The sequence below is a fragment of the Zootoca vivipara genome, chromosome 7 (genome assembly GCF_965207765.1).
Source record: "Zootoca vivipara chromosome 7, rZooViv2.hap1.1, whole genome shotgun sequence".
Taxonomy (NCBI): domain Eukaryota; kingdom Metazoa; phylum Chordata; class Lepidosauria; order Squamata; family Lacertidae; genus Zootoca; species Zootoca vivipara.
The window spans coordinates 48713370-48845351 of NC_142590.1; the positions used below are offsets into that span (position 1 = coordinate 48713370).

Genomic DNA, 131982 nt, shown 5'->3' on the forward strand with positions numbered 1-131982 from the left:
AGCACCAATGCCTGAACAGCGTCCTGCCAAATCGCAAGCCCGTCCATTTAAAGGGCAATGCAGCTGTGAAACGCCAGAGAAGACGGCGAAGAGGAGAGGAAAACCCTAACTGGGAAATACAATTAAAACAACAACACCCTACACTTTTTGGGGGGCGTTTGCCCAGAAGACAGATGGGAGCGCCCTGAAGCCCTATGAAGGGATGACTTCCCCCGATGTCTCAAAAGAGCCACTCCAAACCTGCCCTTCGACCGGGGCCTAGAAATAAAACGCGGCTCCTGAAAGAGGCAGCGTGAAAGAGGTTCAAGGAAGAAACGTGAGGATGGGGAGACACGTGTCGGGGTCGCAAAGGCCCCCTTAGGCTGACTGCTGGGGCGTCGCTCTTTCTCTTCTTCCTCTTTCCTAACGACACCCCTACACCTTATCTGACACCCCCCTACACCCCCCCACCGCCCCACGTACATCTCCGCCAGGCCCCGTCGGCGGCCACCAGCGCGTCCACCAGCTCCGGGTCCTTGAAGCGCTTCCGCTGCGTTTCCCGCACAAGCTCGGGGTCGCCGCCTTTGTCGGCGCGGAAGAGGTCCAGGTCGAGCACCATGGCGCCGGAGGGCAGCGACTCTAAGCCGAAAGGCGAGGGAGCGGCGCCGGCTCAGGACAGAGGAGGAAGACGCTCGGCAGCCAGCAAGCCCGTCAGGCGGAAAGCGACAGGAGAGCCCGGCGAGGCCACGCGTGCGCACTGCGAACGCGGAGGGGCGTGGGAATGGCGCTGCGCGTGCGCAGAACATTCCGACGTAAAGGAGGAGCCTCGCGCAGGGCGGGCGTTGGGTGCTTAGAGCAGTTTTGGGAGGGCACGCGCTGAGCGTGGCGCTTGCTCAGGCGGGCTGCGGGTGCTCTGCAAAGCGGAGCTGGGATGGTCCGGCCAGGCTTCCGTGCTGAGTGAGGGCTCGTCAGGGTTACAAAGCAAGACTAGCGCGCATAGCTGCCAAGTTTTCCCTTTTCTCGCGAGGAAGCCTATTCAGCATAAGGGAAAATCCCTTAAAAAAAGGGATAACTTGGCAGCTATGGACTAGCGTACAGCGCAGAAGAGAAAGAGAGAAAAGGAGAGCTCTAGGGTGGGCAGCAATTGCTAACGCTGAAGATAAGAGCCCAGTGAGGACTTGGCTGGTTTGAGCACTGTGAGTCAGCGAGCGGGGCCTTCCTTACAAGTAAGCATTCCTTACATGTATGAATACTCTTATATAAAAAACCTTCTGCATATAGAACACTTGCAAGTTAGGGACACTTCCATTATTCAGTTGTAGTGGAGCAAGAGACAAGTTTTACCCATTGTCTGGGGATAGGCAATTTGTAGTAAGATCACAAATTTTATGACCTTTTTGTTTTTTTTAATACCTAAAATTATTTGCTTATTAGGGGCTGCCCCATGTTTTATTCAAAAAAATTGCTTTACACAGGTAACTACCATAGTTATAAAAATTTTCGAAAGTAGGGGGCCCATAACTTGGCTTTTGAAAAATAAGGAGTCATCAGTACGTAATTCGCTTCAATTGGGAACCACTGGTTTAGACCACAGCACCACCCATGTATTTACCCTATTGGTAAATACAGCTGTTACAAAGACAGTCTCCAACACACAAGGGAAAACTACCCTTCCTTTGAGGTTTTTAAGGAGATGTTGGGTGGCCATTTGTCGGGTATGATCCTGCATTGGAGGGGATTCGAGTAGATAACCCTTAGGATCCCTTCCAACTCTACAATTCTATGAAATAAAGAACAATAATCTGATCCTATGCTTTCCAGCACATAGCTGGCCTAGATGGACAACAGTTGTTTTAATAATACTTGCACTCCCTGTTTCAGGGACAGCATTACTAGGTTTACTGCAATCTCATGGAGCTCAATGATCCTACCCTTCCTTCCAAAAGGGCCCAAAGTCATCAGGTTGTTACCTCCCCGTTTAGGACATGTCTCAAGATGCTACAATTGATGCCTTGCAGCTGTTTTGAATGTGTACAACTTGCAGCTTTGGTTGTTGCTAAAGCAAGAAGTGCTACATGTATTTAATTTTTTTTTAAGGTAAAATGGTAGCATGCATGCACAACACCCACAATCACAACAGCATTGAAAAAGCAGACTTTTATGAAGCCTAATGGTTCTACAAGCCACAGGCAAACATTAATTTAAAAAAGCAGTTCTAGCATTTAAGCTAAATGCTCTTGGTCCTTTTTTTTATCTCGAGGACCTGACTGTTTTATTGGATAAGAATGTGCACAATAAAACAATTCTCTTCCATATCTAAAACCATTAGCTATTGCATGGTCTTGTTCCACTTGTATAAATAGAAGACCTACCTTTAAAGCTATTTCCAAGTATGATGTTGAGTATAGCATACATAATAAACCAAACCAGTGGGTTACTGGTAAATGTTAGTTGCCATATTTATACACCACCAGCAGAAGGGATGTAGCTCAGTAGTGGAACATATGTTTAGCATGTAAAGGGGAAGAGATATCAATCCTTGGTATCTTCAATAGGGCTGCAGAAGACTTCCTTTGGGTAGTGGTTGAGCTCACTGCCAATCCATGTAGACAGTACTGAACTCAGTTGAACATTGGCCAGACTGGGTACAACACAGCTTCCCATGTTTCTAATAAAACCAAGTTGTAGGTTCAGAGTGGGTTTCAATGAGAAGAGGCCTGAGGTTGCTTTTGTGTGTTCTGCCAGAGTGCCTATTACTATGACCAAATTCATAATAGTATAAAAGGAGAAGATTTCAAGACCCTTCAGCTTTAAGGTGCATACTAATAGACAGCACACTGGTAAAAGGAATGGTTAAGCAAATTCATGCCCCATGCTTTTTTGTGTTTGTTTGTTTCACTTAAATGTTTCTTATTCTGTGAGACCAACAGAACTAACAATACAGAGAAAGGAGGCATTTAAGGACTGGCAGTATAGATGCATCTTTTGGTGGGACCATAACACAGTGGCAGAGCATGTGGTTTATAAAAATAGTGTCCCAGCTTCAAACCATAGTATTTTCCGTTAAACACAATCTCACATAGATGGGCCAGGGAAAAAAGAAGATTCCACAACATGCTGCCAGTTAGCACAGCCATAGATACACAGTAGTCGACCCATTGAAATAAATAGCGGACTCATTAAAATTGAGCTAGATGGTTAATTCATCTTGATGTAAAGCAGACCCTATTTAATTTTTATGCTGTTTAATTGTTATAAATGATGCAATAGTGAGAGTTCTGCACCTCTACTTCATCTCCCTTATATCACTCCAAGCAAGAGAGAGATCAGACGAGTTCAGAAGTGTTAATGTTTTTAAACCCAAAAAATGTACATGCAATTCTTGCCTCTAGAAACTATTAAATTCTATTAAAATGATATATAAAAGGAACCCAGCCCATTTTGCATACAGAGCAAGTTAACCTGCAGTTTATCGTCACAAAGCTGAAAAAACACAGTTATATAAATATAATCCAATCAATTCTGTAACATACAGAGTTGCAAAAAATCATTGTCATCCATGTAAGAAAGGTATCATTGTAGTCCCTGAATAGCACTTATAACCTAGTCCACACACACAATAAAAGTCCTTGAAGATTGCTGCTAGGAGAACAACATATCTGGTATGTCAGTCATATCTTACAGATATTGGTTTAATCCATAAACAGTTTCAAGCATGTACAAAATATAGCTAAGACAAAAAGCCAGAATAATAAATCACAACTTCATACAAAAACAGAAGCAGTGATTTTATGAAGTCGTCAAAAGTACCCTTCTGATTTCACTTGATGCTCTGAATTAAATTTAAGAGCAAGTCCAGATAATTAGAGAAGGGACACTGCTGTAAACTCATATAAATGGCACAGGTCAGAAAGTCTGGACACTTCCTATCCTCATTAATAAGTATAGGAGTTAAACAAATAAAAACAAGCATTACTCTTGGATTAGCTCCCTTTGGGGAGCAACTAATACAATCTGGGGTGAGAACGGCACTGAATCTTTATAGGGTGTTGATGCGAAAACTCCACATCCTCGCTGCACCTGCCGCTTCCTGCTCAACCATGAATTCATTCAAAAGTTGGGGTACAGAATACCCACTGCCTGACCATAAGATTCTCTTCTCCACTCCCTGTTGCATCAGCCCCAGTGGTATGAAGTGGTTGAATGTGTTTTACTAGGTGATGTTGCAGGACAGAACCAAGGAAAAGTTGCAAATGTGTTATTCTGGATGTCCAGCTGCCCTCCATAGCTAATAGCCATGGTGTCTATGTCCCACCTCCACTGTCAGATGCTGCGTGTTGCTGGGAAACAACTGTTGTTACTGTGCTTAGGCCCTGCTTGCAGGCTTCCTGGAAGCTTATAGTTTGGCCATGATGAGAACATGAAGCTGGAAGAGATGGGTCTTTGGCTTAACCCAGCAGGGCTGCTCTTATGTTTGCATGCTCAACCAAGTGGATTGTTGCCTTTACCACTCTGACAAAACATCTAATTTTCCAAACCAAAGATTTTGTGGGTTTTTTGCACAACTTACATTTTAAATAAAATGTTTCCTGATCTTTAAGGTCTACTTTGCACCCTTATCTAGATTGTGGCTGGTGCAGATGCCCCCCTCTCCCCCCTCCCCCAAGTTACACTATTGAACAAATGACAGACATACAAACATTAAGCCTATGTGTTATGAAAGCCACAGAACCATCCCAAAGGATTTGTTGCTGCTTTTGTTTCTTCTCTTCAGCATAAACAGCAGAGGGTGAGAATAAGCTTTTTCAGCTTGATGTGAGATGCTTAGGTAAGCTGACCTCTGCAATAGACTCTTGACTTGATTCACACATCTCTTTATGGTATTCTTTCTGCCTAGTGCTAGTTCTGTTTGCATATGACCTTACTTTGGAAACAGCCCTGAGTTTCTCTTTCTTCCTAATTGTGATGAGCAATGGGGAAGCTATCCATCAACACCTTCTTCACCACTGGCAATTTATCAACAGCTTATTACGCTAGGTCCTCTCCCCTATCCTGGGTCTTGAAAACAGGGTGCCACTTTCCACAGTACAGTAGTAGTTTAACTTTTCCTGGCTGTCCCTGAATATATATTTATTGTGTAAAACGATGGAACCAGAGCCCAGAGATTTTCAGGTGTGTTAATATATTTAAAAGAGCCAGTTTCTCTTTCGTGTCCCTTGAGGTCAGTTTTCTCATCCTCTGATGAGCATCTCAGGCTTCCTTAGGCCATAACTTTGGATTACTTTCCAAGTAAAATAAATCTATTCTCCTTCTAATTGAAAACAGTGGCATTTAGCAGTGGCAGTGGCATTTAGGAAAAGCTAGCTGCTGGATTGGTTTCATAGTTGCAGGATTCACTGGTGAAGAAAGAAATCTACTCCTCTTCCAAGGAATAGCCTGAAATCTGACCGTAGAAAAGCTACATTGACATATATCAAAGTTTATGGTACGGTGACATTTCACTGTTGATGTAAGCAGCATTATGCTAAGGGGGAAAACATCCACAAGCCTCCGTAGGGTAACTCGCCAAGTAAAATGCATCCCATCCACCATATAGAGCAGCTCCTCAATTACTCCCTTGTTAAAGGTAAAGGGACCTCTGACAGTTAAGTCCAGTCGCGAACGACTCTGGGGTGTGGTGCTCATCTCGCTTTACAGGCCGAGGGAGCCGGCGTTTGTCCGCAGACAGTTTTTTCCGGGTCATGTGGCCAGCATTAACTACGCCGCTTCTGCCGCAACAGAACACCGACACCAGAGCAGCGCACGGAAACACCGTTTACCCTCCCGCCGGAGCGGTACCTATTAATCTACTTGCACTTTTTGGCATGCTTTCGAAAACAGGGACACTGGCAGGTCATAATACATTGCTATATTCAGCTTTATGTATCCCAAGTTGTACAGGCCTGCTAAGCTGAATAAATAATAACGTAATTATAATAATAATACATCCTACTGGTTAATTGGTGTGCTTTCCATTTAGCTCATTTTTTTCACAGGGCAGCAAAGTGTCATTGACAGTTGCATCCTTGAAGCAACTCCTGCCCCCTCCCTTATCCTGCTGATTTCCCCTTCTCAGTTTCTTTCAAACCACTGCATAGCAGCAATAATTGGGACTTTTGTCTTGAAGTCTGTTAACCTGCGGGTTATTTTTCAGCCTTAGTATGCTTTGATGCAGAGGTACCCACAGCACTATTTGGGGTTCAAGACTGAGATAAATTATGCCCTGAAGTTGCAGGAGGGGGAATTCGCCGATGACCAACAAAGGGTGGCATTCATTGATCACTTAGAGGGTTCTGCCCGGGACTGGGTCCAACCGCTAATTGCGGCTCAAAATGATGCGCTGAAAAGCCTCCAAAAATTTAATGAGGCGATGGATGTAATGTTCACTAGTGAAGCGCAAGCGGACCTGACCAAGGAGATGCTGCTTACTCTGAAGCAAGGCTCTATGTCAGTGCGCAGTTGCTGCTCAAAATTTGCCATGTTGGTCCACAAGCTGGGATGGGACCTGACCTCAGAGCCGGTACAAACCATGTTTTACATGGGGCCTCACCCCGAAGTGAAGGATGAGCTCTCCAAGGGACCCCATCCTAAGGATATGGATGCCTTGAGTAAAGCAGCGCTCTCGGTGGGAGTCAGGCAGGAAGCGTGCTGGAAGGAGAAGCTGGGGGAAGGCGGTGCGTCCTTTTTTCCTACGCTTCCCAGAGAAACCGGCAACAGAGCTCCTGCACCACTTCCCAGAGAAACCGGCATCAGAGCCCCTGCACCACTCTGACCAACAAGTGGAGGAGGGACGGCTCAGGGAGACGCACTGCCCCAGCCAGCCAGGGGAAGAAGGGGCACCGCTCCTTCCGGCGCCCAAATTGAGGCGTGCGCCCAAACGCAGGGCGAAGGGGTGGCGTTTCAGGGTGTCCAAGTTATTATGCTGGCCCCGAAACCAACGGAACCATTGCCAGGTTCTGAGAGTGACTAGGAGGTCATGTTTTCTGCTATCTCTGCACTGTAAATAGTATGCACAATAAAAGCTTTAAAGACAACGGACTGGAGCGTCTTTACTCGGGAGTAGCCACAACAACTCCCTGACAGAAGTGCTTATACTTTATATTTTAACCTGCCAAAAGAAACAGAGATGAAATCAGTCAACATTGGCTTGGCAGTTGTCAGTAATGCTGACTGAATTCAGGAGCAGCCATTTGTAATGTATTCAGTGGCTGTGTTTGGATATAACACTGGATATAAAAAACAAAACCTAATTATTTCTTCACTGTTTGCCAAATAAGAAATTTGCATGCCTAGGCCTTCACAAAATTACATGAGGAAGAATTGTAAAAAAAACAACAACAGAGGGCTGTCCAGGGGTAGGAAGGGATATTTCTGGATAAAGATCAGGCTAGGAAATTGCATAAAATGATAAACATGTTACCTATTTCCCCAGTGAAAGTTGAGGAGCTGGATTTGCTTTAAGCTGAATTCTGTAATTCATGGTCGAGAGCTTTTTTTCTAAAAGCTTTTCCACTCATCCTTGGGCCTGACAGGGAAATGGTTGACTGTTAATCTCCGGCCTCTATTTGCCATGGCATACTTGATAATCACAGCCACTGATCTAACACCTGTAATTCACATAACTTGAAAAGAAGCAAGTATTAATTCTTCTGGTGCTCATGCAGGATAATTGTGCTGGAAGTTCTGCCTGATTCTTGATACTGTGTAAAGTATTATACTTTTGTTCCTCCAAAGGAAAGTGTTCCAATGGGACACGGACAATAGCAGGCATCCCCAAACTGCGGCCCTCCAGATGTTTTGGCCTACAACTCTCATGATCCCTAGCTAATAGGACCAGTGGTCAGGGAAGATGGGAATTGTGGTCCAAAACTTCTGGAGGGCCGAAGTTTGGGGATGCCTGGCCAAAAGGGAGACATTTTCCTGGATGGTAATTCTGAAGTCACATAAAAAATAACACCCGCTGCCCCAATATCCTAGGATCAGAGTTTTCAAGTATTGGAGAAAGTCAGCACAGGGATAAATGATTCCCTTATTGTTTTAAAACTAAAGGTCTACAAACAAGATGCAAGACTGTACAGCATTTCTCCATAAGTCATCGCTATACAAACAGATGAGGAAAATCCAGCTGCTCTATCTAGGCCATAATCCTTTCCATGTTTAAATCATACCCTTTCTAAATGATTGAAGTATACTCTTTCCAGACTGGACCACATGCAGATTCTGCTATGATGGAATTTAGGGAGCCTTTAATGGAATTGTCACTTGCAAAGTCATTGCAGACTGCTCTGGCATAAGAAACAGTCATCCTGTAAAAGTGAGACTGGAGTGCAGAACTTTGCAATTTGAGCCCAATACACTGCATCTCTTCTGAAAGGTTCTTAATGAGGCAGGCAAGCCTCACTACTGTTTGACAAAATATCGTTGCTGCTTTAGCACACTGAGAAAGTATAAGTCAAGTTGGTGTTAAAATGAAATGAACATTTACAGAGCAGCTGCGCATATATACTTCCCCCAGGTAAGGATTGGAGACTTAGGAGCCTGCCTCAATGGTCTGAATTAATTAATGGCAATGATATCTTGGGCTGTTTTACACATTTCTGGTGTTAGGGGAGAGAGGAAAGACAGTTATTGTCACCAGCATAGAACAACTTTTGTTAAAGAGGTAAAACCCAAAAGCAGTACAGAAGAGTGGGTAGGCGCAGGAAACATACAAATATATATCTACATATAATTTTAAAAGCACAGTTGTATTTGGCATGGTTTTGTTTCGGGAGGGAATGTTAAAATTTTCGGTTTTAAAAAAGTACAGTAAGAAGCTGAAGTTAAAAGTGTATCCAATAAGGCCACATGGCAAGTTCATCAAAGTGCAGGGATTAACCAAGGAGAACTCCCAAAGCATCCTGCAGGTGGGAGGTGGGCAATCCATTCCTAAAGATCCATGTCAGTGGTGCCAGAGGAGGTCTTCAGTGGGACCGAGTCAAAGCCATCAGATGTTCTCTAAAGACAACATAAAAGGAAGTGTGAGTGGGACTATATAAAATGTCATTTGCATCTCTCAGAGCTCCCACCTTTTGTCTGAAGTAAGCCAGATTATGTCATATCCCAGTATTTAGTAACACAGAAGGAACAGAGAGTGCAATCCTGCACCCTATGCTCATGAAAGGGCAGTAGGGTGCAAGGGCAGCTCCCGCAAAACTCTTATGATAACCCTTCCTCCCCTACCAGCTGCCTCCATGCATGGTCTTCTGACCCTGTCAGGATGGCTATTGTAGGGAAACACAGCGCTACATAAGTGCTATATGGAACCACAATTTTAATTCTACTTCCAGCTGACTGCAAAAAGCAACGTCTCTGCAGTGCTTAAGGACCTTAGCATAGAAGCAACCTGTGCTGGATAGCAGTGCATTCAGAAGAGACAGTTGGTGGGGAGGTGAGGGTTGTCACTGAGCCTTGTGGGAGCCACTCAGCAGCCAGCACCCAGAGAGGACTGAATTCGGAAGGATCAGCAGAGCCTGTGGATAGGGTGCTGGACATGGTTCAAACCCCACTTCTGCAATAACCTCACCAGCAGCTTTGTGCAAAACAATTATTTCAGCCTCCATCTGCAAAATGGGGATAACAGTGATTGCAGCAGTTGCATCATGCTGGTTGTGAGGATAAGGAACTATTACGTTGCAACTAGAAATATATGCTAACAGCTGAATATTCATAACCTCTTGATTAAAGATCCTAATTCAAGCAAAGCAAGCCTGTACACATGATAATTCGCCAACATTTTAACAGAATGTATTTACTGTGGTGGGGGGAATAACTTTTGGGTCACAAGCAGAAAGGCCCAGTTTGCTTGTAATTTGCAGGGGAGTGGAGAAAACCCACCCACACTCTGTGCACAGTGTTCAGTTCATAATTTATTCCAGACATGGCATTTGAACCCCATAGGCCGAGATTTCCATGGCTCTGTCTTGGTTCTCCCCAGCTCCATCAAGTCAGAGCAGCCCTGGTTCTGGCTCTCAAAAGATGAAACTGAGCAAAAGGCAGACAGATATGTGACACAGAGCCAGTCATACATGATTCTGGACAGCACAATGAGCAGCAGCTACTTGTTCCAGAGACAAACCAGGGCTCAAGGACCTTTCTGGGTAAGTTTATGATCCTACACTTGCATGCTGAATTAACACCCATTGGTGTGTCTCCAGCATACATTGGGCCTCCTTGCCTTCCTCCTCCAAAATAAAGGTTGTGGCACCATCCCCCTTTGGGAAAGGAGAGGCTGCAGCTGTAGAAAGCTGGCAGCGTGGCTTGGATTTCCCAAGAATACCATACCACGCTGGGTCCCAGTCAGATGTCACTAGGCCATATTGTCATCCCATCCAATGCCATTTGGTTGCTATACACCCTCAGTCAGCTGGCTTGTTTTTAGACACAGGGGACACAAGACAATACCATCTATATTTGGTCTCTATCTACCTGGAAGACTCCTCCTCTTAGCTTATTGAGAACAGACCTACACACAGACTCCTGCCATGCCTGACTGTACCTAAGAGAAGCCTACAGGAAAACAAATAGCCACATTAGGGGGGGCAGGGATAAAATGAAAAATAAAAGCAGTGCACCATTAACTAGAACATCAGTTAGTAGAATAGGAAACACAGCAGCACATGAATATAGACTCTGAGGCTGGAGAAAGCTCACAGATCTAGGATGAGGATGTTACTGTAGTAATGACTTTTGATTGGTCCCTGGCCTGTAGCATCCTGGAAGGGTTAGCTGTGTTTAATGTATTTGATTGGAGAGAAAGTGTCCTTTTCCTTTTGCTACTCATCTCTGCCAATATTTTAACAGGATAGAGGAGGAGAATGAAGCTTTAATCACACTTCTCCCTCCCCCTCCAACCCCCCCCCCCTACTACAACCTGGGTCTTGCACAGTCAGCAGCCCATGCTAGAGATCATTAGTTCAAAAAATCAAAGGATAGTGACTACTAGAGAAAGGCACACCCCCACACACACACCTCAGGGATACTATACATATTAAGTGAATTGGGAAGCTGTCTATTCAGATGTGGCCTCACAAGTTCAACATGACATGTTAGACATCTGTCAGGTTAGATAAACATTGGAGCCAAGCCCAAGGCCTCTGTTGCTTCATTCTGGCGCATTACACATGCAGGCTGGGTCTCACAAAGCACCTTACCTTTGTGGTGAAAGCCCTTATTTTGCCAAAGAGAGAATTCTTGCTTGTGAATATCAGGTCATCCTCTGCATCTTCCCCCTCCATAATGGCACAACTGTCAGCAGCTGGCAGCTCACTGTCCTTGGCACTGGAATTCATCACCAGCTTGGAATATTTATACTCCAACCTTCAAAGATATAAGACAGACATAGAGAAAGCCAGATGGATGAGGGATGAATAGAGTTTGGGTCCCAAAAATGGGACTTGCCGGGGGGGGGATCACTTTAAAATCTGGAGATGCTAAGCCCTGCTTCAGGCCACATGAAAGCTGACTGTTACAGGTAGAAAAAGAAATGTTTTGGTACACCCAAACAAGCACATGCAATCATACACATTCACAATCTAAAGGATTTATTTGCTTAATTATGCATGCACTGCAAAGGTGGGATATTTTCCCTCTTGGAGAAAATTCAAAAGGAGCTTGAATTTCAGTTTCTCCAAAGAGGAAACAATTCTGCCTCCCTTCTTCTCAGAATATTCAGCTGCTGATCTTTGCCAGCAAACATTTCAGAGTCCCATCTGCTGCTTGGAAGTGGAGACCTCTGCTGATAAGTAAGCTGTGAAGGTCTCCATTTCAAGTGGTGGTGGAATTAGTGTCCTCTCTGCCAGCAGATACTTTCGCATGTAAGCAACCAAAGGGGACACTTACCATAGCATGAATCCACTGGCAGCAGTTACATTCAAGCAACAGTAGACCTGATTCCCAGTAGCTGTTGAGAAACTGGTGGGTAAGAAACACTCTTCATTGAAGAGGTTTCATCACAACTACAGCTGGAATTGGATCACTGCTCAGCAAACCCCACTCAATATTTGCTGGTAATGCCACCAGCTTTTTCTAGTGCATATGCTGGGAAACTAATTCACAGGATCCATCGGCAAGTTTTGTAGCAATATGGTCAAGGGGTGACTCATAAAGGGTTGTGGCTTGTGAAAAGTCATAGGCACTCCTGGCCAGTCAGCAACCCTGTAACTACACAATGCTGACCTAATGCCCTGTGTCTCATATTGCCCACCAGTAAAGAATGGGGGGGTCCTTCCCCTATATATCACGGCCTGTATGAAGCAGTCTCATTTCACAAGTTGCACCCTTTTCACAAGGTGCTACTGAACAGGGCTATGGATGCACTGTTTATGAGTGTGTTAAAGTTGCATGCACTTAACACTTCTGGAAAATAAAAAACTGGTTTGTTTTTGGTGGGGCTTTCTTGCATTTTAGGCATGGAAGGATAGGCAGGGTTAAGAATGGGGTGATAAGAAGGGAAACTGGGGAAGGCGAGAATGCCACCACTGACATGTAACAATGTATAAAAGATAGACATATTATTGAAGAGCTTGTTATCTTTGAACACAGGCTCACACCTATTTGCTTCTGCTGTGCTGTTCAAGGTTGCCATCTGAAAAAGGTCTTGGGCAGCTATGAAGAAAGAAGCAAGCAAGCAAGCATAATGGGCAGCAACAGAAGTAGCTACTCACTTCTGGTTTTTCTTCCAGAAGTAGCAAGTCATTGCAGTCAGCAGGATAGCAGCACAAGTCCCCGCCGAGATGCCCACTTTGAGCCAGAAGTCCATGGCTTTGCAAATGCTGACTTTTTGATCTGGGAGCAAAATGCCCCCCGAACACAGCTTGGGCTCCCTCCATACATACGTGGTTCTCTGTGGAAGGAAAAGCAGGCATGGCCTTCTTTTAATCACATGCAGTCGCAGGTCATGCTGCATTTTTGTACTCTTTTTGATGTCGATGGTCTTACTGTACATTTCTGTTTTACCCTGTAGCACTTAGGAGAGATTTTACGCTAAGCTATTTAGAAATGGTTTTCAGGGAAATAAACTGAAACCAATATAGAAATGTAGTGTTGACGCCACCTTACAGATTTGAAGCAACAATAATAGTTGTACCACCACCACTTTAGAGGGACCTTGAAGGAACATACCGGTAATCCTCTTATCAAAAATAAATCGGTACATCATTGCTGAACCTGCTGCTGAAGCAGCGGTTTATTGTTGTGAAATCAGTGGAACTGACTTCAGGTAAGCATGTTTAAGATCAGACAGTATGGCTTTGTGACAACTCGGGGGGGGGGGATTGTGTATTTCAATTTGGTGTCTCTGCCTGTCCTAACGGGCATGTTCACTAAATGATCATTGGGCTGCCGTAGCTGTCGATGACTTGTTTTAATGTTCATATAATAGTCACAAAAATGGGCAGCTCTCAGGCCCTGAAGATAAGAACTCAAAAGAAGCCATTCTGAGTTCCTACCTGAATCCCTCCAACACAGGCGCTGATGATAGCATGGTAGTCATCTGCAGAACAGAGGGGGCAGGCTTCAACCGTCTCCCACAAGAAATGGAAAGTGCATCCGTCACAGGTTCCTTCAGGGCACTTGCTGTTTGAAAAATTATAAAGATGCCATCTGAGCCTAAGCAGTGGCTCACCTCATGACATAGCTGTTGTGGGTGTCAGACATGACCCTGTCCCAGAACTGCCACAAAAGAGTCTGTCACCAGTGACTCCAGGGAACCAAAGCCATGCCTCATGTACGTAGCGCATGAACTCTGCTGCATGGAACACTTGTTCTTGCTGTAAATGCTATTTCTTTCATAGATGCCAATAGGTCTTAGGCATTTCCTGCATCTGAGTTACACAGACCCCTTGGTCTGATGTTCATGAAAGAATTTAAACCCTGGAAGGTTATGATTAAAGAGGTACCTCTGGGTTGGTATGTGAAGGAACGGATATGGCAAAGCTTATGCCGATAGGTTAGGTCTGTAAATGTAAATGAGACCAAACTGGGTTCTAGAAGAGTGTCACAGTGCTAAACGACATATAAAGTTGGTGGCGTATGAATGCAACTTGGCCTCTTTACACTTTTTGCCAAAAAAATAGCTACATCTCCCAAACCAGACTGGGACCATAGTGCAGCACAATAAGATAGTTTTAGTATTCCTCCCCGTACCATTTTCCGAATGAAAATAACTCCACAGCAGGAAAATCATATGCACATTTCTATGATTTTCCCTGCCTCAGCAACAGCAGCCTTTGGGGAAATGCCATTGGGAGTGCCATTGGGGAAATAGTGCAGAGTGGAAAGGGTCAATGTTAACACAACTTCATCTTGTGCTATAGCCTGACCCAGGCGGGAGCTGTTATAGCTACTATTTGGAGGGGTGGGGAGAAAGCTTTAAGCAATGGAGATGCTTTTGTGCATCTTTTAGTTTTGCCTTTAGAAGGGTTGTGAACACAGGAAGCTACCTAGTGCAATGTCTGACCTCCAGCCGCTCAGTATTGTTTATGTTGTCTGGAAGAGGCTCTCCAGGATTTCAGACGGGACATTCTCAGCCCTATCAGGAGATGCCAGGGACTGAACTAGAGACCTTTGGCATGCAAAGCAGATGCTCTTCCACTGAGCTACAGTCTTTGCTAAATCATTATTCCTCAGTTCTCATTTAAAAAAGCAACTATTAAAATGCATAAACAAACAAGTGGCACCTCAAAAAAAATTGGGAAAAGATGAGCAGCCAGCTTGAAACATAGGAGTCGACAAAACTGAAATATAAATTACAACTAGAATTGGAAGCAAGTACACCCAGTACGGAAGTAAGTGCTGTTCTCAGTGTGACTATTTTTACAGCATTGAGAGCATTTATATATACAGTATATATTTTCTCCACCAATTTCCAGTTTTTGCCCCACTGCAGAGTTTGGAGCAGAATGTAGTTTTAGCAGGACGCACCTGCTATTGAGACTGACTAACCTTTGAACTTACCTCGGCACAGAGAGCACTCCAGAATGGGGTTTTAGAGGATCACATCTCACTCTAATGGCAGTAGCTCTCCCAGCACTACAAGTCTGAGTCACATCACTGGATCTGCAACATATATGCATGTTATGAAATCCCTGATAAAGCTGAAGGCCCTGTCATTTACGAGGCTTCAAAGTACTAGCATTTCTCACTAATACAGTTGCCACTCGGGGGCAACACAATGCTGTATCTCCCTTCTTTCTAGCATGTTTTCATACTTTTAAAAAGTGGGAAACGCTTAAGGCACGTGTACTGGATCATTTTTCTTTTTCATACAAAGGACTGCTGCACAGCAGTACAAATGGCAGCAAAAAAGGAAATCTGGCCCAAGGAAGAGGAAAAGGGAGGACAAATCACAAGGATAAATTTTCCCAGGGTGTGGGAATACTAAAGGTTTATTGCAAATTTCATTCAAATTAAGCATAGGAATGCATTGAAAAGTAGCATCCAAAAAATGATCCAACTTCCTTCTCACACATTCAAGTCCCACCTGCCAGAGGCTAGAGATGAGCTGAGAAGAAGGCGGGGAGAAAGGATGCCAAACGGGTTCTGCAGAATCAAAGCCACTCCTGCTGGTAACAGCAGTAATACTGTGGCTGGTTCACGTGCAAATAATCAGGACAAGGGCAATGCAATAAATGAAAAACCAGTCATAAAGCCAGTTTGAAAAATCCTGGATCAAAACAGCGGTAGTAGTGGAATGACTATAGGCCGGCGAATGAACTGTGTAGCTCATGAGCAAGCAAGAAGCAGCGGTCCCCGAAACCTTCCAGAGAATGATTTGACACAAGAGCACTCTCTCCTCCTGTGGTTTCTAGAAACTGGTATTCAGAAGTATTGTGGAGGCAGAGCATAGCCATCACAACTAGTAGCCATTGATAGCTTTATCCCTTCATGAATTTTTTCAATCCTCTTTGGAAGGTTCCAGGATGCCAAAGCCCCCAAATTCCCCGTGATGCTGAAATACTAAACATGTTCCAAGACACATTAATAACCTAGAGTTTTCCACAGAAGAAAACTGCTAAAACTGCCTTCACCTATGTTTGGCAGTCTTGTAGCTTACCTGTAAAAAAATATTATATCCGGTAAGCCCACATTCTCTGCAGGGAAATAGTCGGGAAAAGAAGTGATGTTGTCCAGAGTGGTCTCCCTTGTTACTCCTATAAGTTAGAAGGAAACCAGTAAGAAGGACACTGCACTGAGAAGACAGTGGCCGCTCCCAGGAACACCCCTCTCCCAATACTGACTGCGCTAAAGAGCTTCACAGAGGAGAATCCCATTTCAATTCTCTCTTCACTGCTTCCAGAAAATAGGCTTGTCTTGTTCATTGCTTTCCTCACAAATGCTGATCAGGGTAGTAGAAACAAGTGAGGCCTTTTGTACTTTTGGTTAGGCTCTGTTAGTGTGTAAGAGTGACCCAAGTTCAGCTATTGGATTGCCAGGTCTTGAAAAAAATAAAAATAAAATGACAATATATAAAATAAAACTAAATTGCCAATTCCTGAAAATAAAATACACTTTCTTTTATGGGCCTGGAGGTGGTGCCAGTGATTTGAGGTAGAATGGAACCCAGTGCAAAAATAAAATAAAATATGTATTTCTCTAGCTATACACTTTAAAAAAAACAGCAAAAATTGGGAATGACTTTGCCTCCTTTGCTTTCCTGGGACCTGGACAGAAAGCAAAAAACACAGCTGAGGAGTGGGGAACTAAAGTTTAGTGGTACTGAATAGTGTAGGGTTTTCATCAAAGTTGCCTATGTTTTAGATGAAGGAGCACACTGAACTCACTACTTTTCCATTCAGTTGTTTGACAGTGGAATAGACTCCCTCGGGACATGATGGACTCTCCTTCATTGGAGGTTTTTAAACAGATGTTGGATAGCCATCAGTCAGGGATTCCTTAGCTGTAATTCCTACTTTGCAGGGAGTTGAGCTAGACAACTCTTTGGGTACCTTCCAGCTCTATGATTCTATGATTTATCTAGAAGGCATAATCAGGGGTGTTCCTGTCACCTGAATCAGCGCATGCAACTCTCCCAAAAGCCTCTATCAAACAGCAACCAGAGTCCTCTGTTCAAAGCACAGACTTATGCTCCCTGTAAGTCTCACCTACAAAGCGGTCTGCCAGGCTCACGGGTTGTGAAGACACCACTGATTTGTAAGCCATGACATCAGAGGGGACAATGATGGACTGGCACACATAGGAGGAAGTTGATTTGGAGAACTCTGTCTCTTTGCCCAGGATGTGCATCTCTGTGACATTATCCGTGCAGGTTGCCATCTTCCTTCCCTTCAGAGATTTGCGGGGGGGGGGGGGGGTAGAGAGAGAGAGAGAGTTGGCTGGATCCTTGTCTTTATAAAACCTGAAGTTCTTTTTAAAAGATCCGGAGTAGACCTTGGAGGAGGCCACCGGCCTACAATTTGCGAAAAAGGTGAAATACCTAGGGGTGAATCTAACTGCGAAAAATTTGGATTTATACAAAAATAATTATGTGAAAGTTTGGAATGAGATTAAGAGGGAGGTCGAAAGATGGTCGGATTTAAAATTGTCCTTGTCAGGAAGAATATCAGTTGTGAAAATGAATGTATTGCCAAGAATGCTGTTTTTGTTTCAAACGTTGCCAATTATAGATAAGGTGGATTGTTTTAAAGAGTGGCAGAAGGCGTTATCTAAGTTTATATGGCAAGGGAAAAAACCGAGAATCAAATATAAATTGTTAACAGACAGTAAAGAGAGAGGAGGTTTTTCTCTGCCAGATCTTGGGATTTATTATGAAGCTGCCGCTTTTTGTTGGTTGAAAGATTGGTGTTTACTAGAGAATACAGATGTTTTAGATTTGGAAGGATTTAATAATGCTTATGGATGGCATGCATATCTATGGTATGACAAGGTCAAGAATCATAAAAGTTTTAAAAATCATGTAATTAGAAAATCATTGTTGAAGGTGTGGATTAAATATAAAGATTTATTAGAGAGGAGAACACCCCTGTGGATTTCACCACTGGAAGCTAAGGCTCATAAAAAATTGACTACGGAGGCCAGGTGGCCCAAATATAGAGATATCTTGGTGGAGGAAGGAGGCCAGTTAAAGTTAAAAACGTATGAACAGTTAAGAAGTAAGGTAGATGACTGGCTCCAATACCACCAGATAAATGAAATGTACAAGCTAGATAAGAAAAATGGTTTTTCACAGGAAAAATCCAAGCTGGAAACAGAACTGCTAGATCCAAAGACAAAGAATCTTTCCAGAATGTACAATCTGCTACTGCAGTGGCATACGAAAGATGAACAAACAAAAAAGGTAATGATAGATTGGGCAAAAGATGTGGGACATAACATTATGATGGAGGATTGGGAAAGGTTATGGAAAAAGAATATGAAATTTACGGCATGCACGGTTTTGAGAGAAAATATGATGAAAATGATGTATAGATGGTATTTGACCCCAGCAAAACTTGCAAAGATGTACCATAACCAGGATAATAAATGTTGGAAATGTAAGGAGGCAATAGGAACGTTTTATCATATGTGGTGGACGTGCCCATTAGTAAAGGACTTCTGGGAAAAGATTTATAATGAATTGAAAAGAGTCTTTAAGACTACGTTTATTAAGAAACCAGAGTCCTTTCTTCTGGGCATAATGGGAAGAGAATTACCTAACAAAGATTGGAATTTGTTTTTGTATGCCACGACTGCGGCAAGAGTGTTACTAGCAAAGTACTGGAAGACATCTGAGTTACCTACAGTGGAGGAATGGCAGATGAAAATGTTGGACTATATGGAACTTGCTGACCTGACCGGGAAACTACGCGACCGGGGAGACGAGAAGCTGCAAGAAGACTGGAAGAAATTTAGAATATACGTTAAGAAGTATTGTAACTTAGACATTTGAAGGGGATTTTAAGCAATTATATAGGTTGCAGATTATGAAACAGGAGATTTGGGGGGGGGGAAATGAAACCTGTAAAGTGGAGCTGATATTGGAACCGTTAAAAAGGGGGCTCGAGGGGGTCCAATAAGGAATTAAGAAATTTAAAATTAGGAAATTTTATTGTTATTATTGTTCTTTTTCTCATCTGTGTATGTATATCTTTTTTATGTTCTTATTTTATGTTATATTTTGGATGTGGACATACGGACTCGGAAGTAAGATAGTCATGATTGTCTTTATTCGTTGTTTTGTAATTTGAAAAATCTAATAAAAAATATTAAAAAAAAAAAAAGATCCGGAGTAAGAGGACTCAGATGAACCCACCCTAAGCAATGAAAGCACGGGGAGGGTTGCAAAGCCTAGCACCAGTGCCTCTGACCACTGCATTTTCCATTACCCACGCATGTTGGAAGGGCGTCTATTTGTGTATCAGTGTATATGCGTAGAGCTCCCACATATAACGGGAGTGGGGAGTCTGGGACGAACGGACCCTGCTTTGCATGGAGAAGCTCTATGTACACACAGAGAGCCTTTTCCAAAGAGTTCTGTATGCATAGGTAGGGGGTGTGGTCACCAGGTGCCATTGGCGGTGAGGATAAATCAATGATGCTGTGACACACACAGAGAGACACACACACTTTCAATGCACAGGGATCTATTAATACCCATCCTTTCACAGGAGAGAAGGGCAGTTGCATCACGATAATAAAATGCTTCCCTTAAGTTACAGATAAGGGACCTTCAAGAATTTGAGCTGATTTGTTGCGGTGGCTCAGCTAGAGTAGCCAGAAGGATGGGATTCTGCTAAGGAAACGTTCTGCGGCTGCGGGGTGAGCATGGGTGCCTAGAAACTCTCCACACCATAAGGGTGATTGCAGGCACTCAACATGTAACTCTCACATGTTGGGGCCCTGCATAGAGGATGGGCTTCTCAGAAGCCTCGCCACGTACTTACATGATTCCCACAGAGGCTGATGTTGAAGTGGTGAAAATACTTTAGCCCTTTGGTGGTAAAACTGGGCCCCACCAAAAAGGATGTGCTATTAGACAGTGCTGAGAAGTCATACTCCAGAGTCCTGCCGTCCGCGATGACTGAGAGGTGACAGTCACTGTAACAAAGAGAATGGATCTGGGGAGCAGAACATTTTTTTACAGTCAATTTATTTCCTCATAGAGGAGCTCAGAAATTGTCAACGTCTCCAGCGGCATGTAAAACCCAAGTTTACTCTGACAGGAAGGGGCCCAAATGTGGCTGATTATTCTCAAGCCGTCCAGGTTTATAGTGCTCCAGAATCCCATAAGCTTCTGTTCACAGGAATCTCACTTGCCAATTTCCACCAGGGAACCATGTGGATAATTACACAAAACAGAGTATGTGGAGATGAACTGCTTAGCTGTTTTGTGCCATTTCCATTTTGGCAGGAAATAATTTAATATTTCTGAGGAAAGACAAGCTTGGGGTTTTTTTAAAAAGCAAAACTCTGGGATGATTTGGTAAGGGAAGAATCCCTTTCAGTCTACAGGTTCCATGTTTTCAATAAGAAAAAAGCAAAAGTTTGTTAAGACAAAGTTTTCAGTTATATTTCTTCTTCTTCTTTTTTAAGGATCTGGCCTCATGCATACCATGTGAGGGGACAGTCTTTGATGACGGGGTGGGATCTTGCCTGCCACTTCAAGTGGAACCCTCTCCGGCCAATAGATCTGCTGCAATTTCTCGTGCATGCAGATTTTGTCTGTAATTTTGGATGGGGCGGTGTACTAATAAATACTAATACTAACACTAACACTTATATTAATGGTAATATATTGATACTGCCCTACTGCTGCTTTTAATGGATAGCCCTCTGCCAACTAAATTTATAAACTTAATGGGGCACTTTTATTTAGATCATTGCAAATTGGCCAGAAACGATGGGCAGAAAGGAGGACAATATTACCGGGTTGTTTTTTGTGCCGGGGCCACAAGGGATGCAGGCCTGGCTGCCGTAGGGCTGGTGAGCTTTCAGGTACGTGTTTGCTGCACACGGATAGCAGCCCCCAGAGCTTCTGTCAATGTAGTGGCCGTGTGGGCAGGAAGTACAGGACGAGCCCGAGGATTCCAGAGCGCACACCCGGCAGTATGACGCTACGCCTTCAATGACGTTGGTCACATTGATAGAGTACAGCTTGGCAACATCGTTGGTGTATTTTCTTCCCTAGAACAAAACACAGAAAGTGCTCAGAGGGTCTTGGAGAGGTAGAAGTGTTTGATAAAGGGAAGGTGGGATGCTGAGGATGAGGATGGTGTGCCTATTCCTTGCTGGGACATCTTTGATTAGCAAGACAGTGGAGTAGCTCTGATTCCTGGCAAGGAACTCCCCATAAAAAGGATAACTGAGGAGCTGGCTGTGAACAGAAGGTTCCCCAGGAAGTGATAGTCCCTACCGGCTCATGATATGCTGTTCTTTGGAAGGCCCACGTGAAGCTCATGGTGGCGTTCTTTTCAATGATGTAGGTGTAGGATTGCTTTCCCTTCGAGCCAATCCAGGTTTCCACAGGGGTGTTGGTTCTGGAATTGACACCCTACCAGAGATAAAGCAGGGGCCTAGTGAGTAAAGAGCAAGCAACACTTTCTACCTAAATAATTCTTTATTACAGATACAGTTATTTCCGTAACTTGAGTATAAGCAGGGGAATCATGCCAGGCAGATTGTGAGAGCCTTGGAATAGCCAACTGAAAAGGAGCAGAGGTGGAGCATTAGTGGGAAGGAAGCAGTTAAGAGGAAAGACGACACTGAAGTTGGGGAAGAGAGGCTACAGTGACTAGGAGAGATTTTCATTCACGCCCATTGTAGCCCAAGAGAAGCTGATGTGGGCTGCAGGTCAGAAAGCACAGGAAATTCAGAGCATCATTTGCAAAACCCAATAATACTCATTTATTTTAACATTTTCACAAGTCTTTTTCATTTTGCACTATGTACGATGAGTGACCTTGCTACCTGTCCAAAGTGTACAGTATCTCTGAACAAAATGTTTTTACACTGTTTTTATTAATAATATTAACGTTATCAACAATGCTGGTTTTTAACATACCAACAGGTGGTATACCTATATTTATTTTTCTCGCCGCCATGGTGGCATTTTGACACAGAGTCCTCACAGAGCTGTAACTACAGGATGCAGGTGGGCTATTGTTCCTTTGAAAATATCCCCATAGAAACATATATATTTTGGGTGAAAGTTTCCAGAATTGGGAAACAGCCAAGAGATTTGCCTCTTTTTCTAAAGGCATCAACTACAGAGGAAGAAGGGGCATGCGTCTTCCACATCCTGTTATACCTTGGGAACACAAAACCCCAAGGCAAACCAAGCAAGAGAAAGCTTATTCACTTTGGAGAGGGAAGAAGCTGGATCAACTTACCACCATGAAATAAAGCTCACAACTCATACTGCAGATCGTTTCAAAGACGAATGTGATTCTTGCAATCTCTTTACTTTCGGAGTCCTCCATCACCGATTGTGGGGAACTGCAAGAGAGCAAGCAAAATTCAGGGGGCATCTATTTGCTCAAGGTCTTGGTGAAAACAGAGCAAGGACAGGAGATGGGAGCAGGAATGTCTGGGGACAGACCACCTCAATTAGCAAGGCTTACTTCAGCAAGCCATGAATCTGAATGTTTCCCTCAGCATGCTCTTGTTTGGAACACACCTGAAGAATCTGAGGGTGGCTGGTCCAATAAAACAGCATTCCAGTCACACGCATACATTTGCCAGGACATGGCAAAAAGCAGGCAGCTGCTGAGAGCTGCTGAAAAGCCAACTCATTCCCTCATTCATTCATTCTTTCTGTTATTGTTCACCAATGAGCATGATGAGTTAAGGATTGTGGAAGAAGTAATGCAAGCAGCACACTCTCAAAGGGGAGAAGGTCCCACTGCTTGGACTCAGTGTTGTTATGCATTTTGGATGCATAGGCTTGCCATCGCCAGCTCAGCCACACACTCACCTGAACCCAGGAATCACCAGTGTCAGTATCATGAAGTCATTGTCAGAGGCTCCTGCTGCTGTGTAGATGTAGTCGCCAGCTACTTCCCACCCTGAAACAACAGACAGAACACCATCTCCATTCAGTGAAAGGGCATTACTTCAGTTGGATATCATTAAATACACAGCTCTATTAACGCTTACATACTTCTCAGAGACATGGGAAGTCCAATTGCCTGAGGCCAGAACTAGACAATTTAGCATGACGGCCGCTGAAAGCAGGCAGCCCCGTGTCACCCCTCTCTTTGATCTGGCAACATCTGACACTACAAGTGGAATGAGCAAGCATCACAGCGCTGTGAACTTCCCCACTGCTTGCAGGGGCAAGAGACCTCACAACATGACAGTGCCCAGCCATGCAAGAACTGCCCCAACGCCTCGGGGTTAATATGTGCCCATGAAGATACCTGCCATTCCCTTATATTCAAAACTGGTTCCACTGAGGACCGTCGTCTCCATGTTTGCTGGCAGCGTGTTCCACCATTTGTATTCAAAGCCTAGAGCTGGTTCAGTCCCAACGGTGCAGTTGATGCAACCTGAGAACAGAAGGAAGCAACTTTACAATGCTGAAGCTCGGGAGGAGGAATGAACTCCCATGTGGAAGGCTGTCACTAGGTGGCTGGTGGGCGCTAGCAGCCCTTTCTGAAACAAAGAATGAGAACAACCTATATAGAGGCAGGCTTGGCAGCAACATACTTCAGAGGTGTGTTCATGCGCATGCCTACTGAACATATACTGCACACTTTTTTAAGGTGGAAAAATCCGCTTGGCTAAGCTTCCCCACTTGATACCAAAGTGGCAAAATGGCCTGGTGAGGTCTAGCCACTATTTTGCGACATCTTGAAATATGCTAGAAAAAAGTGTTTTCCAGCACTTGCACTGCTACCACAAGATAATATTACCTTGCAGGCCTTTACCTGGAGTGTCATTGCATATTGATTCTTCCACTTGAAAAAGTGGTTGGGTAAGCAAACCCTAAGAATAGGCTGGTGGCCGCCTCTGCAAATTACCAATGAATTTCCTGATAGAAGGAGAGTGCCATATCATGCATTTTTGTTGTTGCTGTTTTTAATCAAGTAAGTGACAAAGAGGAGCCAACTGTGTAAGGACAAAGCAGCCAGTTCCATGGTGCTGTATGTATCCCACCCCTCACAACTCTGTTGCCATTAGAAATAATGTGGAATCATGAGCAGTAACAAAGAATAGGAAAATGAAGCGCTCACGTTATGCCACCTTTTTATGCGTAATTAACATCAGCTCCAAATCAATAACTTCAGATTCTCTGCATGCATCCCCACTGACACTGCACAGGTCCCTAATCATTGAAACATTTTAAAGAAAGTAATTCACGTGACAATTTTGCCAGCCAAGAAGGAAAGAACAGAACAGCATTACCAGACCCATTTGAATATGATCCGTATGGGCAGGGCTCACAGGAACTGGTGTTTGTCTTGAAAAAACCAGGATTGCAAGGTGGGCATGTCGTTTTAATGCCAGAAGCAGGCAGTTCTACAGAACCGGGGAGATCCTCACTGCAGATCTTTGGTTCGGCCCACTTATACATTAACTGAGTCTGTTAATATAAGAAAGAGATAAGAGCAAACATTTCTACACTTCAATCCGCAAAAAGCTGTGCAATGCCTAGATATCTCTTTACATAAACAACAATTACACAGGCTCTCTGCCCATGTGCAAAAAGCATTATGAAGATATTCCAGGAAGGAAGCCCCGAGATATTAGCTCCTCTTCCTCTCACCCTCCCGATGTTCTCCTGAGTTCCCTCCCCAAGTTCAGTAATATACTGTCAGTATGGAATGGTCCACATGGGGGTGCTCTTTGCACACAGCAGTGATAAGAAGAGCCTTGCTCGAATTGACCCAACTACCCCAACATTCTGCTTTCACAGTGACCAGCTGCCAGTGCTGGAGTGATACATTTTGCCCCAGAGGGCAGGAGACCCCAAAGTCTGTCACTGCAAGGAATCCTGCACAGGCTTTCTTCTCTGAGGCAGGACACAAGGGGAGAAAGTGTTTCTCCCCTTTGTGCCCCATTTAGGCTTCCTTCTCTTGGTGGTGGCAGCATGATGATGGGAAGACCAAGTTTCTCCCCTTCGTCCCCACACACCACCACCAAGAGAAGGAAGCCTGCAGGTTCCTGCCACATCCCACTGTAGCCACTTCCCTCTTCCCGAGGTAGACAAGGAAGTGAGGCCTTTCCAGGGCCACACACCTCTTCTAATAAGGAGAACCCAGCAGCAGTGGGTTCTGCTTATTAAAAGAGGTGGGTAGGCTTCGCCAGCCATGCCATCTTCAGGGCCTGACACCTTTATATTCCTGCATGCTCAGTGACTCCTTATGTCCCTGCTTATTAAAGCATGCACAATGCTTTGCAGTACGGTCTTTTCCATTAAAGGTAAGCTCTATAGCCATGTGCGTCAAAAAACTAAACAAGAAATTTTCAAAATTTAAACGCCACCATCACAAACAAGGAAATCCAGAAGGTGAATTACCTCTCCATTGGTATCACAGGCTGTATGAGTATAAAAATAATCCTTATCTGTGCAAGCTGGGCGTGGCTTGCATGATGCTGAACCTGGTTCTTTATTGAAAAGAGGAAACAATGGTTAAAACCACGTGAGCATGAAAGAATCAATCTAGCAACATCTCAGCAGGAACTTGAGAAGGGTGCCATGCCCATCTCACACACATGCCCATATTTTATCTCTGCGTAGCAGGTAATAATCACGGCTACCATAAATCTATTCAGTGTATTTAACTGGAGCAATGAGAAGGGCAGTGTGTGCATGTGTGCAGATGTACAGGTCGTTTCAGGCTTCAGTTCCAACATTTGTTCTCCTAGAAATTGTTAGAAGCCATTTGCCTCATATTTGCTTAAGACAACTGAATCTGATGGGAACAAAGAACAAGTTTTTGTATCATGTTAAAGGAGCAGGCAGTTCCCAGCTCTTTTAGGGTAAGAAAAAGTGGCAGCAACTGATGAGAAAATTGCAGGGATTTTGCCGTGAAGATGGAGCATTTTGTCATTAAGTTGAATACTCTCTTCCCCATGTAGGAAAGGCGAAACCCAAGGTCCATTATTTCCCCCTTTAGTTTCCAGCAGCCTAGTAAAATGCTTCAAGCATAAGGTTTTGAAGCTGATCAAGTCAAAGTCTTCCTGCACGACAGCAAACAATCAAAATGCTGCAGTCTGATGTGCCAACTGCTGCCACTTATAGGGGAACAGACAACACTGATACTGCACTCGCCAGATATGATGCAAGCCTGAGATCGTTAAGTCGGTAGAACATGAGACTCTTAATCTCAAGAGGCATGGGTTCAAGCCCCAGGCTGGGCAAAATATTGCTGCATTGCAGGGGGTTGGACTAAATAACCCTTGTGGTCCCTTCCAACTCTACAATTCTGTGATTCCAAGCAACCACAAAGAGGAATGAAACTGCTATAAGCCTGTAATTTGAGAGTAACTTTCCAAGTCTTTCTGCAAGGCAGAGTTCCATAGAACTGAGCAAATTATGCTCAAAGCATGAAGGCACTAACAAAATATACCCCTCATTATGCAGAGAGCAATACATGAGAACGATGCCCCAAATCTAGCTGTGTAAAATTCCTCTAAAAACACAGAACTATGGATCAAAAATCTGCTTGAGACTTAGACCTACTTTCCATGGAGATGGTAAAAATGTGCCTCCAAACCTTCGTTTGGAGAATTCCCTGGAAAAAGCTCAAGATTTCCCCAGTAATTTTCCAAATCTAATATGGATCCAGCCTGGGCTAATTTCTCCACCATTGCTAGTAATCTTGCTTGCCAATTCCCCCCCCCCCCAAAAAAAAACTTTCTGAAACTTATCAAATGGCCAGGGAAGAAGGAAAATGGCACCCAAGTGGGCTTGTAAAAGCTGGGGGGGGTCCCCCTATGCTTCCAACTTGCAATAATAAATGCTTCTAAGCATGCCAACACCCTCCAGTGATTCCCAGTGATGAAGGGAATTCAAATAACTGCACTTTTAAATGCCTCGCTATCAATAAGGCAGGAGGAAGTCAAAACAATACTTATTGGTGCTTATGTTAATGGAAACAGCTTAGAAATAGCTTTTGGCAAGGATAGCTAATGGGCTGTCTCCCAGGAGCTCCCATCATCTTTGACCCACTGTCTATGCTGGTTTGGGCTGATTGAGGCTCATCTGGATGGGCACTACACTGGCTACCCCAGGCTTTTGGTTTCATCTTCACTTAACTGTTTTCCCTCCTCTCCCCCTCAATTTCACATGCTTGTGAATGTTACTGGGAGAAAGAAAATGGTGTGTGTGTGTGTGTGTGTGTGTGATCAGAGGGTTGATGCCAATCATTACAAGCAAAAGCAAAAGCAGTACCCAACACTGCAGACTTATCAAAAGCAGGGGAAAGAACATGGCTACATTATTACATTTTTGAAGAGGAGAAAGGAGAGCAATTGGGTTTTCTTCGTTAGAGCAGGTGCAATGGGTTCTAAGCTGGCAGGAAGGTTTAGGTAGCATATTCAACTGAACTTGGAAGCTGGGCAAACATCTGGGGATATGGGATACTTTTGCTTAGTAAAGCTATGGGAATAGACCATAGCTCAGTGGTACTGCCCTTCCTTGGCTATAGAAGGTCCCAAGTTCAATCCCCAGCATCCCCAAGTAGGGCTGGGAGAGACTCCTGCCTGAAACCCTGGAGAGCCACTGCCAGTCAGTGTAGACAATACTGAGCAAGATGGACTCCATATCAAGGCAGCTTCCTATACTCCAAAGTCATAAATCAGCCTCCTTCATAGGTTTTCTGATAATTAGCTAAGGTGCTTACCTGAGTACATTGCTGGCTCGCACTGGTGGCAGGAAGTAGCTCCTTTGCTGGAGTAGGAGTTTGTTGGGCATGGCTGGCAGAAGGAAGAACCTAATTTGGCTGTGTAGGTGCCTGCCTTGCAGGGAAAGCATTCAGAAGTGAAGGCTACTCCTAGGGAACAGGGGGGGGGGAGGAAAGGGGTGAGGTTGGATAGCAGTGCAAGAGAGGGGAAAAAACCTTTTAGCCGCTGCTGGGCAGAACGACAGCTTGCATAGTGGCATCAGACCCGAGACGTGCACCAACCAAACACAAACCTGTAATCTCAATGTTCCTCACCAACACAGGCTTGGGAGTTTTGGACCACACAGAGAAGGCTGTCGTTCTCCAAAACAGAACATTGTTGCCCTGACTCAGCTCCACCTGCAAATGTTCAAAGCACAGACAGTTCAAGTCCCAGCTGATACTGAAAGGCTGTACTGTTTGGGACTTCAGTACTGGGTCCCAGAAGCACACACAGGTCTCCTTCTCCAAGCCATAGGCACAGTTAAGGAGCTCTGTGCACTTACAGTGTGTGTCTCCCACCCTTTCTCTGTGGTTCTCATCCATCGTGACTCCTCTACAGTTGGCTGGCACTGGTCATTCTGAATCTGCAACAAATGAGAACCTGGGATGAGGGTGCATGGGGTAAATAAGTTGATTTGTAGTAGTAGTAGTCAGCTCAAGATATCACAGTAAAATTAAAATTTTTGCTGCTGGAGGGCAAAACTCTTTTGTAGGACCAAGTTCTAATGCTGGAGTGTAGAGAGAATGTATGCTTAGCTTTAAAGGCTGGAAAGATAGGCTGCTGTAGGTTTCTCTGGGCTCCTACAAAGTACAAGGTAGAGAAAGTGCCCTAACTAATCCTCCAGCAGCGAACCTAGAGCACATTGTTCAGAGATTTTTAAGAAGTTGAATGGTTTTGTGTCCATTTTGGCACTCGAGGCAACCATTCCTGTATCTAACCACTTTCTTAAAGCAATGTAGAGGAAGAGCCACTTCCATGAAAGAAATTGTGATAAAATGCACCTCAATACACTTCAGAGTTGTTAAGTTATCTGAAGTGCACTTTAAAGAACACAGCGGTATATGTTAATGGCCCTGGAGATGGTATAAATGTTGGAAAAGTCTTCTTGGCTACTGTATTGTAGTGAATAGGGAGGAGAGGAGATGCCAAAGTAATAATGCTGTTGTTGTAAATGAGCATCATTATCTTTGAAGTGCAAAAGAAGGGAAACCACTGTATCTTGAAAGGACTGCAAAAATAACTGCTGCCAAAATTCATTTGTCGCCGGATGAAGTCCAAGAAGGAACAGTTCAATGGGAGGCTAAATGAATTGCCAGCAACACAAAAATGAACCCCCTCCCGTTTTCTGGTTTAAATACCAGGAATCCTTGTCCTTGACTGCAACAAGATGCAACATCCATTTTTCAGATAGGCCCAGAAAGTGAAAACTAGTGCAGAGGTGGTCGTATAGGTAAAGACAGTGCCCAGAAGAAATCCTCCCTCACTTTGCATGCAATATTAGCAAGGTGGATTGAGTTATAGGAAACATACAAAGAACTCAAAGACGATGCTGCTGTCTTGGTAGATGTACTCAAAGGAGACGGTGCCAGATTGCTTCAGATTAACAGCATACACCAGAGTGGCTGTGCACTCATCTGTGTTGGAGGCAATGTAATCTCCCTTAAGACTCCACGTTGACCTGGAACAGAACAAAGGGAAAAGCCCAGCTGTTAAGGGAGTGCTACTGTACAGTTCCAGAGAACAGACACTCCCTAAACATTACAAGAGTTACATTAACAGGAGAGATGGGTAAGAAAGCTAAAAGAACAAATGCCAGATGTTACGTCGCCACTGAAATATGGGTGTAATATTTATGAAGGATTTGTTCCACCGTTGTAGCTAATATACAAAATTGCCCAGAAACTGCCTGATCTCCAGATAAGTCTGTGCCAGGTTTGATTTTATCTGGAGATCAACAACACTTAAGCAGGCTGCACTTAGTTGAGTCATGTTGGCATTTTATACTGACGTATTCAAGTCTATTCCACAATGGTCAGTATATTCCCTGTATATCACTCTCTCATTATATGCTAGGCCACAACATGAGGCTGCAGAATGATAGACGCAATTACAATGGGACAAAGCACAGGTTCTGTTTTGTGCAATCATTTCTAAAGCAACTGAAGAAGAAAAAAAGAAATGCACCCACCCTTATTTTACATCTGTTGTAATCTAAGGCAAAGGTGAAATAGGAATGTGTGGGGTCTTAACTAAAATGGAGACCCTTTGCCAATCTGGCTGAAATTTGGCAGGTCTTATAACCTGGGGGGCGGATAGCTGAATGTCCCCATCATGCCATTCAAATAGAAAACCCCAAATTTATAAGATGGAGATGTGCAGTTTGTTCTCTCATTAAAAGGAGTGGGAAAATGAAAATGACAGTAAGCAGAGGTAAGAACCAAAATGGACGAGTGTTAACCCAAAACTTCCATCTATATCCTTCACATGCTCCAAGACAGGGGCAGATAATGCACCTCTTGTGCCTCTTAGCCCAGTCCTAGTTCTCTTTCCTACCCTGTTTCTCTGCCTACTATGGAGTAAAATCAGAATCATAGCAAGAAGGGGAAAGGATGGGCAAAGCAGTTGGTAGAGGAACATACAGGGTCTCAAACTTTAGAGGGGCAGACAGGATCTCAAGGTTGATGATACTGCCCTAAGGGAAATTTGGTTTAATTTCACACATCATCAGTTCACTTAATTCAGAAAGAAATAAAAGAAATTGTGGTGATTATCATCATGCTTGCTTCTAATGACAAACAGTGTCACTTTGGGTGATAAAACTGGATGGAGGTGGAAGCAGGAAAACATAACCAAGGGTAGTGATGCTGATTTGCCCTGCGCTGATGTGCAGGCAGTAATGGGGTGAAGGTGTAAAGACTCCTGAAATGAAAGGTAAGAGGTGCCTTTAGCTTCTCTGGCAAATGACAAGCATGAAGGAGGGGCAGAGGAGAGAAAACCATGGTAGGTGGTGGTGGTGGTGGTGCGAGGGGAAATAACTATAAGTCTCTGTCTGTGTGTATTTGTGAGGTCCTCATTGTCATCTAGTTACACATGCCTCTCTTACCATCTGTTCTTCTTCAACCCCTTTCTCCCCCCCATATTATACCTGCCCGTTTTCTTCCAGACTTAAGACAACCCTCCATCCCCCCAAAATTACACTTCCTGATCAATCAGAAGTGTTCCACAGCCTGTGAAGCCCATTCCTTCCCCTCAGCTCATTATTTTCAGTCTGAAAAAATATGCAAGCACTTTGCAGCAGAAGAGAGATAAAAGCCAAAAATATAGACTATAAACTGCATACTTTGGGATTTCATACACATTTATGAAAACAAACAGGCAACTTGCTCCTGTTCTTTTCAGCAAGAGGAACTCAGAACCTTTCACATGCATCGTTGCCACCACTCCATGAAAGGTATCCTGGATCTAAGGCAAACTGGAGGAATCAGACAGACCTTAACTTAATGAGACGAACCAGCAATGGTAATAATCTGCCCCTCTGCTTCTACAACTGTGCTTAGAAGTTTGATGAATAATTTAAGTGATATGAGAAGTAGGTTACATTTGCAAGTTGCACAAACACTTTTCAGCACGATGGAGTTGAGTTTTTCAGCAAAAAGCACTCTTTAAAGGATGTCTTCTGCCTGACGAGTCTCAGCTAGCTTATCTTCAGCGTCAAAATGATTAAAGCACCAGGCAGGAAAACAAGGTGGCAGTCCTGGGCTCCGCTCCTCAGGGCATTTGAGGCCAATAGACAGACTTAAAGCCCCAGAGCTTGTAAAGCAGAGCTAACACACTATACCCCTTCAAATCCAGGCTTCACAAAATACCCTCACTAAAACAGTTTTAGGCTTAACATCCATTTTCCTATCAGGATTAAAAAGTACAAGTAATCTCAAAACAGGAATGACTCAACTCCAGGTGACTGGGCAATGGCAGAGATCGGCTAGTGCTACTGTGGTAGCTAGGACAGCTATTTAAATTGAGGTCAAGGCTTCCAATCTTCACTAATGGACCAGAACAGAGACTTCTGTTCTACTGACAACATAGGAAGCTACAGTACAGGCCTATCTTTGTGGACTGCAATGTGTGGGAGGAGTCAGGAGTCAGCCCTGCGCAGACCGCAGACCTGGATTCTCCTCAAAAGAGGACCAGCATCTTTCAGAAGATCTCCATATTGCCAGTGACCATGAAGAGCCATTAGATTTGGATATCCCTGCTTCAGAACTGGAGGCCCCCACACCAGTTCCCTTCTAAGCCTTCCTGACCTGGGCAGACAGACCCAGGGGGAGGTTTGCATTGCCTCCTATTAACAGACAAGCAGCAAGGAAGAATATAGGCACGCCACATGAATTTTCCAAGATGCATGGTTTCTAATTAAACGGACTGGCAGGCTGCTCCAAAACAAAAGGTAAGGGTTAGATTCCTCCTCCATGTCACCTTACTTATGTGCAGACATTAGCACACCCACATTACACACAGTATCTTTAAACAGGCTTTGCGCCTTTGTGCTAATTATGTGAATGTGGGATCACAGTTAGTGCAGAAGAGAACACAGGAGAGAGGCACTGAAAGCTAACGTGGCTAAAACTCCAACCAGGACCAGGGAAATCCAGGTCCAAAGCCACACTCAGCCATTAAGCTCCCTGGGTGGACCTTGGCAAGTGACTGTCTCGGCCTTAAGGGATAGCTGGGTAAAATGGGGGTGGGCAGCCATGTATGCCAACCTAAGCTCCTTGGGAAAAGGGTGGGGTGCAGATGCAATTAAGTAGAGAGAATTTTGGCGAGTGTAGATCTGAAGCTTTACATTCCAGCTGAAAAGCAAGTCAAGCAAAACAGCCCTCTTAAGCCTCATGTTCTGAAAGGAACAACCAAAACTCCAGGATAGTGACAAGGAATTTGAGAGGTATTATTGTTAGAGGAATATTGCATTTGAGGAGATGTGTTTCTGCAGGGAGAACACAAACACAGCAGGAGAAGCTTCATTTAAGATGGTCATGTAAGGAAAAGAAAAATCTGTACAGATTCACCAGACCTTAACAACCCTGCTTCATGATTTATATGCTTAATTCCTTGATCAAATGTTTGTTTGAAGTTGATCTGTAAGTTTGTAGTGTCTTAGTTCACTCCAAAGAAGGTGTCTGCAGCCTCCTCCCCTTCCTCCTGCATCCCTCACCTCCAGCAGACAATGACCCACCAACAGTGGAACGTCCCCAATACAAAGCCTGCTGTTACTGCTGATCACCCCTTTCCACTCCCTGTTGCTGCCCTCCAAAGACAAATCCTTAGTGTTGGAGAGGGTACTGCCCCATCATTGACCCCAACATCCCCTGGATCGGGCCTACCCACCCCCTCCCAAGCTGCTAGGAGTTTCATTGTTCTCCCACTCCCATATGAGGGCCAGCGGCGTAGCTAGCCGCCTGGCCGCCCAGGGCGGCAAACCCGAAGGCACCCCGCCGGGGGGCGGGGTGTCCGTCGCATGTCATGATGCATGCACGCACTAGAGGGATACGAAGCAGCGCTACGGCGACATAGCAGGCAGCGGCGGGCGGCGTCCAGCAGGTCTCCCCCTCTCCCTCTGGCCCTCCCTCCGCCCATCCTTACCACGCTCGAGGCGGTTCTCCTCACAGCCAGTTTGCGCAGGCTCCGCAGGGGCTGGTCTTGCTCGCCTGCCACCTGACTTTCTTCAGGGCTACTGTGGAGGCGGGCGAGGGCTGCGCTGCCGGCGGAGGGCAGCTCCTCCAGCAGGGAGGAGACGCCGTGGAGGACCCGGGTTCAGAAGCCGCCGGAGCTCTTTCCGCAGCGCACCCCGGCCTCGCCTCCACGTGGGCAGCAAGGGGTGCTCGCAGCGGCAGTGGCGGCCATCGGAGGTGGTCACCCCCATCCAGCCTGCTGCCCTCCACCCAGCCTGCTGCCTGTGGCGGCCCAACCCCACCCCCCCATTACTACGCCACTGATGAGGGCCATCCTCTCCTCAGTCTCCTATGGTCCTGGCCCATAGGTGGCATAAGTGCTGGTCTGGGTCTGTTGGGTGGTTGAGGCAGTGGCATCTCAGGATCTTGTGCAGACTTACCCTGTTTAATGGCAGTCACAGCGCCCAGCAAGGCAGCAAGCGGGAGGCCAACCACCATGTCCATGAGGGCTACTGGGCCTCAGAGGCGCAGCATGCATGTGAGCAGAAGACAGCTCAAGTGCTGTCCATGGTGCTGATCTTTGTGCCTGGCAACTCTGCCGAGACATACTCATTGAAACCAGAGTGCAGAGAGGATGCAACTCATCCACAAAGAGGATACACACCCACCTCTGGGATACACTGGGGAGAGGCTGTGCAGCTGAGCTGGTTGGACAGCCTCCATAGCCACAGCCACACCTTCCTCCACTGGTGCTGACAGTGCACCACCACCTCTCCCATCCCTGCAAGATCCTTGGGAATCGAGGCCACTGATATATTACTGACATCACTCTGGCTGTTGTCCATGTCTTTGATGGGATATGGGCAAGGATCTTCTTCTTTCATCCCGTTTCATTAGCTTCTCTGCCAGCCCCATCAGCTGCTGTTTCCCAATGCTTGGCACCCACCAGAACACTTACTCCCCTGGATATGAACCCCACTCATTCTCCCCCCCCCCACTACCATTGAGTTTTGCTCCATGCAGTTTGCTGTGTTGGTTTTCCTCCTTCCTCTGTGTTGGTTTCTCTCCTAGCACTATTGAGCTTGGGTCCCTGCCTTCTCCCCAGGATGCCTTCTCTCCTCCCTTTCCACCACACCTCCTATCTCCATTGCTGAGGGTAATCCTGCCCTGTGCCAGGGCTGCATCTCACAGTTGGTGTTTTTTTTTTTTGTCTGATTTGGAGTCCACAAAAACCTGCACTAGAAGTTACATTTCCATCTACCCATCCTGCAGTGAAATATTGCAGGAGTCTTGGGGTCTGACAGAAATGCCACTAAGGACACCTAGTGGTACACAGGTGTATTTCCTATCTAACCTGTCTAACAAACAAACAAACAGGCAGGTAGGCAGACAAAGTATGAAAGAGTCACCATAGCCCCCCTAACGAGATCAAAGTCCACACAGCCAGGACACGTGAGGCATATGTACTATGTTGATAGTGCTGAGGCAATTGGCTGTTGAGATCCCCCACATCCAGTGAGTACTCATGTCAATATGGTGGAGGAGGGAGGCCACTACAGGGAATTCAGATTGGGTGCCTGCAACTCTCTTTCATGGGGTTCATTTCCCTTCTGCTAGTCTTTTGGTGGCCTGAGTTCCACGCTTGTGAGAGTGTAGCTGATGAGTCTGGATGTGGCAGCACTGTATCTCCCTGTCTCAATGCTCATTCTCCACCTATAGCATGCCCCGTTTTGGGGTTCTCCACAAGGTTAGCTGCTGGTGGGTGCATTTTCACCTGCCCAGCAATCTGTGGGTGGACAGATGTATTTCTGCTGGTGTGGAGTCCCCCTCCATGTAATATAGGCAGCTTTTCACTGGGGGAGGCCTACTTATGTCTCATCCAAACCTTTCCCAGACAGCGATATATATGGTGGTCTGGACTGCTTGAGCAGAGATCTCAGAGCAGAACGGAAAACAAGGCATGTCAAGAGAAATTAAAATAACTGACAACAAATCTTCTCTATATACTATTTGACTAATAGTATTATTCATAATTAAAAAGATGCAGACTAGAAGTGACAGACGAAATTGGGGGAAAAATAATGTGCTCATTAAAATTGAATGGAGATTCATATTAAAAACCTGCACTAGATGTTATTTTTCCATCTTCTTTTACTGCTAAGAAGCAAAAACTGAAATTTCAAAGATGGCCTTTAAATGAAAGAAATAATACACAGCTCCCCTGGCACAGATTTGCCTTTATATAAAGGCATCTAATGTTAAAATTATTTTCCTTTTCCTCTAGCACTTTGTACCCATTTTGCAAAATATTGATTTCCCACCCCCATAGTTTTGTCACTTCCAAGGGGGAGAAATTAGAATAGAAAATAAAGCTATTAAATACTGGTTTGAACTGATTTTAAAAATTAACCACATTACAATACTTTAGGAAATTACTGAAAAATAATATGCTGGTACATTTCTGCAGTGAAGTCTGTTTAATTTTAAATGTTTTAAAAAACCCAATACTGCTGTGCACTATTCCTGGGGCTATAATCCATATAGCAATATAAATGTCAGAATCTAGTAATGTACTTTTTTATTTAGAAATTAAATGGCTGTCTGTTTTGTAAGCAAACAAATCCCTGGACTTAAAAATGAGAAAGTCACAATATCTGTTCCCTAGGTAAAAATTAGCAGGTTAAAATAACCTAGTGGGAGCAATGACAGAATCTGCTATTGCAATTAAAACTTAATCAACTGTCTGTATCTTACCACTGTGTGACCGTATCAGTCAGGAACCTGGGCTTTCCTTTTCAAAAACCAAACCAAAATGAGAGTCTAGTCTATATGGCTGCAAAATGAGTGAAATCTCAGGTGCAAAGGGGAAACAGAATTTCAGCTGGCAGGAAATGGGGATTCAGTGTATTATATATCCTCTTTGTCTCTTATGATTAGGGGAAGCAAACTGAATTATGCACAGTAAGTAAATACAGTGGTACCTCTGGTTGCGAACGGGATCCGTTCCAGAGCCCCGTTTGCAACACGAGCAGTATGCAAGCCGCGTCTGCGCTTCTGCGCACGCATGGGTCGCAATTCGGCGCTTCTGCGTATGCGCAGACTGCTGAACCTAGAAGTAACCCGTTCTGTTACTTCCGGGTTCGGCACGTTCATAACCCATGTTGTACGCAACCCACAGCATTCGTATCCAGAGGTATGACTGTATATGCAAAATGTATTTAATTTACTTAACCCTGGTGAAGAATTCTGGTCACATTGGGAGAATTTCCACATTCTCACTCACACACAGATTGCCAAATGTCAGAAATGCTAGGGTGCTGGTGCACATGAACTTACCATTTCATCTATATACCAGGGCTGGCCCACCTATGAGGTAAGGTGAGGCAACTGCCTCAGGCAGCAAGATCCACAAATGCAGCAAATCCGGCCTCAAAAAAATGCATTGTCCATTGCTGCTGCCATGGGGGCAGCAATAGCTATGGCAGGCTACTTGGATGCTGGATCTGCATCCTGCTCCTCAGCAGCACCGCCATGCTGCCTCCATTGCATGCTCTCAGCAAATAGGAGGTGCTGTTGGTCTCCTCCCACCCCTAGGAAGGAAATGGCAGGGACTGCCCTTTGGGGTCTCCTGGCTCTGTACTGGCCCAACGTGATTCAGAGTGGGCCTCTTGCCTCATGCAAGACCCCTCCCTCCCCCCGACATACACACTTTCCCCTGCTGTACATCATCACTCACCCCCTTGTTCCCTGGCAAGGGGGAGCACCATTTTGTGGTTCGCCTCAGATGCCAAAATGTCTTGGGCCAGTCCCACTATAGACACAGTTCAGCAACTACTCAAACTTAGGGAAGAGAGTATTTTCCTTTTCCATCCCATCCCATCGCTATTCTCTGGGGTTGCTCTGTTCCACATCCTGTTTTGCCTGCCTTTTGGTTTGGCTTGGAGAAATTCTAAAGTTAGTTTTTTACGTGGCACATGGCTCAGTTTGTAGTTCATGGCTCTTCCTCCCCACCCACCGCCCCCTTTAAAGTGACTAATGCACACCAGCGCATATACATATTGATTAAATCATAGCTTAAAACTGAACCTTGATGCAACCACATCAGGATTCCTTTTTTGCACAGAGATTTAATTCATATGCATACGTGCTGATGTGAATCACCTAGCTGTGAGGAGGGAGGAGAAGCTACAATTGAGAATGGCACCAACTGAGCACGTGCAGCAGTCTGGAAATCAAAGGCAGGAGACTAGCAAGATACTGCTCCAAAAACAAGACTGGGTAATTCAGACCCTCAGGATCTGTGGAGAAATTCACAAGCACCCCCACTTAACCAACGTGTTTAGCTTTTAGAATCAGCAGCCTATGTGATGATGATGTACTCTAGCAGAAATGAGAGCAACAAGCTCACTCACAGGGTGCAGTTTCCCAAGGACTCTGAAAAGCTGTAATCAATTTCAAGGTTGGTTGCTTTGTTGTCAAAACCATGGGGCAGCTCATCCCACTCGTCGAACCTGATGCCAGTGCCCAGGGAATACGTGCCCTCTGCACACGGTTTGCATGACTGGTTCTTCATGTCCAAGAATTCGCCAGCTTTGCAGGAAAATGCTGAAATGCAGAAGAGAAAAACTGATCAGGAGAAAAGGACAAATGAAAACCAAACAGAGACTTCCTTGAGTGATTCCTAGCATTTATATAACATGCTGCCCCAATGCATTTGCCCTGGCCAGACTGCACTCTGGGGATCTGTGGGTTGCCACTTAATAAGAATCACAAGTTGGGAGAGTCCTACTGTGCTCATGTCCTGCTTCTGTTTCCCATATGCATCCAGTTCACCACTGGTGTAGCTTCTTATACAATTTCAAACCACAGTTCCCTACAACATCCAGACTCCAAGAATTGTGGTTTGCTTAAAATTCATTGAATGAGAACAAACCAAGATGTAACTATGGTTCCTAATCCTGGTTTGCCCATTAACTAGAGTTATAGGATCAGGCCCCTGTGGGAATCCGTGGGGCTTTGGATCCAACAGACTCAAAGCCTCTGGTGCCCTGCAGTGTCCCATTTCAAGGCTTTCTGTGGTTTACTGCCAATGGCAAAACCCACCAGCAGAAACTTCCCACCTGTCAGTGAGAAGCTCAGGACCTCTGGCATAGCAAAGCATCATCAGCACCATCCTCCCACTCCCCCAGCCATTAACACTGAGGGGTGTGTGTGTCCAAAATTGTATCTAAGTGCATCATTACAAGCGCAAAATAGAAAATTTCAGCAACGTGTCAATTTCAAGTCAAATATGCCAATGCTAACTTTCTGATTGTGTGTGGGAAGTTAACATGCACAAAATACAGGCAACTCTCCACCTGTGTGGGGGGTTGCGTTCTGGGTCATTGCATGTGTCAGCAGTCAAAAGCAAGCCCATTCCTTCACCTTCCGGGGCCAAAAGCAACACAGGCATTGGCAGTTGCACGGCAATCAGATGCACAAAAAATGGTCACCGCCTGCATTCAAAGATATTCTAAGCATTGGTGAAGGGTGAGAGGCAAATAGGACACAGAAGTATTCCAGATCAAGAGCTGAAATTGGTAGCTCTCTCTTCTGAATGTTCAACTATTAACAGGGTAGACCTCATTTTAACACATTGTACGATGTGACATCTCGTGCCCCATGGCTCAACGTGGCTCTGGAGCCTCCAGTTGGCTGGAGTAAACCGTGTAAAGGGAAGGTGTGATGACAGCAGTCATAGCTTACAGCATTTTGTGCCTTTGATGGGGTCTGGCAAGCCGGTGCAGATTCCTGGGTTGTGTGGCACAGCTACTCTCCATCTGGAGCCTTGGCTGTCACATGCTGTGTATTCATAATGGTATTCCGACTGAAAGAGAAAGTGCAGGGGTGAAATAACACCGTGCGCATTCAGCACCAATGATAGATGCTTTCCCACTTATTATAGAAGATTGGTTCTCCACAGGACATCAGGTTATTATGCTCAGAGCCGCAGAATTTTGCACAATAGGAACATATAAACTAGATTTGGTGGCCCCAACATTAAGGTAACACACTAAACGTGCCACGGGCTGGTCTGTCCTATAGACACATGCAATTCTATTCTCTAGAGCAGCTACCTGTACTTCTAATTTATACTAACTGAGAGAATAAACTGGACTTTTATAATCCTATGCATATGCCTACAAATTCCAGAATCAAGGCAGACTAACTGTTCTGTTGATAACAAGCCAGACTTTAAAGCAGATGAAATTCCATTTACTAAGCACGAGCCCGTTTCCAGAGAAGGTGTTGATGCCACTAGAAAGAAACTGTGCAGAGTATGAGCAAATGTTATCCAAATCCATAGTAAAGCCAGGGTACATGAGAGCTCCAGTTACCTTACTACGTGCAGCAAAATCCCATTTCCCCAACTCCTGGCACAGGTCTACATGTTAGGAGGAAAACACAGGATTCACAACCCCATGTTTTCTTTATAAGGGAAATGTTAGATGGGTGGCATTTTCAAGCGAGAGAAAGTAGGGAGTGCGTAACTCTTCCTATACCTATTGATTTGGCTTTGCAAAACATGAGATCACACACAAAGCATGGCGCAGGAAAGGCATCCCTCACTCCTTGCATCATTTCTGAGTTATGCAGAGCAAGGTGGTAAAATCCAGGGGCAGGGATTGTTGTGGTTGCTGTTGTAGTTGTGGTTGTTGTTGATTTTACGAAGCATGTTTCTTCAAAACTGCTCTAAATTCTCAGGGCTCCTCTAGATTCTAAATATTTAGCAAACAAAACTATGTTTATCCTAGCATTATTAGGGATTAGTGTAACAAAACTGGTTGTTCATTAAACAGGTTCCTGGAGAAACACGGATATAAAGTGTTGCCTAAAAGGCAAAACAATATTTCTTTAGTTCTCTAAACAGATGGAGTACTGGAGTATTTGACTAGGGCCAGAGAGAACGGTTCTGGAAATGAGCCAAGTTCACCAATTCTCCCATGAGTCACCTGACCAAGTAATGCTCTCTCTGTTTCTTTGCAATGAAGGGATATGAGGCTGTTCTACATATTTATTCTGAGGCTGATCTACCGGTATATATTTATTTTGGCATTTCCTACTCGCTATGATGTAGCCATTCTCATTTTAGTAGAAAATGCAAAGGTCATATGTTTAATCTGTTTAATGGGTGTTCATTCTATACGTTTCATATGTATTCAGTTCTGCTGTTAGCCACTAATATTAACAAACTTAATAAAGATTAATCAATCCTACTGGGCAACTGCTCTTCTTCCTCTCTTAACAGCGACTTTCCTTTTTGTGTCCAGCTTCAAACTGTAAATATACCTAATTTTCATTTATAAAAAGAAAAAGTTATTCCTTCGGAGGTAGTAAGATGCATTAAAATGTGTGGTATGTTGTACACAGCCTTAGCATTGGTTTTCTGTTTGGTGGCAGGTGAGAACCTTTTTATTTGCCCATGTCTTTTGGCTTGTTTGCATTTCATCATGCTGGAATGTTGCCTTCTCTATTGGCAACATATGATACAGTTTGATATTCACAGAATCGTAGACTTGTAGAGCTGGAAGGGACCATGAGGGTCACCTTGTCCAACACCCTGTGATGCAGGAATCTTTTGCCCAATATGGGGCTCGAACCCACAACTCTGAGATTAAGTTGCATGCTCTACCGACTGAGCTATCACACTGTCATGGTATATTATTGTTTTAATTCTTATGAGCTGCTCAGAGAGCCTTGGCCGAAGAGCAGCCAACGCGCAAACAAATCAGATCAAAAATCCTTCCCATAAAAACAATCTTGACTTTTGCTTGGGACAAAAATACAGCAAACTACCTTGTTTAGGATCTATCTTGCTTCAGAATCTAGTTGCCGTACGAGAGAAGCTTGTTTTGCTCCCCGACAAGAACAAAGGTCTGCTTGCAAATGCATTGGTAATTTTCTTAGGAACAAATGTAATTAATATCGTACACTTGCTTAATTGCAAATGCAATCTCCAGCTAAGTCCCCGAGTGGCTAGGTTAACATGCTTTTTATACATGTTTCTTATAAAAACTCTTTATAATGTGTTCTATTGTCCCTCAAAGGGCTGGCCCAAGACATTTTGCTGCCTGGGGTAAAAGGCAATCTGGTGCTGTCCATTCTATGTAGAGAAGCCAACTGGACCGGCTGTTGAATCTTATTTCAACACTAGCAAAGCTGGTGCACTCCACCCCATCCCATGGGGCATGCAGGGTAGACCACATGGTGCACACCTACCTCTATCCTCTAGCTTCTCGCTGCCACACCACCACCCACACAGCATGTGCTACCTGAGGCGGCTGCCTCACTCTGCTTAAGGTCAGATTCTAGTCCCCAACTACCTTCCTTGTGATCTAATGCTACTCATTTCATTTGCAACTGCATTTTTCTAAAAGCTATAGCGAGCCAGCAAATCTCATTCTGGCTTGGGATTGCATTACAGTGGTACCTCGGTTTAAGTACACAATTGGTTCTGGACATCTGTACTTAACCTGAAGCAAACTTAATCTGAAGCGAACTTTCCCATTGAAAGTAATGGAAAGTGGGTTAATTCGTTCCAGAAGGGTCTGCGGAGTACTCAACCTGAAGCGTACTTAACCCGAAGTATGAGTGTAATTGGTTCTGGAAGTCCGTATTTAACCTGAAGTGTACTTAACCTGAAGTGAACTTTCCCATTGAAAGTAGTGGAAAGTGGATTAATCTGTTGCAGACGGGTCCGCGGAGTACTAAACTGAAAATACTCAAACCGAGGCATACTTAAACCGAGGTATGACTGTATTTGGATACAGTAACATTTATGAGCCAATGTAGTGTAGTCGAGAAAGCGTTGCACTAAGAGCGGGGAGATCAGGGTTCAAATACACACACCCCTCCCAGCTATGAAGCTCACTGGGTGCCGACTTTGGGGCCAGTCGCTGCCTAACCTACCTCACAGGGCTGTTGTGAGGATAAAATGGGGGAGAACTATGTACGGCACCTTCAGGTCCTTAGAGGACTGTTGGGGATATAAATGTTTTTTAAAAAAGGATAATAGGAGGGGAAAAAAATGCACCACACCACCATACCATTCAGGGTCAGAGTTGGCTGTGCCATTTTGTGGACAAAGGTAAAGGTAAAGGTACCCCTGACCATTAGGTCCAGTCACGGACAACTCTGGGGTTGCGGCACTCATCTCTCTCTATAGGCCAAGGGAGCTGGCATTTGTCTGCAGACAGCTTCCAGGTCACATGGCCAGCATGACTAAGCTGCTTCTGGTGAACCAGAGCAGTGCACGGAAACGCCGTTTACCTTCCTGCTGGAACAGTACCTGTTTATCTACTTGCACTTCACATGCTTTCGAACTGCTAGGTGGGCAGGAGTTAGGACCGAACAACGGGAGCTCACTCCATTGCGGGGATTCGAACCGCCGACCTTCTGATCAGCAAGCTCTAGACTCTGTGGGTTAGACCACAGCGCCACCTGCGTCACGTGGACAAAGGTGCTTTGGTGTTAAGAATAATTCCACACAGTGATTAGGTACAGGTTAGCAGTTTGCTCACGCATCACCTGACATGTAGATTAATCTCTTTTCTGTTTGTAATACATGAAGTAGCCCTATGTGAAACAGCGGCAACGAAAAGGCAGCCTTTTGTAAAAGTTCCCCAGATGTTAATTTTATCAGGATTGATGAAAGCCGGTTCTTTGCTTTCCACCGGACACCTCCTGCCCTGCCCTTCACTTATCTTTGACTGTATTCCACACATCCATATGGAGGAACAGCTGCTACATGGGTAAAGTGTTCCCTGCTAATCACCTTGAAAACCCGACACCCTCCGTGCAGAGGCCAGGGAGGGATGTTTATGCAGAAGTTAAGCTAATGCTCAAGGCAAATGCAGCCGGCTGGAAGAGTTAGCTTAAAAGCCTGGCAAAAATCACTTTTTGTGTTAAGCTGCAAGTTGAGCACCTTATCTTCCCACTCCCCCCAAAAATCTAAATAGTAAGGAAATGAATAGATTATAATCTGTTTAGAAACAAGGTTCTAAGATTCCCTATTTATTTCTTAAAACAACAACAAAACACCTACTGTAATTATTTCTAACATCCAAATCTATATACCTGAGAAAAAGCTCTGCATTTCGACAAAGACATGTAGGGCGGCTGCATAAGAGCAATGACGTTGCTGAGAAACCCCTGCTTTTGTTCTTACAGCCTGTCTAGTGTCAAACTGCAGTCCTCTGCAGACCTTCAAAGTGCCTGCACAGTGACAAACAGGATTACCACCGTCCCCTTCATGGGGCACCTGCTGGTTCCACCTGCCATCCACATGTTTGACTTAAGGCAGTGTGTGCAAAAAAAAAAAAGCTTGCTTGCAATGAACTTAATATGCACAGACCTCATCTGCACAATCTGTACATGCAAACCTGGAACTCCCAAACTAGGAGGCTCCCTATGAAAACCAAGAAGTGGTATGAGACTCAAATCTTTTTAAGATCTGATGCAGCAACTGACAGAAATAAAGAATCTGAAGAAAATAATGGGGCCTCTGTTTGACATAAGCATAAATTAATCAGAAAGGGAGCTGTCAAATGAGGCAAAAGCACACACAAGCCAGGCAAAAGGATGCAAGGTTTCTCAAAGAAGCTAACTTTAAAGGGCCTGACAAAGCTGTGAGAGAGACAATAAAACAGCAGGAGAAATTCAGCGCTAATAAAGACAAGTGTGGAAATATATCAAAAGAAAAGCTCAAAAATGGTAAGCAAACGTAAATAATGAAAAAATTCCTTCAGTAGCACCTTAAAGACCAACTAAGTTTTTATTTTGGTATGAGCTTTCGTGTGCATGCACACTTCTTCAGATACAGTGAAATGGAAGTTTCCAGGCACTTATGTAGAGAAGGGGTGGGGATGGGGAGGGGAGGGGGGATCACTCAGAAGGGTGGTGGAAATGGGTGATTGACTGACTGATAGCTGTTGATGACCGCAAACGACTGCAAATGGTTTTGCATGAAAAAGCAAGGGTTGAGATGGCTGAAGATCGCTTATCATGTATAATGAGATAAGAACCCGATATCTCTGTTCAAACCAGGTCCCTCCATGGTTTTGAGCTTGGTGATAAGTTGCAATTCAGCAACTTCTCTTTCCAGTCTATTTCTGAAATTCTTTCGTAGTAAGACAGCTACTTTGAGATCTTGTATAGAATGTCCTGGGAGATTGAAGTGTTCTCCTACTGGTTTTTCTGTCTTCTGGTTCCTGATGTCAGATTTATGTCCATTTATCCTTTGGCGTAGGGTTTGGCCTGTTTGTCCAATATAGAGAGCTGAAGGGCACTGTTGGCATTTGATGGCATACACAATGTTAGAGGATGAGCAATTAATTGCTCATCCTCTAACATTGTGTATGCCATCAAATGCCAACAGTGCCCTTCAGCTCTCTATATTGGACAAACAGGCCAAACCCTACGCCAAAGGATAAATGGACATAAATCTGACATCAGGAACCAGAAGACAGAAAAACCAGTAGGAGAACACTTCAATCTCCCAGGACATTCTATACAAGATCTCAAAGTAGCTGTCTTACTACAAAAGAATTTCAGAAATAGACTGGAAAGAGAAGTTGCTGAATTGCAACTTATCACCAAGCTCAAAACCATGGAGGGACCTGGTTTGAACAGAGATATCGGGTTCTTATCTCATTATACATGATAAGCGATCTTCAGCCATCTCAACCCTTGCTTTTTCATGCAAAACCATTTGCAGTCGTTTGCGGTCATCAACAGCTATCAGTCAGTCAATCACCCATTTCCACCACCCTTCTGAGTGATCCCCCCTCCCCTCCCCATCCCCACCCCTTCTCTACATAAGTGCCTGGAAACTTCCATTTCACTGTATCTGAAGAAGTGTGCATGCACACGAAAGCTCATACCAAAATAAAAACTTAGTTGGTCTTTAAGGTGCTACTGAAGGAATTTTTTTATTTTACTTCGATCCAGACCAACACGGCTACCTACCTGTAACCGTAAATAATGAATTGCAATTTAATTAGGATGCAATCCCATATTGAAGATTTGACAGCTTTCGACTTTGGCAGAAGCCCCCACCACATTGGTGGAATACCAGATATGCAGCCACCATGGCAGATTTGCCAGGGGAGATCTGCTGGTGTAAACCCTCCACTGGCAGAGCTATTCCACCAGCAAAGATACACCAGTGAGGCAGCTGGAATGGGGTGCAGGCGCATGCAGGGCATGTGCAACGTGAGGAAAGAGCGCACTTGTACCATATTCTACACTCCTTAGATCTGCAGCCATGAATGCCGCAACTTTACACCAGCTCAGGCAAAAAAAAGCTGTGCTATATGTCCACCTAGAAGGATGCAACCCATCAACATTTAGGATTATCACCCATGCCCTACGTTGGGGAACATAAAACCTGCTTTTTCAAACCAGGGACAATGTATCATAAAACACAGTACCCCATTATATTAAATTTATACTGTATTAAAAAGGATTTCTGGGGAAAGGGATGGGGGCTTCTGGAAAAAAGGGAGCAGGGTCACTTGTCACTTTTTTTATTACAAAGAGCAGTCTCTATATTCTTCTTATGGGGTCCAGGCTATCTCATTGATTCGTCCACTCCCAAGCGGCTGCTTTGTGGTCGGGTGGGGCCAGTGAGGCCCCCCTCTGATCTCTTGGGCCCTCAGCCAGCACCCCACCTGATACACCAGCAGTATCTAAATCCCCTACACAGAAAGGCTACATGGGCACATGGCATGGGCCTGTATCTCTCTGGCCTCGGGTAGCTCACATTTGATGCTCACATGCAGGTCCCCCCCCTTGTTTCCTGTCACGAAAGGAGCCACTTTGCATCAACACAGCTTCTCTCCAGAACACTCACACAAAACACAAGGATATTGCTGAAACTTCTCTTCCCAGAACCATATCTGGTACAGGATCTCACCTTGGAGCCAAATGCCAAGTTACCTTCCGCTCCCACAACTGGAGATGCAAGGACACAGCACCCTGCGCAGGTAAGCAAGTTAAAGAAAAACCCTTGCTGTAATGTATAACCGTTGCAGCTGCCTACCATGTCTCCTCCACGCCTTTCATAGTACATAAATACTGTGTCTTATTTGAACCGTCTTGCCCCAACACTCTTGCCCTCCCCAAGATCAGTGCTCTCTACATAGAAGAGGTACTCATCCTCACACCCAGGTGAACTCTTCATTGGCAAAGGCCAGGCACTCCTTTCCAACTCTGTTGGCAAGGCTATAAACAAGCATGAGAGGGTCCTGCGCTTCTTTTACACAGAGCAAAAGGGGGAAAAATAAGTAAATCAAAGGATTTTGCTGAACTTGTTCAAGGAAAAAGTTTAGTTCTTCAGCACCTTCACTTAGAGTGCAAACATGATATATTTTTCCTTCTCCTTAACTTAAATTCAGAAGGCTTATTTGGCTTTGTTGCAGAACAAGCTTTGGGGTTTTGTGACATGTTAAACAACGTTTTGGCACTGTATTAGCATTTTCTTAAACTAATAAGAGACAAAGGGCTCATGAAAATATAGAGCCTTTCTCAAACACCATTTAAATTAGATCTAGCTAGTGTGTAAAAAGTGATTTTGTTCCTAGGTTGATGAACAGCCAGTGGTTCAATAGCAATTGAAAACAAGCCAAGCCTTTGAAGTTTCACAGCACTTGAATATCAGGGAAGGGAAAAGGTAAGACATGAGTTATTATATTAAGACTATTTGACAGGGAAGGTTTTTGAAACCCCTTGATCTTTCTCAGCACATCCATTTTTTACAGAAAGGTGCAGCCACACACATTTTATTCTAGAACAGTATATGCCACTTGATCACAGAAGAACTATCAGACTTTGGAAGAAAATGCATTTTAATACAGGAGAAAATGCTACGGGTTTTGTGCTTTTAAAAAGCACCAGTATTTTCCTCAACCAAATACAAATACGGTATGTGCACCATCAAAGACTGCAAAACTTTTGCCATGTAAAACTTCTGCAGGGAGTATTTCAGTTCTCTGCTCCCCACCCCCACAACAAAAAAGTGTTGGAGATTATGTACTTGGCTTCATTTTAGTTTCATCACATCTACCATCACAACACACATAATAGAAAGAGGTTAATGAATGTGTTCAAGAAGGAAGAGGGACAGAGGCTGAACCTAGAGAGTGAACTACTCAGGAGCAGAGCCATGCAAAATCTGGTGTGCAGTCAGAAACAAAACTATGCATGACCCTGACAAAAACACACACACTTTTTCAGTACTTGCTCTGTCTGGTGTAAGTGGACTGTACACCTGCTCATGGAACAATGCTGAGTGGAACCCCCAGTCTTCCAAATCACAGGCATTCAATGGGGCTAAACATCACCCTCCATATAAGGATGGGCAGAATGACACTTGGAGGTGGCGCTTCAAACTATGGTCAGCAATGTTGGAAACATGTTACAGTGGTACCTCTGGTTAAGAACTTAATTTGTTCCTGGGGTCCGTTCTTAACCTGAAACTGTTCTTAACCTGAAGCACCACTTTAGCTAATGGGGCCTCCTGCTGCCGCCGCGCCGCTGGAGCACGATTTCTGTTCTCATCCCGAAGCAAAGTTCTTAACCTGAGGTATTATTTCTGGGTTAGCGGAGTTTGTAACCTGAAGCGTTTAACCTGAAGCGTTTGTAACCCGAGGTACCACTGTAAATGGGTGGTTGAAATTAATGTGCCTAGCTTTCCAGTAAGTTGTGGCCGAGGGGGATCAAGATTTGGACCCTGTACCAAGGGGTAGTTAACAGTGTCTGTCAGCCATGTTCCTGGCAAAGATCTTTCTTGCCCCCTCCCCCAAAGCTGCTACAGTGGTGTCTCAAGTTAAGAACTTAATTCATTCTTAACCTGAAACTGTTCTTAACCTGAGGTACCACTTTAGCTAATGGGGCCTCCTGCTGCTGCTGCTCCGCCGCCGGAACATGATTTCTGTTCTCATCCTGGGGCGAAGTTCTTAACCCGAGGTACTATTTCTGGGTTAGCAGAGTCTGTAACCTGAAGCGCCTGTAACCCGAGGTACCACTGTATTTGAACCAGGAGGGAAAGTGCTACTGGCATCAATGGAAGCTTCCCTCCTTGTCATGTCTCGTGCCCCTTTCCATCCCTGTACTGATGTCTGCACGTGTACCCTGCAAACATGTGAAGAGAAATACAAGAATGGAAAAGGACAAAAACAAACTAACATGGAACAAAAGGCAATAGTTTGGGCTCAGCCCAAGAGATTTGGCCCAGATCCCTGCCCTTATCTGTATGCACAGTGGCACAGAATTCTCATTACTGGTTGAAGCAGAGAACAGGGCAGTGCTTTGCTCTCTTTCAGCCTATGCAAGCAATTCCCGGTAGCCAGCTGTCACTATTTTTAAAACAGTTCACTGGGATAGTAAAATTCTTGAAGGAGGAAAAATGACGTAGTAAGTACAATTCCAGATGGAGTTCAGAAGGGCAACAAGTGCTACTTTTCTGTAATGAAAGTCAAGTCCAAGAGGTCTCAAGTGTAGCAGCTACAAGCTGAGCTTTCAGGCTGGATCCACTGTATTTTAACGGAACCTACCCTGCAGAGGCTCAGCTGCTGAGCACTTGCTTTGCAAAAATGCCGCCCCAAGACCGAGAAAGGCCTCTGTGGGAGAGCAATTCCCAGTCACGGTTAATGATGCTGGGTGAGATGCACCGCTGCATCCCAACCACCTGCGCTTGTTTAATGGGTACAGTGCCTTCCCTCCCACCCTTCACTCTGTGTGCCTAATTCAAGCTATTGCCAGAATATCCTCCAGACCTATCAATTTGCCTCCTTGAATGCTGGGGGGGGGGGTTGGTTTAATTTTTGCTTCAGTCTTATATGCAGCAGCATTCAACATTTTGAATTAGATAGGGAGCTAGAGCAGCCTACAATGCTTTTAAACCTGTGTTTGTTGAATGTAAAAAAATGTGGGAATACAAAGTCAAGAACTCAGTTTCATGCATTCTGTCACTTAAACACCCAACTGAGATTGCAACCTGTGCTTTTTTCCATTGCAGAGAACTGTATCTTTTTACCTGGCAAAACACTGAAGGACAAGCCATTAGCAGCTCACATATATTCATTCGTGTCTGGATGTTACGCTAAACCAGTGTTTAAAAGCAATGTGAATAAATTTAGCTTCCTTCAGGGCTCTCCCCACCTACCCACGGCTAATAGAAGGAACATGTAAGCTCCTGCTTTGCTTTTAGTAAACTATGACTTCCTGCGTTGTCAAAACTGAGAATAGTAGTTTAGCACTAACTATGGTTAGGGTTTTTATGTAAAATCAAGACAGCTTCATAACTCACAATTTGAAGCTGACTTGTTTGGAAACTAAGCGCAGTTAGTGAGAAAACATTATTCCTGCTTCAGATAAGCAAGGGAAGTCAGAGTTTACAAAAAAGGAACAGCCTCTGGACTCATGTTCTTGGATGTATGGGAGGAATAGAGTTGGTCAGGAAGAGGGGAGGCTGATTCATGCAGTGTTAAACCATAGCCTAATGTTACATCTGAACTTGGTCATTGCCTTACCATTTTCTGTAAGGCATAGATGATTCTGTCTGTTCACCATCCCTTTATTTGCATGTATGCGTGCACACCCATCACTCAAGAGCAATAGTTTAGCACAGAGTTTGACATTTCCAGGCTATTAAGGAAATTCCACTTTTAATGAGCAAGAACTTCTGTGCGATTCATGAGAATTCTCCTGGACATAAGCTTACTGTACATATCCATTTATTTTCCTTGGCAAGAGACTGACATTTGCTCCTGGCACTTGTCTGAGCTGTTCTTTATTTGGCACATTGTAAGGATAACCTACCCAAGTGCAATGAATAGCAGGTAAGTCAGAAAAAGTGGGGAGGAATAAAAAGAATTCTACTGACAAACCACCTTTCCAAACAAGAACATTTACTAAATATGAAAAAAATAAAATAAAACACAAATGAGGGGTATATTATGCAAAACAAATAACAGTCATGTAAAGAAAATATACTTTTCTTCTGTAGAAAATAAATGGTAGATAAATTTTAACACACACACACACACACACACACACACACACACACACACACACACTTGGTCTAACACAATGGGGAAGGGCTATTGTTTGACTCTATGTTCTGCATACAAAACGTCCCAGATTTAACCCCCTATGTCAAAGCCTTTTCTTCAGTGTACGGTTGGACAGAAATGAGGAGTTGGGGGGAAACTGTACCATTAGAAAACTGATCATGTGAAGTTTGAAAAAAGGGGAAATTAGACATGTGAGGCATAAGTGTGTATTAAGCAGTTAATTGACATGAAACGTCAGGGACAGCATGTACCCAAATTGTATCAGGGTAGAATGTGCTCAATTTCCATACTTAAAATAAACTGCCCAAACCAGATTAAAACATCATCTTTTGGGTGGGAACCACCTCTTCTTCACTTTTATCTTTTGGCAGGTAACACTTTCTTTTATCCTTGTAGCTACTCTTAAAATATTCCTGTTTTTGCACCTGTCACCAAACTAAGGCAGACTCATAAATGAACCATCACTATATGGTAGATAAGAACTAGTGTCTCCTATGGAGAAACTGCAATTGATACAGGGTGTAAAGCATGCTTTGTGCATGCAGGGTGTAAAGCCATTGCTTTTTCGGTGTGGGGGGTACAATGGGGAATTGGTGCAGTTGCTTTTAAAAAAAAAACCTCCCAGTGTCTCCAAGCAGAGCTGGGAAAGACTTCTGTCTGAAACCCCACCAGACAGTATCAAGCAGGTGTGGCAGTAGATTGGAAACTACTGGCAGATCCCTGGGTGATTTCCAGGAGCGTGGTAAGGGATTCCAACTGCCTAGTAATAGCAACACCAAAAATAGGTGGGGCAACCTAGCCAGATGGGTGGGGTATAAATAAAAAATGAATAAAATAAAATATCACACACACACACACAAATCCTAAATTAGGCTGCTGAAATAAAGAAAGCCTGCAGGGAAATCTAGGCTGAACATATGTTAAGGGGCACTCTGTCCCTAATTCTTAGGGGTTGTCCACACTTCTGCTTGCCCCATGCCTAGAAAGCATGGGTCCAAGCAAGTTTCCCCTTGCCCCGCTCATTTCCCAAGAAAAACCTGCTCTTTAGCTTTAAACTGGCACAAATGGCAGTTCACGGAAAACCTGAGTGCCATTTGCTCTGACTGAGCACAAAAGAGCATTTTTTCCCAGCGGAAAGCAGTGGGACAAGAGGAAGTGGATAAGCCCTTAGCTAAATTTATTTTGCACCTGGCTCTGGGTTGGGGGATCTCAAGAGTTCTAGTACAATAATATGGTAGATCCTGCAAGACTAATGACTACCTTCCCCTGGTATACAACGTAGATGACTCTGAGCTGGATGGAACAGTGGTCTGAGTTGGTTGGTATAAAGCAGCTTCCCATGTTCTCAATCCCTGCTTTCTCCCACCTGCGATGATCAATCAATAGTACAGAGACCCTTTTAAGCAGAAAGTGCTTTCATACCAGTAAAGGTCACTTAGCTGCTGTAAGGAATGCTAAGTTTATCGCAAATGTGGAAAGGGGTATTTTCAGGAAACTGCAGCATTCTTCCAATGCACTCAGAATAATTCTACCTCCAGAAAGCTGGACCCAGAACCTTGTACTAAATAATAATAACTGAAGCATAGTTGAAATACAGGCCAATCTTAAAAGCCGTCCAGCTGCCTCTGTAAGGAACAGGTTGTAAAAGCAGCTAAGGAAGAACAAGGAGCTCTTATCTGGACCCGCCATGTACTCCTCCTCCAGGCATTCTGAACCAGGAAGCAATCACAAGGCTGCAATCTGGCACTGGGAGTGTACCTGCCATTCCAACTCCACTTCCTTCTCCCTCATGCCCACAGTATCTCTGCTGTTTGCAGTGCCTCTCAATACCATTTTATAAGTGGTTTTGTCACTGATGACCATACAAACAAGTACTATTTCCTCAGAACATTATGCTTTTTTAAATGAGCAATTCAATCTGTCTTTAAGAGGCATGCAGACATTCTGTGAGAAGATTAGACACATGCCTATTATGAAGCATAAGTGGTCCGTTTCCTGGAACTGTGTTAGAAGCCCAATCTTGTTTGCAATCTTCTGGTTTCACTGTACTTCTGCTGGCAACTCTCCTCATCCCTCGATTATCAGAATCAGATCTCTTCATTAACTTCCCTGTCTGAGATGGCACAATAGCAAGTTCACGGAATGCTGCTTTACAGCAAATAAAACTGCTGGTCCAAGCAAGCAGGGATTCTCTATCCTGGCTGGCACAACTCCTTCCCAGCCCAGATGCCTGGGACTAAACCCGGATACTTGTTTCACACAAAGCTTGTACTTTAGTACTGACCTGTGTCCCCTCCTCTCTTGCTTTGCTAGTGGGAAAATATTCTGATGCAGGATTAGGACTTCCTGGGCCACATAGTACAAAACTTATCTAGGGCATCCACTATACTCATTTCTCCACACACATCCTCAGAAACCCCTGGGCAACCATTTATGGATTAAAAGTGGCTTTTCCAACTCAGCTGAGCCTCACAATGTTAGATAGCCTAGGCCCCTGTCGGTTACAAATCCTCCAAGCTACTGGTTTTTCCAGTTTTACTTCATGTACACATAAACCGCCACTCAGCCGCTGAAACCAGCGGCCTGTAAAAGGCGAAAATCAACATTTTAAGTTTCATTTATTGTGTGTTCACCCACCTGCTCTCCTCATCAGGTTGATTCTTCACTTTCTCCTAGCACTAATTTCCAGAATTTTCTTTCTATACGTGTTTCCTCTCTAAACCGCTTCTTCATTTAATTGAAGAGATCGAAGGTATGCCATTTCATCTCTGTAGCAACAACTTTGAAAACGTGTGCGAGCACAGTGGTGTGTGTGTGTGTGTGTGTATAATGCATGCACTACCTTGAGATATTGGCAAACTGGGTTTTACAAAGGTCAGAATCACCCTTTTCTTGTCTCTACCAGAAGAACTTAGCAAGGGGTTTGTGGTGAATAGGTGCACAAGATGCTAGTCATAGATGCCAACATGAAGAAAACATTGGAGGTGGGGTGCCTCTCCTCACTTCTCCCCTCTCTCCACACCACCTTCCTTCACCATGAGGATGCAAGCCTGTAAAAGAGGGTGGTGTCCAGCTAGGAGGTACCAACGTGGAAAATAGGGGGGGGTCGGCTCCCCCTAAATATTTTATTGAAGGACCAAAGAGACCAGGACCTCACAGAGTTGGCACCTATGTGCTGGACTGTGTACACTGCCCCCAAACAGCATGAGTTGCTCCTATCCCAATCTCCACTCCCAATCTCCACAGCATTAGAACCAGTGTCTGTTGAATATACCAGCGGGATTCTCCCTTCAGGCATCCAGTCTAAAGAAAGGTTTAGAGAAGAGGCAGCCATGCACACTCTTTAGGCCCTGATGCATTCAACTAAACATCTGAATAGGGCTTAAGGAAAAATGACTATTTGTTGCAGGAATACACAGGGCAGAAACTGAAAGGAACTGAAAAGAAAAATCTAAATGTGGAGACAAAAGGTTCTAAATTTAACTCCATATTGGTAGGATGGCTACAATGTGTTTGAGGATGGATTTTTATTTTTTTTATAAAGTGAGAAACGGAAGTTACACCTCTATGATGTGCAACCAGGTGGCTAGGTGGAAGAGGTGGATATATCACAGAATGTGTAAGTATCTACTGGTGAAGCAACATTTACCGCAGACCAAGCCAACCATTATTGCACTTCAGCACACATTTAAAAACAGGTGAACTTGTGCAAGTTTGCCAGTTGCTAAGTTGGTCATCTGTATTGTTCATTCATTGCTATGGGGCTTCAGCTCAAACAATAAAACATTATCCTGGAAAGGACAGTGCCTCATTAAGGAGGCAATAGTTGCACATATGTAAAACAAAGAAAAGTGCTAATTAGGCTGTTCTTGCTATTGTCCATGACAGGCCACAACAGAGTGAATTCAGCAAGATCCATTCTCCGGTTTGCTATGGCTCCATACCTTTTCATACGTAAGCTCTGAGTGTGGATGTAAATGATAAGCAGACACATTACACAGAGAGCATTTTAAACTGGTGTCTCATGCAGAATGTCCAGTATTGGAACATCAGTTATTTGTAACACTTTGCCTTACAGGCCACTACACACCTTTATGTCTTGCAATAACGTGGTACACAATGGGGACCACACGTGATGCTCACCCACAAGGAGCAGCACTCATGTGCCTGGATTTAAAAGCAGCCACTATATGGCTGTTCTTCATTACAAAGTCAAAGACTTGCAAATTCTAAAACATTGCGTGTATAGCAACGGTGATTGGCAGCCTTTTCAGTTTAGCTTCTTTATGCCAAAACACCTGATCCAAAGACTAGCTGCAGCAGCACTTAAGTGTTAGGAAGGATGTGCCAGCAATACAAAATTATAAAGCATGAAAGTTACATCAGCACTACAGTACTGCTGATTGACATCTATGCAGAAAAATGATGTAAATTAGGATATACCTGTATTATTTAAAATAAATTACCAGGGGATTTTCAGTCCCCTGAGGCTCCAAGACTCATACCTATTTAGATTTTGGAAGTTGCAGTGTGGCTTGTCTGAAGAGATTCCTAAAACTTTAGGACAGCAAGCCAAATCCAGTTTTACAGGATGTTTGGCAGCCAAAAGCAGCACACACTGCAAAACTGAGTATAGTGTCCAGGACCTCCTGCTTCTTTTATACCGTGTTTCCCACATTATAAGACACCGTCTTATGTTTATTTCACTCAAGAAAATAAGCCTATGGCTTATTTTCGGGGGGTGTCTTTTTTATTGTTACTATAAGTACGGTACCTCCTTACTGGGTCCTGCTGGCTCAGGGCTCGGGACGCGCAGCAAGCCGCCTCCTGCTGCTGCCAGATCCCGGAGGCGGCCTACTGGGTCTGGTTGGCCTGCATGGCCTGAAGCTGAGCGGCGGCAGGAGGTCCGCGGGTCCTTCCCTGCCACCAGGGCGCCGGCGGAAGCGCTGCTGGTCCCTTCCGTGCCGCCGGAACGTCGTGGGCTGCATGGCCCGAAGCTGAGTGGCGGCGGGAGGTCCGCGGGTCCTTCCGCACCGCCGGGATGACGGATGGCAGTGGGAGCACTGCTGGCCCCTTCAGCCGGATGAAGGAAGCGGCCTGCCGGGTCGGTGCCCAGCAGCGCTGCGCGGAGCACCAGATCGAGTCAGTGCCCAGCAGCCCCGAGCTGGATTGAGGAGGCGGTGCTCCGTGCAGCGCTGCTGGGCGCTGACTCTGCAGGCCGCTTACTCGATCTGCTGCTCCGCGCGGCGCTGCTGGGCACCGACCCGGCAGGCCGCTTCCTTGATCCGGCGGAAGGGGCCAGCAGTGCTCTCGCCGCCCGTCACCCCGGTGGCGCGAAAGGACCTGCGGACCTCCCACCACTGCTCAGCTTTGGGCCATGCAGCCCACGACACTCCATCGGCACGGAAGGAGCCAGCAGCGCTCTCGCCGGCGTCCGGCGCCCCTGCGGCGCGGAAGGACCTGCGGGCCTCCCGCCGCCGCTCAGCTTTGGGCCATGCAGCCCACGACACTCCGTCGGCACGGAAGGAGCCAGCAGCGCTCTCGCCGGCGTCCGTCGCCCCTGCGGCGCGGAAGGACCTGCGGGCCTCCCGCCGCCGCTCAGCTTTGGGCCATGCAGCCCACGACACTCCGTCGGCGCAGAAGGAGCCAGCAGCGCTCTCGCCGGCGTCCGTCGCCCCGGCGGCGCGGAAGGACCCGCGGGCCTCCCGCCGCCGCTCAGCCTCAGGACATGGAAACTGGCAGGGATGGGGGATGGGGGAGCGCTTTCCCTCCTCCGCATCCCTCCGTGTAACTCTACCCTGCCAGGCGAGCGCTTGCGCTCTAAAGGAACGCAACAAGGTATGGCTTATTTTCAGGGGGTGTCTTAGATTTCACAACTGCTTAAAAATCCTGCCCTGGCTTACTTTATGACTACGTATTAAAAAGGGGGAAACACGGTACATGAAGATAAGGATTTCTACAGAATGTAATAATTTTAATTGAGGTATATGGACCTGAGTCATCTCAAAAAGCAGAAGAGGGTGGTGCAGTGTAAATATACAGCGATATACTGTACATAGTTCCAAGAGGGAAGTAGCTGGGATTATGGCTTGGAAAATGGCACATTACCTGGAAAATAAATTGCTATCATTTATCTTCTGCAGGTTCCAATTGAGTAGCAAATTATGTGAAGGAAGTAAAATGTCAGTTTATGTAGGAGAAGCATTTACACAAGGCAGAGACGCTTCTGGAAGAGAGCTGAGAAGCAGGTAGGTGAAGCAGGTGGGACAAGCAGCCAATCAAAAAAGATGACCAGAAAAAAAACACAACTCCAACTGAAAGACAAGCCTGGCTATTTGTGGAAAGGGGTGAACAGGTAAGGGAGCTGATGAAGCATTGCAGGGGTAAGGGTAAAGGTAAAGGGACCCCTGACCATTAGGTCCAGTCCCAGACGACTCTGGGGTTGCGGTGCTCATCTCGCTTTACTGGCCGAGGGAGCCGGCGTACAGCTTCTGGGTCATGTGGCCAGCATGACTAAACCACTTCTGGCAAACCAGAGCAGCACACAGAAACACTGTTTACCTTCCTGCCAGAGCAGTACCTATTTATCTACTTGCACTTTGACATGCTTTCGAACTGCTAGGTTGGCAGGGACCGAGCAACGGGAGCTCACCCCGTCGCGGGGATTCGAACCGCTGACCTTCTGATCGGCAAGCCCTAGGCTCTGTGGTTTAACCCACAGCGCCACCCGCTAATAAGCCTGACGTTTGGCAACAATTTTCTAACTTGCTTTCCTTGCTCTGATATATTCCTAGAACCTTGGGCAACTCAATGAAGCTGCACGTTGGAAATTTCAGGACAGCGAAATAAAGTACAACAGATAATTAGAGGATGGAACTGACTTTCACAAGATATGGTGATGGCTGCAACCAGCCTTAAAAGGGTGATTTGATAAATGCATGGAGGATAAGGCGACCCGTGGCAAACAGCCATGAAAGCTGTATGCTACCTCCATGTCTCTGAATACCCATCACTGAGGAATATGAGTGCAGAGATTGCTCTAGTGCTCATGTCTTGCTTGTAGACTTTCCAACAGGCACCATCACTGAGATAACAGGATGTTGGAGTAGATGGACCTTCAGACTGATCCAGCAGGGGTCTTCCTATGTTCTTAGCTCTACAGAAACTGACCTCATGATCAAGAATATGAAGTAGCACTATGTAACAGATCCCCTTCCTTGTATGTGGGTATTCAACAGCCCAGTAGGGAGCCAGTTATGCCTTCTTGATTTATGCGATAGTTGCCACCACCTATTTCAATCTACAGCCTTTCCCACCACCCCAAACAAGGAGGGATCTGGAGATGCCCCATTAACTATTAGGTCCTGGGTTCCCGGACCAATGAATCTTGTGCCTCCAGCCAATCCCCTGCTCCTGGTGTCTCCCAAGGATAGATTAATGTACTAGTCTATAAGAGCTCTGATCCTAAATTCCTTGTAGCATTAATTCCAAGCAGTCTGAGCGCATGGGGATGACTAGAAACCTGAGATTGGCAAATGCACACACTTCAGTGGTCAAGTTATGAAAGTATTAAGAATAGAAGAAAGAGGGGAGTAGGCAAATGTTCAACAGAATACTGTAAACAAAATGAGAGCCCAGTGGCTCAAGCCCCTAACTGATCTAACCAGTTAGCACCGTATTTCTAGTTGCTTATGAGTAAGCTGCAATGTGGTCAGCTTCCCAGTGCATAGCAAAATGCTGTGTGGCCCTGGCGCAGAAAGGTCACAGGCCCCGAGGTGGGGAAGCAAGAACAAAGGGAATGATCCTAGTGTCGCCTTTTCATGGGATTCCTAGCCAATGACCAATCAGACCTCAAGTCACATTTTACAGATAAATGGGAGATGCTTTGTCAGAGGAAGGTGACAGGCTGAGGAATCATTTAGGGTTTAAATTAAGACCCAGATTTTCCCAACTTCCCATCAGACAATTTTAATCTTTCTCCTGTGAGATAGCCAGTTGGGTGGGGAAGCTACGAGGGCTTTTGAAATATACTCGGAGTCAAGAGTGAATTTCATGCTCTTTATTCAGCTCATAGTCATCAAGGAGGAGAAGAGAAGACGAATGGCTCTTTTCCCAAAACCATCTGCTTATATACATTATTTACACAATGGGCCTTGCGTGATTGGCTACTTCAGGGCTACACCTGTGGGCCAATTATATTGTGGATTGACTTTTGCCTGCAGCCTGATTGGCTGCTCCTACAGGCCAATCAGGTAGCAGATTCACTTCTGCCAGCCGCCTGATTGGCTGCTCCAGCAGGCCAATCAGGTTGCGGATTCACTTCCACCTGGCGTTGGATTGGGTAGCTCCCGCTGATTCTGAATCCTATTGTTCTAGGATTCAGCTCAGTACATAACACCCCTCCCCTCTAAGTTCCAGTCCTGCCCGGGAAGTTGCATTCGTAGTCCCCAAGGTCTGCTGGCCGCCTCCGTGTGCGTTGTGGCCTGGGGTGTTCCTTGGTCAGGGGTTCTGGTTCTGGCTCGTGTTCCGAGGCTGCTGGCTGTGCCGGGGCTGTCTGGTCTGGCGCCACTGAACCACTAGGTTGTAGCTCTGGTTCCGGTGTCCTTCCAGCCTCGGGGCGCCCCTCTGTGCCTACTGCTTCTGCTTCCTCTGCCCACCCCTCTCGCTCTACAGGCCTCACTGCCCTGCTGTCCCCTTGGGACCCCTCTGTCCCGCTCTCCTCCCGGGTTCCTCCTGGGAATCGTCGCCGTATCTGGTCGCAGTGGCGGCGCCAACATTGCCCCCCTTCCGTTAGTACCTCGTACGACACGGGACCGGTCACCTTGGTGACTGTGGCGGGTACCCATGCTGGGCCTGCCCCAAAATTCTTTGCATACACTGGGTCCTGGGCCACAAATGTCCGGGGGTTCCTGCCTTTCCCCACCACTACCTCATCCTGAGCTCTGTCGGGGTGAAGTCGGTCCAGTCTAGTTGCAAGGCGCCGGCCCATTAGTAATTCAGCTGGGCTCCGGCCCGTCGTTGTGCTTGGGGTGCTGTGCTGTGCTAGAAGAAATGCGGCAAGGCGGTATTCCCAGTCCCCTTGTGTCATGCGGCGGAGGCTGTCCTTGGTGGTCCGCACCATGCGCTCCGCTTGGCCATTGGTGGCAGGGTGGAATGGTGCTGAGCGGATGTGGCGGATGGCGTTCTGCGCTGTGAAGGTCTGGAACTCCTCTGACGTGAATGCGGTTCCATTGTCCGAGACGAGGGTGTCAGGGAGCCCGTGGGTCGCAAACAGCTTACGTAGTACCCGGATGGCTGCCGCCGTAGAAGTGGATGGTACCAGTGCGACCTCCAGCCATTTGGTGTAGGAATCCACCACTATGAAGAATGTTTTTCCCTGGAAGGGGCCAGCGAAGTCCACGTGCAAGCGTGACCATGGATGTCGGGCGGACTCCCAGGGCTGGACTGGGGCCCTTGGGGGATCCGGGCGGGATTCTTGGCAGGTCTGGCAGTGTTGGACCCAGGCCTCTATCTCTCTGTCAATCCCCGGCCACCACACATAACTCCTGGCAAGGGCCTTCATCCTCACTACCCCTGGGTGTGTCTCGTGTAGGGCTGTGAGGACCCTTTTGCGGAGGGGCTGGGGAACAACAACCCTGCTTCCCCATAACAGGCACCCCTTGTGGGCCGACAGTTCATGTTTGCGGTTTGTGTAGCCAGCGAATTCTGGCCCGGGGCTGCTGCTGGGCCATCCTCGCCACACCCAGTCCAGGACCCGGGAGATGACCCTATCTTTTGTGGAATGGTGCGCAACTTCTTGTGCCTGAATGGGTCGGTCGGGAAGCAGCTCCAGGGTCATAACCTCTTGCGCAGGCGCTGGGTCGGGGCCTGTTTCTGGTAGTGGTAGCCTGCTGAGGGCGTCTGCGTGGCCCATCGCCTTCCCAGGGCGGTGGATTAGTGCATACTGGTAGCCGGCAAGGAAAATTGACCACCTGAGGACACGTGGAGACAACACTTGGGGGGTCTGCTTCTCAGGGGCAAACAGGCCAAGCAACGGCTTGTGGTCAGTCACTATGGTAAAGGGCCGCCCGTACAAGAAATCATGGAATTTTTTTACGCCCTTCACGATTGCCAGACCCTCCTTGTCAATCTGTGAGTAGTTTCGTTCGGCTGCAGCAAGCGTCTGGGAGAAGTATGCCACCGGCACCTCTCTTCCATCCGGGAGTTGGTGTCCCAGGACAGCGCCGATGCCATAGGGAGAGGCGTCGCATGCCAGCACCACTGGCAGCCTCTCGTCGAAGTGTGCTAAGACCGAGTTCGAGACGAGCAAGTCCTTGACTGCCTGGAATGCGGCCCTTTGTCGCTGGCCCCACACCCAAGGGGCCCTTTTATCTAGGAGTCTGTGTAGGGGCTCCGCTACCGCTGCCTTATGGGGAAGGAAGGCATGGTAAAAGTTCAATAGTCCCAAGAATGACTGAAGTTCGGGCTTGCTCTTGGGCGCTGGGGCCTCACAAATGGCCCGTACCTTGTCACCGGTTGGATGGACCCCTTCTGCGTCCACCTTAAATCCCAGAAAGTCCACCTGCGGCACTCCCAGTAAACACTTTTCCCGCTTCACCTTGAGGCCCGCCGTCTGGAAACGGTGCAGGACGGAGCGGAGGCGGTCCTCAAATTCCTCTGGTGTGGGCCCGGCGATCAGTACATCATCGAAGAAGGGGGTGACACCAGGAATCCCTTTAAGGAGAGAGTCCATTAGATTCTGGAATATGCCTGGTGCCACGCTAACGCCAAATTGCAGCCGCTTTACTCTGAATGCCCCTCTGTGCGTCACAATCGTCTGAGCCTCTGCTGTGGCTTCGTCCACAGGCAACTGTTGATACGCTTGGGCCAAGTCCAGTTTGCCAAAGATTTTTGACCCAGCCAGGGTGGCGAGGACATGGCTGACCACTGGCACTGGGTATGCATGGGCCGTGAGAGCCTTGTTTATGGTGCATTTGTAGTCTGCACAGATGCGGACCGAACCGTTAGGCTTGACGGGTGTGACAATTGGAGTTTCCCAGGGGGCGTTGGGCACCGGCTCCAGCACTCCTTGCTCCACGAGCCGGTCCAATTCCTCGTCTATGCGGGGTTTCAGGGCAAACGGGACCCGGCGGGCCTTGTGCCTGATGGGTCGTACAGCGGGGTCTAGCTGTAGGGCAATGGGGGGTCCAGTATATCGTCCCAATGCCCCATCGAAAACCCCTGGAAACTCTTTGCATATGGCGTCCACGTCCACTTGTAAGCTAGTGCGGTTCACCCCGGTAACGGCTAGCCCCAGAGGTCCAAACCATGCCAGTCCCAGTAAGCTAACGTAGGGGCCCTTAACTACCAGCAAGTCCAATTGTTGCTTTCGCCCTCGATATTGCACCCTGAAGGTCCCCACCCCCATAGTAGGGACCTTACGTTTCTGGAAGTCCCGGAGGGTGAATGGGGCCGGCCTTAGTTTGGGACCCCCATTAGGGCACAGTTCCCTTAATGTTCGGGCCGAGATTATGGATAGAGTTGAACCCGTGTCCAGCTCCATGCGGCATGGGGCTCCCTCTATCTGTACCTCTATATAAATTTTCTCTGTGCTGGGATGGGGCAACTGGAATACCTGGTAGTCCGTGATCTCTGTCGAGTTGCCTTGGTGCATGGTGCCATGTGACCTGGGGCTCCTGGGTCGGTCATCTGATGCTTGTCGACGGGTGAGTCGAGCCCGACACACCCGGGCGATGTGTCCCAATTTTCTGCACTGCCTGCACTCTGCGTTGCGGAAACGACAGGTCCTCCTCTCGTGGTTCTCCCCGCAGCTTGCACAGTTCCCTCCTTCTCGTCGAGGCTGCTGTGGTGTGTGTGCTGCTTGAGTGCGCCGCTGTACTTGGTGTACTTCCTCCCTGTCAGATTCGGATTCGTCGGTGAGGTCTTCGTGGTAGACCCTCGGTTGGGATGGCGGGGCCGGTCGTGCCTCTTGCGTTGACCTCTCGGCGGCTTCGGTTGCCAGGGCTTCCTCCAGAGCAATCTGGAACGTGAGGTCTTTTTTGGCGTAGAGGCGTCGTTGCAACATCTCGTCCCTCAGGCCACCGACGAGGCGGTCACGAAGCATGTTCTCCAATTCTGAGAAGTTGCATAACCGGGCGGCTTGGCGGAGGGAGGTCACAAACCCAGTTATGGTTTCCCCCGGGGCTTGCCGTTTTGCGTAGAAGGCATTTCGGCAAGCTACCACCGAGGGCTGTGGTGAGAAGTGCTCCTTCAGCCGTTCCATTATTGTTTTGTAAGAGACGGTAGCGACATCTCTAGGTGCAAGGAGAGCCCGGGCGATTTCAAACGTCTCCTCTCCACAGACGCTGAAGAATGTCGCCCTCTTCATGGCATCGTTGGTGACTTCTTTCGCTTGCAGGAGGAAGTTGAAACGGGCGGCGTACCCTTCCCAGTCTCCTGATGCTGGTTTGAATGGCGAGAAGCTGCTGTCGGTTGCCATTCTGGGTTCCTTGGGTCCTGGAGCTGAAGCCTGGATGCACGGTGCGATGCAGCGGTGCAGCAGGTGGCGGTGCTGCGGTGCAGTGCGTGGTGGCGGTCAGCTCAGCAGGATCCCATCCTCATCGCCGGTGAAATATACTCGGAGTCAAGAGTGAATTTCATGCTCTTTATTCAGCTCATAGTCATCAAGGAGGAGAAGAGAAGACGAATGGCTCTTTTCCCAAAACCATCTGCTTATATACATTATTTACACAATGGGCCTTGCGTGATTGGCTACTTCAGGGCTACACCTGTGGGCCAATTATATTGTGGATTGACTTTTGCCTGCAGCCTGATTGGCTGCTCCTACAGGCCAATCAGGTAGCAGATTCACTTCTGCCAGCCGCCTGATTGGCTGCTCCAGCAGGCCAATCAGGTTGCGGATTCACTTCCACCTGGCGTTGGATTGGGTAGCTCCCGCTGATTCTGAATCCTATTGTTCTAGGATTCAGCTCAGTACATAACAGCTTTGCTCACAGAAATAGAGAAGCAGGAGACCAGTGCTCCTCTGTCACAGTACAGTGGTACCTCGGTTTAAGAACAGTCCGGTTTAAGAACAATTTGGTTTACAAACTCCGCAAAACCGGAAATAGTGTCTTGGTTTGAGAGCTTTACCTCGGTTTAAGAACAGAATCCGAATGGTAGAAGGGCACCAGTGGTGGGAGGTCTCATTAGGGAAAGTGCACCTCAGTTTATGAACGGTTTCAGTTTAAGAACGGACTTCCGGAATGGATTAAGTTTGTTAACTGATGTACCACTGTACTTACATATTCAAGGGTTTACTCATACAGCATATGGTGAGGCTAACTGCTGGTGGGAAAGGCAGGTGTGTATCTGAATATCTAATAAATCTAGTAAAGCAAGGACAGTTAGGCATCCTCAGCTAAGTCCAGGCTTCCGGTAAGAGGAAATGCACAGTCATCAGTGTGTGACATGGAATTATACATAATGACTGGAATGAAATACCAACTCATTTTTTTAATGTTATTTCACAACTTACCCAAGTCCCTAACCATGGTCAGGCTTTGTCTGTTCAAAGGCCCTTCCCTTGATGCTGGGTTTTCATATTGAAAGAAGAAAAACACTAAGGATGCAGCCCTAATCTAGGGTTACCAGACGTCCCCGTTTCCCAGGGACAGTCCCTGGATTTGCGAATAATTCCCCAGACAAATTCCATCCCCGAAATGTCCCCGGATTTCATCTAATGTTCCCGGGAAATGCAGTCTCAGCAGCCTGGAGCATTTGGCTCTGGCTGGCTTCAGGAGCTGCTTGGAACTCCCCATATGATGATAGTGCAGGGGCTATAAGATGCAGCTTCCAGGCTGCCTCCACCTTCCCTCATCCCAGCTACTAAGCTGTGAAGGGGGGCTTCATGCTGCCTATTGGAGCAGCCTCCCAACTCCTACTTGCGTGCAAGCAGGAACGGGGCAGGGATCTCTCAGTTAGGCAATGAGAAGCCTCCCTTCCCAGCTGAGGGATCCCCGCCCCCTCCTGCTTGAACACAAGTAGGAATGGGATTGGGGCTGCTCCGATGGGAAAGGAGGCATCGCGCTGCCCGAGCCTCGCCGTCGCTGCCGCTCTTGGCCCTCCTTCTCCGCCTTCCATGCCTGACCCACCACGCACTGCTTCCCCACCACTACTACCACCGAAGTACCCAACAACTCAGGGGCTTCCCAGGCTCATTGAGAAAGTAGATAGAAGCCTTGGAGGAAGGGGAAACGTGGTGGTTGAGGTCAAGGCAGCGGCCGCCCCTCTGCCACCGCCATCACTGCAGCATCAACATCCCAAACGATTTATTTATTTATTTATTTAAAGTGTCCCCGGATTCATTGGAAAAAAAATCTGGTAACCTTACCCTAATCCCATTTACATGGGAGTAAGTCCTACTAAATTCAGTAGGATTTACTTCTAAATAGATAAGGGTAGGGTTACATTGTAAGCCTTTACCAGGCCTTTCACTTTTAGGAGATATAACCAAAACAAAAACAAAAACCCACATGCAGTATTCTACCAAATTGCTCATTAGGAAGAAAAACTACTTCCAGGCTCCTGTGCAATGCATGCAAAAGCTTTGGGATATTTGACAAGCTCTTGGTACTTATGCTTATTAATCTTAAAATGGGAATATCTTTAAAATGCTAGAATATCTTTAAAATGCTAATTGAATGAGCACCCCAATCCTATGCATGTCTACTCAAAAGTAAGCCCCACTGAGCTCAGTGGGACGTAGTCTAAAGAAAGTATGTGCAGCATTACAGCTGAAATAACTTTATTTTGATTTTCTTAAACTATCAGGTCGGCGGTTCAAATCCCTGTGACGGGGTGAGCTCCTGTTGCTCGGTCCCAGCTCCTGCCAACCTAGCAGTTCGAAAGCACGTCAAAGTGCAAGTAGATAAATAGGTACCGCTACAGCGGGAAGGTAAACGGTGTTTCCATGTGCTGCTCTGGTTCGCCAGAAGCAGCTTTGTCATGCTGGCCACATGACCTGGAAGCTGTATGCCGGCTCCCTCGGCCAATAACGCGAGATGAGCGCCGCAACCCCAGAGTCGGTCACGATTGGACCTAATGGTCAGGGGTCCCTTTACCTTTACCTTACCTATAATTAGCTACATACTATTTTGTACCTCCTCCTCTGCCAAATGGTTGGTTACAGCCTGCCCAAAACACCTAGGGCCAAAGCAGACCAGACAAGAGATGCAGAAATAGAATCCCAGTTTTATTAAACTTCAGCAAATAGCAGCTGCATGGGAGCCCAATAAGATGAACGGGCTGAAGGCTCCTCCCACCCTTGCTTAAACACACACACAAAACAGAGGGTGGTAGTCAACTACCGTAAGATTCACACACGGTCCATTATATTCAATGAGTCTTTTAGCAGGGAATTTTCCTAAGGTTGTCTGACCCCACCCCCATCAGTCACTCCCATGGCTCTGGACTCTGGTCCTGGATAAGTTGGGAACTAATATTTAAAACCTGAAGCCACATTTAATTTCAATCATCACATATCACTCCATGTTCTACCACCAGGGATGCATAACAGCTGCCTTTACAGGAGTTGCTCTTTCAAAACCTAGGCAGCAAACCTGATGCCAATCTCCAGTTTGTCCAAAATACATCTAGTCATTTCTAAGGCAGAACTAATTTTGCTGATATTCTGAAAACCTTCAACGACACTCTAATCTTGAATACATTTATTATTCCTTCCTTCTCTCTCCCCCAGAACACTGCACATTAAAACCAGAAACACTGCTCCAGTGAGGGCTGCGGGAGATTATACATTTAAATAAAACATGCACAGAATTGATAATAAAAATTAAAAATAGAGAAATTAGTCAGCTTGAGTTTGGTGCTTTTTGAACCTGGCACTTTCTGTTGCTATGCAGGGCAACAGAAAAGGGTGCTAGATTCGGATCGCCCAATTCAAACAGAGGTTGGGAAGGGAGAATCAGGAGCACCCATAAGAGAGCACTCCTGAGTCTTCCTTTTCAAGCTGGCATCTCAACTTTACCTGTGCAGCACCTCAAATCATATGATGCCAGGTGATTAACTGGCTGATGTGTTTTTCCCCTAAATGGCCTGGTGGGCATAATTAGGCCCATGAGCCAGAGATCTCCCGTTGCTGCTGCAAACGCTTCAGCAACACATTATTCCATTGTATGAGAAGGGAGACAAAAAGTACCACCCACACTCCAGCCTCTGAATTCATGAGTGGCAACTGTCACAAGCCCCCACCTTGCTTGCTCCAGTTTACTCTGGACACCCAGAAGTGATCTTGTTTTAGCTCACCCCTGGGTGATTTCCACCCTCAGTCACAAGAGCTGCCTGAAACTGGATTGCAGAAAGGGTTGTGTTTTATATAAGTTTAGACAAATTTGTGAGGTTTCTTTTCATGGCTGTGCTACATATGCTATGTACTGGTGTGATAAACTGCATCAAGGTATGATACTTTAAAATGGTAGCAGTGGGCCTCCTGGAAAGATGAGCAAATGAATAAAGTGAAATAAGCCCCACTGCATCTCAGGGAGGAGGGATGTTTTCCTACCTGCCTGGGATGGCAAAAATGTGAGGGTAGTCAAAGATCTGGCTGCTGGGTTGCCTTTGGCTGAGTGGGTCATTCAGCTTACTCTTTCTGTACAGTGGTCCCTCGACTTACGAATTACCCGACATCCGAAGTTTTCAACTTACGAACGGGACAAATGGCCGCACGCTTATGAATTTTTCCACATCCGAACGGAAACCGTTGGTGGTTTTAAATGTGGTTTACTCGACTTACAAATTTTTAAATGTGGTTTCCTTGACTTACGAATTTTTCCGAATATTTTTTTTCCTATGGGAATCTGCTTTTCAACTTATGAAATTTTCGACCTACAAATGTGCATTCGGAACGGATTAAGTTCGTAAGTCAAGGGACCACTGTAATTGGTTGAGCAAGACTAACTTAAATCCTTTGATTTCAAAGAGTCTACTCTTTGAGTATGACTAGATTCAACCTTCAGTTAAAAGGCAGTTGATTAATCAACTAAACATGATTTAATTGGCTGACAGGCCTAAAGCAGTGTTATTGCCAGGTTCATCTCTATTTGGCTGTGAGAATAGTCATCCTCCTGCTGAAGCAAGTTCCACCAACACCTATGAGATTGACTTCCAGTAGGGATGGGCCACGCGGCATTTTTGAATGCATAATCAGCATTCATACCCTGAGATTCATGCTTGTGAAGAGATGGGGAAGTGCAAAGAACACCTCGGCTTGCCTCCTATAAATATATCATTCAGTCATTTCACATAGTTGAAGTCACATGCTTCTCACGCTAGTAAAATTTGAAGGAGAAAGAATCAGGGAGAACATTCATTCTCCTCACCTCCAAGGACCACTTAGGAACAGAGGCCTAAGCCTCCCTTGGACCCTGAGGGAACTGTTGGAGGGTAGGTTTGCTGCTCCTGGTGTTATTTGGGGGAACCAGCCACCCATGGGGTGCTCACTTTGCTAACAGATGGCTCAATAATGGTAAATTCAAATTGCCTGCTTTAGTTTCTTCTCAAGTTCCTTTTCAAGAGTTCCAAAGTAATCAATTTTGTTTGCATTATTTAAGTCTTGGGAGCTGCAGGCACAAACAATTATGCACAGCACTGCACCCCCAATAGAACACTATTGTTGCTACATTTTGGCACAGACAAAAGCTACAATAAAAACATCAAAATAGTACGGTATTTCTTGGTTATTTTGAAGAAGGGATTAGAACAGGCATAGGCAAACTCAGGCCTCCAGATGTTTTGAGACTAAAATTCCCATCATCCTTGACCACTGGTCCTGTTAGCTAGGGATGGTGGGAGTTGTAGTCCCAAAGCATCTGGAGGCTTGAGTTTGCCTATGCCTGGATTAGACTGAAGAAGAGCTCTATCCATGGCTATGATAGCCAAAATGGAATTCCTAAGTCCAGAGACTATATGCCACGAAATACCAGTTGCTGAGGGACAATCAGTTGTGCGGGCTCTTGCCTTCAAGTCTTTCTGGTTGGTTTCCAGAAGGTATTTGGTTGGTCACTCAGGGAAAACAGGATGATGGCATTAGATAAATGTTTGGTTTGATCTATCAGGCCATCTTTGTTCTTAACAGAGAAAGAACTGTCAAGGGTGGGGCTCAGACAGATAGTTACACCCACAGCTTACATGCAGTACAAGAAGGCATACAAAAATGGAATGAAAGTGCATTCTGGCTGTTGTACCAGCTTTTTGCAAGTGCAATTTTGGGTGTAACAAGATACAAAAAAAAAGAAACCAGTAACAAAATTGCAAGAGAGAAAATGTACTTTTACAGATGAGTTAAATTCAGAAAGCCTTGACATTCCCAGAATTTTAAAAAGCACATACAACATACAAATGCAGGTACTGTATATGGCAATCGTTGTGAACTGCCTCACCCATTTCAACCAATGGAATGTAGCAATGGTCTGTATAATGACCAGAGATTAAACAGTATTAATACCCATGCACCTGGCAGCTATTTACGTGCAATTTTCCTCTGCTTTGTTTCATTGCCTTTGATTTTTGTTTCGCGTACTGTTCATATCAGTTTTCATTAAGGAAAAACAGGCATGCTTCGGAGCAATTAAAGTCACTCTTTGTTTACATACTAGAAAGTTACTGCGATCTGACTCACAGGCAACCTGCCATGTTACATAGGAGGGGGAAAAGGAGCAAACACAGTCAGTTTCCCAAGGTAGATTCCAGTCAGCGGTCAATGGGGGTGGGGTGCAGGAAAGGGACTACAGTGCCAGAAGGTTGGACAGCACTGATCCTCCAATTTAAAGACAAACAAACACTCTTCTTCAGGTTTGTGAGATGTACCCTTATCATTACTCCTTAGTTAAAACCAGATTATCTGTTCTAACTAGTTCTAAACTGCCCCTTAGGGCAGGTGGTGGTGGTGCTAGAAGTCCCTAGCACCACCACCACCTGCCCTAAGGGGCAGTTTAGAACTAGTTAGAACAGATAATCTGGTTTTATAGCTACTAAAACAATAATCAGTCATGTGGTATCTAAGGACTAACAAACTGATCAAAGTGTAAGCCTATGGCATGCCAAGTGTGTTCATTCCATAAATTTACCTTTTTCTCTTTTTTTGCTACAACAGAGGCTACCCTCTGGAATGGGTCACTAAGAGGCACCAACAACATAAAGAACACCATGTCCAGCATATAGGAAACCTCGAGCGTAAGGATCAAACAATGAAAATCACTACCCATTACAGTACTGTCCTGGCTTCAGTCTGTTCTAGGAAAACTAGAGATTTCCTCCACCTTCCCCAGTGGTGGCTTGAAGTTAGCCTCACCCGACCCGATTTAAACATTCCCACAAACCGCCTGCCAGCCCTCCTGTAGCAGGGGCTTGGCATACAACACTCCAAGTAGGTTTTGCTCACAACAAGCTGCTGTTAGCATGCTGGCTAGGTAGTGTTCTGGCCCCCACAAGACCCCTAGGTGAAAGGCAGCCAAGTGTGCCTGCCTCGCTCCAACCCTTCCTAGGGCTACAGCATTCATTGATGCCGAAGAAACAATGGTCTTCTAGGGTGCCTTTTGCTCCACAAGCATCGCAGACTACTTTGGCGTCGAGTTTTATTCTAGTAAACACAATTCGATTCTATTTAAGCCAAGTGTTTTTCTAAGGTGTTTCAAATTTAGATACCCCCAACCACTCTGCTCCAGTCCTCCTGACCAGGACATGAACGCCCCCTGCTCTTCCCCGCCGGTACCTCTTTGCAGGCGTGCAGCTCCTCTCCCGGAGTAGCGGCGCCTGCCCAAAGCAGCAACAGCAGAGAAAGGAGGAGAAGCGGCAGGCGCCTCCGCCCGAGCTCGGCACCAGGGAGCCACCGCCAGCACCCAGCTGTATCCGGCCGAGAAGGATGGACACCGCCAGCGGCCCCAGCCATCGTGGCGCAGGAGCAGCCCCAAGGCACCGATCAGCTTCCCCGCGCGTCTGGATGAGGCGGCCACCGACTCACAGGTGCAGCGGCGGCAAGAGCAGCCAGCAGCAAGCAGCGCTCTCAGGCGGAGATGGGATGCGGGAGCCCCGCCCCCTGACCGCCTCGCGCCGCCCACACCTCGCTGCCTAGCAACCGCAGCTGCCTCCGCCGCGCCGGCCTCCGGCTCCCGCGCACCTGAGGCGGCTTGAAAGATGCGCCTGGGGACAGAGGCCGTTTGCTGCTGGCGCGCGCAACTTTCGAAGGGCGCGAGAGCCTCTTGGCGCGCTCGCCGCGGCCGCCGCGTGAGAGGCCGCGCGAGCATAACAAACAATAGCCCGCCTAATTCTGAACAATAGGAAACGGCGTAGCCGGAGGGAAAGAGGCTCAAGGGTTAGGGTGCAATCCTAACCTCCTTGGCCTGGGAGTCAGCAGCGTTGGATTCAGCAGGAGTTGTTTCTGAGTAGACGCGGTTAGGCTCGCTCTGGGAACGACTAGGCCGAGGCGCAGCCACGCCACCTACTCAAACCACTCCAAGGGGTGAACAACTTGAATTTGGGCGGGGGCGATTAAGCCCCACCCCACATATCGATCACATGACATACACACTATTTGAATGACGATGCCCATCAACTCTGCGGGGCCGTTCCCAGTGCCGGATTTACGTATAAACTATAATTTAGGGCCCCACTCTCTTGGGCCCCCCAAAATATTTAAAGGGGGAGTGGAAACATTTCCAAAATACAAAATAAAATAAAACCTACATACAGCAACAGTGTTTTGTGTTGTGCAGGCTCCTATGATGTAAATCATGGGCCCCCAATCATTTTAAGTTAGAGCTTAATAATTATTTCACTATTAATATACTTCTTAATTGTATTTCAGTTCAACAATTACTTTGATAAAATACATATTTTGTTATGTGCAATTGGCTTTAGATACCTACTAGGTCCATAAATTACCATATACAGTAGCATATATTTAACAGAAAAAACAGCGACAATTTGTTGTTGACAAAGGACAGGTGGACATATAAAGGGCCCCATTACCTTCAGTAGCTTAGGGCCTTATCAAACCTAAATCCGGCCCTGTTCAGCCCCTTCAAATATCTCACTGAAAAAGCCAAAGGGACCTCGGGGCCCCTGGGAACTGGCTCCTGTGAATCACTCGCAAAACACTTCCGCTCTTTAGGTTTACAGGACCTTGAATATTACAGGTTTATTGTGACAGCTGAGATTTTTCTTCTTCTCTTCTAACGGGTCTCTCGACCACGTTTACAGAACTATGCCCACTGATGTGGTTGGTGTAAATTAGGTGCTTTCGGTGCGGGAAGCTTAGAACTAGGTACCGATCTATTTGCAGCACAGATGTTTCATGATCTTTCCCTGATTTGTGGTTTATTCGAGAGCACCACAGAAGTTGCAGCGAACAAATATACGAATTTAAAAGCAGCAAACCACGGAAAGCCAGGGGGGGTGTTTTTAAAATCAGTTTTTATCTGAAAAACAGCAAGGAAGAAGCCTGAGCACTCTACATTGGAAGAGTGTTTTATTTTTATTTTTTTATAAATCATTTTTATTGGTTTTACAAATACAAAGTACAAATAAACACAAATTAGAAAAAACGCATCTACAGTATATTGGAAGAGTATTTCAGACCCGCGGAGCAACCAGCGAGGAGGTCATGTTTCTTGGGTCTCACCAAAAGCCCATCGTTTCTAACTCCATGCTATTGCCCAGCCGCGTGCCTCTGTTGCACGAGCGTGCTCCTTGGAATGGCGCGTGTCTTTGCACCAGGCCCTCTCTGATGTCTCTTCCTTTCTTTTCCCGGGAGGTAGGCGGCCGGGATATTGTTTTAAATTTAGAGGGCAAATGCTCATGCCCGCTTTTAGCATACCCACGCGGCTGTTATAAGCCGGTTTTCCTCGCAAACGTTATTAACACAGGGAACCCACTTGCAAGTCTTTAAATAGGAAAACTACATATGCAATTAAGAGCGAGATTAAATATTCAGTGCACTTGAACTACCAGCTATACAAAATCCTAAAAAAAAAACCCCAAACCTATTTTGGTAAATAAAATAATAATAATCCGCCAACGTCTTTTATTTCTCGCGGCGTCAAGTCAGGAGCATCTCTCCTCCCCGCCCCCGCCCCTCCAGATCTCTGTGCTGACTAGTCAGCCAGTTACACGTCTCTCTCTCAGAAGACCAATAGCCTTGCGCCCTCCCATTTGCACCGTCCTCCTTTCCTGCTGTTTATCCCTCCAGGAAAATTCTGACGTTTCCTTCCCTGCGCCGCTTTTTGTGCTACCATTTCCAGCCATTAGAGGGCGCCTTAGAGAATGTGCTGCGGGCTCTAAAAGCCCGGGAAGACGGTCGCTTAGCAACCGCCGCCGGTTCCTAAACAAACCTGACACGCGGCGAGAGGGAACCCGCGATCTGCTTTTGCTACCGCCACTGGATCGCCCATCCTCTGGAGCATGCCAACCACCAGGGACCCCTTTCCATTCCCACACTATGAAAATGAAGAGACCTGCACGGGCAACAACAGATGTACCCAGGTAAGAGGGCCACCTATTTAGAATGCCCTCACCCATTTAAAAACATTTTTTTAATGCACCCCTTTACATTTATATTAACAAAGTGCCTAAAGTCATCCTCATCGGAGGGCTCATGCCATTGAACCTCTTTGGCATTATTGCAACTCTTGCTTCTACCTGACTTCTGAATTTGGGACAAGACTTGCAAATATAAAACTCTGTGTATATATCTAAGAAGTGCAATTTGTACAGGCGGGAAATGTTATTTGATTGTATTTTTTTATCCTGCTTTTCAGACAGATATTGCCACCTAAAGAAGCTCAGGTCTATTGTTTGTTTCATTTTTCGGTAGCTTTTAGAGGAAAAAGTCTCAAAACAGTTTGACAATAAAATTCAGCATGTATAAACTATTTAAAAGCAGAGAGGAAAAAACACTGTCAGAGAAGTCTGAACCTGGCAGCTAACAGATTTTATTGCTTTGTATTTTTTATTTCTTTGAGGTTTTTTTACGATCAAGCAGTGTACTAATTTTATGTAACAAACAAATAAATAAAAACTGGCGAAGATGGTGGCAGGCATCTCTCCCTAGCAACAGCATTCCATAGACAGGAACACAATGGAAAAGGCCTTTTGTTGTGGTTAAATTTTTTTAAAGAGACACAGGACTTGACCTCAGGCTTACAAACTTAAAAAAGGGTAGTGGTGGAGAGATACACAACAGTTTCAAACCAGGCATTTAGGACAGCCCAGGCCATTCTTCGCTTGTAGTGTTCTTCACAGAAATGCAAAGGAAGAATGCAAAAAAAAGGAGAGCCCATTTATGCTGAAGTTCAGCCAAACTATTAACATGGATTTAAAACGGTTTTGAATGAGAGGAATGTTATAGTCCTGCTTAACCTTCACTGGGTAGAGGAAACTTCGTATAAAAAATAAAGATTGATAAAAAGGAAACAGAGGGAAAGCCAAGGCAAGAGGGTTAGATATATTCAGAACACTTGGGGGTGGGGGAGGGTTATCCAAATCTACAGTAATAGAAGCTGAGCTTGTACTTATACTGCAGATCAGGAAAGACATCACAAAATCCAATATAAGGCCAGAGTGATTAATCAGCAGAGTCAAAAGAACCTGTAAGTTAGAGGCAAGAAGGCTCCTCTCAGAAGACTTGTGCAAATGAGAACAGAAAGAAAGACAAATTTTGGTAAAACAAATGCAAGCACACAATGCAAAAGAAAGGCATTGAGGAGCAAATCACCAAAACCATTAGGGCTAACAATAATAAAATGCTTTCAATACACCAGAATCTGGAAAGCAACTAGAGAAGACCCTTGGTTTACAGATTTAACTGGCCCTTGGACCTCTCCTCAAGCCACTCCAGGGCCACCCCTACTTGGCTCCCTGAGCATTTTTCCCTGATTGCAGTTTGTCCTGGAACTCTGATAATGCCTCTTGCTTGCTTGTGTGCGCAAACCTGCCTATTGTAGAAAGGTGAATGTGCGTATGTTGCTTTGCCTACTTTTGTCTCTGCCTCCAGCCACCACTGGCATATGGCCCTCAGAAGGTTGCAGAGAAGGGAATGTGTCCTGGTTTACTGGCCGCACTAAGCCAATCTTTGTCTTTGCACAAAAATGCAGGGTTACAGAGAGGAGCCTGCAGCCACTTTCTTCCTCCACACTCTTTATTTGCTGCAAAAAGGGGGCTGTGAGAAGTGGCCCAATGACCTAGGCAGCACTTTCCTTCTTCTCCACTGTCACTCACCAGGAAATCTATTTTCATGTGGTCATAAATCTACCTCTCTGCATCCTCAGATTAGGATGCACATTACTGGTAGTCCTGGGAACATCTGAGAACCCCACCTATCCCATAAATCTACCTTAACCTCAATTGCATTTGACCGGCTGGCTCCAGGTGTGAATCAGCAGTGACTTGTATGTTCCTGGTCAGATTGACTGGATCAACATAAGGAAGCAGCTATTTAAACTGACTTTTGAGTGCCAGGTGGCACTTCGGAAGACAGAAGGCGATACTGGAAGATGTTGTCACAATGCACTACCCTCAGATAAGAATGCACATTATCAATACATTCCTTTTCCAGGCAAGATAAAGGACTCCATCCATTCCCTTTCAACAACCTGGGTGAGGGAGAACGGAGAACCTCCCTACCCCATACATTATACTCTTTCCAATAATGGAAGAAAGTGTAAGTACATTGCTAGGAGGATTGTGGGAATAGAGAGAATACCAAATTTTATCAAAGGATGGTTCTAAAATCTCAAAGCGTCACAATATATTTTGGGGCTGCTGAAGCCACCAATTTTACACAAGTGCACTTTATGAAAAAGTACTTTTAAGAGTAACTTGGGAGACTCTAGACGACAAGACTACTACTCTCTACAAATAAATGTAGCCTCAGCAGTATATAAGTGCTCCTCACTTAAAACACTTCTCCACCATTCTCTTTAAACCAGAGACTGCTTCCTGGTGGCCTGCACACAGCAGCAAATCCACAGCACGTGGTCCATCTGCTGCAACCTGTTGCCATGCCAAGGCTGTCTTGCCAGGCTTCACTCACTCCTTTTGGGGAAGAACAGTGGCTCAGTGGTAGAGATTCTGCTGTGATTGATTGATTGATTGAATTTCTATACCACTTAATATCTTAAAAATATCTCTACTGCTTAGTATATTAAAATATCTCTAAGTGGTGTACAAAGCATGGCTGGCTAGCATCCATTGCCACAGCTGTGTCCCATTCAGCTGCATTCTCCACTCCCAGTTCCAGATACAGTAGGTTTGTTGAGTTTCCCAGGTTGTAGAGAATGGAAAAAGCTCCGCCGCCCCGGGTTGTTCCTTTACCCTCTTGCTCTGTCCTACTCCAGCTGCTTTGCATGCAGAGGGTCCCAGGTTCAATTTCCAGACAGAGACACAGACCTCTGCGTAACACTGAAGACCCTCTGCCAGTCCATGTTGGCAAGGCTAATCTAGATGGATGGAGGGGGTCTAATTTAATATAACATAGCTTCCTGTGTTCCAGTCTCAGTGTATAGAAGAGAAATGATGTGAGGTGAAAGAACTCATGATGCAGGCTCTTCTGCCAATGTGCTGTCCTCTACTCTGAAAATATGAGAACCAGCAGGTTGGGAGTGTGTGTGTGTTTGTTGACAGGAGGGAGGTCATTTTAGCTAAAGGTCAGAAGAAGACAACAAATTTTTACCCTCATGTAAATCATCCCGTGGACCCTAAGGCAGCACAGTCAGGCATATCAATTTTAGCTTTATAGATTTGATTTTATTCACTTAGCTTACTCATAGTTCACGGTTGCACAAACCTTTATGAATGTGCACGGGTTACTGTTCACCCAGCAGAAATACTGATAATGAGCACTGAAATACACCGTTACCCACAATTTGCTGATGGCTGAAGATTAGCAAATGTGGCATCAGTTCCCCAGAAAAACAGACACAGCATCCATACCAAGAGTTTGTGGAAAACAGAAATGTCTAAAACAGAGTAGGCCTGGGTCCAAAAGGCAGTGGGAGAAAAGGGTAAAAGCAGCACCCAATATACGACCTCTTCTACAGCAGCTTCTATATGCACTTAACAAGAGCTCCAGATGCACATCCCGACTACTTTAGTTGCTCCCTGGGTAACTATGAGAAAGGGGCATAAGCAAAAGTGTGATTTTAGAATTTGAACAATTATACTCCTCAATGAGGCCCAATGGTTTCAGATTGGTCATTCTGAAATAGCACTGCACAGCGTTGGCCCACCTCACAAGTAACTTGACTGGCAGGGTCCATCTCCTCAGGCTGAATAAGTTTATAAACCACTCCTTTAAGTCTCTTATACTTCTTATTGATCCAGAAAACTCCCTACTGTATGCCTACCCACCTTGCACAGCAACGAGACCCCTGGAATCGACTACATGGAACACCTACGCTAGCAAGCATCAGAAGAGAAATTTGGTATAGAGAACCTGAGGTAAAATATTCATCTGATGCTACCATCCTTTGCTTGTGTTGCAAGGCTCTTTTGCTTTGCCCTAAATACTGGTAGAAATAGGTTGGCTTTCATGCACTGTCAGCTTTGCTTTTAAATGGGCTACACTTTGACCCCTCAACACCTGTAGTTACACTGTGTACTTAAAGCAGACTTATAAAAACATCAATACTGATTTCCCCATGCCTCCTTATACCCCATGCCTAGGTTTCCAAAGACAGTCTGGATTTTAACCTCAGTGCCCTGTACAATCACCACAAAGACCTGCTTAAAGACAAAAGCAAGGTAGTTCTCCATAAGGAGACCCTATTTGATGACCATGGGTAAGTGTAATTCATTGCTTTTGTAGAATTCAGCAAACAGCATGACTCTCCACAGAGTTTGCATGAGCCAAAGGTGCAACATGTGTAGCTATGAGGCAGGTTGTTTCCGTACTTTGCTGAAAACGTTTCTTCATCGTATGTGCAGATGAGACACACCATTCTCTTGCCACAGTATACAACACAAAAACAGTGCAGGAACTGCTTCTACTTTGGCTTTTATTGCATGGGTATCCCATATCTTATCCATCTGCACTTGCAATAATGGGCACGTGCAGACAATGCTGAAGCAAGCAGCTTTGCACTGCACACTGGAAACCCAAGCCAGTGATTATTACCTTGGCAAAATATGGGTCTCTACTTACTTAGCACTCTATACTGTATTGTCTTAGGGTGCTTCTCAATGAGAGCAAGCCTACAGATCTTAAATCACTTTAATGCTTACAGATACAAAACAAAATCCATACTGCAATGCACGGAATATGGAAGTGATCGCCTCTGCCCGGAATTTATTACTTTCTTACATAATAACACATGTTCTCACTCTTGTTTTTGAGACAACTGAAGGGTTTAGAGCCTGTGAAGGAACGCACAGCATCTCTGATTCAGCATCCTACTTCCAAGGGTATATCTGTGAGACATTGGGTCAACCCAGTAAGGGAGTCAATCCACAACATTGATGGAGCTATTGGTAAGCACAAGTTGTAGACATTCATTTTACCTCTCCTAAGGAGCAAGAACATAAATCCATAGTGACCAGCTCGTGTTCAGCAAATCTAACTCCCTACTCTCCCAGATCCTTTTTTAATTATTTTAAATATCAAGCTTCTTTTATTTACATTATATAATCATATTCAACCTATCCATGTGTTAAAAACTAATGCATTCAGAGTAGATATACTTTTAAAATCAGGGTGGTGAAAGCTCTACATGTTTATATTCTGCTTGAGAAGCCGCTGAAATGAATGGTGTGGATCACACTTTAGACTGGAGAAAAGTCTTCAGAAACATTGTTGGCCACTAATTGATAAGAAATTTAGAGCTAAGCAGAACATGTGCAGGTTTTGTGCATCCATTCAGATCTCCTTTCTGTTACACTACTTAACATAATCTGGAAACTTTTGAATAGATGGCTTTCAGCTTACCACAAGAAATTAAGAGCTTCCTCTTAAATTGATGTGTGGTACTATTTAGAGCTCTGATTGGAAAATTTCTCAGTGCATGGAATACTCAGAAAAAGTTGGCTGTGACTTTTGTCTTTTCAGAGTCTCATCACACTGCAGCCACTAACAGTGGATATTCACGCAAAGAGAATGGTGGGATCTTCTACCACTAAGAGTTTTGCATGGCCATGATGCTGCTTCTGTCCTTTCAGCCTGTGTTTACATGTACTGTACCTGAGTTAAGTCTTCAATGTTTGCTTTCCTTTTAGGATCCTTGATTAAACCACCCAACTTCACTGAATTCTAGTAGCAGCACAGCTATACTGTTCCCCAGTACCGTACTGTACTTGAGAGGAACAAACTGCTTCTTGCCTATGAGCAAAGTCCACGTTATCAGGCCTGGTAAATCCAGAGATTTTGGTTAGGAATTGAATCAGTTAATCTGAATTGAAGTCCTAAAAGGATAGCATTTAGAAACTATCACTTTAGGCAGGCAGTGCACTCTCACAATGAAAGATGCCTAGGTTAAACTGCTGTAAAAGCCATTTCTCTACTAATCCAGGCAACTAGCTAGTTTCACTATGTTTAAAAAGGGCACTGCACACATGGACAGGAATGCCCATCTTTATTACGACTGAGTCTTTATTACTACCGAGTCTTGGCTACCCAAACAAGTCCAAGGGCTGAACTCTTACAGAATTAAAGCCAATAGTATGTTGAACATTCAAGAAAAAATACACTCAAATGACAACAGGTCAATTATTTCTCAATTTAGCCTAGCAAGCAATCTCCGTAAGTATGTCTTCCTCCTCTCAACTCCAAAAGCACACGAAAATGCTGACAGGTAGAAGGAATTGTAGATTCCCTTTGTCATTTTGAGAACTTAAAATTAGAGGAGGCCTGCTTTCTGTAATGTTAACCACCAGAGGCCATTTTAATTGTTACTGTATTATCAGCCTCCACATGATGGCAATAATTTGAGAAGCATCCCTATAAGACACGGGCACAATTTAGGAAACATTGCACAGCTCCACAGAAGGAACCACGCAACATGCAAACGTTGTGAACTCTTTGAATAGAGCATGTGTCCGTCTATAGCAGAAGCTTATGGCACCTTAAGGACTTAACAAAGCTTTGGCGGACTACAACCCATCTCGCCATCAGTCCATTAGATGGAATGAAGTCTAGGGGCTAAAGCATGCCAGAATTAATTGTTCCAAGTTGTTTTCGCACCGCAAATTCCATTAGCATTTATTGGGAAGGCCTTTTCAATAAAGCCAGCATCCTTGTGCTGCCGAACGAAGGAAAACTGGGAGGCAGCTTCTGCGAGGGACGGAGAGCGAGAGGCGCTATTGCAGCAAAGGAAGACGCCCGAGGCAGGAACAAAAGAGCGGCTCAGGCAGAGCTGCTGCGGTCGAGCCGGATCAGAATCGCTCCGATACACATTGGCCAGGAGGAGGGGGAAGGGCACCCCCCCCCGCAGCCTCCAGCCTCATCTATCTGATCAGTTCATCACCTCCGGCTTAAAACTGCCGCCCGCTCGCTTAACCTGCTTCACTGCACAGCGCCCAAGGGCTTCGCAGGGAGAAGGGTTCTTCTCATCTCAGGCCTGGGGAGGCGGCAACAGCCCGGCCCGATCAAATAAGATCAACGTGTAAATGGGAGAAAGGAGCGCAGGGGCTCCACACGCGCGCCACTCACCACACACATACACGCCTCACGCAGCGCACACACGTCCTAGCATCCCCACACATACCTTCCGCGCCCCACCACAGCCACACACCACTCGCTCTGCCCCTGGCTACTCACTGAAGAAGGGCCTCGCGCCCCGCCTCCAGCTTTTATACTCCTGCCCCGTTGCATGATGGGAACCGCGCAGATCGCGTTCTCGCGGTCCCTGCTGAGTACCCCGCCTCTTTCGAGTCACCCGGCGGGGTTTGTGGATTCGCAGGCCCTGTTCGCTTATAGGGGTCCCTGTGGAAGCCTCCCCATCCCCGGAGACTCCGGGATGCAAGTGGGGAAGATCCCTGAAGGAAATCGGGTGACCTTCAGAATTCTGGAGTAGTCTGTGGCGTTTGGCCGGACAGCGGCTAGTGTTCCCTCCCAGCCCCCAAAACAGCAGCAAAACTTAGAAGCGCTCGTGCTGCTTCAAAAATGATTCCCCACCCCCCGCCAGCTGCTGTCACCACCAAGGGCAAAATAACTGACCTTTATGGGAATAAAGTTATGGTAGACAAGCTAGCCGGCCGCAGTTTCGCTGCCCTGCATTTTCACTGGAGACTCGAGGGCAAACTTTATAAATCTTTATTCTTCGTCCGTTGCCATGCTGCCGAGAGGATCCAAAACCAGCTTGTGACTTGTCTCCCATACAACGCACTGTTAGCCAACAACAAATATTGGCCATGGGTCATGGTTTGCCTGGAGCAAGAAAGCCGTGTTTTATTTCCAAGTACGCACTCTCTCTGTTGTTCACTCTGTTGTTTGGCTTAGCTGCAAGAACCGGACTTGCTTTCACTATTACAGGAGATACAAACATAATCAGAACAAAAGTCCCCCTTATGTTATATAAAATTGGTTTCCTAGTAAATTCTAGTAATAAATGTACTTGGGCTTGCGGCTGAAGTCTCTGTAATAACAGTAAGATATATTAGAAGCTACAGCTGTTTTCATATCCATTCCTGAAGAATATCACTTTCCAATTATCCACAATGGGAAATGGAAAAAGACCCACTGCATAAAGAGCCGAGGGGCTGTAAGTGAATACTTAAATGGTATGCAGTGCAATACTTCATTTGCTATAACTCAGGGGTCCCCAGACTTACCGTGCGGCGGGCCGGTGCCCGCCGCGCCGACCACGCGGCGGGCCGGAGGGCAGGGGAGTGCGCGCCCGTGCGCATGCGCACACGCACACGGGCGGGGGAAAAAATCGCCGGAAATCGCTTGTGCGCATGTGTATGGGCCTCCCCCGACCCGGAAGTGCACCAGAAATGACCTCTTCCGGGTCGGGAGAGGCCCATACGCATGCGCACAAAAGATTTTCGGCAATTTTTTGCCGATTTTTTAGATCGTCGCTGCGCTGCGCACCGTGAGAGTGGGCGGCGGCAGCGGGGGTCGTTGCGGGCCGGATTGGAAGGCCGATTGGGCCGCATCCGGCCCGGGGGCCGTAGTTTGGGGACCCCTGCTATAACTAGAGTTACAATTCTAACTATACTCACTCTACTAAATTTAGCAGCCCTGGTTTAGTATTATGAGATATTCCAAAACTCTGAAAAGGTATTCCATATCCTCCTGAAATCTGTCTCCAGGAGCACTAAAACCCTCCAGAACAAATTTTGAGGGGACACAAAGGGCTGTCAGAGGGGCAAAGAAAGGTAGAGACCATTCTGATCGTGCATGGACATCACTGGATACAACTCATAGAATTTTGCAATTCAGTGCTAGCTTTTCAATGGAAGGGCAAATGGAGTAACACCAAAATAAAGAACATAAACAGACGACCTTCAATGGTGAACTGAGGATGGTTTATTTGCCCAATATATTTCTAGCTTGCTGACTTTCTCAGAGGCAGCTTTTACTCTTGTAAAAGCAAACAAACCAGATCAAAAATATGTGCTACCACCATCATGAATGCACATTTGAGGTCTCTTCTCAATATTCCTGCATTATTTTACTAAAAAAAATGAGTTTAAAAATAATTTTAAGGTACTACACATTAATTGCCTAACACCCTTTGCATACTCACCTTCTCATGCTAACAATTAGTTCCAGCTTATGACCTGCCCTTTTAATGTATGCTTGTGTATGAAGTTGACATTCCACTCCATGCAAAAAATTGGGAGTATAAAGTCAAGCAATAAAAGCTTTTCAAGAGTAATAGAATGGCTCACACAATGATCTTGGTCCACTCTCCCAGCCTGAACTACATTGCAGGGTTCTTGTGGAGATCATGCTTGCCATACTGAGCTCATAGAGGAAGGCTAGAATAAAGATTTGATAAAAGAGATACATACCGGTAGTGGTTCATATCGATTTTTACAAATAATCACACTATACAACATGAATGACATAATAGCTGTAGTCTTTTAAGGTGTTAAAGACTATTTAACTAGATGGAATTCAATATGTTGAGCTATAAAAACCAAGATTTTTTTTTAAAAAAGTACAGCAGTATTTAGGGATGCTCTCACTGCTATATCAATTCATGCTCCCTTGAAGTGAACATGTGTTGAATTTCTTGAAGATATTTTTCATGAGTAAAGATTCCAATAAGCTTTCCTGATATACAGTATTGATTGAAAACTGAACTGAAAATACAGATGCAGATGAGCAGGCTAGAACACTGTGAAGAAAACAGAAAAACACAATCTATTCCTATTTTTATATAATTTTATATTTACTTTTTCAGCAGTTCACTAAACACATGCCTATAGTATAATCGTGCACATAACCTTTTCACACAGTGACAAAGGCTACCAATTTCCCGTTACGAAGACATTTGGGGAAGCTTTAACCCTCCAGATGTTGCTGAACTACAACTCTAATTATCCCTGGCCGTTGCCTATGTTTGCTGGGTTTGATGGGAGTTGCAGTTCAGCCAGGTGTACCAACACCTAGGGGTGCAGGGGTCTTCACCCCCCTCAATATTTGCTGGCAGGGTCCCCTTGATGTTGAGAAGTTGGAGGAAGCCAACTGCAACACTGTTCAATGGCTAGCTCCTCCTGAGTGCAAGAGAGGAAGTCATGCCGCTCTGGGCTCCCCACTCAGCCTCCTCCCAACGTGACGTCACGTACATTGTGCATCTGACAACACATGTACAGTACATGACCCATCAGGCACAAGATGGCACCTCCAAGTTCAGCAACATCTGGAGGGCCAAATGATTCCAACACCTGCTTTACAGATTCTGCACCTCTTTAAACAGGCTTACTGGATAGGTGGCTCTTCAATTTATATATCCCTTTCTTGCATTTTTATGCAAGGAAAATCAGAATCAAAGCAGTATGCTAGGAAAACTATTTTTCCTGTAACTGTAACTGCTTGGAAACTCACACAATACTGACAACTCCACATTATTTTCTGTTAGCAGATCAAAATGATTTTGTACATAGCATGGCTTTGTTCATGAAGTATCACACTTTGTTACTGGGGATAAATTTTGCAAGAGTACCAAAACGTTACATTTTCTTAAGTGCACCAAACAGATCTATTTCAGTTACGGTATGCATTCTTCCTTATAAAAACACTTGCAAAACACTTTGGCATGGTTTCTCTCAAGTTGGACCCATGAAATATATTGGGAAACGTAAATTCTAATGTAATATTAAAGTACATTTTTTTACGTCGTAAATTATTATATAGCACCATTAGTATAAAAAATACTGACAAGCTGAATGCTGTGTTCAATTCCTACACTTCATGTCCTCTCAGAGGGAAAGAAAAGGACTAAAGGAAGACAGGATATTTCAGATTTGTCCCTGGCACATTTATGGAACACTCCCAGCAACAGCAGTCTTTGCTTCTTGGCTAGATTTTTGGTTGGTGTTATGACTTACACATCCCCAGAACATGTACGTATTAACTAAACTTGTTATTATGGGTTCTCAATCTCTTGTAAAGTTACTAACATTCCTTGGGGAAAACAGAACAAATGATCCATCTTTACAAGGATTTAAGGCCCAGATCTTTCCTCCAGTCACTAGATAAATATAGGTATTTGGCTTACATAGCAGAAATTAGAATACTGATTAGCAGGCAAAGAAAAAACTTGCCTTATTTGCAGCACTGCATCCTAAACTGCAGCAGAAATGTTTGGCTAATAGTACTGTTTTATCAGTTGGTAGATATAACTGATACGTGGGTGGCGCTGTGGTCTAAACCACAGAGCTTCTTGGGCTTGCCGATCAGGTTGGTGGTTCGAATCCCTGCGACGGGGTGAGCTCCTGTTGCTCAGTCCCAGCTCCTGCCAACCTACCAGTTCGAAAGCACGCCACAAGTGCAAGTAGATAAATAGGTATTGTACTGCTCCGGCAGGAAGGTAAACGGTATTTCCATGTGCGGCTCTGGTTTCAGTGTTCCGTTGCGCCAGAAGCGGCTTAGTCATGCTGGCGCAACATAACTCAGAAAAACTGTCTGCAGACGAACGCTGGCTCCCTCAGCCTGTAAAGCAAGATGAGTGCCGCAACCCCAGAGTCGTCTGCGACTGGACTTAACTGTCAGGGGTCCTTTACCTTTACTAGATACAATTTTATTTGTTCTGTATTGCATTGAGTCTTGCTTTTATACTTATTTTGAAGTTGAAAACATCTTTATTTTAGTATCAGAAAACCACTTCAAATCAAATACAGTGGTACCTCGACTTATGAACGACTCGACAACCGAATTTTTCGACTTACGAATGGGACAAATGGCCTCACGCTTATGAATTTCTCGACATCCGAACAGAAACCGCGGCGGTTTTAGATAGGGTTTTTTCAACTTACGAATTTTTAGATGGGGTTGCTTCGACTTACAAATTTTTCCATTTCCAATGCATTCCTATGGGAAATCGCATTTCCAATAGCGCTTTTCAACTCACGAATTTTTTGACCTACGAAGGTGCCTTCGGAACGGATTAAATTCGTAAGTTGAGGCACCACTGTACCACTCTAAACAGGAACTGAACATTATGTGAGCAATAAACTTTGTTTTTGCTTTCTCAGTTCCCTGGAACATGCAGCTGGTAGAATTCATTCATATTCCTTCAGTCCCCCCCCCAATGAAAATAAGAAATAAAATGTCAATAGGCTATTAGATACAAAGTATGGGGAAGAAAAATAAGGCAGGTTTATTCACGCACATACTTCTGAAATACCCAAAGGCCCAGTTAGGGATCCAGTGTACTTCTTGCCAATTTATAAAAATGTGGTAAAAGACAATTCCTGTCTGTGATGACAATACAAACTTGCCTTTTCAGTTTCATACAAACTATGAATTTTAAAAAAATGCCCCAGTCCTGAAGTTACTTGTGAATTTCTGTCCATCACATGTTTTCAACATTGAAAACTTAAAATAAAACATGCACTTTTACTGCTTCTACTATAGCTGCTTCTACTCTAGATGATAACCTCCTATAATGTAAGGACACGGTTAAAAGGGAGGACAATTCAAATAAGGACAGTGAAGAAAAAGAAGAACATAGAATGGTATCATTTTTAAAAAAGCAAACAAAAATCTTTCACCTTTAAAGTCTATACACTTTCCAAAATATACAAGTTACGATCTTTAAATGTAATTTAAACATTTTAACATTTATTAACTTATGTAACAGCATATGTCCCCATTGCTTTCTCCTACACAGTAACATCCAAAAACTGGGTAAGTTTGAATTGTTGTTGATTGTTAATTGTGTGCCACAGAACTTGCAGCATTTCAGCCATTCTTGGCTATTTGCAAGAGGTGGTAAGGCTGTTAATTACAGCAAATATATCACCAAACAGCATTTTATTTCCTTTGTGATTCAGATTGTTTTTCTCCTTCAAGGGTAAAAAGTGCACAAACACTTTTCTAAACTGTGCAAAGATTTTATTCTATTACTAGCTAGTATACCATATCCAGTTACTAATTTTTATGATAGCTTTATCCTCCGATCTTAAAAGTGCATTAATAAAAGAGAAAAGCCAATGAAAGCAAAATCCACATCTGTACTTTGCTATTCATTATTACATTTTTGGGATTTAGAGCAATTCCCTTTAAAACACCAGGAATGCAAATCCTTCCCCCCCTCCCTCTATACTGTGCCAGACTCTGGAAACACATTATTCACTTCCATTTGCCACAAACATTTGATGGTTTTCCTTGTGCAGATTTTAATAAATGATTTCAAGAATCTGCACATAAAACCATATTTGTTGATCATGTTCAAGCTTACTAGAAATACAGAGGATGGTTGCTGTTATAAAAGCCACTCCCTTGGTCTCAAAAAAGGCTTGGTCATAGAAGAATTTCCCCTTGACATCTGTGCAGGGTTCTGTGTCAGTTCCTCTAAGAGATATTTTGTCCTCTGAAGCAAAAGAAATATGCCTTCTTTAGCATCTTCATTCAAACAACACTGTCCATCTGAAGCACCAAGATTCATTTTATAAAGAGGACATAAAAAGCCATTACAATGCAGGATATTGCCACTGCTGCATGGAGTCTAGTACCAATCACTGCCGCTGGAAAACAAAGAGACATTTACAAGTTGTAACAGTATGGAGCACACATTACTTCTTCGAATTTTTGTGAGAATTAAGCATAAGCACTAGATCGTCTTTATTACCACATAAAATAAAACAAGGGCATCAAACTCAACTATGCTGGAAATCCAAATTCCCCACCAAGTAATTGCCCAGTGACCATATTAGTAATGATTCACGGGGTGGGGTGGGGAGATGCAAATTCTGTCTGAATTGAACAATAAGTAGTTCTACCTCACTGAGTACTTGCTGCTTACCACTTACTAAGTTCTGCTCTACTGAAGTTAGTATTTTTTTACAGCAGCTTTAACAATTTTGTTTGCTCTTAAGCAATTAAAAGAATGAAGCTGAGAACCAAGATTTATTATGCACTTGTCCTGTTGTAACCTAGAGATCCTAGGAACAAGTGGTTCCCCACGCCCCTTAAAAAAAAAAACAGCTATCAAAACTCACCATAGAACCAATCAACAAACCCACACTCTCTGAAGCGACCGATCACATAAACAAGCCTGTTGTGATGTATCCCAAGTCACAATGCAAAGGCTTCCTAAGCTTAACTCCATTCTGCCAACTGTCAGGAACATTTCCTTGAGGGTTTGTTTGTTCAACAATCCAACGGTGTATATACATTTTATTCCTTCCAGTAGCACCTTAGACTCGAGACCAACTAAGTTTGCCATTGGTATGAGCTTTCATGTGCATGCACACTTCATCTCATACCAATGACAAACTTAGTTGGTCTCTAAGGTGCTACTGGAAAGAATTTTTTTATTTTGTTTCGACTATGTCAGACCAACACGGCTACCTACCTGTAACTATACATTTTATGGCATGAAACAGGCAAATAACTTCCTCCTCTCCTGGCAGCTTGTGAAGGCTGCCCAGACTTGTTCCTACCCATTTCGCCCTCCCTCCTTTCCTCCCCTTTGACCCCTGGGGATGAGAGCGAGAGGCTTACCTTTGTAGAATACCCCCCAGACGCCCCTCTTCTCCGACAGCAGCCAGACTTTCAGCCGAGGCACCTTCCGGAAGTAGGCGCAGGTGCACACGAAGAGCAACCCGAACACCAGCAGCCCGTCCAGCGAATACACTGCAAGGGGAGAGAGAGAGAGAGAGGCCGTCTGGAGTCAGGGCCTCCCAGCTCTTAAGGGTGGCGGGCAGCGGGGGGGGGAGGGGTCTAGCGAAGAAGCCCCCAGGCCAGCCTCTGGCCCTTGCCCCGAGGGCCGCCCCGCTCTGGAAGTTGGGGGTGGTGACAGTTAGTCTGGGGGTAGGAACAAGGCGAAGGGTCACTTTGCGGGGCAGCCCACGCTGAGGCAATCCCCCCCCCGCACCCGTCTCACCGTTAGCCATGACGGAAACCCGCAAGGCCCAGACCAGGTCTCGTCACCGCATCGCCCAGAACGAACGAACGGCCAGCGCGGCACCGGAACTTCCAGTGCCGCCAATTGAGCTCCGGCGAGGGAGCGCTCTCTATGGCTCTCCTCTTCCTAGAAAAGCCGGCGCGAGTGTGTCGAAATTCAAGGCAGCACTAGCAGAAGGACGGCTGGTCGATTTGTTTCGAGAGCGCGGTAGCTTGTCAACGGCGCGTCTCGCGACCGGATTTCCTGCTGTCTTTTGTTTCACAGCGGCAACGAGGACATCTGCTCGTATGAAAAGGCAGTGCAGAAATCCGGGACTGTGTTGTTGAAGTGCTGTTTGGCAATGGTAGCCACACGCCTTAACCTTCTTTTTTTAAAAGGGGGGGGCAGTATTTTAAACTCGATCTTCTTGTGGGATGCGAACATGTGGATGGGGCGGGATCACCTTTCTTCTAGCTTTTTTAAAAATCGCCCTGCAGATGATTCTGTAGTAGCAGAAAAATAAACTGCTCAATATTGTTATAATTTTCTCATAGCTAATGCGGGAAGCGACGCTTACAACAACCCTGTCATGTAATCCAGTGTTACTTATCTCCATATTATAGATATGGGAGTAGGAGTTACAGTTACTGTGCATTATAATCGTCCCTCAGACGGGCTTATACTTCCAAGAGCTGTCATCTAATCGAGCACTACTGATGAAATAATCTTTTCTAAAATACTGCAATGCTGCTCAATATTCACATATAATTAAAACAAAAACAATCTATATAAACTACTTACAATACAATACAAATCTTTATATGTCATAGACCAGCATAAAAGGGTGCGATACTTAAAAAATATAAAACCACTTAATTAAAAAATTAAGCAATGTGTAAGAATATAAAGTAATTACTAATAAATACAGTAGATAAAATCAGGACATACACACACACAATAATGTCTGGGTAGGCTTGATGGAATATAAACATTTTCAGCAAGTGTCTACAGCAATATAGTGTGTCAGCTTAAATATCAATAGGTAGGGAGTTCCAAAGATTCAGAGCAATCTCAATAATCCACTCAGCCCCATTCCCCAAATCCACTGCTTACTTGTATGAAGATACATTGCATTCTTACCATTCTAAAAGAGGTAAATAGGGATCCACATTATTCCAAGATTGACTGAATTTTTATGATGTTTTTAACTAGGCAAGGGTTCTTTCTTATCTTCATGGGGTAGCGTAAAGGGCTCAGAGCATGTGAAACCTTTTCCTCACAGAAGTTCTATGGATAGGGCAAATACTAGTGGGAGAAAGAAGAGAAGGGATAATGGACACAATAGAAATTATGCTTTCACTTAGAGGGATGAGTACTGGTAATTGTGCATCTCCAATTTAAGCCATCTGGCCAAAACAGAAGCCTCATCTGGTAGGGAAATGGCAAGCAGAGGAGCAGACACCTCCCCCCTGCCCCCTCCCCCGCCATACAACACTAAAAATAGTCCTGTAGCAGTAGCATTCTAATCTCTAGTCACACAGCTATTCTACCACATGCACAAAACTACTAATGGAGTGTCCAGTCCTATCAATGAGAACTCAGAAGGAAGTCCCATTGTGAATAAGGTTACAGCCTTACTGTGACTTTTGTGTGAATGTGTATAGGATTGTGCTATAAAATAAAATAAAATATGTGGGTTCTACAAGCTGCTTCCCCATCCTCCCTTTACCGAGAATTTTATTTGTTGAAAAGAAACTGAAGGCAGTTCCAGAATCCCAAAGATTCTGGATTCGTTTAGGAATGGCAATTTTTCATACACTGGTACAGAATCACAAAATGCAGTGTAACAGAATGTAATCTTCATAAATGGCATGAACAAAAATTTCCTGCACCGGGGTCACATCCGTAGTGAGTTAACTGGCTACCGCTGTATGGGGGCAGCAGGTGGGCATTGGCAGCAGCACTGGTGAAGCTTCTAGAGATGCTATGGGGATGTCTGCCATGTTCCCACCAATTTGGTATTTTCTACCCATGTGTACTCCCCTTTCTCAGCTGAGCTATAGCAGTGATAGCAAATCCCCAGACCCGGCAATGTAATTGGTGTTTAGGATTGCTCTGTTAAGATGTTAGCCCAAACAACTTTATCTGATTTGTAATCATCTAAAGGGTGCATAATCAAGTACTGTACCGGTAATCCATTTTCTGCTGAACCTTGTTGATACCCTAAGAAATGATTCAGCGCTCCAGACTTGGAAAATGACATCCTCTGCTTAATCAGCCAAAGGTTCTTAAAGGAACATGTCACATGACACCTGTCCCCCCCCCCTTATTTTTTACATCCAACAACACACCCAGGGATTAGTCTAAGGGCTTTAATGGGTTTTGTGAAGAGCCTGCTAAAAGAAGCAGGGCCCATCCACAATCACATTACCGTCTCCACTGCCAAGAAAATCAACAGGAGGACTTGGTTCACAGGTGTTTTTCTAGAAGAAAGTGAAGCCCAGTGCTAAACTGTTCTGGCACAGTAAGTACTTCAGAGACAACGTTCCGCAGCTTTAAAGGAAAGGAAAGTGAGGAGGGAAAAGCTTCCTTCAGTCAGCGCCATGGGGGCCTCCCAGTCAAAACGGGTGAGTAGCTTTCTTGTTGATGGTCTGATAAAGGGGATGAAACAGGTGTTTGTCATATCTCGGAGGCTGCCCCCCTGACATCATGATGAGATCTTTTTGATCAGTCGGTCACATTCTGTTGCGTATACAGTCTTTGAACTAAGTCTATATGACAACAGAAGCATGGCAAGACTGCAATCTATAAAGCAATCTCTCGAGAGGCAGAGGTGTTTCTGATGGCTGACAACTGTGGAATATTCTGCTGGGGACTCTTGGAAGCTTAACCCTGAGCTTTTCTTGGAAATACTATATGACCTTTTTATTTGGGCTTAATCGTTTCATCTTGACTGCTTCTAAACTGATGAGTGGATGGGCTTTGTATAGCATGAATGATTAAGTAAGTATAATAATTTATATCTGAAATGAACAATATATTAGACCTCAGGGCTGGCCCATTTTGCTTCCTGAAGCGAAGGACAAGATGTCATCCCTTCTATTCCATGAATAGCAGCCACCCAGCCTGGACATTGAATCTTCCTTGACCAATGGGGATGGAACAGGCACCGTATGGGGTACAGGGCAGTCTGTACTCCCTATAGCTGCACCATTTCACTATTAGAACTTCATTAGGGGCTAAGTACTCCCCTCACTGGTGTCCTACAGTGATGGGAGCAAAGGCATTTTTTAAATAAAAAATGTGAGCACCAACAAGGCTGCTTCTGCCTCAGAAGCAATTTCTCTTTATATTTCCTCTCCTCCTCTGTCTCCTGTATCTCCCGCACCCCATAGTCGCCTTTGACTGGACTTAACCGTCTAGGGGTCCTTTACCTTTACCCTCCTCTAGCACTGAACCATACATTTCTCTTACATTTCATAAAAAGCCAAGATAGGGAATAGACGTATTGTTCAATTGTTATGCCACTCACAGGAAGACTAAACCCTCCATTACATCTGGACCATGTAGAGGATGTGGTATCTCACACACTAGAAAATGGTGCTGTCATATTTCTCAGAAGTGCAAAAAATGGGAACTGTTGTTCAGTGACAGTGCAGATGGACATAGTGTCATACAAATGCTTTGTGTTAATCCTCTGGTGACAGTGACCTCTCTTCAACACAGGGCTGTAATGGTGCAAAAAGTAATTGTCTCAGACCTGTCCTGTTACATACAGGTGAAAGAAACAGCTCTTGCCCCCCGTAAAACAGCCTCCTGCAGGGATAAACTCCTAGATTATACTTAATCCTGCTTCTATGTCTAGTCATCATTTTCACTCTTACGTTGATCCACTGAACCTATCCCCTTTCCTCTCCATAGCCACCTAACCAAAATCCTAATTGAAAGAGATGAGGTAGATCTGCCAGAAAGGCTACTTTTAGAGATAGTTTGTTCACACTTCAGCTGAAGTTTGTCTTTCTTAGGGCTCGCTCAAACTGTTGCTTAATGTGGGTAGTAAGTTTCCTGTACCTCCATGAATTCTCCACCATCCATGTGATGATCTCCATATCACTGCCTTCCCACATGTTCCCCTCCCTCAACCTCGTTTTGCTCATAGGGATACTCTGAAAAGGAGAGGGTGTGAGAAAATCCAGATCAAGGGAGGGGAAAGTGTGGGAAGGAGAACGTCATATGGACAATGGAGAATTAATGAGGGCACGGGAAGCTTAGTATCCACATTAAACAACAGTATGGATGAGCACAGAGCAAAGCACCACTGATCAACATTTCAAATCTAATAAAAGGGGAGAGATTGGGTCTAAAGGCAGAAGGAATACTGATGAAGCTGCATTTATGTTCCTGAACTTCATAGGCATGGAGATGATGGTTTTGAGGACAACTTTAAAGCAGCTGAGCTAGTTTTCCAGGGAAAGAGCCACATCAGATGAAGGGGAGCAGCACATACCACTCTTTAAGCATAACTGCTGAAACTTGGCATCTAAGAAATCCCTAACAGGAATGTTTGTCTTTCCCCTGAAGGATGCATTCAATCTGTTGCTGCTGCAGTGCATTCCTCCAGCAAATGTGTTGTTTGTCTTTGGAGATTTAAACCTGTAAGGATCAGGCAGGGCCAACCCTATGATTAGGTGGAGGGAAGCAGCTGTCTCAGGTAGTGAATGCAACTGCCATGCCCCCGTTGTTCCATTTCTCCCATCCTCCTGAACTGACACCCTGGCAGCGGCCAGTGGTCTCACCTAGTGATCTCCCAGTGCAGATCCTTGACCTAGCAAGCAGGAAGAGAGGGAGCCAGCCCAGGCTACACAGCCCAGTAGGCCCTATGTATGTAAATGCATTTCTTGGCACACATGACTGATGCTGAGGGAGGCATCCTTTGTCTGAGCAGCCAGCAAATGGGTACCAGACAGGGCAGTGACTGAACAGGCAGCAGCAAGGTTTTTGAGGACAGAGCATGCTCTAAGCCAGGCATCCCCAAACTTCGGCCCTCCAGGTGTTTTGGACTACAATTCCCATAATCCCTGACCACTGGTCCTGTTAGCTAGAGATCATGGGAGTTGTAGGCCAAAACATCTGGAGGGCCACAGTTTGGGGACGCCTGCTCTAAGCTAGCCTGTTGCCCTCAGTTTCAGTGGTGGACACTGCCTCTCCACAAGTGTTGAAGACTCTCTGGTCAGCTTCTGTATGGTGGAATATGTGGTGGGGAGATTGTGTGTTATCATATCCTTTGCCTCAGGCAGCAAAATGTATTGGACGGGCCCTGGATATGTGCTAGGGATGCTCTGCTTTGCCCTCAATTCCATATGATTAGGATGTAGAAGAAATAGATGTTGGGTTTGTCTGACCTGCTGAAAGTCTATGTGCAGGTAGATTAACAGCAGCACTCATTTGCTCCTCTGTAAGACCATGCAGGGGGAAAGTAATGAGGATGCCTGTGCAGAAGCTCAGTACACTCTTGTATAATCTGCCCCCCTAGTCTCTCCTCGGTGTCCATAATAATAATAATAATAATAATAATAATAATAATAATAATTTATTATTTATACCCCGCCCATCTGGCTGGGTTTCCCCAGCCACTCTGGGCAGCTTCCAACCGAATATTAAAAACAGTACAGCATCAAACATTAAAAACTTCCCTAAATGTCTGGGAATAGGCAGGGTAGGCCTGCTGGCACCTATGCCATTATAATAGTCTTGCATTGTTTACTTTGGATGAGGCGGCCACAAACCTGAGCCTGACAGATGACAGGCTAATCAGCAGTGGCTTAAAAGGGAAATCTCATTGGAGATGGAAAACCTAATCTTTCAAAGCTGCACAGAGAGACCGAGGGATCCAGAATAGCTTCATCGGGTTGAGATGATCCTGTGTGAATGATCAGGGCAAAATATAAGAGTTGGGCAAATGAATGTCGTGCAGAAAATAACATGGAGTTAGGAAAATGCACAGGCATCAGACGTAAGGCAGCCTATTAGCACTGTGGATGGTGGAAAAGCTTGATTTGCAAAGGAAGGAAGGTCTGTGGGCAGCATCTGGGTATTCCAGAGCCAGAAGCGAACTGTAGTATCTGGACTCCTTTCCAATAGAAGGCAGGCAGGTGATTACGAGAGTTATTCTAATGATTTTGGGTTCTGCTAGAGCAGGCATCCCCAAACTGCGGCCCTCCAGATGTTTTGGCCTACAACTCCCATGATCCCTAGCTAACAGGACCAGTGGTCGGGGAAGATAGGAATTGTAGTCCAAAACATCTGGAGGGCCGAAGTTTGGGGATGCCTGAGCTAGAGGGTATATTATAGTGACTGGCCAAAATATGGTCTGCGTTTTATTCTGTCTGGCTCCTTTCACCTGCTAATTTCATAACACTTTAGTAACATTGGCAAAGAGACTTATTTTTCACAGAGACTTTGGTATAAAACCTTCATGCATTGGCCAGTGAAAGAGCTGGAGATCGAGCATCAGGCAGTGGAGTGTGCTGCTGGAGTGTTTCAGCTGTTCGCCTCCACTTGTATATTTGTAAACAAACTGCAATATTACAAAATGCCATAAGCCTCCCATGATTTCCTTTCAAAGGAAACCGAACCAGGGTGAGCACTATACCCCTGGGACGCAAGTGTGGTGAAAGCAGAAGTGCAAGCATTTGTCGATCCATTGTTTTTTGAAATGCTGCCTTTTCTGTTCCAGGGTGAATACAGAACTCAGAAGAGCAGTCTGAACCCAGGTAAGAGTATTTTACAGCAGGGTGGGAGTACCCTCTTCAAACCAAGGCTACCTTCTTTTATGTGGGGAGTGCATGCCAGTGGTGGGTGTGGCCAAATATAAAAGTGGGCAGTGCAGTGCAGTGCAGGGGAAGTGGTTATAAAAATGGGGAGAAACTATGCAAGCATTGCGACCTCGGGGACTCACCTTTAGAGGGATGGAAAAGTGGGGGTTGTGTTCCTCTTACTCATTTAATGCATTAATTGGCCATAGCAGCAAAAGTCTGTTGTATTATGCATAGAAGGATGGCATCTATTCAGCCTGTGACTATTGGAACTTGTCCCAAGTACTCTTTTGGGGTCTAAAGGGTTTTGCATATGATCCAAATAAGAGTGCACCTTTATTTAGCTTCTTGTTGCTGAAAGCTCTGTGCTGGTGGGGGAAAACTGCCTTGTTAGAGGTAGGGAATACTGGATGATTCTCTCCCAAGTCCTTGCCAGTATTGCACGTGTTCATTCATAATCCCATTCTGTCTAGCTTTTCCATCACCTTGTGAAACTTTTTTTAAAACCCACATAAAAATCCGTATTCTAAATGTCATTCACGTGGTCATTTTTTAATAGAGTTATAAACAGTTTATCAAGGTTTTCATGGTTAAATAATGGTATAAATGCGCCCCGGAGTGGTGAAAAAAGAGGTAGCAATACTCACGTAATGAGACGTTCAGTGGTGGAATTTGTGGTTTTGCCACATGGGGGTGCATTTGTATAATAATAAGAATCTGTAAAATAAAAAAATTCCTTCAGTAGCACCTTAAAGACCAACTAAGTTTTTATTTTGGTATGAGCTTTCGTGTGATCACCAAGCTCAAAACCATGGAGGGACCTGGTTTGAACAGAGATATCGGGTTCTTATCTCATTATACATGATAAGCGATCTTCAGCCATCTCAACCCTTGCTTTTTCATGCAAAACCATTTGCAGTCGTTTGCGGTCATCAACAGCTATCAGTCAGTCAATCACCCATTTCCACCACCCTTCTGAGTGATCCCCCCTCCCCATCCCCACCCCTCCCCACCCCTTCTCTACATAAGTGCCTGGAAACTTCCATTTCACTGTATCTGAAGAAGTGTGCATGCACACGAAAGCTCATACCAAAATAAAAACTTAGTTGGTCTTTAAGGTGCTACTGAAGGAATTTTTTTATTTTACTTCGATCCAGACCAACACGGCTACCTACCTGTAATAAGAATCTGTGCAAGACTTAACATAGCAGAAGTCTTGATGGACCATCTGTGACTGACCTGATGTGTCATTTGCATTACAATGCCAACCCTGTCTTAAAGGATCCCAGAAATGGAAGTGCATTCAAGCCCACACTTCAACTGCATGTGAATTGCCTTGTTCTCAACCAAGTCATTCAGTAAACCCCAGTTATTGAGGAAGATCTACACCAGGGGTAGGCAACCTAAGGCCAGGGGTCTTCTCAATCCGGCCCACGGACGGTCCGGGAATCAGCATGTTTTTACATGAGTAGAATGTGTGCTTTTATTTAAAATGCATCTCTGGGTTATTTGTGAGGCATAGGAATTTGTTCAATTCCCCCCCCCCCCAAAAAAAATAAAGTCCGGCTCACCACATGGTCTGAGGGATGGTGGACCTGCCCATGGCTGAAGAAGGTTGCTGACCCCTGATCTATCACTATGATACGCCTATCCAAGCCATTTCATTAACATTTAGAGATCTTTCCACAGCTCACGACTGGAATAGTTAGGGGACAACATGGTTCAAGAAAACATTGTAGCAATGGGAAGACCAACCTAGCCCCACCCACAGACCAGAGAGGGAGCAGCTTCAGGGTGTTATGACCCTGGGGGTCAGACTCCCCCATCTTGAGTGGGTGAGGCCTGGGATTCAGAGGGGAAGAGAGAATTACTCTTCATGGGGACAGTGCTGTTGACATCAGGTCCTACTTTACACCACTCTGGAATCCTTAAAGAAGAGCAGGTTAAAAATACTTTCAACAAACTGATGCTGAGCAGCTTTGTAGCCACCTTACAGTATGAAAGCAGAGAGGAAAATGTGTAATGAATTTTCTGAAGGCTTCAAAACTGTTGTCATGCCGTTATGTTCCAGAAGGAGACAGCAGAAGCTTTGAGCATGGCACCTACCAGGCATCTGAAAGCCACAGGAGCCTCATTGAGCCTAAGAAACTGCCAAACCCAGTGAGGGAGTCCAAGTACCATCGGGAGTTGCACCGGGAACTGATTTTCACTCAAAGGAGGTGAGTGTCTTTAATCCAGGAATTGCAGTAGTTTAGGCACTGAAGCTATGAACAGAGAACATACAATGCATTTAAACCATACATTGGCACCTGAGGTGAACCAGAAAATGGTGCTACCCTGGCCAAGGAAGAAGAGTTGAGTGAAGATCTGCATTGGGAACAAGGCGGGGAATCAAATCAATCTTACATGACTGTTGACGTGAGAATTAAAGGCTGCCAGAGGGCAGGGGCTGCTCTGAATCATACCAGGGTGGTGCAGAACCCAGGATATCCCAGAGGGTTGCCAGGACGTGTCCTCTTTTTCATGGGTAGAGTCGTCATAGCAATCCATAGTTATAAGTAAAGGTAAAAATAAAGGTACCCCTGACTGTTAGGTTCAGTCGCGGAAGACTCTGAGGTTGCACGCTCATCTCACCCTATAAGCCGAGGGAGCCGGCATTTGTCCACAGACAGCTTCCGGGTCAAGTGGCCAGCATGACTAAGCCGCTTCTGGTGAACCAGACCAGTGCACGGAAACACCGTTTACTTTCCCGCCGGAGCGGTACCTATTTATCTACTTGCACTTTGACGTGCTTTCAAACTGCTAGGTTGGCAGGAGCTGGGACCTAACAACGGGAGCTCACCCCGTCGCGGGGATTCGAACTGCTAACCTTCCGATCGGCAAGCCCTAGGGTCTGTGGTTTAGACCACAGCGCCACCCGCGTCCCTATAGTTAGAAGTCTGCAAATGTGTCTTCTTTTTTGCTCTTCAAAATCTGGCAACCTTAAGAGGACAGCCCCCGCCATTTCCTCCCTAGAGGTGGATGGAGGCCAGTAATGCCTCCTATTTGCCGAGGAGGAGGCAGATCTAGCAGCCATTCCTTGGATGCCCAATCGGCTGTCCTTTTGGATCCTGCTGCCCAAGGTGGTGGCCTCACCTTGTCTCATGGGTGGCCAGCCCTGTGTTTAAAGCACATTTAAGGCATGTGACTTCCCCCAAAGAATCCTGGGAGCTGTAGTTTAAGAGTGCTGGGAAGTGCAGATCTGTGATGGGTAAAGTACAGCTCCTATTATTCTTTTGGAGGGGTGCTTTAAACAGATGGAATGTACACAGTTCTTCAAGGGAGTTGGCCCTCCTGTTCTACCTGCAAAATCAGGGGAAAGGATCCTGCAGGGACCAACAAACCAAGACACAAGACACCAAGTATAAATAAAATAAGTAGCACAATCTCTGTTGGGTGTGGGCCCATGAGATATCTCTCAAAAGCACCTAAACCTAGCATCCAGTATGGCAACTCGGGATGCCCACTGAGCTAAATAAGAAAGGGGGTTTTGCCCAATATACAGGAGAGAAACCACCTTGGGACTCCCAATCAACTTGACTGGGCACTGGAGGAGGAGGGCTTGGAAAATAACAGTCCAATTCTTACAGAGCCCATATTTAGCTCTTCATAGGTCTGATAAGCTAAGCATGTGCCCATACATAATATAGTTGATTTATTTTGTCAGGAGAACCCTGGGTTATCATGAAATGTGGTGAAAGGAGAGGGGAGTGGAATAACAGACATTGTGGAAGGGAAGAAAGGCCCACAAACGTCTGCTTTCGTGCTGTGTTGTCCTTTCTGTAGGGGGATCCTTCCAGAACACAAGCCTGAGCTTCAGAGAGTTCTAGAAGCCAGAAGAATCAAGCAGCTGAAGCAGCAGGAAGAAACCCAAAAGCCCTTGACAGATCTGGAAGAAGAGCTGAGAAAACGACAGCAGAAGCTTGACCAGGTCTTTAGCATCTGTTCCCCAGTTAGCTTTTCTGGATGTACCACAACATCACGTTTGTCTTATAACCTCCTTCATCCTGCTGTGATCAGTCCATATTATTAATCCCTAACACACACCCAGCTCAGCAAGGCTCATTTGTCTTCCTAGCAAAAACAGCATCTAATCACAAAGAATCCACTTTACCCCTCACAGAGCTACAATTCCCAGCACCCTTAAACTACAGTTCCCAGGATTGTTAGGGGGTGTAGTGTCTACATTGTATTGTACCCTTCTCCCTTGTGCCAGCCTTCCCCTCAGGTGTGACCAGCACCTCCTCTCTCAGTTCCTTCTCCATCATTCATCTGGAGAGGTAAAGATAGCCAGTTCTCCTTCCAGGCCCAAACGCACACACACAGTTTTGATATTACGCAGACCCTGTCCTCCAAACACCTCTTCCCTTCTGGTAAGCAGATATTGCTGTGTTTTTACTGTTTCAAAAACACACCAAATCAGTTTTAATCAGAAGTGACAATGGGACACAAAGGTGGAGAGCAAGTATAGTACCCGCTAAGGAAGAAAGGCAGTTAAAACATTCAAATATGCTGTGAACTGGCTGGTCTGAGGACCAGGATAAGAAAAAACGAAGATAATGAATACAAGGAGGAATGGACAATGTTTACTGACTATTTTAAGAACCAGTAGAAGCAAAAACATAGCTTAGCAGGTCTCGAGTAAATCCAGCAGAGTTGAAATAGAGTATTTAATAGATAACAAATTGGATGATTAAAAAGATGCGGATTAAGCGGAGTAGTAGAAAAGCAAAGGAACCAGGAAAAGGGTGGAAGGGAAGTCATATGGTATATTTATACTGCACATGCTGTATTTGGTACAACGTTGTAAGTGGGACAGGGGGGGGGGAGGGAGTTAAATATGCTCTCTGTTTTTGAAAATGCAAAAAAAAAGTGACAATGGGACAAAAGCAGTGTGTGTGTGTGTGTGTGTGTGTGTGTGTGTAAACCATGGGGAGCAATGCCTTTCAAGCATTTTCAGTCCTATCAGAATTGTTGCTAAATCCAGTGTCAATGAAGCTCAGGAGTGAGTATACGACTTTCATTTAATCAAACAGTAGGGGTGTTTGGTTTTGCAATAGGCTGCAGCCTCATGTTTGTGCAGAATTGTCCCTCTGGCTAGAACCAATGAAAATATGTTGAACATTTCCTCTTTTACAGTATGAAAGAGAGCTGGTCTTGAAGGGCGAGCAAGATGGCCGGCCTGAGTTCATCCTCGTCAAAGAGAGCCTGAGGAAGATAAAGCTGTCGACAGAAACGGACATCAGGCAGACATGAGAGCCAGGTGACCGCAAGTGCAGTTTCTATCCAAATGGCTCCTTGATGGAAGATCACACGGAGGAATCCTAAGATGCACCACAGCCTCCCCTTGCTGGCCTGCAGAGCCCCTGCTCAGCTTAACCTCAGGCACTGGGCAGCAGGAGAAAGTCGGAAGCAAGGACTAGCCCCGTGGTGGCTTTGGGTGGAGGCTGGCTGTCATTCAGCCATGACAGTTAAGGAAACATGGGGATGAAAGGGCAGATTGGAATCGGCAGAGGAGGCTGTGACTTGGCATGGCTGCCTTTTTAGTTTTTTAGTTTGCTGTTCAGTAATGCATCATTACAAAGAAAATACCTGTACTCTTCTTTTCATTTGTTTGTTTGTTTGTTTGTTTGTTTGTTTTGCATTCCAAGCCTTACTAGGCTCCCACCTGATCCAGGCCTCTCTTTTCTCTTTGTAAAAAAGTTGCTAATGCTCTTACCTGCTAGCTCCAGTGTCAAATTTTCTATGCTTAGATTGAGATATAACCCACCATTAAAGCTAACTTTGGCATGGAGAAATGTGAATGGTCTGGTGGGGAGATGTATGTTTGCAACTGTATTAGGCTCATGGATCTAATATACATGCCAGATAGTGTTTTCTGCTGGCCTCAATTTCCTACCTATGGAATTAAGGAAACTATTTCAAGTGTCTCACAGGTCACCATCCAGGAGAAAAGCATTAAGGATGGTGAGATACTCAAGTAGAGGCACAAATAGCAGGCGGATGAACTTGGGATGGTTTGAGATGGTGGGAAAGGGTTGGGAAGCTTCCTTAGCCTGACAAAGAGTTAGAAATGCAAGCTTAGCCTGGCAAAGAATAAAAAATGCAGGTGTGGAGGCAGGACTGGTTGTTTATCTTATCTGGAAGTACTGGTAAGAACCACAACGAAATTGCTAGCAGGAGGTGAGTTACAGTTCATGATGCTATTTGACTTGTTCATCTGGAGATGCTGCCATCAGTTGGTTTCAGCATACGTTACACTTATTGCTCTCCTTATTATTCATCATTTATATACAGGTGAAACTCGGAAAATTGGAATATCGTCGAAAAGTGCATTTATTTCAGTAATGCAACTTAAAAGGTGAAACCAATATATGAGATAGATGCATGACATGCAAAGCAAGACATGTCAAGCCTTTATTTGTTGTAATGATTTGTCGTTAGGCGGGTCAATTATAAATGGGATGTAATTAATGAAATGTAATAGCGATGTTTATTTTTGTATTGTTGTAACTATTTGTTTTATTACTGTGGAATTTTCAAAAGAAAGCATTTGTAAAAATTAAAAGTAAAATAAAAAATAGAAAAGTTGCATTGCTGAAATAAATGCACTTTTCGACGATATTCTAATTTTCCGAGTTTCACCTGTAGATCTCTCTTCGAGACAGGCTGCCCATGCACCTTTTCACACTCCTCTCTTTGAAGGCATCCACTGTTGGATGGGCTGGCCAGTCCAAGCCCAGTTTGAAGAGGCAAGCATACTTGGTACACTATGACCATTAAAACATTGCTGATGAAGAATTGTCGAAACAGGGCCCTGGTCCTGGGATTTTTTCACTGGAATTTATTTTTATTGGCCTCACTATCATACTGGAATTGATTCCTATTTGAATTCATCATTACATAAATAAAGCCTTTTGAAGACTTACTTGAAATTCGTCTTCCTCCTGGCCCGAGTTCTTGCAATTTACTGTTTATTTCCAGTTTGAAGACAAAGCAGTGAAAGAAGAAAGAGGAGGGCGTTGAAGTTGCCCATCAACAGCCCCCAGGCAGCAAACTGAACAGGCGCACACAGGCCACCTGGCCACAGCCTTCCTCACTATGGTGGGCATTGTATTTCTATTTAAATGATAGGAATTATTTATATATTTACATAGGAAGCTGCCTTATAATAATTTATAATAATAAATTATTATTTATACCCCGCCCATCTGGCTGGGTTTCCCCAGCCACTCTGGGCGGCTTCCAACAGAAAGATTAAAATACACTAATTTCTTAAAGATTAAAAGCTTCCCTAAACAGGGCTGCCTTCAGATGTCCTCTAAAAGTCTGGTAGTTGTTTTTCTTTCTGACATCTGGTGGGAGGGCGTTCCACAGGGCGGATGCCACTACCAAGAAGGCCCTCTGTCTGGTTCGCTGTAACATGGCTTCTTGCAGCGAGGGAACCGCCAGAAGGCCCTCGGCACTGGACCTCAGTGTCCGGGCAGAACGATGGGGGTGGAGACGCTCCTTCAGGTATACTGGACCGAGGCCGTTTATGCTGAGTTTATGCTGAGTCAGGCTATGAGTCCCTCTATCCAGTATTGTCTACATTTACTGCCATCAACTCTCCAAGATTTCCGACGGAATCTTTAGCAGGCCTACCTGGAGAGATGTCAAGGATTGGACCTTGGACCTTTTGCATGCAAAGCAGATGCTCTACCACTAAGCTAAGGTTCTTCCCAAAAGGGAATGCAAATTAGCACATGCAAATCTATCTTTGTCCTTTGGGGGGGGGGTGAAATTTCATCCACTTTGGCAATGTCTAAATGACCACCATACTTCTAGATGAGCTCAGAAAAAACATCTAGCCAAGGATCCAATATCTGGGGTGGGGCAAAGGGTATGCTCATGTATAGGAGGCACAGTGAACACCTATACCACACTTAAATCATGTACAGTGAGGTCACACACACATTGGGGGGGGGGAGATTTCCCAGCTTTAGTTGTGGAAATAACCAAAGGAAGTGCCTGTCCTGAAGCAGAGCAGATGTGTTAGCCAACCTTAGCCCCACAGAACCATAATGAGCGGTGGGCATCAGTGGTTATCTGAATGGGCAGGAATGTAGGCCAAAGAGCCGATGTTGCCTTGCCCAGTGCTTCTTTCCTCATCTTAAGTATATTCTGCAGCTGGTACTGTTTGGTGATTTCCTTAAAAGGAAAACAAACCAGCCTCTCAGGAACATTTGTGTTCATTAAAGATGCTCTTTCAACCCTCCCATAGTACTATGGGAGGAAACCTGATGTTCCTAGTGGGTAAAGGTAAAAAAAAAGGTAAAGGACACCTGGACGGTTAAGTTCAGTCAAAGGCGACTATGGGGTTGTGGCGCTCATCTTGCTTTCAGGCCGAGCAAGCTGGTGTTTGTCCACAGACAGCTTTCTGGGTCATGTGGCCAGGAGGACTAAACCGCTTCTGGCACAACGGAACACCGTGACAGAAACCAGAGTGCACAGAAACACTGTTTACCTTCCCACTGCAGCGGTACCTATTTATCTACTTGCACTGGCATGCTTTCAAACTGCTAGGTTGGCAGGAGCTGGGACAGAACAACGGGAGCTCACTCCGTTGCAGGGATTCAAACCACTGGCCTTCCGACCAGCAAGCCCAAGAGCCTCAGTGGTTTAGACCACAGCACCACCCGCGTCCCTATTCCTAGTGGATAGTCAGCCTCAGACCTGTGTCCCACATCCAGTGGTGCCATCAAGGCAGGATTTGGGGACAGAAGTCCAGGGCCCTATTTCAACATAATGAGCAGGAAGCAGGAGAGGAAGCATGAAGGATTTGTGGGAAAACATAAGGTCTAGGAAATAATTTTTTTCCCGGTGATTGCAGGCAACACTTATTTTCTTCTTTTTATTCATTAAATTTCTATACTGCCTGTCATCTGAGGATCACAGGGCGGTTGACAATATAAAAGCACAAAACACATACCATAGTAACAAAGAAAAGGAATAAACCCGCCCCTGCATACTTTAAAAAGCCATCAATTGTTTAATTAGCCAAAAGCTTGGGTTTTTTCCTGGCGCCTAATTTTGCACTAGCAATTTAATAGCTTTGAGAGCTCAGGTGGAAACCCTATTGAAAAATAAAGCAGTACAGTAGTGCTAAAGAGCAGAGCTTGACATTATACTCTGTGTGAAGACAAACAATTTTGTATATGCTGATCATTTCGTTTAAGAATCACTTCACATGAGGCATCCAGAAAACAATTTGCTATTTACAGTAATAAAAAACATATATAAAACTATATATCCAAATCCATTATACTAACATCTCCATCTAAAAGGCCTGTTTTATGCATGCTTATGGCCAGTAATTCATCTCACTAAAATAAAATCAAAATCAAAATTCTGCAACGAAAAAAGCAGTTGTCATTGAGTTTGCACATCGTGGCACACTCCACCTCACCACTGAGTGCATATGTGCCCCTGGCCACACCCAGGAATGCCAATACCCACTTTTTGCAATCTTGGGTTTCCAAAATTAGGCTGATCTGATACCTTCTAGCTTGGCCCCACCCTTAACTCTTCTTGAAAACAAAAGGAAGTTAAAAGCAACAAGAAAACAACTTCTCAATTTTTTTTTAAAAAGAAAGACACCCAGCCTGATACAGATCAAAGTGCTTTGCCCAGCCTATGCAGTAGCAGCACTTAATACTCTTTGGTTGGTCCTTGCCAAGAGATGGAACCTGCTCAGATGGTGACTGGATCATCGATGACTGAAACCTGGAGTGGCGATTTTGAGTCATCCACTATAGACAATTATGGTGACCTGGCGAATTATGACATTTGCCACCTGCAAGAACTACCATTTGCCTATATTTTTATCCCCACCGTCTACTACATTACTTTCCTCATTGGTTTCTTTGGGAACCTCTTTGTGATCCTGTTGATGGCACGAAAGGAAGGCCGGAAGAGGCTCGTGGACACCTTTGTCCTCAACCTGGCCGTGGCTGACCTGGTCTTCGTATGCACTCTGCCTTTCTGGGCTGTATCAAAAGCTCTTGGTTACTGGTGCTTTGGCGAGGGGCTATGCAAGTTCAGTAGCTATGCCATCACTGTGAACCGTTGCTCTAGCATCTTGTTCCTGATGGGCATGAGTGTGGAACGCTTCCTCGTGATGACCAAGCAGTGGGATTCCAGGACCGTCAGCACCAAGAAGAGCATAGCTATGAGCTGTGGTTGCATCTGGGTGTTCTCCCTTCTGTTGGGAATGCCATCTCTATTCTACAGAAAGTTGAACCTGGTGGATGACAGGTTTTTGTGCCATGACAAGCCCTCCCCCACCTTCAGCTTGATTATGCTCATCTTGACCTTCCTCCTGCCTTTGGGAGTAATCTTGTTCTGCTATTGCTCTATCTTCTCCAAGCTTCGGAGCCATGTCCACCTAGGCAAGAGGAGAAACAATGCCCTCAAGATCATCTTTGCCATCGTTGGAGCATTTATCTGTTCTTGGCTGCCCTTCAACGTGTTAAAGGTATTCTTCGTCTTCACCATGGCCCAGGACATCCATCCCCCCTGCTCAGCAATGATGGCTCTCACGTGGGGGCTGACCATCAGTGCTTGCCTGGCATTCGTAAACAGCTGTGTTAACCCTATCATCTATGTCTTTATGGATCAGCAATTCCGACAGCAGGCCCTGAAGCATTTCCCTGCTTTCTGCAGCAAAAGGGGAAATGTGCAAAGTTCAGCCCTGTCCTTTTCATCCACAGACACAAGCCTCCTATTTGCCGGCAGAAAGAAGCCCACACCAGCAACATCAGCTCGGGTAGGAGACCCAGAGAGCAAAGGGGTAGGTTTGTAAGCCTTCAAGAGTGGTACTGTATAATGTTGGCTGGACTGCTGCAAAAAGCCAGCAAGATTTCTGAGCTACGCTATTTGGGGAAAGGAGGGCAGGGAGATGAGTTAGAAGCATGTACTAAGTATGTCAAAAGAATGGGTATAAAGATTCTGTCCATTTGATGTAAATCACAGTAATATCAAGGAGGTAGAATTCAGTTATCCAAACATGTATATCAAATGCATAAAATCAGCTCCCACTTATGTAAATTGCCTACCAATTGCTACTGCACAATAAGCAGGCAGATTTAACCTACCAGTATGTAAGACTTCATAAAGTGATTTCAACTGTCTAAAATGGTGGTATTATAGATTTAAATAGTTGCAATTACAGTAATATATGCTGGTGAAAAGTGAATGCTTTTAGCTGTATGTACAGTTGCTTCCCATCTGCTTATCTCCCCATATCTAGATTTCATGTAGCTTTTACTAGTTTGATGAACAGCTGTTGATCCTTGGTTGAAAATATGCTTAAATGAGTAGAGAAGGAAAATGAAAAAAGTTGTTGTGTAATTCTATAGCAAATATTCTTTGAAGCAATAATGTGAAAAAACACCTGCCAAAAAAGCAATAAACGTATGTTTAACTAAACCATAACTATGTATTTTATTTTACTTTAAATGTTCTGTTACCATGATGAAGCTGTTCCAATTTTGTTTTCCAAACAGTTTTGTTTCCATGAAGTCTGGGTTTCTTACAGTAAGCTTTCTTAATTTTGATTAAGAAATATATAACTCTACGTATTTGTGTTAAGGTTCTTCCTTAACCAAAAGCAGGAGGACAATATTACCACAGTGGACAGCTGCTGGGGGTCACATTTCAGAGAGGGCAAGGCTAGTCCCACATGCAATACACGTTTTTCACACATATATACGCATACACCTATTTCCTATTGAAACAGAGGCCCATATTTAATTCTTAAGCTATATACCTTTAATGTACCTTTAAGGTATATTCAAAGCTCCCCCCACCCCAAGAATCCAGGGAACTGTAGTTAAAGGGTGCTGGGAACTGTAGCTCTGCTTGGGGTAAACTACAGTTCTCAGGATTCTTTGAGAGAATGTGCTTTGAATGTGCTCGAAATGTATTTAATATTCTTCTTCTTCTTCTTGTTGTTGTTATTAGTCATCACCATATACTGTACACAAGCATCTCATGGTGATGTACAATTAAAACAGCAAAAAGTGTTTTAAAGCACCACAGATATATTTAAGAAACAATACAGTACAAAACAGGCACCCATGCCAGAGACCCATTCATCTAGCTGGGAAAGCCCATCAGACAAAAAGGTCTTCAGTTGTTTCTGGGAAGTGCAAAGAATAGGTGTCCGACATATCTCATACTATTCTGAAGAACAGAGGCAGCTGCACCCAATTTGCTGCTTCCAGTTACCGTGGAACAGACTTCTGACATCTTTGGAACCTGCAGAAGCTCTGCTGCAGACCTCATTGACTTACTAGGTATATAAGGGATAATAAGGGCGTCTCTCAGGTTGCCTGGTCCTGAGCTGTACAGGCCTTATATGAGATAACTCATTTCATGTTATGGTGTAACTCCACTCGCCTTTTCCTAACAGACTTTAAAAATAAAACAATAAAACATGTTTTTTTAAATATAAGGGGAGAAAGCTCTTCAACTCTGGCACAATTCCCAGCAGCTTTAACAAACTACAGTTCCCAGGATTCTTTGGGGGCAGATACGCTTTAAATGTACTGTGCGGCTGCAGCCAAGTTAAAAAAAACAAAACACACACAGCAAGTTTCTATTGCCAAAAAAGAAAAAGAAATGACTGGGTTAGGGGTGTGGGAGAATGCCTCTTCTTAGACCTGCATTGACTAATTATGAAACACAATCTTTCACAGAGACTTTGATTTTTTTTTAACAGGTTCATCATAAGGTTTGCTGAAACTCAGGTTCTTAAAATTTAGCTCCGAGGCTAAATGCACTTAGAGAACAGAACTAGCCCGAATCACTGCTTGTTGGTTGCAATGCAATGATCTGTCGAAAATCTATTACTGTATGCAACAATCCATTTCAGCTTTGTTGTTTGCATTAAAATAAAGCTGCAATCCTAAGCATTTTTACTTGAAAGTTACGGAAACTCTACAAAAATCAGAAACATTTACTTCAGAGTAGATATGTTCAGGATAGTAACATTAATGTAAAATATTTTCCCTTAAGAAATCTGAAACCCACGCATTTTTCAACCTCTGTGGCTTTTCTGGTAGCGATGATCCCACTACTACATCAAAGAGAATATACGCTTGACGACCCTCTTTTGTTTTTTCTATAACAAACACGGCCACCCACCTTAAATTTAGGAGAAGCACATATCTTTAACGGGACGGCGAGGGGGGGGACCCAAAAAAGAATTAGAAAAAACTCAAATATGGATAGGGTTTTTCTTTTTCTTTTTTAAAGGAATGAATAATTTCGAGGAGAAAAGCCCTGGCACATTTTACTGCAGCAGTGTGGACGCTTTGATATGCCAGACAGGAAGCATCCTGGGAGAAAGGAATCCTCGGCATAGCTGATTCTGCGCGGGGACATGTCCTGCCTTCAAAATCTCAAAGCCCAGGGGGCAGATCCACAACACCATACATTTAGAACCAGTGCTTTTTTTCTTTTAAAAAAATGTTTAGGGGTACTCGAGAAAATCAGCATTTTATTGTTCAAATCGGGGAAAATAAATACAGTAAATGAACAAAAGTACAAAGATTCACAAAATGTCTAAGGGTATGCTTACCCCTGCGCAACCCCAGGGGAAAAAGCACTGTTTAGAACACATTCAAGGCTTAGTTCACCAGCACTTTTTCAGAAAGAGGAGAATTTTTTTAGGGAAGATATGACCAGTGCTCTGTATAAACAAAGCTCCTGAGATATTCCCACCCTGTCTGAAGCCTAATCTATTATCTTCTGATTTTGAGCATCTGCAAGAACAGGCAGCGTTATTCCATGAGATGCCAAGGTATGAATGAGCCCAGTCTCAAGTTTCGGAAGTTTGCTAAAATAGTATGATATTGATCTAAAAACTTATATCCTGCTCCCCCCCAAAAAATTTTTTTAGAAACTCTAAGCATATTGCAATAAAATAAAACCCCACAAAATACATTGACAACCACCAGAAAATATCAACATCGTAAGAACAGAAATCCAAAATTGACAAAACTAACAAACAACTCAACACCCAGGAAAAACAAAGCGAGGGCAAAGAGAAAGGAATACAATTTAACATAGTCATAATAAGTGGAGAAATGTTTTTCAGCTGAAGGCCTTCCTACATACTCAGATTTGGGCCAAATCCCTAAACCCGAAAAACATCAAGGCTTGATGAATTTCAACAGGAAGCAGACTCCATGGGCTGCGCCATCATAGAGAAGGCATTATTTGTAACTGCTTGGCTGGTCCTCAAACAGCCACTCTCTGCCCCCTCTGTGTTATCAGCTTTGTTGCCCTCCACACATTGGGGTTGGACTTCTGCAGCAGGGAGCTTCCATACTCATGTTGGTAAATCATGTAGGAATCCCACATGAGCAGAGAAAAGGTCCTGATGCAGAAGTTGGGCCCCAATGCAGGCTGTAACAGTGATGTGACAGAGAGAGGTGAGGCCAGGGTGTGCATCTCCCTTGTACAACTGGAACGCCTGAATAGGCAGTGCTGGCACAACACCTTTTCCTGCCTGAAGCAAAAGACAGGATGGCACCCACTTTGTGTTCTGTGCACAGAAGGTAACCAGACTGCCAGCTGAATCTTATGTCAACACTGGTGATAGGGCAGCACCTGAGAGTAGCAGGCTAATTTAGAAGAAATTAGGATTACCTTAGGAAAAAATAGGATAGGCCATGTGGCACATGCCACTCTGTCCTCCAACATCCTACCACTGCTCCTTGCCCTGCAGCACCTGAACCATCTCACCCTGCCCAATGGTAGAACTGGCCTGTGAATAGGTCTAGAATTGTACTTGGAACAAGCAGAAAGAAACCAAGAAATACAGTACGTTTAAAACGAATCAACACAGACCACAAAAAATTATTTGGCAGTTATCCTGTATTTGGATCACCTTATCAGGTTTACAATTCTGCAGTTTCTCAGTTCTAAAAGGGTAACATTCATTCATGTTAGCTATACTGTATACCAGCAGCATCAAATGACAGAAGGTCCTCCAGAGGACTTGTCTACTGAGTATTCCCTTGATTTGCTTACACAAAGTTTATATGGAGTTTAGATTACGGTACACCTGATCTTTATTCGGCATTTGTTCTGATTTGTTTGCTGGGAGGTTGCATTTGTGTGGCAGTTATACATCTTCCCATTAATCATTCATTCATCTGACATTTCTCAGTGGGTTTCCCTGTTGCTTTCCTAATTGCAAAAAAAAACCCATTTCTGTTCTTTTAAGTGGGTTTGAAGTGCTAGGACAAGAACACCTTAATCCTACAAACCTACATTTGCACTTGATTCCTTCCCACAAAATACTGACCAATTTGGAGGTGACCAGAAAATGTATAAACACCCTGGGATGGTCTCTTGAGCTGAAACTGCTCATAAACCTGTTTTCTTCAGAGCATTATGTGCTGAGGTGGGATGTAGGCTATTGCGGTCACAGTGAGTTGCAAATAACTGCACAGGCTCCCCCTCATCCACCACAGCTTTAGGCTGTCAGGTTGCACACCCAGTGGAAAAAAACAAGCATTTGGTCTGCAGCGTATTTGTGGGTTCAGAATAGTCAGAAATATGCAGCCATAATCCTACGCGAGTCTGCTCAGAAGTAATTCCCACTGAACTGAAAGGAACTTTCTCTCAATTCAGTGTGTTGATTGCAGCAGCCTTACATCCCAATCCAATGTATGCTTAAAGGTAAAGGAAAAGGGACCCCTGACCATTAGGTCCAGTCGTGACCAACTCTGGGGTTGCGGCGCTCATCTCGCGTTATTGGCCAAGGGAGCCGGCGTACAGCTTCCAGGTCATGTGGCCAGCATGACAAAGCTGCTTCTGGCGAACCAGAGCAGCACACAGAAACGCCTTCCCGCTGTAGTGGTGCCTATTTATCTACTTGCACTTTGACATGCTTTCGAACTGCAAGGTTGGCAGGAGCTGCGACCGAGCAACGGGAGCTCACCCCGTCACAGGGATTCGAACTGCTGACCTTATGATTGGCAAGCCCTGGGCTCTGTGGTTTAACCCATAGTGCCACCCAGGAGTAATTCCTACTGTGCTACTCCTAGGTGAGCCTGCAACACTTTACTAGACATGTCTCAAACTGCTGTTTTGTTCGGTACCTGTTAAAGACCTCTGTGTGGTCCCTGAACATTGCAGTGTTTCTACAATGCGCAAGCTTTTAAACAACACACACAAAAGTGGGGCTTCCTTCTGAATGACAAGTATAGGCTTGCATTGTGTGTTTAGGATGGCAGTTTTAAAGTCCAATGTTATGCATGTTTACTCAGAAGTAATTCTCTCTTGTTCAAACATCACATTTTTAATATGTTGTGGGTCTGTAATGCATAACTGCTAAAATCGTAACCTGAAGTGGATTGTAAGATTCGTGTCTGACAAAACCCAGGTTTTCATAATTATGCTGGCTGGTAACCTAGGATCTCTCTCTGTGTGTATTCTTTCAGAAAGAAGAACATGTGATGTTGAAGTAGCAGCAAACAGACAGGCACCCTGCAGTACCATAAGCATTAGGGTGTCACCTAGTGTGCATGTGGAAAGGGAAGGGATGTGATCTGTGCCCATTGTTTTGCAATTATGTAGATCCTAGCGTTATCCCCCACTATTCTACATGGGAATCATGGAAACAATTCTGATGCTATGGGGAATCTGGCACATAATATACACAATGCAAAAACATGTCAGAAGATTTTAAAAGCATCATTGCACATGCACAGAGACTACTGGTATGTTATAACAGCTGGAAATGCAATTACCTGCATTATTGCAATAGCATACTGGAGACCCTTGCCTAGAGGTGTCCTGAGTAGTGTCAACTCTTTCTATGCATATATGGAGGGCTCTGTTCACTCTGCTGTGGAATGCGAATGTGAAAAGGGATTTTGGATCTCAAACTGGAAGTTTCAGCAGAACCCAAAAAAATAGACCAGGACTGCAATCCTAAACACACCTACGAGGGAGTAAACCCCAAGTGAACATAATAGGAACTTTATTCTGAGTAAACATATGCACAGGATTGTGCTATAAGTCAGATGAAACTAATCAATCGGAATCAAATGATTCTTCCCATTGTAACATGGAAAGTGTGAGATGGGAGAAATTCTTCTTCACAAGAACCGAATAATTCAGGGTCATCTACTGAAACTGATTGGCACTAAGTCAGGGCAAGCAAAAGGAAGAACTTCATTGCACATAGTTTATTGCTGCATGGTATATAATTCATTGCCACAGATATAACTACAGTACTGCCATTACCTTAGATTAGTTTTAAGGGTTTTAGACAAATTATTAGACTACAAATAGTCATTATCATTAGCAGCAAAATAATGGAGCCTCCCTAATCAGACCTAGTATATCTTTGTTTGCTGCACATATTATGCATCTCCATCAAGCCTTGCATATGAGCTTCTCAGGGGCATCCAGCTAAAGACAGTTAAAAAACTGGGTGGAGTCAGCAACCTTTGTGCTTATCCAATTTAAAATAAACTTCAATATTTCCAATCAATTCTTAATGTTCTCAGTCTGGTGCAGTAGAGTAGGGTATCACTCTTTTGATGCTTACTTCCTTTTCAGTGCTAAAACAGTAAGCCTATGCAAGATGTAGATATGTCCTACTTACTGAAGTATTTTAAGATTATAGATGTTCCAAGGCAGTTAACAATATACAATTTTTTTCAGTAAACACTGACTTATAATTCAAATGTCAATCAATAAGACTGGCGCGATGCAATTCAACAGCAAACAACAAAAAACTCCAGCAGTAGCATATATATGGTGAAACCTTCAATTAAAAGCCACAGAAAACAAACGAGTTTTTAAAACTTTCTTAAAAGCTTGAACTGATGGAGCCATACATATATTGAAAGGAAACCCCCCCCCCCAACAGAGTTTGCCAGCCCAGAGATTTTATGTCCCAAGAAATGCAGAGGAAGCGTGGTGATTGCTTTTAGTGGCCTAACTAGTCATTTAAATATTGCAAGAAATTTTTCAAGCTACAGGTTCTCAAAGAAGGCAGCATTAAGCAAAAAAAGGGTTTTCATATCGCTTGATAGGAGTGGAAAGATGAAACTAGAGGGGGCACAGTCTAGAGAATGGCATGACTAACAGCCCAGTGGGGCTCTGTACATGACTCCCATTCTCTCCCCCACCCCCCACAACAAAGAGCGGCTCCCCACACCACTTGTGGTAACATTTCATTTGGGTTTTTTTTTTTGCAGGTGAGTTTGCAATATGCAGGCAATTAAGAGTTATGCATCCCACAATGGTCTATTGATGTTTGTTTTAAATTTCTTTTTGCTTTTAATCGGTTTTTAACTTTTTGTTATTTTATTGCTTGGTTTTATGTTTTTATATTGTTGTAAACTACTGTGATGTATTTTTATGATACAGCGGTATATATATATATATATATATATATATATTATAAACAAATAAATATGGCAAAGAAGTCTCCCGCTTCCCATAGAGACTTATGGTGCCTGTATAATTACTTATCTGCAGACATGCTGGTTGAGCAGCCATAGGAGTGCAGAAGGCATTGCACAGCCAGGCAGTGCTAATCCTAAAGCCACAAAAGTTCCATGTCGTAAGGACTCAAACAACTCATCCTTCTCTCTAAATGGGGTTTGCAATAAAATAAAATAAAAATTAGCAAATGGTGGCAGATGCACCCAACGGGCTGCCTAGCACAATGCTGAAAATCACCAGCTGTGTGTACTGGCTTTTTCTCATAACCACCATATGTCAAAGTTGTTGAGAGAATGGGCCTTAACTCTATGATGCTGCAGTTCTAACTGCAATGCATAAGCTGATGAACCAACAGCCAGAACAAGCTATAAGAAGAAAGCCCCCAGAACTCACCGTCTTGCAATGAGGATACAAGTCTCTTATTCTTCCTCCTGATGTTCCATTGCTATTGCATGAATGTTACAGGATGTTTACAGGCAAACTGGTACATAATCTACCGTTATATATTTTATTTAAATTGTGGCTTTGTCTATACCAGCAGTGTTCGGATGGCCCAAGAGACAAATTTCCTACTGCCTACTCTGCCAGCCACTCAGGATGTGGTCAGCTCAGCAAAAATCTCATTTTCAGTCTCTGATTCATCTCACATACCTTGTGGATACCTGCCAGAGCATTTTCTCATGGGGTACACAGACAGGGCAACCTAGATACGCCCTAAGACTTCAGCCACCTGCTCTGATTTTTGTTGGGAGGAAAGACAGCAAGCACTTCACAAGGAACGTGACCAAGTTATTCTCAGAGTGCAGTTCAGCTGTGGACTTGCAGTTGCCTGATGCAACTGAACTAGACCAGAACTTAGTGGAATCTGGCTGATTGAGATGCCTTCAGAGGCATTGACATCAGCTGGAAACTGCTGAATACCATTCATTTCAGCAGCAGAACCAAGGAGTGTAGAAGCTGGAACAGATTTGTGTGTGTGTATATCTGCAGCAGACTTCCAGTTTGAAGTCTGAATCTCCAACAGCTTTTCTAGAGTGTGATTTGGTTGTGACACCCATAACTGTGTCTGACATAATTAGTGCTGATCAGCAGACAGCATTTGGGAGAGTTGGCCCAGGGGTGTTGGGATCAGTTGGGGATTCATACCAGTAGCCTCCTGGTCTGTGCCCATTGAGGCTACAGAGTGGAGGAAGCAGCAACAGTATAGGGTCTCAGCATGGTCTTGGGTCCCAGCATGGTTTTACCTAGGCAGCACACTGGTTCCTTGACCTGGCTGTAAATGCTTCCAGGTCAGGGATGATAAATGCCAGGCTTCCTAATTTGGTGGTCTAATTGGGGTTCATATTTTCAGTGCAATGGGGAGCAAACCACAATAAGTGGGAAAAGATCAGCACACACTCAAGTCAAGGTAGTAACTTAAAACGAATTCATCGATTTAGTGATGTATAATGCTTCATCCAAAGCACAATACCCATCTGACCTGAAGATTTGGCCGCCTCCTAGCATCCTCCAGCCCATATAATTGCTGAACAGAATTTTGTAAGTTCCCTAGCATGACCTAACTTCTAAGTGACCTAGCATCCGAGCACTTTGAAATAAAAGACATAGTTACTTACAGTTGTGGGACAGGATTCTGTGGCCTTCAGCTGGGTTGGAGCAAGTGAAGGAGAGTTCAGACAGACAGACAGAAAAAGATTCTTGAAATATATTTATCAGGAAGATAGAACTTCCCAGTTTTTACAACTATTTCATTACTTCTGTAGGCAAACGCACATAACATAAGGACCAGCCTGTGTTTTGAACTACAACTCCCATTAACCCTACCCAGCATGCCCAATGCTAAAGCAGGTCTGGACTGGATAGTGCCTGGATAGGTGACTACTGTACCTGGGAACCACATATATGCTGCCTTGGGGTCCATGCTGGAAGGAAGGCATGATATAGTAAGCAAGTTTTTAAGACAAGCTTTGCAAGAGGTTGGTTGTCAAAATTAAAGGTTTAGAATTTACAACCACACAGAACCAAGTTGTTAAAATAGGCATCTAATCAAAATTGTAAGTCAGTACACACTGTGTGTAAGGTAGTGGAGCATGCTTACTCACTTTATTTTATCAGATGTTGTTAGTACCCCAAGGAGGTACTCTGGAAGGCTAGCATAGGAAGACAAGACGAAGGCAACTATTTTTTTTTCATTCTAGCTTAAAGTTAAACTAGATTTTTAAAATGCCAGCTTTTCACTAGTTTTGGCCTGATCAGTGTTGTCATCATGTTACACAAATGACATGCATTAACACTGCGGTTGTATATGTGGTCAATGCACTCTAGACAGCTACATAAACCAGCCTAAAACACTTACACCACCAGAACAAGCTGAGTATATTTTTCAGACACTGCAAAAACCTTCTGCAGAGGTTTACTGTTTCCTTATGTGAGCTAACATCCATTCTTCTAACCATTACACAAATCCCTAGTAAATGACAGGTTGTTCTTCAAAGACATTGTGTTCCACAAATAGGATTAAGAAAGCTGAAAAGGATATGGACTAGCACCAGGCAGCAGATTAGCGGCAGAAAGAGGAACAAAAATGCCTGTAATTTTGCAGAATCAGCAGCTCCGATTATGAATTTGCTGAGCTGGGATCCATTTCAAGACCTTTTCGTACATGGAAAAAACCTCTCCCCGTGTTTTGCTGCTGTTGTGTGGGAGACGTGGCACATCTGGAAAATTTGCAGTGGCATGACTGCTTTTTAAAAAGCGGGTTGAAACATATATATGCATGTTCATCTCATCCCACATGTCAGTGAGCTTCTCCTCTTGTAAGAGTGGTATTGGCAAGTGCACACCTTCCATTAAACAGCCATACTAAAAATAAAAGCTACATCAAGAACTCCCTACTAGTCCCTGCCCTGAGGAAGCATCTTTACTCTGCTGCCATGGGCATTGGTGCAGGATAAAACACAACCCTTGAAAGTGGAAAACAATCAAAATCTCTACACAAAACCAAGATTCTTACTAAAGAAGAAAAAGTCAGCAGGAAAAAAAGAGCTCAAAGCTGCCCTTCCTTGTACAGTACTGGGTAGTATATTTAGGAGCGAGAGTCTCCTGACTAGTATCCAGACTGAACATCTGCCTTCTAGCAGAGCTCTCTGGGTAGTCATAGAATCAGAGAATTGTAGAGTTGGAAGAGACCTTTCTTGTTTTTTGTTTTGTTTTTGCATGTACAGTATTTAGTGCTGTGAGAATGAAGGGACTCTGGAAGTTAATCAGGGAAGCAGTACGAGGGATAAATCCATACAGGGTGGAAAGCCAAGCAAAGTGAGGTAATTGAAAGTGCTGCATTACATTTTACATATAAGGTAAAGGTAAAGGGACCCCTGACCATTAGGTCCAGTCGTAACCGACTCTGGGGTTGCGCGCTCATCTCGCATTATTGGCCGAGGGAGCCGGCGTATAGCTTCCAGGTCATGTGGCCAGCATGACAAAGCCGCTTCTGGCGAACCAGAGCAGCGCACGGAAACACCGTTTACCTTCCAATTTGGAGCGGTACCTATTTATCTACTTGCATTTTGACATGCTTTCGAACTGCTAGGTTGGCAGGAGCTGGGACCGAGCAACGGGAGCTCACCCCGTCACAGGGATTCGAACCGCCGACCTTCTGGTCAGCAAGCCCTAGGCTCAGTGGTTTAACCACAGCGCCACCTGGGTCCCTTATACATTTTACATATACTGTACAGTATATCTGTTTGGCATGCATATACAGTAGTGCATTGGCTGCCTGTATTGCATACAGTACACTGGTCAAGAAGCAATAATCAGTGTGTGTGTGTGGGGGGGGTCCTTTACTGGAGAAGGCCCTTCCATTAGGCAGAAGGAGACAACCACCACAGATAGCAAAAGCCTCCAGCTGTTTCTCTTGAGCCTCTCAGCTATTCTCTGCAGCCTCAGGTGTGGTGGAAGACACTACCCTGTCACCAGGGTAGAAGGAAGATTCAACTGCCCTTTTTGCTGGCTCCTGTGCACAGGAAGGAAGGCAGTGCCATATTGAATTTCATCTCAGGCAGAAAAATATATTGGGCCAGCCCTGATCCCTATTAAGTGTAAATCATCTTGAGATGCTTGTTTAGAAGGCGGTTAAAACTGATAAATAAATAATGATGATAATAATAAATAAGTGTAAAGTCAATGGCCAAAGCAGCAGGTGTGCTTGTTTGCTACCATGCAATATTGAAATGATCCTTAAATCTAGCATAGTGCTTTACTTGGGGGTTGCTTTTAAAACAACAACAGGCAGGCCTCCTGTGTCTTTAGTAACTGGATGAATGTAGAAATTCACCAGATAAAAGCTTTCTTATCCTGGGAATTCAGTGATGGGAAAGCTTCACCTGTTGCATTTCGGCTCGTGGCTTTGCTGGTCCTCACTTGGCCCACAGACATATTTCAGAAATAAGGCCCTTCCTGTAATGGGTATTCAACGACGGATAAAGCCTCACCTGGTGGATTTCTGCCTGATGACTGATCCACACCTGGTTCGTGGGCCGACTCAGCCCATAAAGCTTCTGACAGGGGAAGCTTCACCGGCTTGAATTCCTGCTTGTTGCTTCTCTGGTCTACAGCTGGATCTGCAACCATTCAACTAGCGGTTTGGAGGGTTTAAAAAGGATTCGGTTGTTTTTAGAGGGGGTTCCAACCCGCCAAGATAAATCTCAGGTGGGTGATTATCTGCCATCGCACACCAGCAGGGCTTTCCAGGGAAATGCAAACGAAAGCGCCTTGGCGCCACAGAGCAATAACATTAAATATTGCTTAGCGAGGCCCCCTCTCAGTGTCAACCTTTGCTGGCTACCTTCTCGCGGGGAGGCACACCGCCCCCCGCCCCTCTCCACTAACTTCTTGTTAGTTTGCCATTGTGTGTTTGGTCCAGAGTGCTGCTAATCCATCACTAATGCGACATTAATAGCCAGCTGCCGCGCACACTTTCCTTCTGGGCTGCCCTGAGGGAGAAGCGCCGCTCTCTCCCCGCGGCCATTCTTTCGCACGTTCGCCCCGGGTCTCCCCGCAGAAAAGCAACCACGGGGGGGGGCGGTCATTGTGTGGCTTGGAAGAAGCGCTTTGATTCAGCAAATGACTCTTTCCTACCGCCAGGGCCGAGGCAATCCTGGCTGTGGAAAAGGGGGGTCCCTGAAGGGAGGCTGTTCCCTCAAAAGGCGAAATGAATCAAAGCCACCAACCTAGCAAACAAAAACAACTCGTTCGGGCCTGGCGTGCTGTTGTTTTTACGCCGCATTTCACAGAGACGCTCTCGGGGATTTCACATTCCGCTAGGAAAGGAGAAGGGCAAGCAAGGCATTCACCCCTCTTTCCTTGGAGGGAGTGGTATGCCCCAGGGACAGATGTCTTCAGATCTTTTTTAACATTTGGGATGCCGCCGATGCCGAAGTTAAATGAAATACCGCAAGAGGGGGTGGAGAATTTAAGCAAGAGCACCAGAGAAGCATGGCAGCAGCAAAGCTCGCGCTCCCAAGGGGGTAACGGGGAAACTCAAATAAATTGAGCAAATCACACACACACACACAAAAGGTAAGTGGAAACAGAGCAGAAGTTTTTGTAAATGTAAAATTTAGAACTTCTAGCAGCTCACACCAGGTGAGTAAGCGTGCATTCCTTGGAGCTAAAGAGAAATAAGCAAAGAGCACTTTTGAATTAGCTGGTTCCTGGAAGTAATCTGCGACTGCCCAATTGTCGTTTTCTGCCCGGTTGTAATTTCCTGAAATTTTCTGATTGGCGCTGCAGTTAATGGAAAGAGCAGACTAAAGCTTCTGCGGAGTTTCTTTGGCTTCCAGAGATTCAGGACCTGAACAAATGAATGCCTTAGCTCTGCAGGAAATGTTTTCAGGTTTATGGTTGGGGGGGGGAATAGGCACCGTGATTTCAAATTACTGTATATTCCTGCGTATAAGACTACTTTTTAACTCAGGAAAATCTTCTCAAAAGTCGGGGGTCGTCTTATACTCTGGGTTGTATTTCTTATATGGCGAGTATATCCCAAACTCTATATTTTAACTGGAAAAGTTGGGGGCTGTCTTATACGCCCAGTCGTCTTATACGCCAGAATATACGGTACTACTTGTAAGATACATGTTTAGGTGAGCACCTTGTCTGAAATTGCTTAGATCAGGGGTGGGTGAACTTTGGGTTTGTTGGGTCTACTTTGTTTGTTGTTGGTTTTTTCTAGATCTCTCCAATATCCACCACAAGATGGATATGCAAAAGACATACAACTTAGTATTAAAGAACAGGGTACCTCTGAGCCTTGGGATTTCATTTATGTTGGGGTTTGAATTGCACTCACAGCCCTTTCCCACAGAAGTTCAGTCCTAGTTAGCTTTTAAAATTTATTTCAGTAGCCTAAATTGGGGGGGGGGAGTTGTTATTATTGTTAAATGATTGGGTGTCAGAGACACTTTCCAATCTCTTGCAAATCAGCTGGCGGTCTCCCAATAGATCCTGATCTATCTACTGCCTGCTCCTGATTTAGATCAGCAGTATTTATTTGACTGCTTCCTCCTACTGAATAGAACTGTGGCCTAGTGGTAGCTTGCATGGTTCCTTTGTTTTAAGAAAGAAAATTATTGTTTCTGACCACAAAAAGCTTCTTAAGGAAGCAAATCTCAAGGACATATTTTTCCTTATTTGTTTTTTTACTGTTTTCCTGCTTTCCATTTGAGTTAAAAGTTCTGAGGGTTGAATCTTCAGGTGGTTGCTATAACATTTTTGGCACATAGCAACAAACACAGAAGTTAAGGACTATTACTGAGAAGCATGTGTGCGGCTTAATTTGATCCAGGGCTGAATGGCAGAACAAAACTGGATAATGGAGCAGAACCGGACTGGATAATGGGGCACAGCCTAAGAACACGTGCAAAACTAACTTAAAAGTCCCTGTAAGCATGTGCAGAATGCCACTTCCTTACCACAATGCAATGTCAAGAAGCCCCCACACATCTGGGAGTAGGGCAGGAAATACTTCTAGGCAGTCCTGAGCTATATGATCTCTCACACTCACCACACAGAGCATTTTTGTTCCTTGCATTAAGCTTACATGTTGTAAAGTTGGGTTAGAACTGTGGCATTGGATTTGTGATTTCTCACTCTGCTTGTCATTCCTTGCTCTAACATCTCACCGAGTGATGGAAAGGGATCCTTTAAGCAGTGCACTTTTACATTTTAAAATGGATTTGCATAGTAACTTAGCAGAAGGTAATTTTGGGTGTGTTTTCTAGTGCTGTGCTTCTATGACCCTGAGCTGTTGCTTAGTCTTTTTGCTTGCATCGGGGGCTCAATGCAGTTGCAACAAGGTCACATTCAGTCGGCAGAGCATGAGACTCTTAATCTCTGGATCACGGACCCCATGTTAGGCAAAAGATTCCTGCATTGCAGAGGGTTGGACTAGATGACCCTTTTGGCCCCTTCCAACCCTACAATTCTATGATCATTTTTTAAATACACCTGTTTATGAAGAGGTTTAAGGACCTTAGTGATAGAGTCCTCAGCATTTTATTCAGAATTAAATCCAATGGATCTCAATGGGTTTTTACTTCCTAGTAAGCATGTTTAAAGTTACAGCTTAGGTATGCTGTGTTGCTGACTATGGCACGCGCTATAGCTAATGCATGTGGAATTCACAATGAGGTGGTTTAGGCTGCAATTGTTGTTGTTGTTGTTGTTTAGTCGTTTAGTCGTGTCCGACTCTTCGTGACCCCATGGACCATAGCACGCCAAGCACTCCTGTCTTCCACTGCCTTCTGCAGTTTGGTCAAACTCCTGTTAGTAGCTTTGAGAACACTGTCCAACCATCTCGCTCCCTGTCGTCCCCTTCTCCTTGTGCCCTCAGTCTTTCCCAACATCAGGGTCTTTTCCAGGGAGTCTTCTCTTCTCATGATGTGCCCAAAGTAGGCAGCCTAAAGTCTGCTGAGTCCCATAGACTTTGGAGGTTGGGAAACAGGTTGGCATAGCCGTTCACCCACAAAACAGTTTTTGCAAGAGATGAGACTTAAAACCCAGATTTCTCGGATCAGCCCCTAGTTCCCTACGCTCTGGTCCACCACCTTCACTTCATAACCTTTTCGCATCCTATCCCAGCTTTTCCACTCTGTATCATGCACACAGAAGCCTTTGCCTACAGAGCACTGGAGCATCGGCATTAAGGCAAAGTATGACAGTCCCGTGAGATCCATGTGCGGACTGAGGCTTCTCTCCCCACCCCCGCAGTTGCTGAAAGTCTTCCCCATCAATTCTGAAGCTCCCGTTGCATGGGGGACAGCAATTCATCAAAGCCTCTGCTAGTGTGAAATCAGCTTGGTTGGTGGGTGGAATGTTGCAGGTTCCACGCAGGGAACTGCGGTGGCCTTTATCTCTCTGGAGCAGAGAAGTTGGCCTCCCCTCTCGGCCTTGATGGGATGATGGATGGCTTGCATGCAGGGGGCACTAAAAGGGCATTTGTCCTTCAGTGTTCTTTATTTTCGGAGGGCACGTCTGGCAGCCAGCGGAGAGAGCGAAATGAATCCCTTCAGTGTTGTGGCGTTCCCTCCTGCGTGGCTGTCGAGACCGACAGAGCCTGGGAGAAGGGAAGATGGGACATGGCTCTTTGGGAGGAGAGCCAAGAGGGATGATTGGAGTATTTATGATAAACTTCCTCCTCATAGTGTGGCTGGGAAGCCTCTCCGGAAACACAGGTTATTTTGTATAGTGTTTCCTTTGGCAAGGGGAAGCTTGAAAGAGAAGGGAGGAATAGCTGGCTTAGAAGCCAGCCCAATTCTCAGAGACAAGCATACAAAGCTCAAAAGAAGAGGCCGCTGTTTGCAGATCAACAGATTCTTTATCCAGTGGCACCTCCACAGAGTGTTCAAAACAGAACGTTTCACATCCATCCTTCAACGCTCAGTTGTGGTTGCTGGATGAATATCTCAACAAAGAGCCAAAGGAGCAAGCAAGCAGGGCCTTTTTATTTATTTTAACAGGCCCTGTAATTTATGATTCCTAATTGTCATGATGACTGTTGCCCTTTCATTGAGTGAGTTAGGGAATTCCAAAAAAATGGTTTCCCGTTGACAGAAGTATTGGGGAAAGTTCAGAGTGTTCTTTCTCCTTCCTCCCAGAGTCATGAGATGCACATATGTCCATGCTGACGAGGAGAAGTATAATGTGTGAACTGTGGGTGGCAGATGGAGTTGGCTGGTGGCCCATTTCTGTTCTTATACTGAGTGCACAGTTATGTTGTACTTTGTGAACCCCCACATTGTTAAAATAACTACAGAGTCGCTTTTTTAAAGCACAAACGAAAACATCACCATTCCACTTCTCTCAGCAGCCCCTACAGTTCTTCTTTTTCTTCTTCACACCCCTACAGTAACTCTCACAGGGCCGCATTACGTTAAATGTGTGGCACTTAAAATGAACCCAGCACCCACAGGAGGCTCGATTAAGACTGGCACCACAGCACAGAGGGGGGGAGTTGTCATTATCTTTAAATGTATGACCTGCCCTTCACCAGCAGGTCCCAGGGTGGGTTATAACAATATAATACGCAGAATTAAAAACACTTAAAACAGATTACGCTCCCCCCTAAACATAGCATGCTCCCAATTAAAATATCTCTTCCTCCCAGAGTTGCCACCTTCGGTCGGGCAAAATAAGAGACAGGTTGGGGGTTGGAGCACACACACACACACACTCAGAGGCCAAATCCTCCACCACTTTGGGGAGGGGGCTCCCTGCATTCACCCTCCCACCTCCCTCACCACCCTGGCCCCGCTCTTTCCCTCAGCTCACATAGATGGGCAGGGGCCAGGGGCCGGCTCCCATGGGCAAAGCCACAGCTCCAGCTTTTTTTTGCCCATGCTGGCATTGGAAGAGACTTGAGCTCAGAGGAAGAGGAGAGGTCAGGTTGGGGTGGCGGAGGGGGCCAAGCAGTGGCAGACCCACACCATGCTAGACCCTCAGGCGGGGGCTGAGGAGAACCATTGAGAGGGAAGGAGGGGGAGAGGAAGAGGACGTCACTCTCTCCCGCTTCTTCTGTTTTCGCTTTCGCAGGTCTGGGCTCCTCATCAGCCACACCAACAGCGACACAACCGCCATTTTGGGCCGGCTGAGCTCACATACTGTATGGGAAAAAGGCTTGAAGTCCAAACAGGACAAGGACACTTTTTAAATACAGTGGTACCTCGCAAGACGAATTTAATTTGTTCCACAGGTCAATTCGTTTTGCGAAAAATTCGCCTTGCGAATCGCAGTTTCCCATAGGAATGCATTGAAATTTCTTTTTTTTGCCCATAGGAACGCATTAATTAAATTTCAATGCATTCCTATGGGAAACTGTGATTCGCACGATGAATTTTTCGCAAAACGAATTCCTCTTGCGAGTCACCATCAGATCGCAAGACGCATTCGTCTTGTGAAAAATTCGTCTTGCAGGGCATTCATCTTGCGAGGTACCACTGTATATAAAATAATTTTTATTAAATTTTCCAAATATTTTTAAACATGGCATCTTATATATAATACATAAAGACCAATTGACCATCTCGGCCTTAGGCTTCCCTCCTCCTCCTCTACTAATGGTTTTCTTATTTATGCTCCAATATTGCATTTTGTTATTGTAATTATTATCATCCTTAAATTCTATTCTTAAATAAATCAATTAAAAACCTACTTGATAATAATTGATAAATTTGACCTTACAAAACTTCTTGTAGCCCTACTAATGTTGTTAATTGTTTACAATTGTCTTTCAAATACAACATAAATTTATTCCAGTCTTTCAGAAAGGTCTGGTCCTGCTGGTTCCGAATCTTCCCAGTTAATTTCGCCAATTTGGCATAGTCCGTTGACTTCATCTGCCAACTCTTCTTTCGTCGGAATCTCTTCCTGCTTCCATCTTTGGGCCAATAATAATCTTGCTGCAGTGGTTGCATAAAGAAACAATGTTTTATCTTGCTTAAGCAAGACAGGACAAGGACACTTTTGTCCAGAAATGGGGCAATCCCCTTTTTCTAGGGATGGGTAGCAACCCTACTCCCGTCCTTCCTCCCCCCCCAAAAAAATATTTACTGTAGGGTGTAAGCTGCTTTTGGGACAGTGGCTTAGAGAGGAAAAGCTTTAAAATCGCTTCTCCTTACAATCTTGATGGAGGACCCCCGGAATTGCTATTTTTGAAATATATAAAATGCAGTCGCACATTTAATGTAATGTGTAGTTTGGCCTCGCGGTTCATGAAGATTCTGTTCTCTTAAAAATAAGTAGAATGAATATATTGGTCAGGGCAATAAAAAGGTCCCCCAAATTGCGAGCAGCAGTTGCCACTCCCAGCCTCCCTCACCCTCCCAGCCACTCGCAAGGCCAAAACATATAGGGTTATCATCACAGTAGAAGGCATTCACCACCTGTCCAGGAGTAATAAATATAATCTAACCTTGCATTTCTTACTTGCTGGGGCAGGGCGGGAGTAATGGAAGCTGCTGCATACTAGCGCCCTCTGCTGGCACAAGTATAATTAATCAAATAATGCAAATACAGTACTGTACTGTAGTAGAAACAGAAAGAATGCTTGAGGAATTCAGTCTTTGCAGATTTTTCTACCTGATCTATATCTCTCTTTTTTTTATATAACTATTTATTAAATTTTCCAATTAAACACATTTAAAACAATATACAAAACAAACAAACATTCAAAATGCATACATCACTCTTTTAACAATTCTCATTACTCATTACAAAATACTCCGCCGAGTTTGACTTCCCTCCCTCCCCTCAATAGGTTTTCTAATCCGCTCTTATCTCGCAGTTCCTTTATATCTAGTCTTTAAAGTCAATTCGTAGGATTTATTTCAAGCCTGCAAGTGTCTTTAAAAGGTAAAGGGTAAAGGGACCCCTGACCATTAGGTCCAGTCGTGACCGACTCTGGGGTTGCGCGCTCATCTCGCATTATTGGCCGAGGGAGCCGGCGTATAGCTTCCAGGTCATGTGGCCAGCATGACAAAGCCGCTTCTGGCAAGCCAGAGCAGCACATGGAAACGCCGTTTACCTTCCCGCTGTAGCGGTTCCTATTTATCTACTTGCACTTTGATGTGCTTTCGAACTGCTAGGTTGGCAGGAGCTGGGACCAAGCAACAGGAGCTCACCCCGTCACAGGGATTTGAACCGCCGACCTTCTGATCGGCAAGCCCTAGGCTCAGTGGTTTAACCACAGCGCCACAAATTTACTCCAATCCCTTAGAAACCTTGTCTCCCTCTGGTTTCGAATCCTGCTAGTCAGTCTCGCTAATTCTGCATATTCAATCATCTTTGTCTGCCAGTCTCCGATTGTCGGTAAGTCCTGGGTCTTCCATTTTTGGGCCAATAATGTCCTTGCCGCGGTTGTCGCATACAAAAATAAGGTATTATCCTCCTTGGTTATCTCTTGACCTATCATTCCTAACAAAAAGGCTTCCGGTCTCTTGGGAAAGGTATACTTAAGAATCTTTTTCAGTTCATTATATATCATTTCCCAATAGCCTTTAACCTTTTCACATTTCCACCACATATGATAAAAGTCCCCTTCCTTTTCATTGCATTTCCAGCACATTCTATTACTCATTCTATACATTTTTGCTAATTTCACCGGGGTTAAATGCCATCTATACATCATCTTCCAAACATTCTCTTTCAAAGCAGTACATGCTGTGAATTTTATTGTTTGGTTCCATAGTTTCAACCACGCATCGTATTCAATATTATGCCCAAAATCCTTAGCCCATTTTATCATTACCTCTTTCGTCAATTCATCTTTAGTATACCATTCTAACAGCAAATTGTACATTTTGGACAACAGTTTTATTCTGCCCCCTAGCAACTCTATTTGGAATTTGGACCTTCTCTCCTCAAAACCAGTTTTTTTGTCTTTTACAAATATATCATTGATTTGATGATATTGCAGCCAGCTCGTCAGGTATACTTTAACCTCTTCATACGGTTTTACTTTCCAGCCTTGTTCTGATTGTCTTAAAAATTCTTCATATGTTGGTCTCTCCCCTTCCATATTCACTTTCTTCACTATGATTACATCCATTGGTGAAATCCACCATGGAGTCTTAGTCTCTAACAAGGCTTTGTTTCTTTCCCATACTTCAAATAACGACCTTCTTATCACATGATTTGTAAATCCTTTATGGGTTTTTTTCTTATCGTACCATAGATATGAATGCCAGCCTGCTCTGTTGTCGAATCCTTCTAAATCCAACAAGTCCGTATTCTCCAATGTTATCCAATCTTTTATCCAACAGAGACATGACGCTTCAAAGTATAATTTCAAGTCTGGCATGGAGAATCCACCTCTTTCTGTCTTATCTACCAATATTTTATATTTTATTCTTGGTTTCTTCCCCTGCCAGACAAATCTTCCTGATCTATATCTCTTGGCCTAATATGCAGATTGGAACTTAGCTATCCACCAGATTCCACGCTTCTCCAAATAGTGGAATGAATATTTGTGCTGATGAGTGTTTTATTTATTAATTAAATAGATTTCTGGACTGACATTCACCAAAAATGGCCACAGGAAACACAATACAGTACATTATAAACAGAAACATTAAAAATAATTATCATACAGCACATTATTAAAAAAAATTAGCAGCATCACAACATTAAAAAATGACATCAGCCTTTAAATACCTTTTTTTAAAGTGAGTTTTTACTTGGTTTCTGGTGAATATAAAGTGGATTCTCCAGTGAGTTGTAGTCCAAGATATTTGGAGTCTACACATTGAGGAAGCTTGGTTTGAACATTTTTTAAAAATGCATTTAGATACATATTTTGAAATAAACACGTATCTATATGTTTAAATTGTATTTTGAGAGAAAATACACATTTAAATATGCATCAAAGTATGTATTTACATACCTGCTTTTGAGAGGAAGTTAAAAAGGAATTTGCAGATCGTTGCAACATGCAAAATTGTCCTGGACTGGAAATACACATATAAACCCATCCCTACTATATGCATTGCGCCCCTGGCTGTGTATTTGCCATGGATTAAATAGAAGTTCTCCAGCTTGTTTGTTGCACAGCCTTGCCTTTTTATTCTTTGAGAAGAATCAAAGAGAAGAAGCAGAGTTGGAGGTTATCTAAGTCATTTTCAGAAGACCTTGACTTGGTTTCATCAGGAGGTGGTTAGATCTCAGACATTGTTTCCAGATGCTCCTTTAAACACTTGGGAAGTGAAAATTGCCAGGGGCGGATCAGCTTATCAGCGCACATTGGACAAACAGTTTACTTCTGGGGCCCTTCCTTGCATATGCTTGCCACCTTTTTCCTGCAGAAACTCCTTTGCCTTTAACACCTGCGCTCCCAGCAAACATTTAAGAGAGTGAAGCATTTCTCGAAATGGCTAGCCAGGTGAGGTGGAGCTGCCATGCTAAGTTCCTGGCAGGTGGGTCTCTATTATTTACCTGCACGAAGGGTGGATTGGTACAAATACACCCGCTGGAATGCCAAATTGGTGGCATTGATGTGTTTGCCAGGCAGAGAGGGCCTTCTCGGTTGTGGCGCCCACCCTGTGGAATGCCCTCCCATCGGATGTCAAGGAAACGAACAACTATCTGACTTTTAGAAGACATCTGAAGGCAGCCTTGTTTAGGGACATTTTTAATGTTTGATGTTTTATTGTGTTTTTAATATTCTGTTGGGAGCCGCCCAGAGTGGCTGGGGAAACCCAGAAAGATGGGCGGGGTATAAAACTATTATTATTATTATTATTATTATTATTATTATTATTATTATTATTATTATTTGTACTCTACTGACCTTCTCACCTCCTCTTCCCAGTAAGCCAAGAGCATTCCACCTGCCAGGGATCTAGCATAATCAATCCACTTCACCCAGCATTTTGAGCATTTCTCATCACTCCGTCTTGGAAAAAAACTTTGCCTGTGTTGCAGGTCAGTTTTATTTATTTATTATTACGTCTGTATCCCGCCTTTTCTCCAAGGAATTCATTTTATCCTCACAGCAACCCTGTGAGGTAGGCTAGGTTAAGCGATAGGGAAGGGCCCAAGGTTCACCCCATGGGCTTCACGGCTGAGTAGAGATTTGAATCCTGCTCTCCCAGGTTCAGCGTTCTAACTACTGTACCACACTGGCTCTCTCATCGAAAGAAAACTATTTGCAAGTGTTCGAAAGTTCTTTCTCCCTTGTTGCCCTGCCTTAAAAAAATTACTCAAATTAAATATTAAATATGAAGAAACAGATTAAAGCCAGAGAGCAGAGGATCGTGCTCTGTGTTTGTAAGATGCTTCCAGACATGGGGGTGTTGTGTGATGGGTGCTACGGCACACATGCATGCAATTTTTTCGAAACACTCACAAATTGTTGGCATCGAAATGCTGGCCTGTATTTCCCCCCCATTTAATCTTTATTTATCATTTTCAAGGGAAATCCGAGGGTGTGGGGGGAAAACCTATTTCCAGTGACTCATTTGTGATACCTAAACAGCCTGTTTGCAGCATAAAACTGCTCTTTTTTAGAGTAAGTAGCTAAGTTAGAAGCAAGAAAAAAGGAAAAGAAAGAAAAAACTAAATAAAGAGAGGGTGAAATAAAAGGACTTCTGGCTCTCTGCAGCTACATATTATATTCCTTCTTTAAGATCCAACCATTCTATATTCTATAAACCAGTATTTTTTCAATCTTCAAATCCATATATTACAAGTTCATTTTCTCTTCCACGCAAAAAATCCACAAGAAATTTCCAATCCTTAGCAAACATTAGTAATTATTTTTCTCTAATTAAACATGTTGGCGATTGTGTTTCCTATGAATTGCTGTTTGCTCCGATTCAGCGGTAAAGCATGGGATTTCACAGAGAAAGAGCCAAGACAAACAAAAACAAAAACCCTGCTCTGATATAGAGCTTTAAAGTCCAGACCTGTGCCTGGAAAGTGCAGCACAGAAGGAAGTCTGGATGAGCCCTGCTGAGTTCAAGAAGTACTGATTCGGTAGTTCCTCATTAAAGTGCTTTTTAAAAAAATTATTTCTCCTCCATCCCTTGCAAACACTTATAAAAGACTTGCTGCACCCTCCAGACACCGGTTCCTGACTTTAGTGGTTGCCTCCCATGTTGCTGTCTGAACACACATCACTTTGCTGTGTGGCAGGGCCAGTCCAGTTTTGCACCTAGACAAAACTTTCAAATTTTGTCTGGCAAAAAGATGATGATCTGTCCCTGGCAACGTGCTGGGCCTTTCTTTCTCTGCTTGCTGTCTGGATCTGTCCGCGTGATCCAGGAAACCTTCACACCATCACCAGAAAAGGCAAAAGTCATGCATCAGTCACTGTCTCTAAATAGGTACACAATGGGTGATTAGATTAGTCGCTGACTGTTTCTTTGAAATGATGCGTTCTTGTTGGCTGGCGCTTTCGGAACTTGTTTTGCACAGTGACTTTAGAGCATCCGAGTGGAATAGCCTCTTCGGATGCTATTTATCAAATTGTGTGGCCATGTCCATTGGAGATGTACCGTAATACAGTGGTACGGTACCTCAGTTTAAGTACACAATTGGTTCCAGAAGTCTATACTTAACCTGAAGCGTACTTAACCTGAAGCGAAGTCTCGCATTGAAAGTAATGGAAAGTGGATTACTCCGTTCCAGACGGGTCTGCAGAGTACTTAAACTGAAAGTACTGAAACCGAGGCGTACTTAAACCGAGGTATGACGGTACTCTGTGGTAAAGAAAGAACATACTACACTTTCCGTAAACGTTTGAAAGTTCACCTTGCAACCTTGTCTGTATCTGCAGCCAAATACCTAGCTGGTTGGTGGCATCCCCTGTTTCCCCAAAAAAGTGCAGTTGGGGGGGGCGTATGCATGAATTAGGGCATTTGGGGTAGAAAGATAATGGGGCAATTGGGTGCAGCATGTTGCAAGTGAGCATAATATATGAAACTGTAGTATGTGTTTGCTGGTTATTTCAGGCCCAAGGGCCAAATGTGGTAATCTGGGTCCCTCCATCTACCCTTAGGGCTCTTTCCAGGCAATTCCAGACACCGGCTTTCCCTCACACCCTCTTTGAGTGTTTTGGCTGGGCTGCAATGTGCCCTTGAGCTCTCAGACTGATTATCGCTTGCCTAAATGGAAGAGAGAGGGAGATGTGTGTGTCGAAACTAGCGTACTGTACAAAGGTAAAACCTACATTGTTCTGCCCACTTATTCCAGAGCGAAGGCTTCTGATAGTGCTATGGGGCCTTCCCCCACTTTCCCCCAAATCCACTCTGGAGAGTCATGAGAACCCCCAGAACAGAACGTAGAGAGAGGAGAAACAGAATAGTTCTGTCTGGCAAACACAAATGCTTATGCTGATCTGCCTCAGCAAGGCAGCACCATGTAAAGTGCATTGCATTAGTCTAGTAGTACGTGTGACTGTGGCAAAGTCTGCCTTCCTCAGGACAATTTGCAGCTGGCACACCCCCGATATTGTGGAAAAGCACCCTTGGCCACAGCTGTCACTTGTCAATTCAGAAGCCACGGTGGACTCAGACGTGCTTCCAAGTTGCAAATTTGCTCCTTAAGAGCGGACTGCAGCTCCATTCAGAATGGGCTGGATTCCGTGAAAAGATGCTCTGCCGGAACCTCCATTTTGCCTTGATTGAGCTTCAGTTTGAGGCAGATTCTTCACACTTAAAATGAGCAGAATTTTCAGGCTTTATAATGATACAATATGGAAAAAGCCAGCTGCCTTAACTCTACAGCTGCTCCCACAGCTCCATAGTATATAGATAGATTACTGATAAGCCTAATCAGTGGCCGTATTGTATGACGGTCAGAGTTGAAGGGAAGATTATCACAAATATACTTTGGCATTTTACCTTGAAGCGTGGTAAACAAGGCCAGAGGGTTTATTCCTTTGAATAAATATCACACATTTCTTCAGTAACCCGTGGAACAGAGTGAGTAAAGTTTCCAGGGTAAGATTTTTGAGCTGTTCTGCGTGTTTGCCTGAACTGCAAATTAGTTGCTCAGAGCGGACTAAGAGGAAGCAGTTGTTATGACTGATAATCTTAATTAAAATAAATTAATTTATACCATGCCTAAGTAACAATCATTTTGCAAGCACCATCTTATTCACCCAACAATATCATACAGGTTATTCCTGCTTCACAGATGGAGTATGGGAGCAGAAAGGCAAAATTTGCCCAAGGGAATTGCCCATTGGCTGAATTTTAAGTCTTCAAAAGGTCCAAGCTTCACATTTTATCCAGTGTGGCCCTGTAAGGGTTGAGCCAAGAGCAGCAGTCTGAGGTAGGAATCAAGAACTGAAGAACTAAGTTGTCAGAACCAAAGGACAAACTGGGAAGCAGGGTTAAGAAACAAG

General features: G+C 44.7%; 6 protein-coding genes, 1 long non-coding RNA gene and 1 other non-coding gene across 10 annotated transcripts in view; 3 read left to right on the forward strand and 5 right to left on the reverse strand.

The window, feature by feature from the left end:
• The window catches only part of SARS1 (seryl-tRNA synthetase 1), a 21295-nt gene extending 13050 nt beyond the window's left edge, over positions 1-8245 (reverse strand). Inside the window, exon 1 of one of the 2 annotated variants that reach the window (XM_088674136.1) lies at positions 7439-8245. Coding sequence is in view for 1 of the 2 variants with exons in the window: in XM_035123505.3 (XP_034979396.1) it covers positions 463-598 (136 nt within the window). In the remaining variant the exon portion in view is untranslated. Of the gene's footprint in view, positions 1-462; positions 690-7438 lie in introns of those variants that run through there. The other variant, XM_035123505.3, reaches the window with a different exon arrangement.
• A 501-nt stretch (positions 8246-8746) lies between these two features.
• ELAPOR1 (endosome-lysosome associated apoptosis and autophagy regulator 1) lies at positions 8747-70895 on the reverse strand. Of its 2 annotated transcripts, XM_035122592.3 has the most exons (23): positions 70434-70895; positions 39300-39420; positions 37967-38159; positions 29416-29563; positions 28388-28468; positions 28136-28241; positions 27843-27992; positions 25514-25602; positions 24400-24577; positions 23412-23540; positions 22967-23057; positions 22383-22488; positions 21407-21544; positions 20920-21177; positions 19938-20111; positions 17160-17340; positions 16112-16208; positions 15013-15114; positions 13506-13632; positions 12723-12901; positions 11211-11376; positions 10486-10566; positions 8797-9015 (listed from the first exon to the last, which is right to left on the reverse strand). In XM_035122592.3, exons 1-23 carry the CDS (start codon positions 70608-70610, stop codon positions 8947-8949), a joined length of 3141 nt encoding a protein of 1046 aa, XP_034978483.1. In that variant the 5' UTR covers positions 70611-70895; the 3' UTR covers positions 8797-8946. The 2 variants fall into 2 exon arrangements, with proteins under 2 accessions (XP_034978482.1, XP_034978483.1); XM_035122591.3 differs by lacking the exon at positions 10486-10566 and having other exon boundaries at positions 8747-9015.
• Positions 70896-72983: 2088 nt separating this feature from the next.
• On the forward strand, positions 72984-78957 carry CFAP276 (cilia and flagella associated protein 276). Its single transcript, XM_035124058.3, has 5 exons — positions 72984-73201; positions 77039-77155; positions 77381-77496; positions 78051-78184; positions 78759-78957. Exons 1-5 carry the CDS (start codon positions 73121-73123, stop codon positions 78827-78829), a joined length of 519 nt encoding a protein of 172 aa, XP_034979949.1. The 5' UTR covers positions 72984-73120; the 3' UTR covers positions 78830-78957.
• On the reverse strand, positions 76441-81170 carry LOC148685065 (uncharacterized). The gene is made up of 2 exons (XR_015951061.1): positions 80865-81170; positions 76441-76824 (listed from the first exon to the last, which is right to left on the reverse strand). It is a non-coding gene; the product is annotated as an uncharacterized LOC148685065 (long non-coding RNA).
• On the reverse strand, positions 80076-80473 carry LOC118089567 (small Cajal body-specific RNA 2). Its single transcript, XR_004693130.3, has one exon.
• A 4284-nt stretch (positions 81171-85454) lies between the features above and the next one.
• On the reverse strand, positions 85455-88331 carry TMEM167B (transmembrane protein 167B). Its single transcript, XM_035124191.3, has 3 exons — positions 88210-88331; positions 87828-87959; positions 85455-86848 (listed from the first exon to the last, which is right to left on the reverse strand). Exons 1-3 carry the CDS (start codon positions 88217-88219, stop codon positions 86766-86768), a joined length of 225 nt encoding a protein of 74 aa, XP_034980082.1. The 5' UTR covers positions 88220-88331; the 3' UTR covers positions 85455-86765.
• LOC118089391 (protein FAM107B-like) lies at positions 88218-100865 on the forward strand. Its single transcript, XM_088674137.1, has 5 exons — positions 88218-88364; positions 94946-94982; positions 97096-97243; positions 98850-98994; positions 100203-100865. Exons 1-5 carry the CDS (start codon positions 88218-88220, stop codon positions 100317-100319), a joined length of 594 nt encoding a protein of 197 aa, XP_088530263.1. The 3' UTR covers positions 100320-100865.
• Positions 100866-104740: 3875 nt separating this feature from the next.
• On the forward strand, positions 104741-106511 carry GPR25 (G protein-coupled receptor 25). The gene has a single exon (XM_035121611.3). The coding sequence runs from the start codon at positions 104785-104787 to the stop codon at positions 105904-105906; it is 1122 nt and encodes a 373-aa protein (XP_034977502.2). The 5' UTR covers positions 104741-104784; the 3' UTR covers positions 105907-106511.
• The last annotated feature ends 25471 nt before the right edge of the window (positions 106512-131982 follow it).

What these genes read in the sequence shown, in the direction of transcription:
- ELAPOR1 (XM_035122592.3), bottom strand. Translation starts at nt 70,610, where the DNA reads ATGGCTGGGGCCGCTGGCGGTGTCCATCCTTCTCGGCCGGATACAGCT. An exon ending in CCTGGCAGACCGCTTTGTAG is followed by an intron (nt 16,209 to 17,159) that starts GTGAGACTTACA and finishes TCTAACTTATAG; the next exon opens with GAGTAACAAGGGAGACCACT. An exon ending in GGAGTGCTCTCTGTGCCGAG is followed by an intron (nt 13,633 to 15,012) that starts GTAAGTTCAAAG and finishes TTTTTCAAACAG; the next exon opens with CAAGTGCCCTGAAGGAACCT.
- CFAP276 (XM_035124058.3), top strand. Translation starts at nt 73,121, where the DNA reads ATGCCAACCACCAGGGACCCCTTTCCATTCCCACACTATGAAAATGAA. An exon ending in TTTGGTATAGAGAACCTGAG is followed by an intron (nt 77,156 to 77,380) that starts GTAAAATATTCA and finishes CCCCATGCCTAG; the next exon opens with GTTTCCAAAGACAGTCTGGA. An exon ending in ACCCTATTTGATGACCATGG is followed by an intron (nt 77,497 to 78,050) that starts GTAAGTGTAATT and finishes CTTGTTTTTGAG; the next exon opens with ACAACTGAAGGGTTTAGAGC.
- LOC118089391 (XM_088674137.1), top strand. Translation starts at nt 88,218, where the DNA reads ATGACGGAAACCCGCAAGGCCCAGACCAGGTCTCGTCACCGCATCGCC. An exon ending in GAAGAGCAGTCTGAACCCAG is followed by an intron (nt 94,983 to 97,095) that starts GTAAGAGTATTT and finishes GTTATGTTCCAG; the next exon opens with AAGGAGACAGCAGAAGCTTT. An exon ending in CTGATTTTCACTCAAAGGAG is followed by an intron (nt 97,244 to 98,849) that starts GTGAGTGTCTTT and finishes TCCTTTCTGTAG; the next exon opens with GGGGATCCTTCCAGAACACA.
- TMEM167B (XM_035124191.3), bottom strand. An exon ending in CTGGGGGGTATTCTACAAAG is followed by an intron (nt 86,849 to 87,827) that starts GTAAGCCTCTCG and finishes TTTGTTTTCCAG; the next exon opens with CGGCAGTGATTGGTACTAGA.
- GPR25 (XM_035121611.3), top strand. Translation starts at nt 104,785, where the DNA reads ATGGAACCTGCTCAGATGGTGACTGGATCATCGATGACTGAAACCTGG.